Genomic DNA, 124,771 nt, shown 5'->3' with positions numbered 1-124,771 from the left:
ATGCTGTTTCATTTAACACCAGAGAAAATTTGTTTGCTTACGATGAAGCTTTGAGCTTTCGTTACATTAAAAATAGCCTTTTCAAATTACAAATTTGTTCGTAATATGTAGAGATCAGTTAAAATGAGTATACAAAAACAAAATCATGTTCCTGTTCTACTGCTAAAATCAGATAAGTTGGTGTTATAAAAACCGACATTCATCATTTCAACTTCTTTGATAGTCAGCATTTCGTAAATTCTTTTGTCGCTTTAATGACCTTTTGTTAGCTTATATATAATTCTATCTTTGGGTCGTATTTTGGCTGATGTGTTATATTCCAATTCAAAGGGCTTTGTTTTTATACCGTATTTTTACTGCGGAATATTCCGTCCGCCAGGTCAATACACAGCCTGGCTCACTCGGGTATGAACGGTCGTCGATTACTATTGGTCATCGTTACCGTTTACTTTATCCAGACATAAACAACACCTGGAAACCATAGAAAATTATACGCACCGAGGTTTAAATAAATTATCCAATTTGTTTGATTTTATATATACACACTAATATAGCATGAATATATAAAACCAAAGAAAACATGAGGATGATGTATTCTTTCTGCTATTTTGCAAATATTTACCGCCTCATTAACAAACCTAGATTTTTTAAAATGTTGGATTGAAAATCTTGTGAATTCAGTAAATGCGCGCAGTAATGGAGTTGATGTGTGCATCAAATAAATTGCTGGTTTCGTCTTTTGAGCTAATATGCGCATCATAAGAATAATTTGTTTGAATTAATGAGAGAATTTCTATAGATGCGCGCATCAACTGGATTGGTATTTGATGAGTGCGGATTTCCAATACTTGCTTCTTTGAATTAAATTTGGTTGCATATATACATGTGTTGAGCTCAACAATTTGGTGCAAATTACTGCTGCCAAATTTCACTTGAGAAAAAAAAGATTCGAGATAGGGATATATTATTTCTTTTTTTAACTCACACTTGAAAAAAAAAGGGGGGGGGGGTCTGAAAATAAACTATTTTCTTGATTTGTGCCATATAAAAATAACCATCATATTTTAGATGATTTTTTTTAAAGTAAAGTTGGAAGTGTGTGTGTATTCGTTCTTTGTAGCTGGTTATGATTGGACGATAACTTTATGAGAACATGACAACAAGGGAAATTTAGACTGTGTTCTTGTGGTCTATTAGTTACCCTGTCGACAACCTTTACGTTGTTTGTTTGTTTTTTATTACTTCCTGTATTAGTGTTATCCTTTAACCCACAGCAACATGTAGTTCATCACATAACTCTATATTAATTTGCCGTGTTCGCTTGTCGCTTTGCGCCATTATGAGCTATAAGGAAGAAATAAAAGTGATATTTCATGAGCTTGCATTATTATTAAATACAAAATCATTCATATCTTAAATAATGCAAGTACCATCTGCATCAAAAAGCGACAGGGGAAAATTAAGTAATTTTACCATTTCGAAATAACCTTTGTCCCATCCTGTTTTTTTTTTTTTAAATCCGTATAGAATTTGAATACTGCAATTATTTTACCTTTTTTTAGATTCCGTAATGCAGTTTTACCTCTTCAGAAGTTAGTTATAAATGTCACCATTAACGTCATATATCTTCTTATTTATGTTTATTAATAAACTTACTTATATTGTCAAAAACGTCTTCGGTTTTGTTTAAGGTACCGAGTCAAAGCCGTTGTTTTCTGATTTGAGGCTTGGGATTCAGATGTAAGTGTGAATTTGAATTGAACAAAAAGTAAAAGGGTTTAAAAAAAAGTTTTATAGTTCAACATGTACCAATGCTTGTTATATTACTGTATGAAATAAATTCACAATTTAATACAACAGGAAATTAAATATAAAAAACTTTATTCTTTATTGGGTGTTCAGTATTCTTGCTTTTATCGTTAATCTACGATATGTGTGCGTAAGGGGGGAAGAGGGAGTGTGTGTTTTTAATTCAACATATAAACTAAGACTTTATCAGAATTTAAAAAAAGAAAAAAATATATATTATATATATATTTTAAATCACAGGGGCGAGAATAGTTATAAGAAGAAGAATAAAATGTTTCAATAATTTATGTAGGAAAATAGAATATTACCCATACAACTGTATTTGATATGAAATTCTGTAACAAAGTAAAAGTCCATGACTTTAAGATGAAAAAAAAATGAAGCGAATTAGGAAAATTTATCATTTGAATGATTCAGCTGTATGTTGACGTCATCATCGATGCATATGTGAGCAGGCAAGATTTCGAAATAACCTGATCAAAATCTAAAAGTTAATGAATGTGATCTGATTATAACTAACACATATATTCAATCTGATCTCCTAAATTTATGTAAAATCTGAGTCATATGATTTAGAAGCGACTATAGGCATTTACATTTCTGACCTAAATTAGAGACTTCGGTGCCCCAAATATATTTAAAATGTTTGCTTGCCCTCTTTTGATTCATGATAAATACATCATCTCAAGCCACGGTCCCGAGTCCGCATATAGCTCTCTCCTACCCGTTGCCAGAAAGGTAGCTGCAATCTATAGCGTTATGGTTCTTTTTATATTTTACTCTTTGACCATACTAATATATAAAACCATAACGCTACGGATCTGCAGCCACCAGAAAGGGGGAGTATCGTACATTTTCGCCGTGGTTTGCGACGATGGATAAAAAGATGGCAAGAGCCAAATGCAAAATGAGAAAAAAGCGAGGTCAAGGTCAATGGGATTGATTTTTCATAACTCGAAGACAGATCTGTAGCTTGCTGGCCTGAAAAAGAAAAATCGGGGTAGATGGTTTCAGAATTGTCAATTCAGATCTAAATTTATGCTTGATATTAACCTTCGAAATTGTTTTCAAGTAATACATGTGTAGTAAAAGATTAATATCTATATAATATAATAAGTGTAAATTGGATGAAAATCCAAAACCAATTTAATGGAATTTTTCAGAAAATTTACATTAAAAAAATTGTCCAGAATAAAGCTTGCAATGGACATAAGAGCCCGACGTCAATAAATTCTTCGGACGATCAGCTGCAAAATTTGGACAATGGAATAGTTCCTAAACGTTTCAAAAATTCGTTCACTTAATTAAATAAATCTGCAATCGTACTGAGCATTTACTACGCAGCAATTAAATCCATCATATATGGGCACATGGACAATTCAAATAAGCCCCCCAAAAATAAAATTATTTTAAGATATGCAAGTTAGTGTCGTAAAAGAAATTAAATTATAATTAAATTGACAGTTCTCAACATTAATTACTTCATGCCAATAAAATTTTCTATGCAGTATTCACGTGCGTATTATAAGTTATTGAAAAGAAAATTGTCCAAAAGAATGGATTTGAAAACCATTTTTTTTTTTCAAAATCTCTTAGTTACCTTTTTTTTTCCAGTTCAAAAGTACTCATTATAAAATTTGTCCCAATCGGAAACACCCTTCACAAAGGAAGATTTAACCTCCCCCCTTTCTTTTTAACAGAATATGATACTCGAAACTGCAAAAAAGGTGATGATAATGTCTCTCGCATGTCAAGATGCACCCGCAACAGTTTCAGGTACCTGTTATAGTTTGTGGTTCAAAACGCCAACAAACAAAGACATTTGTGGACAGTTTAAGTCAATGCCTCAAAGGGAAAAAAAGGCCCCTTTTCTAGGGACATTAGGTGAAAAGTCAAGGATACGTGTCAAACTTTTTTTTTATTATTATCGAAAGGCGATGCTCGGTTTTGTGCATAATTGTAGCTTTTACTAGTATTTCTTTAATTATTCTTACATATTTGTATAATCTATACATTTTTTTAATCCCAAAAAATTATACATTTTCATAAAAATCGTAAATTTTTGGTATATAATTCTCAAACATTACTTAGAATCAATTTAGCCTAATTAATATATTTCAATAATTGTTATATATATGCATGTACTTCATAGTTGATGACAACTCATTAAATATTTTAGACAACTTTGAATTTAAAATAAAGTTTGTCATGTGGGTAAATGTTAACAACTTTCGTCGCTCAATTGATCGTACTTTATTTCAATAAAAGAAATTTTCCGACGAATGTATAAATTGTATTAAAAATATATAAGTTGTTATTAAAAAAAAAGAGAAAAGAAACACATGCATCATCTTCCTCTCATGTTCAATATATTTCTTCTTCCGCAGCCCTTACCTGATGGTGACGTTATAACAAACAGAAGTCAAAGGAAATGTGTGTGAAATAAATTTCAGTTTCAAAGAGCCCAGCTTGCGGGAAGTTTACATCGGAGACATTCGTGTATGGTACAGAAAATCGCTTGCTCCTCCTACGTTTTACATTGATGTGCATGTCTGTCTGTTATTTAGAAGTTAATGATGTCGGTCTTCATTCATGAAAAATTACGTCTTACATATATACATGAAGCATTTCATATATTGAACAAGAACCGTTAAGAATCACTTTCCTACGAACTAATGTTTCTTAATTATTTTGAAATATATGTATACATGCATAATATATAAAGCTATAACCTGTCTTTTATACAAAAATAAAACAAGATGTGAGTTAGAAACACCAGTAACCCCGAATGGCTAGTTATAGCGATGGTTAAAGTTTCGCAAATGCAAGTCAAACTTCAAAGGTCAAGTTCAAAATTGTAAGAAGGTCTTGTCACTAGGAATATACCTGTAAAATACGCAAGCCCTAGTACTAACCCTTCAAATATTTGACAGTTTTTAAGTAAGTTGTCAGCTTCTTAAATTTAATAAGTAAAGGTTTTCGAGTATGAACTGATTGATGAACTTGCATGTTCATAAATCCAAGGGCCAAACAGGTCCTTGGCGTGTCTAGTTCTTTATGTCTCACTGTTAAAACTATTTCATACAGTATAATTAAAAAATGATAAAAAGAGAGAATAATTATGCCTAGATCTTCTGACCTGATAATTTACAGTGTACTTATAGATCTAACAACATATAATTTAATTCAAATATAATTAAATATAATTTAATTCATAAGTACAATTTATTAAAATGGTTTATTCCCTGAACGTCTACTCATTATAAAATTATTCAATTATCACACTCAATTAAGAGGTCCTCTAAGGGGTCCAGGTAGAGTTAACCTGTGTTACCTTGATGTGATTAAATACTTTAATATTTATCTTCATATACAATAAATATTTTTTATTTAAAAAAAACTTTTAAAATTAGAAAAAGAAAAAGTACTAAACAAGACATGTAAAGATAATTTTTGACAACTTATCTTCAAAAATAATTTCAAAAATCCAATTTAATTGGGGGTGAGGTCACTGAGGTGAGGAATTTCAGAGGCCTTATCTTTTAAGCTTGCCGTTAATAAAGGTACAGTATTAATATCTAATAAAACTGGTCACAAATAGCAAGATAAGCGGTGTTTTTAATTGTTGCTAAAAATTATTTATGAAAAATATACATCAATTGATATGGATAAAATCTTCAAAAATTAATAATAAAATTTTGGTGTAGAATCTCTCCTTTAATAAATACAGGTGTAGATAATTCAGGTAAACTCTACCTGTACCCCTTAGAGGGCCCCTTAATTGAGTGTGATAATTACATAATTTTATAATTAGTAGACGTTCAGGGAACACACCATTAAAATCTTTGTTGGAGACAAATGTTATTTCTTAAACAATTAAACATAAATAGGGTGATTGATAGACATGTTATTAGAATTCTTTGTCAGCTCTTCGATTGAATTTAAATCGTGTGTATCGTTTATTCATGTCCGAATTTTCCGAAATGAAATTGATCTTAACTTTTGACATTGATCAGCGACACCCTGCAATTATGTGTTTAAAAATAAAACTAAATCCAAAAAACGATGTCAACCCCGTCCAAAAGTCGCAAAATATAATCATATAAACATCGAAAAAAGATGATCAATATCAAGTACTGATTATTTATTTTTGTATAAAATCAAAATCACCACATATAATTATCCGTGTACATGCAATAGAAATAAAATCTATTGTGTATAATTTAATGTAAAAAGTGTCTCAATTGGCTGGGTGCAGTTTAGTTGAATATGTAGTATAATAAACAGTTCCCGCTCAATTCGAGAATTATATAACTCCAAAATAATTCGTTGCAGAAACAACAATTTCCGTTCATCAATACTTTGTTGTCTTTGAACAATTTTTTCGGGACAAGATGGTCATCTTTATAAAATATAATTTTATTAAAGTCCAAATTAAAAACAGTATTCATTAGTTGTATATATAGTTAAATCCTTAATAGTAATCCGTGGAAAGCTGAAATATCAAAACCCTCTTTAAATTTAAAAACTGAAAACTTTAAAATTAGAGCTGTCGACCTTTGTAAACTTTATAAATCCCGAGGTACGGATATTTTATTTTCTATTATACAGCCAGGTCTTCAGTCAGCGAGCAATAATGTTGACTGGAATGCGGGGAGGTGGTTTGTTCAGTAAATCAGTCAAACCGTAAATATGTTGTGGTAAACCTACTTTAAAGGAGTAATTTTCAATTATTGAAAAATTTGGTTAAAGGTAATTAACTTTACTTAAAAGATACACAATGGCATATACATGAACATACATAAAAGCACGAACATGCATTTTATAAAGAGACTTTTAAAACCAGAACATACATGTATATTTCATTTTTTTTTAATAAAAAAAAATTGAGATCAAAATTTTGATCAGTTGGGTATTTTCACAGGTTTATTTATTGTGTCATGACCTTTCCTTGGGCACCAAAAGTTTTAACTTTTTGTCCTTGACCTTGGCATTAACCTATGTAATATCTTTTGAATGATTGATGTTAGGGTTCCATGTATATTTCACATCTCTATTCTGTCTGACAAAATCTTCCCTAGGGCACCATATATTTTTTTCTTTTGACCTTGAAATCTTACCTACTTTTGAATTTTTTTTTAACATTGGCCATGACTTTGAAACCTGATGCTAGGCCTTTTATATTTAACAGGTGTATTCCAAGTATTAGGAACTTTCTTGAGGTGCCAATATTTTTTTTTTTATCTCTTGCCCTTAGAGGTTTACTTGCATTTGAGAAACTAATCCTGGTCATTAGGTCTCTTAAAAGGACTCGGTGTTTCACAACACATCTTCCTCTTTTTCCAATGAACAGCCAAAAATACATTTCAAAGCAAAGCAATATGACAAACAAGTATTGGAAGTTTTTAATATTAATGCACAAGCTTCCCAAGAAAATCACAATTCATCACAACCAAAGTCACCATGCAAATGGCAGGAAAAAAACTAAAAATTATGCAAAATGTACATTTTTTCTGGAAAAGTAACAAGTAAATCAATATTTCAAAACAAAATAATTCATCTTGAGATTCCTGTTAATATATTCTAAAAGTTTTGAAACATGTACAGTACAATATTTAATGCTACAAGAGATCAGGTCCCTTAATATCGAGATACCTCTTTAGTTTTAATTGGACAATGAAACATTATAAAGCCACAACTCAAAAGTTTTTTGGCATACCCTTTTCAACATATTAAATTTACCAAGTGTACAAAAACTCACTATTTTCAAACAATCTTTTTTTTCCATTTGGCATTCAACAGTATTTTTTTTTTACATTAATTAAATGTAAAATAAAATTTGGCATAATTAACCTAATCAATATAATTTTAGTGGAGAAAACTACTGCAGCACCAAGCTATATATATTCATATTCTGAATAAATTTGAAAAAAAAATATTTTGACAAAAAATCAGTATTGAGGTATGCAGAATAAAACCATTGTTATACAAGTTCATTTTTTTAAAAATAAAATCTTTAAAAAAACAACCCTTTCTGGTTTCTGCAAAACATAATAGGCAAAATAAAACAAATGTCAAATCAAGAATAAATGCAAACTACTATAGAGCAACAAACCTGAATCATTATGACTAACAGAGCTGAACTTGACTATATAAATATACATGTTAAGTAAACAATACTGCACATGCAGGACATAAAGGCAATCTGAAAAGAGACAAAAAAATGATATGTATGTTCTAGTATATTATAGAAGTGAATACAATTCTTATGTCCACATTATAAAATTGCAAGATTACATGCAAACATTTTGCAAAGATCTTTATTTGTTTGTTGTACACGCATATACCTCTGGGTCCGAAAAGTGTCCTTCCGTAAACTGAGGCAAGGGAGTCTACTCCATACATTAATCATCACAAATACTTTTTTTCCCCCCAAACAAGATTTTGAACAAAAAGCACATTCAGTTGAACTTCAGTATCTCAACCACTGATATCTCCAATACCATGGGTATTTCAGAGTGAATCGGAGGTCCCAACCACTTAGCCTTTAAGTTTAAATTAATCCTTGATATTTCAAATACATTTACTCATGCTAATTTCAAAGTTGTTTTCTTTTGTCAAATCAAGTTTCAGATCAGGAGGTTTGACTGCATGTGCATGTATAGAAGATGTCCATATTTATGCAAAATGTAGTAGTATTTGAAAATAATTTTAAAAAAGGGGGAGGGGGGAAACAGACCTACAAATCTTTGTAAATAGAACAACGAAAAATTAGCTTCAGTCTAACAATAGTTGGAATGAAATAATATCATTGAAAAAAAAATCTCCCAAGATTTTGGTATAAATACATATACATGAATAATGATATGAATTCTTTGAATATCTACACTGTACAATAATAAGAGACTTAAAACCCAGTTAAACCATTATAGCAATAGATTTGTATGCAATAAGCAATTAAGATTATAGAAAACAGATGAAAGAGAAATTGGACCAGATCATCCCTGGAGAGCTTCAAATACATTTCTTTCAAATGACGTATAAATTGATGTATTAATTAATCCCTGAAAAAACTAAGTGCATGCTATTATGTAAATCATTTGAGGATTATTTAAGTATTTTGTTCATAGAAAGGATCAAACTAACAAGCAATCTATAAATGCATTATTTCTCTAGTAAATGCCCCTTAAAATACTGATAAATAAAAATATACCCCTTTTCCCTTCCCAACACACATATACAAACACACATGTCACATACAAAAATGGAAGAAAGCTAGCAGGAAAAAAATAATGGAAGAATCAAAATGAAGCAAAACAATGTGTATATAAACATGTAAAGATTAAAAAAAGGTTATATAAGAAAAGAAACACTGGTAAAATAATGGCTAATGATGGAAGAGTTGGATTTTTTGAGACAGTGAAAAAATTTACAATGATGTAATTTTCTCTTGGTGATAAATACTGACAATGTTAAGTTTGGACATGGAAAAAATACTGTAAATATACAGCAGCTCAGCTGAGTGAAATTCACAAATAGCAAAAAATGTTACAGATATATTTCATATGGACATAATCTGTTTTTAAAACAGACAACTTATATCACTGATAAAATTATTTTCAACTGGTATATTTTCAATTACATGAACTTCAAGGCTATTCATTCAAATTAATATCATATCAGTGTACCATTTCATACCTTGAATATCAGAACCATTCAAAATACACTGCTGTTGGAATTTATTTCAAATGTTCATTTCATCAGAAATGCTCTTTTTATGCAAAAAGTGAATATGATTCTGAAACTTGAAACCTTTACTTCAAATCCTTCTTGAAATAGCTTTTTTTTTTCAAAATATTGAAATATACTCATTTAAGCTGCCCCAATTACTATACAGCTACATACAGACATACAGAAATGAAAATCTACCAGTTGAAAATTCATAACTCTTCCCCTCCTTGGCAGTATATAATTTTCGTTCAGCAGTTTTGAGCAGTTCATGGAACAAAAAAATTCTTATAAACACAGAATGGACAAACATGCTAAATGGAATGCTATGATAGACTGTTGATGACTGTTGATATAGACTGCAGGTTATAACTGGCTTGTCTGATGGCTACTGCTAGCAGAGACACTTGGGTCCGCATTCTTGACCAATCACCGGAGCTTTGTCCCCTGTCAAACCCCCAAATAACCCCCGGGAATATCTGAGTCTTGTACAGATTTTCGGGATGTGGTGCCACAAGCACATTTCTGAAAATAAGAAAAATTAGATAGCATATGTAAAATGGTTTCAAAACTGCAAAAAATTCTGTCATATTATGCAGTCTGTGGTTTTATTTTAGGACTGGTAACTAAATCATGTCTGTTTGCATAATTGCCATTTTTTTTAATCTTTGCAGATGACAGTGATAAAATACTCATAAAATTGACTTTTATGATAATGACAAAACTTCTTAAATTCATTTTATGTATCACTCTTATTTTATTTAACATTCAAAGCAGAAAATACACATCCAGACTAAATAAGTGAGATATAAATATTAATTAATACTTCAATTACTTCTAAGGATTTCTCTATAACAACTGTCACACTGTTTAAGTGCAAGCAGTACAGGTGTTTTCACTTGGGATGTTTTCAAATATTCACCTATTTTACAATGTACAGCAAGAGGATGCAATATGTCATTTTTATGCAATGTCATATTTTCTGGTAATTCCTTTTTCTAAGAAAAATATGTATCATATTTAAAAAAAACCTGTTTAATGTTTTATAATTTTGGTAATATGACAGAGTATCTTCTGAACAAACTCTGTACTGAGTCCAAGAATATGGTAGTGACAATATGAGCTCAAAAAGTTTTTTTTTTTCTGACCAATATCTTGTGTGTGACTTTGAAAGAGACAAAGCAATAGAAATAGAGAGTGAGAGAGAGAGAGAGAAGAGGGGGAACAGAAACTAAAAAAAAAATCTTAGACTGTACATGTATGACAACTCACCTATATTGAGGAAATTCTGGAAGACCACTGCTAACAATAAATATTCTTGGTAGTTGAATAAGATTGTCATTTATATCATAGAGAACTTCTTCACTGGAAACAGAGAAAAAGAAATAAAATTGGGGTTTAGCATAATTAGTAAAAGTTGTTGCTAAAAAAAAGGGAAAAATTTCACTAGAATGCTAAATTAAATTATGCACCTGCAAAAAATACTCACTTTAATTTTGATTTATCCAAATGTGTTAAGTTTGTTTGTAATAATCTGGCTCTGTTTGAAAACTTGTCAATTTCTGAGAAGAGAAAACCTGTGAAGAAAATTAAATTTAATTATTTTTCTTCTTCAGCAAGATTTGATGCTCTTCCTCATTATATCCATTTTGTGTTCCAAGTTTCTGAGGTTTTTTTAATTGCACATATATTTTAATCAATCTTTATTCCCTAATGAGAAGTTAAACTTGAGAAAAATTCTTTTCTCTGACAAGTTTTGTGTCTCAATCCTTTTATTTTAATTTAGAAATTTCATTATAGAAATGAAATGAACATATATGCATAAAAACAATAGTTTGTTCTAGTAAAAAAAACAAAACAAATTAAGTGTATACGAGGGCCTTTCAAAAATTAAGCGGACTTGTTGCACAGAAAAAATATTTGACGACATAATCGGGCAAAATGTCACACATTAGATAAAAGAATCTTTACTTATAAGGTCTTCAAAATTTCATATCAATATGTTGTAAATTGGTATCAATTTTGAGTGATTTTTCAGGATATATCATTAAGTCACGGAGCAGCAAAATCTTCGACGTGACAGGCATTATAAAAAAAATTTCTCAAGATTTTCCCAAGCGTACCTGTACAGTTTGAGTTACCTTATCTATTCAACATCCAGACACCATTTCTTGTCAAGCTTAAAATCTATTAAACAAGTAAAGAATATTGTTTTTTTTTTGTTTTAAAACCAAAAACTGCAGGTATTTAAGAGATATAGTGTGGTATTGGTGACTCTCAATCACGTTCTTTACAGTCCGGATCAAGTTTTTGTCGAAAATCTTCTTCCCGTTCTCCCGTATAGCCTTTTTACAGAGGTCTAACGGTCTAAAATTTCAATTTCCTATTTGTGGACGAATGTCACGAATACCCTAGTTAACAACATGTTTTATTATGCATATTTTTAATCTATGTGGGCGATATCTCGAGCATTACACATAATTTAACAAAAATGTGGTGCGCCATCAATTCAGGAGACACCATTTTCACAGTCGTTTTCACGGGAATCGCATCAGAGAAAAAACACTATATTTCTGTTAGTACTTCAAATATCACGTCAGAAATCTAAATACATAATAATAGAACAATTTCAAGATAATTTGAGAAAATTGTCGAAAAATATCGCGAATTATAGGAAATAAATGAGTTAAATTTTGGATTCTGCATGCTTTTGCTTCAAATGTTTTGTCGTGCTCCGTACCTCTCCATCAGCGATATCAACATACCAATAATTTTAGTAGAATTTTTTTAAAATACAGAAATTTTGCCCAAAATTTAGATACATATTTCTGTGAAATTTCATAACTATATGACGTCTGTAAGAGTAAATAATAGCACAGTCCGCGTAATTTTTGAACAGCCCTCGTAAAATTTGCAGAAAAAGATTCCATGCTTATTAATTACTGATTTTTCTCCAACTCTGTTCCTTAATTTTATTTATTGGATAATTTAGACACTCAGAAAGTCTTGTGTTAGAGAAAACCCAAAAACTAGTTTGCCCATGTTCTGGAAACTATTTGCCTCACCTAAATTTACATATGTTGAATTCATCTCCATACTCTTTAATTTATTTTTCCCTCTAACAAGTAAATCTGCAATATATTGAACATTAAATGGAATCAATGCTGAATCACTGAGGCGTAGAATGACGTCTGCTACAATCTGTGTGACTTTGACATGGAGAGTGTAGTTATTCCTGTCTGTGAAATTTGTGAGATAGTCTTTTGTGTCCTCCAATGTATTGAAAGCTGGATAACTTGGAAGGTTTGGATATTTCTGAAAGTGAGAATAGAAGATTTCGTTACATTCAAGCTCATCATATAGGCCAAAGTGCCAAACCAATTCCCAAATCTTCATTAAAACTCAACAAAAATTTTTTTAACTTATCCAATCTCCTGCAGTCAGAACAATTAATAAACATCCTAACATTTTGACCCTGAACTCTGACTGAATGAAACAGAAATCTATAGAACATAAATCTAAGAAATGAAAATTTTATACGGCACCAGCTTTCAAGAGTTATTTCATTTAGCTTGGAGTTAAGTCCTCAACCTTTCAAAATTTTTAGTGATAAAAAAATTGAAACAGTACAAATTGGGAACGTGGAACTCTTGAATATTAGAGGTGGGATCAGGTGCCATTGAGGAGTAAGTATTCCCTGATAGGCAACTACTTCTTGTCATGAACAGGCTAACAGAAAATTCAATAAACAATTCATCTAGCTGTCTTATCAACGTCAAGTCCAAAAATTTGACTGTGCCTTTAGTTTTGGTCAACTTAGAATCTTTATGCCATGAAAACTTTGGGCCATCTTTCAGTGCAGATCACAGAGTAATTGAACCCAGTTCTCCTTCAAAATCTTGATTGATATAAAGGATATTCAACAAGCAACCAACCTTTGGGTTATAGGTGTACGCTGGGGAGAGGGAGGGCACCCCGAGGTAATAGTAGAACGGGGAGTGATCACTGTCCCCCTGTAGACCCTCAATCCTGAAAAAAAAGAACAGATGCATTTATAAAATGTGCAAAGCTTTGTTCCTTGTAAGGTCTGACATTGTTAAGAAATGAAGGATCAACCATTAAATACATGCAATGGCAGAATCTCATTATAAACAAGCATATATAGTTGAACTTCTGTATCTGGAAAAATGATATCTTGAAAACTATAGATATACATGTACTTAAAAGAAGTTGAAAGTCCCAACCATCTTTTTCTGTATGTATATCAACCTCAGTGTCTTTATAAGTCCAAGCTTGAACATTTCCTTATTGTGCACATTAGTTTTTACGATTATATCATATAAATAAATCTTTGTCACAGGCCCTTTAATAAACTTGTACCTTCATAACAATTTTAATGCAATAGCGGGTTCAACTGGACTCATTATTCAGTAAAATACTTTTCAGTGACATTTCTTTTCTTTATCTGCATCTTTCAATTTCAAAGTTGGGCTTACTTTCCATAATCAAATGAATTACAGCACGTAACGTCTCACAACAAACTTTGTTTTCTTCAGATATAATTAGTTCAACATCAAATCTAATTAACTTCAGAAAGTACATTTTTAATGAAGACATTGATGGTTTAAATGCTTCCTGAACGTAAATGCTTTCACAATAAATATCCCACACGTGGGATTTTTCACATATTTTTCAATTTCATCTTCCTTATTCTGTGGCCTTAAAAACTGACCAAACACCTTGACAGGTTAATAGCTAACAAAGATGAAGCATCATGGCGAGCCCAAGCTGGTACCAAAGCTATTTGTCTTCATGGCATTAACATGACTGGCTTCCTCATCTACACTATGTAGATTTACTGATTTATTTATATCAATTATGTGTAGTATGAATTTTTTTTTGCTTTAACTTATTAAGATGCAAAATTCTTTTTACGTATAAATATATTATCATCATCGAATTCCTTATACTTATTCATATAATTGATATAATATATCTTATTTCATTGCAGTTATATCTTATTTCATTGCAGTTTTGATTCCTTCAATTAGTACACAACTGAACGATTCTTTATTAAAGGTAATCTCTTCACAGAAACTGCAAACTTGAATATCATGGCTTTTCCAGTGATTTTCATTTTCGTTATTGAAAAATTATTGTTGTATATTTCCTTATATCTATAATTGTCTTCAATGTTTTGCAAAGTATTTTTTATTTATCTCCTAAGATCAAAGAAACACGAAAAGTCTATACATTCATAAATTTTAGCGATTTAATTTTTTGGGGGTCTTTCTTCTATTTTAAAACACCTTTAAATAAAAGCATGTTTTACACTGCGACTAATTAGTTACCACAAAGTCCTTATGAACCTGCCACTATCAATTGTCTTAGCGAACAGCTTTAGGAAATGATCTCTTTGTAGAAACTTTAAGCCAATTAATTAGGTAATTAAAATTACTGTTCAAAAGAGGAAGCATTTTAGTGGCCTTCATAAATTGTCTATTTCATACAGCAATAACAAATGAGCTGTCTGAAACCATTACTAATGTTAATGTGACCCATGCTTATATGTTTTTATTATACATGTACCTTTGTGACTTTTTTCCTCATAAACATATGATGAATACACCAGCTTATTTTATGTCCCTTTATAGAAAATATAGGGAATTTTAATTTTTACCCTGTCTGTCCATCTGTCTGTCTGTTTGTCCAAAAAACTTTAATCTTTCTATATACAGCTTTGATCTGTTGTACCTATGGCTTTAATATTTTACAAGCTAGTGTATATATTCCTTGAGACAAGCCTTTTCTTTGGGTCTTGACCCTGACCTTGAAGTTTGACCCATTTCTGATTTTTATAAAAAGATATAACTTTGGCTATATAGGATTTGTACACTTGGTGCTTTCAAACTTCATATATGTGTCCATGCATTGCCAAAAGATCTTTCCTTAGGTATAAGGTATAAATATAGGTGTAAATATTTAGTGTAGCAAGAACCCAATCTATAACCATATTATATAAAAAAAAGAATTTAAATTAAATGCATTCCATTAAAAATGAATGAAGCAGATCAAAATGTAAACGTCTTGATCTGTAACTCATCAAGATACACTCACATATCAAACATCTGCTCGATATCTGCAAAAAAATAAAAGTGCGGAAAACCAAGTGGGACAGACTGACAGACGGACGGACAGAATCAGTTCCCTCCAGTTTTACAAGTAGGAGACTAATAAGAAACTGTTTCTTTACTTACATGTACATTACCCTGATATTAAAATAATGTTCTACAACCTAGATTTGTTTTAAGTGTGTTTAAGATTTGTCTAAATTTATAAGAGTTCAAGGTCATGAATCAGAAACTTTTAAAGTTGCTTCCAAATCTTTACTTCTGTTATACAAATCAACTAAGATATCAAATTAAATGTATTTATCTTGTTTAAAAATAACTTAAGAGGGTCAACTTGTTTATATAAATATAAACAAGACTGTCAGATTAGGCTAAAATAGCCAGTACAAGACAGATCTGCTGTTGTTGCCAAAAGCAAGCAATTGCAAAATGAATGAATGCTGTACGTGTAACATTTTAACTTGACAACAATGACTTGTCAAATGAAGAGAAAATTACAAATTACTTTTCCTGACTAATTAGGCCATATTTTATCTGGTGTTGTTTATTTTTCATTCCTTTTAATAGGACTAAGTTGCTATTAATATCAAGACAGAAAGAAAAAGTCATTCTACACTGAAAACCATGGAAAAACCATGAGTCATAGCTGATGACTGTTTACATTTTACAATGCTACAAAAGTAAAAAGAGCAAGAGCCATCTTATGCATAAAATGGCCCTGTACTTATATCAATTAATTAACTATCACCCTCTTTCCATTTTCATATATCACAATAAAGTAGACACTTGGTGCTTTCATGTTCTATAATGAAATTTCGTTTTGAGAATCCAAATATTTGAAAACAGGCTTTGAGAAATTGCAATGTTCTTGAAATTTGCAGAAAATATGCGTTTCTTTAGCAAAGAATTAAAATATCAGCACAGCCCAAAATCCAAAAAATAAAACAAGTTTTTTGATCTTCAGAAACATGGCTTTCATTAAGTATTTGCATATTTTGGATCAGAGGTTGTGCTCTATATGAAATATTGAAAAAACGCTTCAACTTTAGGTCATTTTCAAAGGAATTTACAGGATATGAGGAAAATGACGCATTTTATGTCGTCATAATGCATTGACTAGATGTGAAATTACGTCACAATAAATAGATACGTGGTCACCAACAGTCCAAGTGATAAATACTGCATTTGCAACCTAAACTGAGCGGTTTTGAATTTTCAGAAATTCTCAGGGCCAAATAAGGCCCAAAGTGGCTCTACCTCTTTACTTGACCGGAGCTACATATGTATGTAATTATGTCTTTTTATGATGCTTTTTTAAACTAAGTATATTTACCATATATACCGAAGTAAAAGAACATGATAAAGAAAATGGCGGCAAATAACAGATTGTCAAAGTTTCTATTAAAAACGTGTGCTCATTTCTTTGACTATATGATGGAAAAGGAAGGAATAGCATCATGAAAATATCTTTTCAAGATAAGTAATCAATAAATTATGTGTATATAGCATTTTAATTCCGAATTAGAGCATAAAAAGGAGGTGAAAGGAGAAAAATACACCCCCTAACACAATAACACGTTTTCAAAACAATGTTTTACTGGATTTTATTGGGAACTTTTATTACATTGCTCTCGGTATTACGATATTTTACTGTGACAAAATGAACATCTTAATAACGAGATTCTACTGTACCTTTCTAATTGCCAAATCATCATCCCATTCATCAAATATCTAACTAACTAAAAAATACATGTATATAGAATTGAGTGTTATTTTAATGACATTGGCTACTTATTTTCACTGTGATGGGTTATTCTGGGTCAAACTTGATATTTACTCTGACCATGATTAATTCTGGGTCACACTTGTTACCTACTTTATTTTTGTTGAATTAAACAGGTCACACTTTGTAATTTCTTTGGCTGTTTGAATAATTGGGCCATACTTTGTACTTTAATTTGGTTGTTGGATTATTTGGATCACACTTTGAACTTACTTTGGCTGTTGGCTGTGTTGGATTATTTGGGTCACACTTTGAACTCACTTTGGCTGTTGGCTGTGTTGGATTATTTGGGTCACACTCTGTACTTTGGCTGTGTTGGATTATTTGGGTCATACTTTCTACTTGCTTACTTAGGCTGTGTTGGATTATTTGGATCATACTTTGTACTTTGGCTGTGTTGGATTATTTGGGTCACATTTTGTGCTTACTTTAGCTGTTGGATTACTATATACAGGGAAATTTTTGCTCCCATTTTATTTTTGCCCAGGTGAATTAAAAGAATACAGTATAAGGTCTTAAACAAAACTGTGTGTTGGACTCACAGTATGTACTTACTTTGGCTGAGTTGGATTATCTGGTAACCTACTATGGTTGCATTAGATTATACAGGTCACAGTATGTACTAACTTAGGCTGTGTTGGATTATCTGGTAACCTACTATGGTTGCATTAGATTAAAAATAACCATGTATACACTGTTGGGTCATACTTTGTACCGGTAATTACCTTGGCTGTGTTGGATTTAGGTCACACTTTGTAATTACTTTGCCTGTGTTGGATTTAGGTCAAACTTTGTAATTAGTTTAGCTGTGTTGGATTTAGGTCACACTTTGTAATTACTTTGCCTGTGTTGGATTTAGGTCACACTTTGTAATTACTTTGCCTGTGTTGGATTTAGGTTACACTTTGTAATTACTTTGGTTGTGTTGGGTTATTTGGGTCACACTTTGTATTTACTTGGTTGTATTGGATTATCTGGTTGATACTGGTTACTTACTATGGATTGCATTAGATTATACAGGTCACAGTATGTACTAACTTAGGCTGTGTTGGATTATACAGGTCACAGTATGTACTTACTTTGGCTGTGTTGGATTATCTGGTAACCTACTATGGTTGCATTAGATTATACAGGTCACAGTATGTACTTACTTTGGCTGTGTTGGATTATCCAGATCACGATATGTTTTGGTCCACCTCTCCAGTACTGACTTGTCCTGGTAATCCGGATCAGAACATTTTACTGTGTCAGCCGCCTGTCTTATCACATCATACAACAGAGGGCTGCTCTCAGCAAAGAAGGTATAGTTTCCTACAGGAAAAAAAGACAAATTTTGTCAAAATCTAGCTCAAAGTGAGCCATACATGGTTAAATACATGAAGTATTCTTACTATTTCTTTTTCAATTAAAAACATTTAAGTTTATATCATTCCTCATAGATCATTTGCTACTTCAAGACAAATAATACCAGTTTTTTTGCTATCAAATTCACTTTTCATACATTTTCTACATGTTTATCTGTAAGGTAATTTAATGTTTTCATTTGATTGCATTAAACACAGTTGTGTATCAATAATATTCCTATATCAAGTCACATAGTTGTGGGGCCACTTTTGCAGCTTTGGGCATATAAATATAAAGAAAGATAACTCCAAAGTCTGAAGTGGTCTAAGAATAATTTGAGTTGCGTCCTAGTTGAGTATTTAACTCTTTATCTGTACAAGCATGGGAATTTTCACCCCTTTCATCCTTGTTGTAGGGAGACAAATTTAAAATGGGACATATCAGAGAAAGACAGCATTATCTCATAAACACAACTATGTGTTGATGAATTTAAACCAGAATACTGTTTGCAAATGTAGAAGGAAAAAAATGGGGCAAAGACAGGTAACATACATCTCCAAAATATTATAGAGCTATACAATTTTTCTGAGCAAAAATAAAGATGCAATTTATATATACATTTATTATAATTCTGACCTCTAACTACTGTGTCCAGATTGATGTAAGCAATGGCTCCTAACCCAATCTCCTTTTCCATTTCCTGTTTGAGCAAAGAAGATACTTTCATTACTACACCAACATTGATTATACAGTCAAACCTTTCATAATGACCACCTGTTTTTAGTGACTTCCTGTAATATGCTACTGTTTAATTCTCCCCAAGAATTTTTCACTGCATTTTTTTTATTATCCATCTAAAGTATAAAACCTTAAATATCTGATTTAAGCAATTTGGAATCCATTTCCTATCTTCACTAAGTAGGTCTTTTAAAACAGGATTATTATATAATATATATTTAAAATATTCTATGGCATTGTATTTGAAAAAAAAAACAACATTATTTATATGTATCCTCAATGTTCTCCAATATTACACATATAGTTACATTTCCACTACAATACAGATAAATGAAGAAAACAATCTTATTAATTTCCAGATTCTAGCTGTACAATTGTTTAGAAATTGATAGATTCTTGGCAGACTACAAACCTGCACCCATTCGAATGATCCAACGTGTCCATATTTAGAAGCATCCCATAATGCAAACTTCAGAGTTCTTCTTGGTCTGTAACCTGAATAAAATATAGTTTTCTTTCAATTTTAGAAAATACTGTTATGGAAAAAAATCATCAAATTGTTTATTAGAGTTTGTTTCAAAACTACTGCTACTTGTGTAGTTAAAATAATTAAGTTCCCAGGGTAACTCAAAATGATCCGAATAAGAAATAATGATGTTATGGCAAATTAGGATAACCCGTAAAATGCTCATGAAATCCTGTTTTATTAAGTTAAGTGATGATTTACCTTTATTTGAATGGAAGCTGAAGGTGCGTAAGAGTTCCCACAATACAGCATATCCACTGGCCGAGTCTACCCCTCCTCTGTTCCACGAGTCAATATGTGCTCCAATAATAATAAACCTGTCTACAAAAATTCACCATACTTAACATTCTAAATGAAAAACACCTGAAATCCATTAGAAATAAACTAAATTACCATGCTTGAATGATAAAACTCTGTTGATTTGAAAATCTTGGTTGATTAATGCAGGTATTTAATGATAGAATCACAAACTAACCTTTTTCATATTGTCCCTTGATTTCTGCCACTAAATTTGAAATTTTTCTTGGTACCAGGTCTCTTATTACTGTTAAATTCACCAACCTAAAATGGAAGTTTTGGCAAAGTTAGTGTTTTCAGAATTCCTATTTATCTTACCATTTTGTAAACTCAAAACAAATACATTTATTTTGGAATACATAAGATCTGGAATAGACAAGTTTTGCTGTAGGCAATTTCTACTGTGAAAGTTATAATTAATGAACATCATATTAAAGTTGCAGTTACAGCATATCTAGTAAATGTGCATTAATGAATTATTTTCTTACATTTAAGCTTTTATGTATCATCAAACTGTTGATATTTTTTTACATTACAAAACCTTAGCATATTAAATTGATATCTTTGAGATAGTAAGGTTTGACTGTATTTTCTAACTGACCTGTCATCAGTGTGACCAGGCCCTGTTTTGTATGGTACACCCAGACCCCCAATCCAGTCATCTGGTACTGCACTGCCATTCATAGATCTACAGAAATAAACCTAGGTCATATTAAAATGTTTCAAATCAGAAAATCTCAAAATCCCCTCAAAAACCCACAGATATAAGACAAACAAACCTGAGGAGAGATCTGGCGTCGTTGTATGATATGGACTGCACTGGAACTCGGGGACATCCCAGACAGTTATCCTTAGGATTGGGTTGTTGATAAACACCATCTACAAATCACATAACTGCACACATTATCAATGATCTACAATGTTCATTTCAATTACTGAACACAATTCACATAATCCCTTCTTAAAATGTTGCATATATACAATATGTTGGATATATCAAATTCCAATCAAAAATTTACAGTCAAACTCGTGTAATTCAGATATTGTATATTCCGAAATCTTGCTTAATTTGATGTCAGTATGAAGTCATTTCAGTAAATTTAGTTGTTTTAAATGTTGTCTAATCCAGAAAATTGTCTAAATCCAGACAGTTTCTCTGGAACCAGTGGTCACCAGATTAGACTAGTTGTACTGTACAGTAAAACTCGGTTATAACGAAGTCACTGGGTTCTGTGAAATTACTACCCGATATCTAAATTCGTTATATCCATATGAGAAATGCGTAATTTTTTCAGTTGGGGATCAATGAAAGCTTCACTTTATCTGTGAATTCGCAATATCTGTGTTCATATTACACGAGTTTTACTGTATTTATAGTTGCAGTTTACTGTGTAGGTCTTGCTCTCACCTAGTGATGGGTAGCCTGGACTTTGTGGGTCACCCATCAGTGTGTACCTGACGTGGTGGGAGTGGACGGCCCACCCTGGGAGCCACCAGGTGCTGGGGTACACCGCCTCTGTGTTGTTGTTGGCAAAGTCCAGGGGGTCAGGATAAAGTATCACCCCCGCAGCTCCATAATCTTCTGCATGCTTGACCTACAATGATTACTGACTATGAATGTGAAAATCACAACTGAGTATGATAAGTTATGGACAAAGCATCTTCGCTAGCCAAAGGTTTCTGATATGCTACTCTCCTCATGAACCCTTGGCATACGGTGAAGTCAAAAGACGGGATTGTTTTCGTCACGTGGCCTCAAATCAATCAGGTACGCACAGATTGCGACATCGACAGAAATACAGACTCGTGTTTAAAAAAATTAAATCAAAGTTTTTTTTCAAGAATATTTAAGAAGCAATAACTGAGTTATGTTTATTTATTATTTACAGTACAAATCAGAAGCTTCAATATAGATTCTTATTGACACCATATCTATTCATAGAATCGCATGTTATCTTATGGATAGTTGTTTACTTGCATTTTTCATTTCCGAATGAGTGAAAAACGCAAATATCTTTATTTACAAAAACAATTGCTGATTGGTTGACCAATTGAGAAAAAAAAAAACCAACTTCCAAGAACACCGTATTCAAGGGTTCATGAGGAGAGTAGTGTATCAGAAACCCTTGGCTAGCGAATATGTGGACAGAGGGACAAACTAAATAATGTTATTATTACTGGCCTCCCACATTTCTGATGTCTATGATTATTACGGGGGTCCCACATTGCATGCAGGAGTCTAATGATATTGAAATTTTTATTACCACATCCACATAACAATGATTTTTTGTTCACAATTTTACAAGCCATTGAGAGTTTATTTAGATACAGGTTTACATTTTTTAGCAAAATCAGGTTGATGTTGGCCAATTAATGGATTGATGCTAAAAATAATACTGCACTTAATCAGACACTTCTGGTTGTAACACAAAATAAATTGCCCTGTGAAACACTCGCCTCCTTGCTGCAGTATTGATTTACCTTATTCGCGGGGTGGATCTTGCCATATTTGATCAGTACTATGCTGTTGTTGATGGAAACCCCAAGACTGTCTAGAGTATGGAAATCTGTCTTCCTTCCAAAATTAGCAAATACCAATTTCCCCTGCAGCAAAAACATCCATTAAATATTTATCAATCATTAAAGGAAACAAGAAATTAAAGTGTAATGAATTACTGATGTTAGTGCTAAAAATGGTGAACCCAGCGACAGTGTACTCTAAGATTGATTGTTCTGTTCATTGTAAAGAATGCATACATATAGTAAATTAGATTTAGCACTTTTTCTTTCATCATTCAAAATTTATATTGGTGAAGTAACTGAATGATTATACTCTGTAACAGAAATGGGAGAGAGAGAGAGAGAGAAATTAATGGTTTTTATTAAAATTTTATTTTATTTTCAGTCCAATTTTTCATTTTATAATAATATGCAGCAATTACATATAAACGAAATTAGGTACTTTTTCCCACTTTCAATCCAGCCATATACAGCTTCCAAGGAAAAAGACAGAAAGTTGTATACACTTTATACACATGTACAATCTGATTTTGAAAAATTTTTTTCTTTCCTTCTGTACATGTACCAGCAGTCTCATCAATCAAGTATATTTTTTAAACTAAACTAATTACCATGTAAAAGATAAATCATGTAGTTTTTTTTGGAAGGGGTGGGGTGGGGAAGGGGGTACATGTATTCATTTTCTTTCCCATTGATTTTATAAAGAAGCAACAGGAAAGGATAGAACATCTGCTCCAGACTTCAGAAAAAAATGCTAGTCAGATAGGTACTTTTCTTTAGAAATGTTCCCATTCCTTATACACAAAGGATCTCTGTAATTTAATAATTCATTTCTATGTCAGTATCAGTGTACTTAATGGAAATCCCCGAGAAATCGGCTTACGGGATCAACTTTCAGAATTATTGCTGGTGACTCTAATTACCAGAAGGATGGGCCGATATTACCTACAATAAGAAGTCACTGAGGAATATAGTAAGTTTCCTGTGTTGACATAGATATTTTTTTTCAAGAAATATCAAAATAAGGACATACTAAAGTCTCATCAGAGACATCTTTGAAATATTTGCCCGAAGAAAATACTGTCATAAACAAACTGATTTAACTTTTATATATAGATATTTATTTTCCTCATTCAGTGTATAGGAGAACCATAAGCCACATTGCTCACCTGAGTCACCTTGGGCCTGCTTTTCTTTGAAAGAAAATTTTTAAAAGACCCTTCCCCCTTTATTTTGATCATAATCTATTGACAACATGTCAAAGGGATTTGACACAAGTTCCCAAAACTTAGATAGTCCTCTCCCATTATTTCTACAGAACATGGAGTCCTCCCCAAAGGATATAATAATTTAACTGAATTTGAATCCAGATGGATCTAATACAGATTGGTTTGACAATTAGGTAGGTGCATCTAAGGGGGTAATATAAATGGGTGTGACCTGTGGGTAGATGTACCTAAAAAGTAATATACATGTATGTGACAATAATCACCTTCACAGATGCCTCCGGTGAGTACGCATTAAATGGCATCTGCTCCGGATGTTCGGAGGAGAGGTTGAAGCTGGCGTTCCATACAGTGCTGCCGTCTGGCTGTTCCAGGGTTATACTGGTTCTGTTTGGACTCTGCCTGTTAAAGGGAATATATTATTTACTACTATTAACAAAAGCTGTCAAATTGTGATAAAGTGCACTGAAAATAGACCTGTAGTATCTTTATGTCCTAGGTGGCTGAATATGACACATTCTGAATGGGATACGGAGCTAGTGTTAAATTGCAGCACCATGGGAAATGTTATTTGTCATGTTAATAAAGCTGACAATAGCATTTATTCCTGATCAATTAATTTTCCTCTCGTGCCTGACAGTTGATAATTTGACAGAATACATTCCTGGAATACTCAAGCCAGGAATAGAAAGTCAATGTATGAATCTATATATTTTTTAAGGGTCACACTTATGAAAAAAAATTCAGTTTCTATATGTAATGCTTTCTGAGGCGCACACCACAGCCAGTATCTCAACCTTACCTTTTGGTCTCTGGGGTACAAATGCATGTAAAGAGAGTAGGTCCAACTCCATGCACTTAAGTTCTCCCAATTCATATATATCTTAAAAGTTCTCACGATTCATATATATCTTAAAGGTACTTGGACACATATTTGGAGTTAATATTTTCTCATTTTTTCTGTATAATATCACGAATTATATATTTTAATAGCATTTCACACAAAAATTATTTAAAAATCTTATTTCATTTAAAAGTTATTAAAACTTTAAATTTTTTGGCGGGTTTGATTAACACATCCTTGCACTTTCAAAAATCTTAATCCTTAGGAAAAGTGGCAATTTTGATGTGTTTTAATGAGAAATATTAAAACTTTTATCAAGAAAAATAATTTTAAAAAAATGTTAGAAAGCAAAACACCTTCACAAGTATCGTCATTCAACTAAGAGATGACAGGGCTCAGTTCTGTTATTGTTTATATTTAGAATTCACCGGGTGCGTCAAACACATAGGCAGCTTACCACAACTGCACGGATGACAATATATTGTGTGTTTGTTTTGCTTTCGACACAGAGACAGAATTTTCTGGATTATAGTATTAATATTTTTCATTTATACAAAACGAGATTGCCACTTTTCCTAAGGATTAAGAATAAAATTAAACTTGTGAGAGTGCAAGGATATGTACGATATGTCAATCAAACCCGCCGAAAAATTAGAAATTTCAATATCTTTTAAACGAAAAAAAAAATTAATTTTTTTGTAAAATGCTATTAATATATATATATATTATAGAGAAAATAATAACTTCAAATCTGTGTCCAAGTACCTTTATGAATATAAGGTTGGATATAAATGATATTGGAAATAATTTATACATGTTGTAGACAGACAAATTAACACTGAACAAAATACAGTTGAACCTATTTACCTCAAACACCATTACCTCAAATACAAGAGAAAGGTCAAACTGTGTTGGAGTCCTTTACATTTTGACCCTTGTTATCTAGAATTCTGAGATATACTTTATAATATCAAAGTTTGATCTGTCAAGTTTGAGATAACAAGGTTTGCCTGTATATGTAGAGCCACTGTTGAGACACTTACAGAAATGGATATGACAGTAACACTGTGTAGTTTGTCCAGGACAGACCGTCCAGAGGGAAATACTGCCACATGTCGTGTGTACCCATCACCACTTTTAGAGTCGATCCCACGGCAGCAAGTCCAATAGCTGATGTCCATATCCTGTAATAATTAATTTATACATCATGTTATGACAGGGGTTGTCCTTTTGACTTGAGGGTCAAGGAATTTCCCCACCTATAACATTGTATTTTTCCAGTTAAACAAGTACTGATATTTCCTCTGTAAGAGAAGGAACCAGAAGCCCCATTTTACTTTTTAGTGTCCCCTGCTATTTCAGTTCTATGGGAAATAACCATTATGATATACAGGTATATCTAATGACAAACTGCATATCTAGATTTTTTGATCTTGCACATTTTCTAATCTATCCATTTCTTTGTTTTTATTTATATACAATTGGATTCAATTAGCATTGTTTACATCTACAAAACATCGACGTGGGACATGTAAATCCATCCGCAGCATAATCGATCACAACACTATAATAATCCAAGCAAGAATTCAATCATTGTTAATTACAACTGATAGATGATAGCTTGATTGTCTATATGCACAATTATGTCTACATGTAATTGATTATTAGCTATACAAATGCACTATTATAAAGTCATTGTAAAACAGGGACATATAACTATTATGCTAGGATATAGAAAATTCTTCAAGCTTGAAATTTTTGCAATTTTTTAAGGGCCCCCACTCATGGACACGGAAAGACAAAACAACACAAATTGTTTCAATTGAGATATTATCCATTACATTCTGCTTCTTCAAAACTACAGTGCAGACCAAAGGCAAATAACACTAAAAGACCATCTTAAAAAGCGATACTTTTGGTTTTTTAATTAACTGAAGATCTTATAACTTAAGGACCCCCACCCCACTCCAGCAAGTATGATGTAATTACTGGTGTATGTAAATTCAAATTATCTATGAAGAAAAGGAAAGATTTTTGCCTACATCTGTCTCTTGGTAGAATAGTCGAATCATAAACAAAAATTCTGTCTCTTTAAGAAAATATTGAATTCCTACACCAGTATGCCATGAACTACATTTGAATCCTGCTCCTACTCACTTGATGTGATCTTCAATATTGACAATGTCCTGTAGGTCATCTTGTAGACTCTGTCTAATGGAGGGATCATAATCCTGAAAAATAAGTCATATTTATACATTTACAACATCAAAATATGACAAAGATTGTATTAGGAACTAAAATCTACATCTTTTATATTTCTAATGAAAAACATCAAGGTAAAAATTCTCAAAATATGTCGTAAAAAGTACCCTCCTACAACCAGCGAGGAATCTAAATTGGCATTATGAATGAGCATTTGTGTTCCATAGTGATTGAACTTTAAGGTTAATTTTGTTTCAGTGTAAATTTTTGTTACAGGAAAAACAAAACAATCACAACTTCTTTAACTTTTAAATTTATGTAATGGAATGGAATGGAACTGGAAAAGCTGTTTATGAGGAGGGTGTCATTTACCAAGAGGATGCTTCTCAGCCAAAATTTTAAAAGTACAGTCATGAAGAAAAAATGAATGATGAACATAAACCCATAATTTAGTGCAGTTCTTTCTAAAACTAAAACAAAAATATTGCACCTGCCTCTCAAGTGCTTTGCTGTCATGACATTAGAATACAATGGGTTCAATTCATTATCTCTTGTTTGCACAGCAGATTGGTTTGATGATTTTTTTCATTCATCATTGCTAAGTAAATCTCATTTGAAATATGGGCCTAAAAATGGCAACAGTTACATTAAGAGTGCATAATAAAATACTAATTTTGATCTGAAATAGTCCCAAATGTGGTATCAAAAAGAGGTTGTTTTCGTACATCTACATTTCTAACAATAATGTTGGACAGAGATGAAGTCAACACCCCCTTAATCTTACTTAAATGTCTGAGGTTACATAGTACATGTATATTTCATGTTGACATGACTGATCAAATATGGCGTTATTTCATTCTTCACAGAACGTAGTGTTGCTGAGCTTTTGCCCTTTATCTTGTACATTTGTAGTTCTCATATTCACTATAGCACTCCCATAGGACATTGCCACCTCCAAGTATACTGCTATATAGATACGTGTAAATGTCAGCCGCATGGAATTTTTTACTGCAGATTTCATACATATTTAACTAAGAATCAGATAAAATTCCAGACTCTGTAGAAGCATTGGGACATCAATAAGGATCTAGGAATCTAACCACAGCTTTAAAAATTAAGTACAATGTAATACTGTACAGGTGAACTTTGGTATCTTGAACTCGAATATCTTGAACACCATGTATTTGTTGAAGTGATTTGATAGTCCCAACCACTTATTATGCCCCTCTTCAAAGAAGGGAGGGCATATTACTTTGCTGCTGTCTGTTGGTTGGTTTGTCCGTCGGTTGTCGGTAGGTCTGTCTGTTGGTCCACCAAGTTTCCGTTCATTTCTTTGCAGTGGTTGCACATATTGAAATGAAATTTTGTATACAGATTTATCATGAGAATATCTAGGTCAAGTTTGGTTTTGGGTACGATCAAGTCATTTTTTACAGAGTTATGTCCCTTGAACTTAGAAAAAATCCAATTATTTGCAGTTTCTGTTCATTTTCTTCACAGAGGTTGCACATACTGAAATGAAATGTGGTATATATACAGATTTATCAGATGAATATCTGGGTCAAGTTCGGTTTTGGGTACAGTAGCACTATTTTTGATGGTGTTATTCCCTTTTGGACTTAGAAAAATTCCAATTTGGGGGAGGGGGGCATTAGTGTTTTACAAACATCTCTTGTTCTTTAAGTATTTTACCATCGATATCTTGACCTTGGTCCCATAGAGTTTGAGAAAATGAGATTTGACTGTACTTCAAGTTTTTCTTTCATTTGCATCTCAAAAATGTTCACTCACTTGCTCCACTCAAGATGAAACATAAGGGTGTTCATGAAATAATGAAATAAGATAACTATCTTTTGGTCCTAAAGAAAGACAGCTCCTCACTTGGATCAAATAAACGGAAAAATAATAGCAGAAATTAATCTGTGAACATTACGAAAAGTAGAAACATTGTGTAATCTCACTTAATATCTGAATGTTTTTGTTGCTTTCAGAGTGCAACTCCATTAGTATTTGAGCCTTCTCCCTCCCTATGGAGATTTCATCATTTCATATGATATAATCTAGCCTTTAATGCAACACATCATTTCAACCTTCAGCAAAACCTTCAGCAAAATATCCCCACAGCACAATGCCCCTAACAATCCCTCAGTATTGACAAAACAAAAGCAAAGTGACAGGACAGAAAAATGATGGAATTCAAAAATCAAATTTAGAGGCCAAGAACAAGTGATCTCTTCCACCCTTGAGATGTTGTGTGCCATAAAATGAATTCCAAACTCAATTATCAGGAAGGTCAGAGGCATTGTTTGAAAGACAGGGCTATTGATCGTGGAAAACCCTCAAAATCTGGTCTCCCTTTCACAGCTCCCATGCGAGTAGTATATACTTATAAATCATATGCAGCAAGCCTTCGGGCCATTCAGAATTAGGTCCCAGTCCAATTCCTCATCCTGGGCTATTGTTTTATATTTTTGGAGTGTCTGTACATTATTTTGATTGAGATGTATTACGGCCTGATCAAATTGCTCTCTACATCTCTTTGATTGTTAGCCATGATTCCTAATGCACGTCTCTCATAAAGCTGAATTACTGGTCGCTTAAACTGAGAAAAGCGAAGCGATAGAAAACAAGATCTGATACTTCTAAAAACCTTGTTTTCGGGGCAAAAAAGACACTGGCAAGTAAGACATATGTACCAGAAATCTTATTTACTGAATCCCCATTGTCTATAGAAAAACCAGCACACAGTGTATCATAAGGAAGGGCCCAACTTTTCATTGATTCATAAAAACTTCCAATGGCTGCCATAGCCATATATAATGAAACAAGACTTGGAGCAATTTATGGCATGCGTAACTAATATTTTAGATTAGTCGGACATCTTCTGCGCCAATTCTCCTCACAGCTATGCTTAAATTGCAAAAGGGTTACTCACAGGAACTTGAATTTTGAGACAGAGGCACCTCTGTTTTTCCCAGCATGGTTCCAGAGTCTTCTGGCAGCCTCTGTAAGTTACTTGAAGTAGATTAATTTCCATAGCATTACCTCAGGTAATGACATAGGCCTACATGTGAACACTCCAGTTTTATGTAAAAGCTTTTGTGTATGCTGTGCTATAACAAGCTCTGTCACACTGTTTCTTTCATTTAGAACTTAGCAAATATTCTCTCATTTATGGCTCTCATTCCACAATCTTGCAAAATTTTCATGATTTTTCCTTAACATTCATCCTACTAAATAATCAATATGCAAAAATTCTATCAACCTGATTGAAAAAGTAGAGCCATGTTTGGAGTCTTTGGTACCTGACTGAATACACTACATAAATATAAAGTTTGGATAAAGGGCAAAGGAAAATATGCTTCACACAGAAATCTGGTATGTCCTTGACTTTTGACCTACAAACTTGCATTGTTCAAGGTCATGGCACAGCCTTCACATAATTCTATTTTTACACATGCAGTGCTGATTTTTTTTTACCTTGACCTTTGATCTTGAAATTGGTACAAGATCAATGCAAACCCTACATGCGTAGGCATCTTTGGGAAAAGTTTTGTGCACAATTTGGAAAAGGGGAGGTAAAAATATATTCTGGGCAAGTGCTGTAAGACAAAATAGACAAAAGGAAAGATGATTGGACTGATAATTAATTACTGTAAATGACTAAATGCCATATTTTGTTGAAGTATAAGGAAGAAGTGTTTTCCATACTACTTGCATTAAAGTTGGTTTAGACCTTGACCTTTGACACTAGGATGAGGAAATTAAAAGAATGAACCTCTGCTATTGGTTAACTATTGTTGTCTTTGAATTTCTGGTATGATGCAATATTTTGAACTGTGGAAATTTTTACTTGATTTTATTTGGAAATGCTTTTGTTTTGTGAACTCTTCATACAACAAATTGGTTTAGGTTTTATTGCATTTAAAATACATGTTACTACTCAATGTGACCATAATGTCTTCACAAGTGACTTCTTATTAGAGGTATTCAACAAATCAGATGCAAGGGGAAAAGATGGACCATGAGACCAAAATCCTAAAACAGGGACCAGGTTCAGCTACTGGTATATTTGTCTTCTGTCAATTTTCTTTCAAGTAATATTTCTCCATGTCTCTTATCCTTGAGAAAATAGGCTTCTTTACAAAACTAAGAAATCTCAAGGTTAATGCAAAGACAGCTGAGACATGACATACAAAGTAAAAGTAATAAATTCTCTGTAGTTTCATAGAATGAAGAAAATTGTGCAGCAGATGCAATTTGATCTACAGTTTACAGTGATGCATTGTGTACATCATGCTGTATTGATTTTATTTTAGAGTTTTTTAATCCCATAGGTACAAGAACTCCAATCTTGAGCTCATTATTGCTTTAGGCAGACTTTTAAACAATAGTTCATAATTTCAATGTTAGTTATACCCCCCGCTTGAAAAGCGGGAGGGTATATAGTAATCGTTAATTCCGTCCGTCCGTCTGTACGTCCGTCCGTCTGTCCGTCCGTCCGTCTGTTACGCTTTGGGGTACCCATCTCTTATCCGCAACTCCTCTCATACCACTGAATGAAATTTGATGAAACTTTCACAGAATCTTTATTACATATTGCCATTGTGCACCTCCTATTTTACTTTTTGATCCGACACATATTTTGGGTTTCCCGGCCACAGGAAAACATGGACTTTTTCACCAGTTATAACCATATGGGAAGCGGGGGGTATCATTTAGTGAGCTCATCGCTCACAGTACCTCTAGTTTTTGTTATTCTTTTTTTGAAAATTGATAAAGAAAAGGAAATGATCTAAGGTTATTTGATGATGTGAAAGAAAGTTGGAGCATACTAGGAGGCATTTCAAATTTGTTTTTCAAATGTCAGATCAGGAAAAAAGTAAAGATACAAAGCTTTGGACTTAAAAAAAATATAATCATCATTTTATTAAATGCTTGTGGACTGTATATCTTTGTATGAAGCTTTATAAGGTTAATGAATCTCTCAATTTCTCCACAAACTGAAAACCTGAAAATGAAAACATTTCAGAACTTTTTGCTCACCTGGTAAATTCTTGGAATGGGCATGGGTGTAGGTGTGTTTAAGGGAGCAATGTATTTTTCATGTATATTTCTTCTTATGACGTAACCGATGATAAGACCGACAAAGAAGCAGACAACAAGAAGCAGGACTTTGAGGACGTTTCCTTTCCTGCCAGAGAAGAACTCCACAAGTCCGGGAGACGCTGGGTTGTCGAAGTGACGGTATTGAATGTCTACGTTGTCAGATTCCGCATCCCACCGTGACACCTGTCTGCCCGCCACATACTTCCCCTTTATTGGCATCCTGAAATGTAACAATTTACAGTGTCACTCAAATGTTTGATATTATTTCTGGCGGCTTAAATAAAGAACTTGGGTATCTTGAACACTGCTAATTTGAAGATGGTTATTAGTTCACACAATAAAGTACCTGTCAAAAGACACACACCTACTGTGTGAAATTTACACTCAATTGGTGAAATTGGGACTGTGTTTAAATGTCACAATATTAGTCTCAATATTGATATCAGAAATCTTGGACATTTTAGAGGTTTTTCGTCTGTTCCATTAAGCATGCACTAATAAGGTTTGACTGTATTATATATACCGGTACATATATATACCATGAATAATACAACACCATTATCTTTCATGAATTCATTCCAAAAACTTAAGAAAAAATATAATAGTAAATCATGGTTACAGTGAACATGCTTATAATGAATTCACAATTGCAACAAAGTTATTTTTTTTAATCCCTGTGCTTTTAAAAGTTTTGTAACCTTAATAGTTTCAAATGCACTTGTTTCCATATTTTACCCTATCTGACAAGTAATACAGAAAGGAAAAACAGTGAAATCTGCCGGAGCATTCCAAACAGATAAAAAATTGTTAACTTTACAAGAGAAACCTGTAAACTCAACCACATTGCAACTCACCTGTCAGAAAACACTGACACCAATTCAGTCGTCATAATGATTCATCCGAGAGGAACAAAGTTAATTATCTCCCCTTATTAGATCACGACCTCATATATATCACCCAGGGTTCAATTGATTGAGCCAGACAGCCCTGCTCTCTTTCATACATCTTTCTGGTTGCAACAAAAGTCAGACATTGCAGGGGAAGGATGAGCCTAGCTACCTTAAAGCTCTGCCTCTTGCAAGATTTCCCAATAATCTATGATTCTTGTTCAACAACGATACGAGCATAGTGACATGTTATGCCAACAAATACAATGCACTGCAATCATTTTCTTTTTTTGATGTGAATATTCATGAACTTTAATAGGATATTTCCAGAAATGGGATTTAACTCTCGTGGGGGAATTTATTGGCACTGTCTATCATATCAGCACACACCATAATAAGAGAAAACAAAGCCTATAGGCTTTATTCGGTAGTCTGGAAGCTCCGACAATATTTGACCAGAGAATACGTTAAAACCAATTTAGTGGGGGGAAAAAACTAGAGGCAATTTTAGATTGCTAATTTCAATTAAAAATACTTCAGGCTGAAAATCAATTCTGTTCAAATTAAGGCAGAGACAACATCATTACCTTAATTTACTTCCTGACAATACAGACAATTTTATTACAATTTGTTTTACAACAACTTTAGATGTTCAACACTTTTTAACTTGTTCATTTTACTCATTTTTCAAAGCAATTAATCATTGTTTAAGAATGCCTCCCTTAAAGTACCAAAAATTCATTCAATTCATACACTTAGAAAAATGAACAGAAAACAAAAAAAAATATTCTCTTAATTTACTTAACAAATAGAAAGCTTGCAATTAATTGAAGAAAGGATGCTTACACCTATCCAACATAGTTATCCACACACAATAAATTCAGAAAGAAAAAAAGGAATATACCGGTATCAAGAAGCAAATATTTTGAAAAATAGCAAATTGTTTTGGGGCGTCTAAGCGAGGGGACATCAAAGATGAATGGGTGGGTGTTGTGGGGGTAATGGCAAATCAAAATACAGAATCTTATATCCTTGGTAGGGGGAGTGAGCCCAGACATTGATTAAAATGAGAACCCATTTCATTGAAAAGTGGCCTGGGCTTTTAAAAACTGATCATGACACCTCTAAATCATCCTACCTAGTGGCATTACTAATACTGTATGACATCATTAGGTTAGTGACATTACTAGGATGGTATGACATCATAAGCTGCTAGTTACACTTCCACGTTAAAAACAATACTGGTGCATGTCTTGTACGCCAGTAAGAGGGAAATGAAAATCAGTGACAAGTGACATTAAGTTTACTATCATCCCATTAGTTGTGTTGGTCAATCTGTCAGCAGAATTATTAAGTGGACCATGGTTTACTTGCATTTAAAAGCCATAAGAAATCTCTGCAATCCCAAGTTTCTAATTTCCTGTTGCCATTACTCTATCATTGGAGGTTTGATCTAGCCATAAAATGTGCTGTTTTTGGATGAAGAATGGTCTTAATTCATTGAATCTCCTTCAGTGTGAATAATGCATGTTGCATTATTATGTAAATTGGTCATACAAACATCATTAATTCCACTGGGATAATGCACAATCAATAAACTCATAGTAATATAAAGTGGCATTGCAAAACCTTCAAAGACGTGTGAAAAGCTCAATTGCTTATGAAATAAGACATTTAGTTGGAGAGCAAATAAATCACTCTTTTTATGGCTTACCTCTTTGGCTCAGCAACACCTCTATAACATCAATTTCTGTAGAGCAATCAGGGATTGTACTTTGCTGGTTAAATTCATAGTTGCATGTTTACCAGTGAATCCACCTTCTACAGAAAATAGCCTTTTCCTTCAGATATGCTTAATTAACAGTTCGGATTGGCACTTTAAAGTGTTTGCTCAAGAAGAATTATTGGACACTTAGATAATGAACATATGGTTAAGACAATGATATTCACAGTAGCTAAGCCTGACTTTCTGTTACTCTAATACTGGTATAATAGTTTTACCATACAAAAGCACCATGCAAAGGGTATATACATGTACATCAGTAAAGCAGAACTCTACTGAACCTGAATTGCACTTATTAAGTAAAACATTATTATAGTAAATCTCAAAGATCACTTAATAGAACAGCCAAAATCACTTTGCAATATCTGTCATTTGTTATATAAAATTGATTTTTCATTATTTTTTTGCATTTCTTGGTGCCAAAATATGAGGCTTCATTAGGTAAGATTTCATGTAAAGACAAATTGCATTAAGCACCTCTTATGCAGAGCATTGCAAAATTGAACCAAAGTCTCTGCTAAGTCTGTACCTCTACTGGGTTTTTTCTTTTCACTAAGAAGGGAGACAAATATTACTGTAAATCTACAGCAGTTCAAATAAAGAAAATATTGACCTTTGGATTACCAGAAGACTCTGTGTGTCAAGTTTTATTAAAACTGGACAAAAATCAGTATCGAGGAACACTGCCTTTTTTAACATTTGTCAAACAAATATACAAAAGTATATACATTGTATACCTTAATGTAAGTCCATTTGTATACCATTTAAAAAAAATTCCATATGTATTCTTTATAAATCTATTATTGCCCACTGTAGCTCCATCCTATCCCCAGTGATGAAGATTTGAACAGACTTCAACATTCACAACATGGAGATACTTCCATATAAAAGAGATTTTTCAGTATTTTTGAATGTTTTTCAATGTCTCCACATCAATATCAAGAGGTCCTGCTTTGAGTTATCTAGAATACACTACCTATGTTGTTCCTTAGAAGATGATTTTTTACAGATTTTTATTAAATATATACCAATGGAAAAGTTTGATTGATCGAAGTGGTCCCACCCTATCCACATAGGGCATGATTTGAACAAACCTGAATCCACACCATATCAAGAAGCTTTTTATACAAGTTTCATCTTTCCTGTCTCAGTGGAGAAGAAGATTTTTGAATGAACCTACCCAATTTTTACCTTTTCTTAATAACCCCCTTTGGAAGATACATGTATGTGGTCCTTCATTTGAAAAAATGAATCTTTTTTATCTTAGAACATTCTGTGACAACTTTGGTGGAAGAACCTGGCCCAATGGTTCTGGAGAAGATGACCCATGAAAGAGAAGACATATATGAAAATGTAGGTCAGCTCCAGTCTCCATAGCAAGTCAAGTATAGTGTCCATCTCTATAGGTAATAATTCATGCTACTTAGAAACAGGTATGGCTTCCTAAGGAATGGACTTGCTCAAACATTTTAAATCCGAGAACTCATTTGGAAAGTAGAGGTCAATTCCAACCAGTAGGATCCTAGTTGCATCATCCATGATGCAAGTTGGTCCAAAGGGGGCTTATTTCCTTGAGCATGCACTTCTTCCATCTTCCATACTTTTCCCCCTATAATTACTCATCTTGAAGACAACTGGTCAGAGACAGTATCTAAAGCAAATTTGGTGGTGTTCATCCAATGATGCATCATTCTAATAGGCTTGGTGCAGTCAGAGCACATAGTTATTAGTAATTGAGAAGGAACTTGCTCCTAGAACTTTTCCTGACCTCCTGTCTTGAAAACGTAGGTCAAATCTAGCATCTGAAGTCTGTTAGTGCCCATCCCTAGATGGTGATAGTTATTTGGGAATGAGTTTGCTTCCATAATTGGGATGCCAATATTAAAGCCAATGTGGCAGACATAGCATAAGCTCATCTTTGTAGAGGTAGGATAAAGTGTGTAAAATTAAATTTGGTCCATAACTTTGCATCAAAATTGTTTTAACTCTTGATAAGTAAGCACCTCTAACAATGAGCTATCCTAAGACAAATCTTACCAAACTATACCAATGCATGTTAACAACAGTAAATTGAATTAAAGTATTAAAAATCCAATTTTCTAAAAATTTATTAATGAATGTATACTGAGAGAGCATCAAATATAACTATCTAAAGAGCATCAATTCATTGATACATGTACCTGTTTGACCGAATTCTGTTAAAGTAAAGTAATGAAATTCTAATTAATGCTTATGCTTAAAAAGCTAAACATAGAACAATATTAAGTGGGAATCTCTGAACCCATCAAGGAAAAATGGAAATTTAACATTTCTTCAGCAATCAAAAGGCCATCACATCGGAATGGTGTTCAAATGGGCAAGTAAACAGGGGAAAGACAATAGCTACAATGGGACTAAGGCATCGAACTGCTGAAATATTCATCAACTATTGTACACACCATTAATTATCTGCGAAATGAATCCCCAATTAAAATCAATGCACAGGTAATGAAAGATGAATCATTTGGGAGAAAATGAGAATTGAATGGTGCCTTGGATATGGAGAATGATCCGAGAAAGGCTTTCTCGTTGGATATTGTTTCCATGTTATCACTTCTGAAGTTGGAGCCATCAAATTTCGAACAGCAATAAAAATTAATGACAATGATGTTTGTGATTAATGTTTGTGATACCCAACAAACACTTTCTTTAATCATATCAAGTGCAAAAACGGGTTTTTAATGTACGCGTTCCTTAACTAAACAGACTCCATCATTGTTGCAAAATATGCAATATAAATGTGCATTTTACATGAAAATCCATTTATGTGTACTGACTGTCTAGCAATTTTCTTTGCCATGACTAGGACAACTAAAATTGCTTAAATTTACAAATTACTTCAAAAGTGCAAAAATTTATGAACGGCGCTTTTGAAGAATTTAAATTGCACAAACTTCTAGCAGTAGAAATTATCCTTTTCTATATGGATCACAAGAGAGATGATTATAGTGACTTTTGAAATTTACAAAATTATTCTAAAGAAGAATTAAAGAACAATTAAAGAATGGATTTCATTTTTTGTTAAACTTAAGTTATCAAAATTTAAAATAAGAAAAAACAAGATGTGTTTGTGAAACACGAAGCACCCAGCGGCAACAAAATTCGAAAAAGCTATTTTTTGCATACAGGTCACATTCAAGGTCTCAAGGTAATTGACCTTGGTGTCATTTGGAAGAGGTGAATTAGTGGAGTATGCATACCAAATATGAAATCTCTATCTTCCATGGTTAAAAGTTGTGGCGTTAGTTCAAAAAAGCTTTTTTTCAACATATAGTTCACAAGAAAGGGCACAAGGTCATTGACCTTTGTGTCATTTGGAAGAACTGAATTAGTGGAGTAAACATACCAAATATGAAGTTCTATCTCCTATGGTTTAAAAGTTATGGCAAAAGTTCGAAAAACTATTTTTACCATATAGGTCACTGTCAACGTCACAAGGTCATTGACCTTGGTGTCATTTTAAAGAGCTTAATTAATGGAGTATACATACCAAATATTAAGTCACTATCTCTAACGGTTCAAAAATTATTGCGAAGGTTAAAGTTGACAACAGACAGAACGACAAACAGGCAAACAAATAAACAGACAGTACAAAAACAATATATGCCCCGATCTATTAATAAGGGTGCATAAAAATCATATAATGCAAGCCTATTGAAACTATAAAACACACTTTGCTTATATTTTTTCTGCCTCAGAATTATCATATCGAATCTTTAGAATTATTTTACAAGAGAAACCAATTTTTTTTTATCTTGACTTAAGGGCAGCTAGATAGAAAAATTGTTTTCTTTCAAAATGAAAATATTAACATCCACATACATGCTATACCTGTAAATAATTTAATTTCACTTGTATCAAGCAATTTCATTGGCTGAATCATTCAGAGTAACATATAACATTTTGTATAACATAACTTGCCTACGTCACAATGATTTACGTCAAAAACGTATTACTCCGCTTGACGTTACTTTTAAAATAATGCTCATTTTGAAGCCCTTTTCCGGGGGAAATAATTGTCTCATTATCTATATAGAAATTAAATTATAAGGAATGAAGCTAATTTCAACTTATGTTATCCGATATAACAAAACTTGGGGCAGTTTACGCTTTCTTATAAACCGCTTCGCGGTTTATGAAGTGGTTTATAAAGCGTAAACTGCCCCAAGTTATGTTATATCGGATAACATAAGTTGAAATCAGCTTCATTCCTTAAGTAAAATGAATATACGTTTAGCAGCAAAAGTCTCAGTTTTTCACCTAAGTTTTTCAAAGTTCTATACAATGACAAAAAAAATTTGTATAGGTTAAAATGATGATGGCAATTAAATACCTGGTAGGAAAAAATTCTAAACATCATAAAAAGTTTTTTTAAAAATATATTTCAAGCTTTGATCATTAATGAATTTCAACTATAAAAATAAAAATTCCAAAAAACTATGCTGGTCAATCTATGCATACAATTTTTTGTTTACATCGATAAAAATTTATCAGTATATACCTGTAACTGTCTGGCCTGTTGTTGGAGTAACTGATTCCAAACACCCGACTCCCTCCCCTCAGAATAAGCACAGAACTCATGTTATCTCACATCTCAACTGAGAGCCCAGGTCCTTGTCACCACTCACTAAACTATCTCCAATCTTTATATCCCCCACCAAATAATAAATCACTGAGCCCTTAATTTGGTCACATTTAAAAAGAGGTTCTGATAGATGATCAATATAATATTCCTGAGTCCTTCTTAACAGAAACTGATAATTCATAAAAACTACCAAGTCTACATTTCATGTTTATCTGGAACATGCAGCAAATAAAGATAGTCTGTTTCTTTTTTTTATTATTATATAGGAAGGGAATACAAGATATATGCTTTTGTCTTGCATCCAAACATCAACTGAAGATGTTCTAGTGGAAGAAATATTCCCCTCTGGGGCACACTCCAAATATGGTTTATTTCAAAATTGCTGCATTAGACATATGCTGCATGTATATATATACAAAATATAGTGCTATGTACATTACTTCTATGCAATTCACTGGACAGGAGCTAAATCCCATTTCCTTTCAATTTTAGTCACTGCATCTTGCAATGTAGCTCTCTATCAAATGAGGCGATTTACAGACTTATGCTTTCAATGCATAAAACTTGCACAGATGTACCACATGAACAGGTCTGGTTTATATAGCTATTGTAATAACTTAAAGATAGAAATAAGCCTCGACACTTGTAAAATTTTTCTTTCTTTTTTTTCTTTTTGCAAGACTTGTAACTGTTTTGTCAAATACTTTTTTTTTAGGTTCATCACCCAGCTACAGGTCAAGGTCAAATTTATCCATATTTCTACCACTGTATGTCTGAAAGTACTAAACAAATAGAATAATTAAAGTGGGATGGGGCATGGAAATTAAGTATATCCTAAAAAGACCTCTTTTCTCATCCTTTTTTAATCAAGTACCCGTAAATTATTACTAATGTTGTTTTTTTTTCATAGACACCTCCACACACATTCATTAAACAGGGGCCAACTTTACAATATTTATATAATAGTGTTGCATTATGCATTTACTTATATGCCTAAATAGTAGGCAGGGTTTGACACATGGTGCACGAGCCGGAAAATATCGGTGCTTACACAGCGCACTCGTAAGAACTCATTCAAAATCTTCATGCTAAAATTGTTTGCATGCTTAGTTATTTTAGTTACTAGTATTTTCTCTAAATAAGTCGGGATTTTCTGTCCCAAAGCAACTCATCTTTATTTTCTGTTTTGTTAGTAAGCCTTATTTGTTTGCAGATGTCGATTCTCATTGATAATTTTCTTTTACAATTCCTTCAATCAAGCGTCATATGACCCTATGAAATCAGTTCATCTAACGATCTGTATGTAATTAGTTTGAAAGTTTGTTGTACACATTAATCTAAAGTTCCTTAGAATAATATAACTGTTTTCAAATAATATTTGTCTATTTTCTCCTTCTTGTGTCAATTGTATAAATTAAGTTTATATATTTAACAAAATTCTACCAATCAGTGATCGTCTCTGTGGCGTAATCGATAAGGCATCCGACTGGCAATCTCATGGTCCTGAGTTCGATCCCCAGCATGTGCTTTGAAGAATTTTATTCAGTAAATAAAGCCGTGCACTATTTCGGCATAGTATGTTAAGGAGGCTGGAGGGTCAACAATTTAACCACAAAGTAACCACCAGATTTCACTTATTTTTTTAGATATGGTATCTTAAGCTGTCAACTTTCATTTGACAAAGAAAAAAATCATAAATTTTAGTTTTAAATTTTGATCATTTTCTTTATCTTTATATGGAGCTCTCCTTTTAAAGGAGATAGAAATAGTCTGAAAATGGCTGCCACCCCCCAGCCTCGTTAACGCTATATAAATCCTTAGACCACTATGCGAGAATAGTAGGAATTATGGGTTATATAGAGACAAACTGACAGGAAGCATAATAATGCATGATATGCTTCATTCCCTCTTTTCTTTGAATGACCTCATTCTTGCAATTAATCTAATGATTTGTACATAAATTATCTTTCCCCCATTTATTTCATTACCAACAAACATTTAACTGTTAACTGTTCTCTGTAATTTGATTGTATCAAAATAACACTGTGGAAATGACCTTTTAAGGGTGCGGAAGGACTATTTGAAGAACCAAACAACATAATCCTGAACATAGAATTGCACAAACATCAAGCCTCATGTGGACTTTCAGACAATTACTTGTAAATTTCTGGCTTTTTCGAGTCAATTACAGATTGGAAATGACAACAGTTTTTAGTCAAAAGCCATTATGTTTCCTAATGACTCCCATATTGCGTAACTGTCCATTTTTTACAGCTTTGATTAAAATTAAAGTACATTTTATATGAATTTAATCCAACTTAAATGGAAAAGTTTTTCCTAACAACAAAGCAATAATGATGTAGGGTCTGCCTTAATTGATTTAACACTAACACTATTTTATTATTACTAATCTTGAATCCATAAGTTTCAAATAATCAATGATTCATAATTGCCTAAGTTTTCCTTGATTCTAACTGTACTTTTGAGCAAGGACATCTAGGCAAAAAAAATGAAATTAATTTCCAAACAAAAAAGCAAAACCAAAACTACAACAACAAAAAAACATCAGTAGAAAATGCAATAGTATGTTAAAAAAATTCTGGTATACAACATGTACAATTCTACCAAATTTAGCATTTCCAACAATCTTTTGAATTTCCCATGGGTACCAATTGTGCCCCATTATTAGCAAACCTATTATTGTATTCATATGAAGCAGAATTTTTCCAAAATCTTATATGTGGAAAAAAAAACCTTACTGTGGCCTTCAACTCGAATTTAAATATATCAACGACATATTTTCAATTAACAATGGTTATTCATATCCTGGTGAGCTTGAGATAAAAGATACCACAGAACCTAACACATCTTCATATTTGGATATTTTACTTGAAAAAGACATTCATGTTAATCTAACAACCAAGCTTTATGATAAACATGATGATTTTAACTTTTCAACTTCCCTTACTTATGCAGCAATTTACCATCATTACAAGGAGCACACGGCTGGTGTGACTGGTCGACAGGGGATGCTCACACCTCCATGGCACTTGATACCAACTCTGATGTTTTAGAGGTGCATGTTTGCTCCGCCCTATATAATTTTGTATTGTTTTATGGACATTTGAGCTTGAATACTTAGATCGCTATCTCCATATATTTCGTTCAAGCATCATCCAAAAAATTTTAGGATGTGATGGTTGGTAGCAGAAAGTTATTGCATAATCATGTCATGGTTCATAAAGCATTCAATTGAACACTGCTTTGATTTTGATGCTTGAGTAAGCAGACCATGTAAAAAACAAAGACATGATATGCTGAAAATTTTACCATTTACAGGTACCAGGTACTCGTATAACAAGGACTGACCGACACACAGCAAACAAACCCCACTTGAACTTCAGTTTGTTCAGGTATGCTAAAAAGGTTTCAAGTATTGACAGTTCTGCCAAATATTTGAACATTGCATACAGAACAAGATCAAAATAAAAGCATATTGTAATGGAGTTGGTGAACACTTTTCAGCCCGCAGTAGCTGTCTGAAGCAGGCCAGCACCAGAAATATCTATTCATCACTTAATCAAATTTGTGATTCAATTAGGACCTATCAAAAACTGCCAGTCAAAGCCATACAGCACAATCCAGTTAGATTCATGTCTTACTAAATGGAGAAGGCCTTGTCTGAGCTACTTATTATGCAGGCAGAAAATGTTGAACTTGGAAAAAAAATCTTTGGCTGAATAATGAATCACTGGATTTACAGAAAAATCACTGACGTCTCTTCGCCAATTTGAGGATTTATGTCAAAAAGCTTCCATACCAGAGGGCTGGTGTCAAACCTTTTAATACCTTAAAAAATTAGTTTTGGATCCATTTTGAGCAATTCTTTTTCTCTGTATAGCATGTGCAGTAAAATAAAATCAATTCCTGTATTTTTTAAACGTTTCTGAACAACACAAATTTAGTGTTTTTCGTTTCACACATTATTAGTTTAATGTACTAATCATACAGTGGACCCCGCTTTTAATGATCCAATAGTCAACTTGTAAGTCTAATTCTAACCAATTTGTTATAACCAAATTGTAGAATTGCTGATGGCCCCATACCAAGTCCAACCATGCTTGTGCAGAGCTATGCATATAGACTCTTTGTTATACAGTGCATACAAAGAAAGCATTATCTTGGACAGTTGTAATGTAAATAGTTAGTTTTCAAATGTAACATATTTCTGTAACAGAATGGGCATAGATTTGTCAAGATGTAAATCAATGAAACTAATAACTTTAAAGAAACATCTGAAAAAAATTATTAGAGAAGATTTCCTTCAATATTGGTTTAAACAAAGAGATGATGGTTGTCTATCGGGTAAACTTACAACATATTTCTATATAAAAAGAAGTTTTGAAATTGAAAAGTATTTATTATCAAAAAATTTTGAACAAAGAAAAATTATATGCAAATTTAGAGTGAGTTCACATAACCTCAGAATAGAAAGTGGAAGGTACGAAAAAAAACTAAACTCTGCTGGAGAGCAAACCACCCTTGCAAGAAATGAAAGAATTTGTAGAATGTGCGACATGAACTGTGTGGAAGATGAGATACACTCACTGATTGAATGTCCATTATATAAGCATGATAGAGATGACTTTTTTAATATTATTGCTAAAAGTAATAAAAATTTCTATACTTTAACAAATAAAGAAAAATTTTTATGGATTATGTCTAATGAAGATGACATGTTGCTTATCAAGCTGGGTAATTTTTTAATCAATATCTTTAAAATAAGAAATAGCAAATTATGCAATGTTAAACAAAGAAACAAATAAATACAAAAGAGTAATATATAGAAATACTTTAAACAAACTTTTATTTACAGTATATTGATTATGTATGTTGTAATCCCCAACTGCTGTAACATCATTTATCTTTTGTTAGTTACTGCTATCAATTTTGAATTTCTGCTTGTATGTTTTTTTTTCCTTATTACTTGTATGCCCTGATGGGCCCCAAATTGGTATTAATAAATCTTATCTTATCTTATCTTATAGATAAATATTACAGGTACATGTATTAATACATTTCAATTCAATCTTGACAACTTTCTGTGGACAGTCACTCACTCAGTATAACAAAAAACCAGAAGTCTCTGTCGAGACTGAAGCTCTACTGGTTTGTACTTATAGCAAAGGAAGAGAAAAGTACTTAATAGTTGGAAATTGAAACTTTTCAACAGCAATAAATAGAATAATGATCCTTGATTAAGTCTCTTTATGTTCTTAGTGCAGTCTACTTGCATGCCACATTCATATTATAATCAGACTAAAATTGTATTTGGAGTAGCATTTTGAAAGAATTTCACAGAAATTTCTATTTTTAGTAACCACGGCAACACCGTTCATCGAAATCAAAAACTGATAAACAGAATTGTGTATCTTAGTGTTGTCTACTTGTGTGCCAAGTTATACTGAAATCAGACTAAAACTGTAGGAGGAGTAGCATTTTGAAAGAATTTCACAGAAATTTCTATTTTTAGTAACCACGGCAACACCGTTCATCGAAATCAAAAACTGATAAACAGAATTATGTATCATATTGTAGTCTACTTGTGTGCCAAGTTATATTGAAATCAGACTAAAACTGCATGTAGAAGGAGTAGCATTTTGAAAGAAGTTCACAGAAATTTCTATTTTTAGTAAACACGGCAACAAAGTTCATCGAAATCGAAAACCGATACACAGAATTATGTATCTTAGTGTAGTCTACTTGTGTGCCAAGTTATATTGAAATCTGACTAAAACTGTAGAAGGAGTAGCATTTTGAAAGAATTTCACAGAAATTTCTATTTTTAGTAACCACGGCAACACCGTTCATCAAAATCAAAAACCGATACACAGAATTGTGTATCTTAGTGTAGTCTACTTGTGTGCCAAGCTATATTGAAATCAGACTAAAACTGTAGGAGGAGTAGCATTTTGAAAGAATTTCACAGAAATTTCTATTTTTAGTAACCACGGAACACCGTTCATCGAAATCAAAAACTGATACACAGAATTATGTATCATATTGTAGTCTACTTGTGTGCCAAGTTATATTGAAATCAGACATAAACTGTAGAAGGAGTAGCATTTTGAAAGAATTTCACAGAAATTTCTATTTTTAGTAACCACGGCAACAAAGTTCATCGAAATCGAAAACCAATAAACAGAATTATGTATCTTAGTGTAGTCTACTTGTGTGCCAAGTTATATTGAAATCTGACTAAAACTGTAGAAGGAGTAGCATTTTGAAAGAATTTCACAGAAATTTCTATTTTTAGTAACCACGGCAACAACGTTCATCGAAATCAAAAACTGATACACAGAATTATGTATCATATTGTAGTCTACTTGTGTGCCAAGTTATATTGAAATCAGACGAAAACTGTAGAAGGAGTAGCATTTTGAAAGAATTTCACAGGAATTTCTATTTTTAGTAACCACGGCAACACCGTTCATCGAAATCAAAAACCGATACACAGAATTGTGTATCTTAGTGTAGTCTACTTGTGTGCCAAGTTATATTGAAATCAGACTAAAACTGTAGGAGGAGTAGCATTTTGAAAGAATTTCACAGAAATTTCTATTTTTAGTAACCACGGCAACACCGTTCATCGAAATCAAAAACCGATACACAGAATTATGTATCTTAGTGTAGTCTACTTGTGTGCCAAGTTATATTGAAATCAGACCAAAACTGTAGGAGGAGTAGCATTTTGAAAAATTGTTTACAGACAGACAGACGGACAGACAGACAGACAGACGGACGGACGACGGACGCATTACTATCGCATAAGCTCTTCTGGTCTCTGACCAGTAGAGCTAACTATAATCCAAATTGCTAAGGCACAGTTACAGTGACTATAAACCTCATGATTGAAGTATTAATGACGGGTTGGGGGGGGGGGGGGGTGTTGTTACTTTTACTTAAGGAATGAATTTAATAGCTACCCATTTTATATGGTATAAACTGGGTTGGGGCAGTTTACGCTTTATAAACCGCGAAGCGGTTTATAAAAAAGCATAAACTGTTCCAACCCAGTTTATACTGTATAAAATGGGTACCTATTAAATTCATTCCTTATAATTTTATTTTCATTCATTTGATTTAAGAAAAAAAGATGATTGTTCTAACAAAATGACTTCAATTTGGGCAAAATTTGAATTTAACGTCAGGCGGATTGATACGTTTTTGACGCAAGTCATTGTGACGTAGGCAACCCATTTTATACGATATAAAGTAAATTTTTTATCCAATCAAACACAGCGTTACAACCAGAATTAAATTATAAAAAAATATATTTAATTCTTTCAAACAACAGATTAAGCCCAGCATACAACTTTAAAAAAAAAAAAAAAATATGTATGACGTATCCTTTAAATTTCCACTTGCCACATAATTTCCTAGAAATCCTTACCTTTTTCTTTACTGAAAACGTGTCTTTGGAAGAATTTGGAATTTTTAATACTGCTTAGAATATCTTGCATAGTGTGTATTGCATAGCAGATGGAAGATCGCACGTCTTGCTGAAGTCAAATGAATCTCTCACATCATTTCCCTGCAAAATATCAAAGCACCATTCTTATTACAAGAAAAAGATCTTAATTTTTTGCAAAGTTCCTGTTGTAAATCATTAAAAGCATTTATTTTAATACAAGTGCTATCAGACTGAAATTGCATGAATTTTCTTAATAAGAGCACATCAATCTTATAGCTAGACCAAGAATTTATCATTAAAATCTAAGAAATATTGAGTCTGTTTTTCTTTCTTTCTTTTTTTTAAAGACATTTTTTTAAGCCAATAATTTATAATTATATTCAAGTTCATTACCATGTTTGCACTTGTAATTTTTTTTTATTACTATTCAGTGACACATTTGTAAAAGCAAATTAAGTGCTTTTTTACAAAATATCACTGTATTGATAAGAAAAAATGGCTGTACATCTAAAAATTCACAAGATATTTACTGCCTTAGAGTTTGTTACATCAAGTCTTACATAATTCTAGAAGCTTAAACAACCAATATACAAAATGGAGAAAAATCAACACAAAATCTGTTTTATTTGAACAACATGGATTGCTTTGTAAATGTCTATAACTCGTAGATATCTCTGGCAATTTTACAAATGTAGAAAAATAAATTTCATAATAAAATCAAATCAATATCACTGATTCCTTAGTTATAATTTTCTTAAGGAAGATCTATCAAAAATAACAAGTTCCTTGAAAAAAAAAAAAATCTAATCTCTCTTCCGGGGAAACACCAATTAATTTTACTTCCTTTATACATAAAGAAACAGTGTGTCAAGAGAGTGCCCAAATCTGGTATTGTCAGATGGAATTCAAAAGATGCCTGGCGAGGAACAAAGCATAATTATGACCCTAAACCCATTAAAGTTTGGGTTTTTAGCTTCAGAAAATACATGCGTGCTGATGATGTTGGGTAAGAAGACTGCAATTAACTCTCACTTCAATTTAGGAGAGACTAGGAGATCTTCATTTGGAGATAATTGATGGTAGCTTTCCTTCTCTTAAGACTACAGTCACAAGAAAAAACCAGAAGTCTCGGTCGAGACAGCAGCTCTACTGGTTTGTACTTATATAACAAAGGAATTAAGAGAGAAATAGTCCTTGATTGATTTTCTTTTTGTGGCAAAATTGCAATAAGACTACAACTGTAGGAGTAACTTTAAATAAAATTTTATAGAATTTACAATTTTTGTTTCCATGGCAACATCATTCATCAAATCAAAGAAACAAAAAAAGACACTTAGGTATCTCACTGTAGTCTTCTTGTAATGCATTATATTATTGCCACATCATATTATTGTCAGACTATAACTTTACTTGGAGTAGCATTTTTTAAGTATTTCACAGAAATAAGACTTACAACTGTAGGAGTAGCTTTAAATAAAATTTTACAGAATTTACAATTTTAGTCACCATGGCAACATCATTCATCAATCAAAGAAACAAAAAAGACACTTATGTATCTCATTGTAGTCTACTTGTATACCACATTATATTAATTGTCAGACTAAACCTTTACTTGAATACCACATTATATTAATTGTCAGACTAAACCTTTACTTGAAGTACATGTACATTATGTAACATTTTAAAAGTTTTTCACAAAAATTTCCATTTTTTGTAATCACTGCAATAATGTTCACTGAAATCAAAAACAGACATATATAGAATTATGTATCCAAATGTAGTCTACTTGTGTGCAAAGTTATATTGAAAATAGACCAAAACTGTAGGAGGAGTAGCATTTTGAAAGTATTTCACAGAAATTTCTATTTTTAGTAACAATGGCAACACTGTTCATCAAAATCAAAATCTGATAAATAGAATTATGCATCTCCGTGTAGTCTACCTATGTCCCAAGTTATATTGAAATCAGACTAAAACTGTAGGAGGAGTAGCATTTTGAAAAATTGTTTACAGACAGCCAGACAGACTGACGGACAGACAGACAGACAGACGCCCAATGCATTACTATCGCATAAGCTGTTCTGGTCTCTGACCAGTAGAGCTAAAAATCAAGTAAACAAATTTGTTTCCTTACTAATATTGGATACCTTCAGAGAAAGTTGCCTCATCCAGAGAACTTTCAATATCTCAAATTTCGTTTGCAAGTTCAGCAGAAAATTATAACGATAGGCCTATAGGCCACACTGCTCACCTATAGGGAAAACAGAAATCAGTTAATTTTTGAAAAGTTTAGATATAAAAGGCATCTTCTTTTGTTTCTTTGGCCTATTGGGCTAGAAAAAACAAGAAGTGTTTGAGCATATGGTCACTAGTAATACCTGCACTCTGATGTGAATATACATGCATGTACACTATGATCATGTTAATATACACAAGTTCAGTTAAGGGCAGATGCAGGGATAAAAAGGAAGTTGACATCAGATTCACATAAAATAAATCCAACCATATGGCATGACTCAACAAAGTATGCAGATTTTTTTTATCTAGGCTTTCTGTGACAAAAAATTGTTGTGTATGAAACAGACAGACGCATGGATAAACTGGAAGTTGACATTGCATTTGAACAAAAATCTATGCAACCATGCCTCAGAAAAGATGGTATTAAAATTTCAAGCATATGTGATGAGTATAAGTTGCTGAGAAAACTGCGACCAAAAATTTGTTACGGACAGACACACAGCAAGACGGACGGACACACAAAAGTAAAACAGTATACCCTCCACTCTGAAGTAGCTGGGGTATAATGAATTAATCTGAAAGCTTTCTGACATAATTTAGATTTAATTTTGTTCAAATCATGTCCCCAGGGTAATGGTGTAGTGTCAAAGTTTTACATAGAAATATATAAATCTTTAAAAATCTTCTTTTCAAGAACAGTTTAGCCAAGATTAGTGAAATTTATATGGAATCATCCTTAGGAAGCAGAGATTCAAATTTGTTCAAATCCTGAATGGGGTTTCTTCAGATCCTTGTGTAGTGATCTATGTGGGCAGATAAAGGATCTGATTTTAATCAGGTTGTTTCAATACATAATTGATTTCTTTTTTTTCTAGCCAATCTGCTTAGGTGAGCAATGTGGCCCATCATGAGCCTCTTGTTGTGTATATTCACACATAAAAATGTACACCATAAAACTCACACTAAAGTGATGTCACAATGAGGCTATAGAGATTAATATGATATAGGGCAGCAAGAAATTCAAATATTGAGTATATCATTGGTGCCTTTAAACTTTTAAATGTTAATAAACTTCTGTTGTTCATATTTGCGATGGAAGAACTATTTATAAGCTTTGATGAATCAAAATTACATTATTGTTGTCCTATACTATAATGATTTCTTATATAAAACTCTATATTGGATTGTATATAAAAGTCTTTCTTCTGCTTTATTTTAGTGTGATTGATCAAGAAGATTTAAGTTGCATACAATTTTATCAAAATAACACATTTTAACAGCAAAATAAAATTTTCAAAAATGCAGCTCATATTGCTTTAAAATACACACTTTATGAAATATGCCTACATGAAAAGTCAATAAGCCATTCCAAGTTTTTTCTCTGTTTAGCGTCCACCCATCTTTCAAAAACCTAGCTACCTATTCGCATAAAAACACACAAGTCAAAAAAAATTGAAACACATACCCCGGTAATTCAAAAGATATGATTTCATTTATCTATTTTTCTGAAAGAAAGTTATTTTCTTCAGCAAAATCAAAATATTTAAATACTGAAACTATTCCAATAATGAAATATACAAATATTTAGAGATATTGCAAAGAACTTTATTCGATAATAACCAATATTTGCCCCCCAAATCAAACTTTGATGGAGATATATTTAATTAAGTTCTTAAACAGGGGAGTATATATGCTGACTTCAAAGCACTGAATATTTTCATAAGTAATGACGCCATATGTACGTAATGACGTCACAAACATGACGTAAATTTCAGTTTTTTATGAATTTTACAGAAAAATGTACATATTTTGTAGATATTTTGAGTAAAAGTCACCGAGCGCATGTGTGTTCAGGATCAATATTTTGATATAATGTGTAGAATGATAACATCAATGAAATATGTCAATATTGTTCCTGAACAAACTTGCGCTCTATAAATTTTAAAGCTAAAATTGTTGAAATTTTGTCCATTTTGTCCTCTTTTTGAAAAAGGATAGTTTGTGACGTCATAAAAACAAAAATTGTGAATTCACTGCTTTGACACTATAATATTTTCTGTTAATTAATATTTCTCATACAATTTATTGAATTCAGCACATTTCAGGAAGTTTTCAAAATTTGTCTTTTGTGGGGGCAAATATATGCAATATACCGCATATAGTCTTTTGACCTGAATAATTAATTTTTGGACTCCTGATTCTGTTTGTTTTTAGCTCACCTGAGCCGAAGGCTCAAGTGAGCTTTTCTGATCACATTTTGTCCGGCGTCCGTCTGTCTGTCCGTCTGTCTGTAAACTTTTCACATTTTCGACTTCTTCTCAAGAACCGCTGGGCCAATTTCAACCAAACTTGCTACAAAGCATCCTTGGGTGAAGGGGATTCAAGTTTGTTTAAATGAAGGGCCACGCCCTCATTCAAGGGGAGATAATTGGCAATTAATGAAAATTTGGTGGCATGTTTTAAAAATCTTCTTCTCAAGAACCACTGTGCCAGGAAAGATGAAACTTATGGGGAATCATCCTCAGGTAGTGTAGATTCAAGTTTGTTCAAATCATGACCCCTGGGGGTAGGGCGGGGCCAAAATGGCCGACCAAAGTTTTACATAGAAATATATAGGAAAATTCTTTAAAAATCTTCTTCTCAAGAATGACCAAGCCATAATTCATCATATCTATTTGGAAGCATCCTCAGGTAGTGTAGTTTCAAGTTTGTTCAAATCATGACCCCCGGGGGTAGGGCGGGGCCAAAATGGCTGACCTAAGTTTTACATAGAAATATATTGGAAAATTCTTTAAAAATCTTCTTCTTAAGAATGACCAAGCCATAATTCATTATATTTATATGGAAGCATCCTCAGGTAGTGTAGATTCAAGTTTGTTCAAATCACGACCCCCGGGGGTAGGGCGGGGCCAAAATGGACGACCAAAGTTTTACATAGAAATATATAGGAAAATTCTTTAAAAGTCTTCTTCTCAAGAATGACCAAGCCATAATTCATCATATTTATATGGAAGCATCCTCAGGTAGTGTAGATTCAAGTTTGTTCAAACCATGACCCCCAGGGGTAGGGCGGGGCCAAAATGGCCGACCAAAGTTTTACATAGAAATATATAGGAAAATTCTTTAAAAATCTTCTTCTCTAAGATAGAAATCCATGATTGTTCATGGGACTACTTTTGGATTTTACCTTTTCAATAATAAACCAATTTATACTTTGCCTAGCCACAGTGCTCAGGTGAGCGATGTGGCCCATGGGCCTCTTGTTTCTGACATGGGACGTCAAAAACCAAGGCGCACGCGGAAGCTAAACATAGAAAAAACTTGGAATGGCCTAACACACAAAGCTTAAGAATATCTCAGTCAAAAAGACTTCCATTGCATCATACAGTAGGACAACGACCAGTGCAATCAGTAAACTTCCCTTTTGAGAATTAAAGTATACCAGCTAAGAAGTCAACAATAGTTGGAAACTTGGGATAATTTGCATAACGGGCAAAGCCTTTTATGCATAAATTATCCCAGGCACTTTTCCAACTAGTGTTGATTCCCTGGCATACTCTACTAACCTTTGGTCACTTACATGGATTTTTTCTTAGAAATCTAATTTAATGAATATCAAAATGCACATAATTTTTTTGACATTTAAACTTGGCAATTTCTAGAGGAATTAAAAGACAGTAATTTATCCTTGTTGGAGTTATTTCTCTTATCAGATGGTCAATAAACCTTAAATTAATTAATCACAGTCACAAATAAGCACTCTTCTTAATTTGTCAACAGCATAGAAAATTAGATCGATAAATGATATTGTACAGAAATACCATTTTCACTAAGGAGAATAAAACATAGGTAGGTAATACAGGTCATGTTCAGCAATTTTATCTTGGCTGGTAGGACTTCGACCAGTGCAGTCTAGCTTTAGTCAGGTAAAAATCAATTTTTTTTAATGTAAAAAAATTTATATTTCTAATTTCGTAAAGTTTTAATCTAGAATTTTAATCTTCAATCAGAAATATGTACACATATTCTTGAAAAATTTTGGTTTATGTACCAAGCCCTGAATGATTTCATATTTTATCTAAAAGACAAACTTCAAATAATAGTCTGTTCAGAAAACACAACTAAAAAATTCTGTTTCAAAATGTCTGATACCATCAAAAAAACTTCTAGGCAACATCTTCTGAATCAAAACTAACTTCATTCTTGCCTTGTTCATGAATGTAAACTCTTACCTCTAATATTACTGGACTTATTAAAACCAGAAGTCTCTGTCGAGACTGAAGCTCTACTGGTTTGTACTTATAGCAAAAGAAGAGAAAAGTACTTAGGCAGTTGGGAATTGAAACTTTTCAACAGCAATTAATAGAAAATGATCCTTGATTAAGTCTCTTTATGTTTTAGTGTAGTCTACTTGCATGCCACATTACATTATAATCAGACTAAAACTGTATTTGGAGTAGCATTTTGAGAGTATTAAACAGAAATTTCTATTTTTAGTAACCGTGGCAATACTGTTCATTGAAGTGAAAAACTATACATAGAATTATGTACCTTAGTGTAGTCTACTTGTGTGCCAAGTTATATTGAAATCAGACCAAAACTGTAGGAGGTGTAGCATTTTGAAATAATTTCACAGAAATTTCTATTTTTAGTAAACACAGCAACACCGTTCATTGAAATAAAAAACCGATATACAAAATTATGTATCTTAGTGTAGTCTACTTGTGTGCCAAGTTACATTGAAATCAGACCAAAACTGTAGGAGGAGTAGCATTTTGAAAGAATTTCACAGAAATTTCTATTTTTAGAACCACGTCAACACAGTTCATCGAAATCAAAAACTGATAAATAGATTTATGTACCTTAGTGTGTTCTACTTGTGTGTCAAGTTATATTGAAATCAGACCAAAACTGTAGGAGGAGTAGCATTTTGAAAGAATTTCACAGAAATTTCTATTTTTAGTAACCACGGCAACACTGTTCATCGAAATGAAAAACCGATATACAGAATTATGTATCTTAGTGTAGTCTACTTGTGTGCCAAGTTACATTGAAATCAGACCAAAACTGTAGGAGGAGTAGCATTTTGAAAGAATTTCACAGAAATTTTTATTTTTAGTAACCACGACAACACCGTTCATCGAAATCAAAAACCGATACATAGAATTATGTACCTTAGTGTAGTCTACTTGTGTGCCAAGTTATATTGAAATCAGACCAAAACTGTAGGAGGTGTAGCATTTTGAAATAATTTCACAGAAATTTCTATTTTTAGTAAACACAGCAACACCGTTCATCGAAATCAAAAACCGATATACAGAATTATGTATCTTAGCGTAGTCTACTTGTGTGCCAAGTTACATTGAAATCAGACCAAAACTGTAGGAGGTGTAGCATTTTGAAAGAATTTCACAGAAATTTCTATTTTTAGTAACCACGGCAACACTGTTCATCGAAATGAAAAACCGATACACTATTCTATGTACCTTAGTGTAGTCTACTTGTGTGCCAAGTTATATTGAAATCAGACCAAAACTGTAGGAGGTGTAGCATTTTGAAATAATTTCACAGAAATTTCTATTTTTAGTAAACACAGCAACACCGTTCATCGAAATCAAAAACCGATATACAGAATTATGTATCTTAGCGTAGTCTACTTGTGTGCCAAGTTACATTGAAATCAGACCAAAACTGTAGGAGGAGTAGCATTTTGAAAGAATTTCACAGAAATTTCTATTTTTAGAACCACGTCAACACAGTTCATCGAAATCAAAAACTGATAAATAGATTTATGTACCTTAGTGTGTTCTACTTGTGTGTCAAGTTATATTGAAATCAGACCAAAACTGTAGGAGGAGTAGCATTTTGAAAGAATTTCACAGAAATTTCTATTTTTAGTAACCACGGCAACACTGTTCATCGAAATGAAAAACCGATACACAGAATTATGTATCTTAGTGTAGTCTACTTGTGTGCCAAGTTACATTGAAATCAGACCAAAACTGTAGGAGGAGTAGCATTTTGAAAGAATTTCACAGAAATTTCTATTTATAGTAACCACAACAACACCGTTCATCGAAATCAAAAACCGATACACAGAATTATGTATCTTAGTGTAGTCTACTTGTGTGCCAAGTTAAATTGAAATCAGACCAAAACTGTAGGAGGAGTAGCATTTTGAAAGAATTTCACAGAAATTTCTATTTTTAGTAACCACGGCAACACCGTTCATCGAAATCAAAAACCGATATACAGAATTATGTATCTTAGTGTAGTCTACTTGTGTGCCAAGTTATATTGAAATCAGACCAAAACTGTAGGAGGAGTAGCATTTTGAAAGAATTTCACAGAAATTTCTATTTTTAGTAACCACGGCAACACCGTTCATCGAAATCAAAAACCGATACAAAGAATTATGTATCTTAGTGTAGTCTACTTGTGTGCCAAGTTATATTGAAATCAGACCAAAACTGTAGGAGGAGTAGCATTTTGAAAAATTGTTTACAGACGGACAGACAGACAGACGGACGGACGACGGACGCATTACTATCGCATAAGCTCTTCTGGTCTCTGACCAGTAGAGCTAAAAAAACCAGTGTATATAATTTTTTTTTTTTGGTAACTCTTTAATGATAAACAAATTGCTGAATTTTGTCTCTATATTTCAGAGGTCCCTATTCCAGTCAAGGAACCATATACTCAAGCTCAGAAGTTGAAACTATGTGACTTTTGTAAGAATGAAACGGTACAGGTTTGCTGTGATACATGTCATGTCAAAATGTGCAATGCCTGTATTGGTGAACACATGGCATCTGAAGAATCAAAGAAAAAACACGAGATTGTAAAATTTACATCTCGAAAATTAATTCCACGATACCCTCAATGTAGATCTCATGAAAAAGAGCAATGTGAAATGTACTGTAAACAATGTGGTATGCCTGTATGCAACAATTGCATTACATCTGATCGACATTCAGGTCATCATTTTTTAAAAATTTTGGAATTTCTGGATAAAAAGAAGGAAGACATCCTCAAAAAGAAAAATGAATTAATTAATGACTTATATCCAAAATACCAAGAAATTGCATCTGATGTTGAAAACATGATAGAGCAGTTAGAAAGTGGATATGGAGATCTCTCATAGGCCATTACAAATCATGGAGAAGATTGGCACAGAAAAATTGACAAACTTGTCATAAAACTTAAAGCTGAAGTTGATGCAATTAAAAACAATCATTTAAAAACTCTTAGGAGACAGCTGGATGAAATTAATGAGAAAATTTCTGAAATAAGGGATCAAATTAAGAAAATGAATCTTGTGAATATACACTCTCAGGACCTTTCAGAACTGTTAGGCATTAAATTTAATGTAGTTAAATACAGAAAACTTCCACAGAACCTTGCACTGTCATTTCCTACATTCACGCCAGGGACAATCCAAGGAGAACTTAGAAGCCTATTTGGGAATATATCACCAGGGGAACTAACATCAGAAAGCCAAGGTTACAGCTGTCCTCCAGTCAAACAACTGCTTGATAAACCAAAGATCATCAATACCATACACACTTGGTATAAAATAAGCCTATACAGTTTAGTCCATCAGAGTGATGAAAAGCTCTGGACAAGAGGAGATTCCAGCACAATGAAACTCTACAGAGTCAGTAAGGGATCTCTACTCAACTCAATCACAACAAAATCAAGGAGCATCCCCACTGATGTAGCAGTAACAAAAAAAGGCCATCTTGTTTTTATTGATCCTTCTGATAATACTATATACATTGTGAATAATGAAAAGATGGAGATTTTGATCAAATTTAAGAAAGGGAAACCCCGCAATATCTGTGGTACCTCTTCTGGTGACCTTCTTGTTGTCATCAGCAGTTATGAAAACAAAGGAGGGTCAAAACTTGTTCGTTACTTTGGCTCCAAAGAGAAACAAACCATTCAGTTTGATGGTAAGGGTCATCCTCTCTATTCATCCTATTCATCTGACACAACTACAAAATATGTCACTGAGAACAGGAATCAGGATATCTGTGTGGCTGATGAAGGAGCTAAAGCAGTAGTGGTGGTCAATCTGGCTGGGAAACTGAGATTTAGATACATTGGACATACACTTTCTTCAAACAGCCGATCATATATACCAAGAGGAATTACCACAGACAGTCAGAGTCACATACTGGTAGCTGATTATCACAATCACTGTGTCCACATCCTACACCAGGATGGACAGTTCCTTTGTTACCTAGACTGTGGACTGAAATATCCCTATGGATTGTGTGTAGATACAAATGACAATCTATTTGTTGCTCAGGAGAGAAATAAACAAGTAAAGAAAATCAAGTATATGCAGGAAATTTGAACCAATCATTTGTTCAATAGGTCTAAACAAAGCTTTTAATCTCTTCTTGAAAAGATTTTTTCTCTCTATTTTCTTATGTTATAATTTGATCTCTCATAAAAATATTTTTAAAGATTCTTTCTGTATATTTCTATGTAAAACTTTGATTGCTCCTATGGCCCTATCCTGCCCCTGGGGTCATGATTTGAACAAACTTGAATTTACAATACCTAAGGATAATTCATATTATTATCACCAATCACAGCATTGCTGTTCTTGAGAAGAAGATTTTTAAAGATATTTCCTATATTTTTCTATGTAAAACTTTGATTTCCCATTGTGGCCCCACCCTACCCTTTTGATTTGAACAAACTTGAATCTATATTATGTCAAGAAACTGGTTCTTGTGAAGAAGAATTTTAAATACACCCACCAAATTTTCACAATTTCTTTGTTATCTCCCATCGGAAGAGGGCAATGGCCCTCAAGTTGAACAAACTTGAATCCCCTCTATATATACATAAGGATACTTTGAGCCAAGTTTTGTTGAAATTGGCCTAGTATTTCTGTAGAAGATGAGAAAAGGCACTATTATAATGATAACAACAAATAACAATAGGACACATTTTGATCAAAAAAGCTAACTTGAGCCTTTGGCTCAGGTGAGCTAATAAATTTCATACAAGTAACATGTCTTTAAACCATGTAACAAAAGGAAAGAGCAAGAGCCACTTTGGGCCTTATTTGGCCCTGAGAATTTCTGAAAAATCGAAACCGCTCAGTTTAGGTTGCAAATGCAGTAATTTTCACTTAGAGTGTTGGTGACCACGTATCTATTAATCGTGACGTAATTTCCCTTCTAGTCAATGCATTATGACGTCATAAATTGCGTCATTTTCCTCCTATCTTGTAAATTTCTTTAAAAATGACCTAAATTTGAAGCATTTTTTCAATTTTTCATATAGAGCACAACCTGTGATCCAAAATAATCAAATACATAATGAAAGATCTGTTTCTGAAGATCAAAAGACATGTTTTATTTTTTGGATCTTGGGCTGTGCTCATATTTTAATTCTTTGCTGAAGGAAGTCAAATATGTTTTCTGCAAATTTTAAGAACATTGCAATTTCTCAAACCTGTTTTCCAATATCTGGATTCTCAAAACGAAAGTTTATTATAGAAAATTAAAGCACCAAGTGTCTACTTTATTTTGATATATGAAATGGGAAAGAGAGTGATAGTTAATTAATTTATATAAATACAGGGCCATTTTATGCATAAGATGGCTCTTGCTCTTTTTCATTTTGAAAATATAAAACTTTTTATTTGCTCTCACAGGCCTTTAAATTGTCTAAAGATGTTTAAAGATGTCTATATATACAAATTACATTTAACTATTATCATTGCATGTAATAAATACATGTACAATAACCAGGGTTTTAACACTGCATAAACATTGATCCATCTGTTATGCACATAATGCAAACAGGTCAACTGTATAGCTTTTAATGTACTTGATTACAGAATACATCCAATGCACATACAATATGTTACGAAATACCCACATGGACCAGGAAGAGTGAAAGAAAACACGTAGAAGGGTCATGTGACCAAAAGCACACACTAACATTTTCCATACAGCTGCCATTTGCAATTTCAAGCTATACTCAGGTAATTATCAATATCTTTTAATTTTTTTTAAAATTATTTCTTAACTGATTTTGTTCTATTCTAGATTTTCAGAAAGTATTTTTCTCACAATGTAAATTTTACATAACAAACATGCAGTCAAGTGGAACTATATCTCGATCTGTGTTGCACTTTACAATGAGCTGCAACAGATTTCTTTTGTACATACTTCACAATCTAAATATTTAAGTGTATTTGCTTTTATTACATTTACTGAGCTACTGATTCTTGTCTTGGTTATTGAGCTGGAATTTATATACAGATTTTTTAAAAATATTTTCCTGACCATTGATTTCAGCTACAGTGAAAAACGAAAGTTTTATCAAAATTTTCAAGTTGTTTCTCTTTGTTTTCCCAAATAAGTAATGTTTTATGAAAATCCATATCATTTATATCTATAAAAAATATTAAAAATTCATCGAATATGTTAACTTAAAAATTGACTTGGAGGTACATGTAGGCGGGAGAACAATACTATCATTTGCACTTCTTAGACCATGTATAAAACTGTGGGAGAAGCATTTTGAAAATATTTCACATCTTAATTTTTTTTAGTAATCATGGCAACACCAGCCATTCTATGAAATCAAAAACAAATACTGTAAATGTATTATAATTGGCATTTATGATATTTGGCGAAAATTAAGTTTTCAGCAAGTTATCTTATATTGTTATTTGATTTACCGCTATATCTTTTGCTAGATGTAAACATATGATACACTAGACATTTAGCAATGCACTTGATTTATCAGATTCTGCTTTACACAAAAATCATTAATAAATAGTTACATCACCAAATACTTTTACAGTACATGTATATAAAACTACTTGTCAGTTGTGTGCCATGTTTTTAAGAAATCAAATGATTACTGTATGAGGTCAGGAATAGCATTTTTAAACTAAAATGTTTACAGAGAGATATATAAGCTAGACAATGGGAAACATAAGAAAGTCTGATTTATTAATTCCTTACATTTTTATGATTCTAAAAATTCACAAGCTTGATCTAGAACCCCCCCCCACACACACACACACTGCCACCTAATTTAAAATATCTTAACCATCCAAAGGAGTGCCTATTGATGAAAGAAAAGTTTTATAGAGAAATCAAACTTATTTTATTTTTGGTTGCTTAATCCTGGACAAAGAAATTTGAACCTGTAAATAGAACTGAAACTGCTTAATCTTTATTTCTATTTTCAGATCCTCAAAATCCCGTCATGGAACCATTATATACTCGGGCCCAGAAATTGAAAGTTTGCAATGTTTGCAAAACTGAAATGGCACAGGTTTACTGTAATACATGTCATGTCAAACTGTGTTATGGCTGTTTTGGTAAACACATGGATTCTGATGAATTAAAAAAAAAACATGAAATTGAAAGAATTGATCGAAAATCAAAACCCTTTTACACGTATCCTAGCTGTACCTCTCATAACAAAGAACGATGTGAAATATACTGTCAAGAATGTGACAAGCCCATCTGCATAACTTGCATTACATCAAATCAACATTCAGGTCATGAATTTATGAAAATTTTGAAAGTTCTTAATGAAAAAAAAGAAAAGATAATCAAAGAACTAAATGAACTGAAGGATCCAATACTTCCAAAATACCAAAACATTGCATCTGATTTAGAAGACATGATAAAGGAATTAGAAAAGGGATATTATGAAGATCTCTCAGATTCCATAACAAAACATGGAGAAGAATGGTGCAATGAAATTAAAAAAGTTGTCACAAAACTTAAAGCTGAAGTGGATGAAATGAAAAACAAACATTTTGAAATTCTTAAGAGTCAGCTGAATGAAATTAATGAGAAAATTTCTGAAATAAGAGAAAGAATTAACACAATTAATCCTGTAAATATAAACTCCCAGGACATTTTAGAACTGTTTGGCATTCCATTTAATATGGATAAATGCAGACAACCTCCACAAAACCTTGCACTGTCATTTCCTACATTCATTCCAATGACAATCCAAGGGGAAAAACTTAGTAGCCTGTTTGGAACCATATCACCAAGTAAACTAACTTCAGAAAGATATAGTTACAGTTCTCATTCAGTTAAACAACTGCTAGATGAACCTGAAATCACAGCTACTATATACACCAATTATCAACTCAGTCTGTATAATGTGGCCTGTCTGAGTGATGATAAAATCTGGACAAGTGGAAAGGAGAACACCATGAGACTCTATAGTGTCATTTTGGAAACATGTTTAAGTACCATCCCAACCAAGTCAGGAAACATCCCCACTGATATAGCAGTAACAGAACAAGGCAATCTTGTTTATACTGATCCTAGAGACAGAACTGTGAACATTGTGAAGAATGAAGAAATTGAGACTTTGATCATATTAAAGGAATGGGAACCCCATTATATCTGCTATACCTCTTCAGGTGACCTCTTGGTTGTCATGGTCAATGATGATTCCAAAGAGTCAAGGGTTGTCCGTTACTCTGGCTCCACAGAGAGACAAATCATTCATTTTGATGATAAAGGTTGTTCTCTCTATTCATCCTATTCATCTGGAACAACTACTAAATATATCACTGATAACAGGAATCAGGATATCTGTGTGGCCGATGAAGGAGCTAAAGCAGTAGTGGTGGTCAATCAGGCTGGGAAACTGAGATTCAGGTACACTGGACATTTTGCTGCCCAAATGAACAATCACTTGCAGCCAAAAGGGATCACCACAGACATTCAGGGTCACATCCTTACCGCAGATAAGTGCAATCACTGTGTTCACATCCTAGACCAGGATGGACAGTTCCTCCGTCACATAAACTGTGGACTGAGTTATCCCTGGGGATTGTGTGTAGACACAAGCGATGATTTGTTCGTTATTGAAAGTGATTTTAAACTACTAGTAAAAAAAGTCGAGTATATGCGGTAAAGTTGATTACATGCAGAGCTTCATTGGAGGACTGAATTTTATATTTCAAGTATAAAAGAATGAACTGATGGGAATTTGCTACTAGGTTATGGACTTGATACATTGATATTCATATGTTCATCCTATGAAATACAATTTTGAAACTACCTTTGGCAAATTTTTGCCAAAAAATAAACCATTCTTGCAAAGATTGTGTTGAATTTCTTCCTGTATATTATTAGTACATACTTCTCCTCATTTTACAGTCAGTGGATTAGTAGAACAGATCTTAAAGGAACTTTTAAGTGTCTTAATTGGCCCTGCATGTCCTTAAGCCAAGTTGTTGAGTTTAAAATTTCACAAATATGCGGAATGGCAAATAAATGTTTTCTTACTAAATACCAACAAAGATATATAGAGTAATAATTTAATTTCACTTGTATCAAGCAATTTCATTGGCTGAATCATTCAGAGGAACATATAATATTTTGGATGACATAACTTGCCTACGTCACAATGAGTTATGTCAAAAACGTATTACTCCGCTTGACGTTACTTTTAAAATATGCTGTTTTTTTGAAGCCTTTTTCCTAAGGAAAAATTGTCTTAATGTCTACATTGAAATTAAATTATAAGGAATGAAGCTTATTTCAACTTATGTTATACGATATAACATAACTTGGGGCAGTTTACGCTTTTTTATAAACCGCTTCACGGTTTATAAAGCGTAAACTGCCCCAAGTTATGTTATATCGTATAACATAAGTTGAAATAAGCTTCATTCCTTAATTATAGTATTATAATTTTCATTATATGACCTAATTAGCCCACCCTGTGTCGAGAAGCATGAATCCACTGGAACCACTGACATAAATTTACCAGTATGTAGCCATTTCAGGCAGATGACAAAATATCTATTATCTATAATACATGTACCGGTAATGCCAAAGAGTTTGTCTGCTACATGATCATGATTAAAAGTAATAAAATACATTTAAAACACATGTAATACATGGAAAACTTAGTACCACCCTTGAGTCTGAATTCTCAAGGGGGATCGAGGACAAAATTTCATTTGAGATGCTCATAAAATCATGTAAACTTTATTCCTGGTGATTTTGGTAGTTTCAGTATATACATGTATTTGAACAACTTTATGAGCCCCATTCTAAGGCCTAAATCCTGGATTCAAAGTTCTACTTAATGTCTGAAAATGCAGAGATTTTCAAAATTCAGGGGCCCGTTTTACAAAAGGACTTACGACTTAAGACCAAGTTTAATCATTCATATAACTTTTTAATTAACATTATATCGAAAATTATTTTAAACTCTATAAAAGGAAAATGGTAAGAAATTTTGACACAACCAATTTCAAAAAGAATTATTAATTTTGCAAAATGTTACAATAATCTGAAGTTTTTGGTCTTAGTCGTAAGTTCTTTTGTAAAATGGGCCCCAGGTGTACAAAAACCCACAGGTTTTCTCTCCATTACACTGCATTTAACGGCAGTGTAAACTTCTGATGATGGTATAATAATATGACAAAACTTATCCCATCTTGGTGCCCTATTTGAACCACTAGAATTTACAATTTGAAGAATTTACAATTTGTAGAATGTTCAAAAGTAAAGATGCAGTGTGTTTTTTCTATTTTATGATCATCAAAGTCCATCTCTGGGAGCTTGAACCTGGAACCTTAATTGGGGTTATGTTTTTACTGTGAGAAAATTGAGAAAAGAAGAATAAAATTATTTGAATGTATTATGTGAGAACAACTTAGGTCTATCTCAGAGGCAAAAATTTTGTGATTTTGATGTTTAAATCTAAACAAACAAAGATTGCATTAAAACCAAAAAAAAAAACATTCCTTAGACCATGTTTTTTAGTAAAATGTAAAACTCCTATCCACATTTCACTTGGAACACATTTATCGATAAAGTTAGAAAAGTCACTCTTTCAAGATTCAATCAAACAAACCCAAGTGAACAAATCAACTTGTAATATTCATACTTTTTTCCCAGACAGGCAACTTGCCTGGGCATTAAAATATCTAGATCTAATCACATGTAATTATACAGTAGAAATATTCTATTGTGTTTCTATTTTGGTTTACATCAGTCAATACACAACCTCATGGATTCTTCAAGCTTGAGAGAACAAAATACCAATCAAAATATATAATTATGTGTATATAAGTATATCTACTAAATATCTATTGATCTTCTGGAAAAAACAAATTATTCCTACCCAAAACAAACACATCAGGCTCCTAATACAAAAATATATAAATCTCTTATGATGCGAAAAAGCTCCCAATACTAGAAAGTATATGTCTAATGGATTTCTATAAATCCCTGTATATTGGCAGATCCTGGTCATTGAGACTGGAAGATGTACACAGAATCAGTGGCTCTTTTACATGAAATCCCACAAAGGTCGCCAAAAGTCGCAGACGATTCTGGCTACATTCTTTGTTGGCCATGGCAATCAAAGAAGCAAATTAAGTAAGAAATACCTAATTTACGTGCCATAACTCTGTTTCTTCAATTCGCATTGGAGGGGAAATATGAATCAGCTGTTTCCCCCCTGGCTATTTTTTTTTCAGGAGATGGATTACAAAGAGAGATGTTTTCCACTGTAGAAGATTATCAATGTGTGATCACCATTACTAACTGCAGTCACTGAGCTTGTAGTGGAGTAAACTGCAGAGGACATTGTCCCTGACAAGAAATATATATTCATGGTGTATATATGTATGGTGTGCCACGATTTAATCATTATTAATACCTGTCTTTACATCATAGGTTTAATGTCAATTATACCATAAAACACCTGCACAAGTTTCAAACGGTAATGGAAATGAAATAGGTAAAAAATAATACATTTTGTCTTATTTCCTGTTTCATTTCTCATATGAAAGAGATCGACCTTCCAAGGATAAGTCTGAGTTGGTGAGGTTTCTTTGGAGGAAGAGGGGGGGGTCGATTACTTTCAAAAGTAATTGATTAAATTACAATTACTTTAGATTTTAAAAGTAATCGATTACAAACTGATTACAGACATTTGTTTAAGTAATCAATTACATCTGATTACTTTTCCTTCATGTAATCATGATTACTTATGATTACTTTAGATTACATTAAGTTTTTTTAATGTTCTTTGTTTAATGTTCAAAGGCAACAGCATGTTTTTATCATTTTTCTAATATTTAAAGGTCAAGTATCATGAAAATAAAAACGCTCTAAAGGTTGATATATTGTCAATGCCATATATTAAATGAAGATTTTAAAGTTTCCAATTTTTTAATGACACCTACATGCTTGATTTACCTGTTTGAAAACTGACAATTTCTATTATCCCCGACGATGTTACCTCCCCTGTTCATGACGTCATTCGAGACATCAATATCAAAACAAAGATCGACTCACCATATATCATAACGCTCCGATTACGACATGGCTCGTTTTATGGAAGATAATGACAGTGACGGTGAAACACCCGAAGTTGATTTGACACTGCATATACAGCCATACATGTTTGAACCTTTGGGTAAAGATCGTTCTACTAATACATGTAATAGTTTGTCAGAAAGTGATCATCATGAATCGCACTCGGAATCGGGAAGGGAATCGCCGACAAGCTCTGAAGACGTCACTAGGGAACCTGTCGAGAGTTGGTATGTAGGTTAGGCCTAATTAATTTATTGTGTTTTTACATGTATATTACGTTTAGCCACAAAAATAAAATGACATGCATCAGGCTCCCGGGCGTACATATTAGGAAACATCTTAAGGTAAAACTGATATCAGTGGTGGCGTCTCCTTATGACTTATGAGTGAAAATTTTAGAGAGGGGTGTTAAATAACATAAAATCAATCAATCAATACAGGAATTTTAAAGTTATGTCTCCTTATTTATTTATTTATTTGCTTGTCAGATTTGTTTGCCTGAACGTTCTATGATACAGTGTTTAACAATTTTTTAACCAGAACCCAAATGCGAGATTTATTATGCCCTCACTTCAGGTGTAATTGTGGAAACTGTGTGGAAATGCCTACTAGCAGGGAAAACAAATGCTGCCGAAACACCAACATAGTAAATGGAAAGGTCGATGAGAAATCTCTCCAATGTATTACTGAGCATGAAGGTTTCATCGTAAATTGTTTAAATCATTATGTGTTGGAGACTTCTTACTATGAATACATACAGGATAATGGCAGACAAAATGAAAGAGAACCCATCCATGAGTAAGTTTCATAGACAGGTCAAGGGAGGGAGGTGTTCCTTCCAAAGGGAATTTCAGCATTGTTGATTACAGGGTTTCCCTAAGACCCAGGGGCCGGAGAATTTTCCTGCATATAATGATGTAATCCTCAGTTACTCTATAATCCAGTTAAGCCCCTAGCTGTAAGCGGAAGAACCTACACCTTCTATTAAATTATTTTTAGGATGATTTTCCCCTTAGTTTGGACTTTCAGTAGGGCGTGGCATTCCCGGCGCTACGTAATAGCGAATACTAGTAGATTCTCATCGGTAAAGAAATTAATAACATCAGGAACTTAAAATTGTTGTTGACAACGATGAGACGACTTATACCCCACCTCTGTGCCATTAGAGAACTTTTAATTGGCTATTTACTACACCAGTTGACATTCGGCCGCATTTCTATCATATGTACATTTCAACAGTGAAGGAAGCTGTGTAAATTTCAGAAGTTAATTAGGTAACGTCGAGAATGCCAGGCTTACTGAAAGTCGAAACTAAGCGTGTAATTGTCCTAAATGTTCCCTGCTAGGTATTTCAATAAATAGGGACAAACCTGTTGAAATATCAAAACAAGGATTTAATTTTACTTTACAATTCACAAAATAATGACAATTAAAAAAAAAGATCAACTCAGTCTCATGGAAAGTCCACTTTTCCTCACAATTTTGTCTTTCCTGTTCAGGTATCATTTTCCTTTTCTTCCGAGTGATATGGCCACCTCTCCCCCTTTTTACTGTCAAAACTTTCAGTCCAAAGTACATGTAATAAATGATTAGTCGAATATTTAAAAAAAAATGTTTGTTTGCCCTTTACCAACCCAGATTTTTTTAACAATGGGCAGGTAGGTAGGAGAAATATTTAATTTTCTCTTCTTAAAATTATAACAAGAAGCATGAGGGTCACAATGCTCGACTGCGTCATTTTCCTCTTGCTGCTCTTCAAAAGGTTGTTTTGAAAAAAATTCCATCTAAATTCCTTTGAAAGAACGTGGGTCCAAACGTCATGTAAAATTTAATCCCCAGTTTTAACCCCAACCTAACACCAGTGTCCCTCTTTGAACAAAATTGAATCCTCAGAATGTGTCGATTTCACATCCTATATTCTCACCAATATCTAAGGAGGTAAGGGCTGCAAGCACTGAATAAACAAAAAAGGTAGTCCATTATATTTATAAGTAAAACTAGTCACTACTAAATTAAGCATCTAAATGACCTCAAAGAACATTTTTAAACTGGGTTGAAATGATTCAACTACCACGGTAAAAAAAAATTGTAAATGAAAAAAGCAATAAAATATTTTGAGTCGGGTTAATTTCGATAGTTCGGTCAGCTAAGGGCAAACAAACATTTTAATTTAGGCCTAAATAAGTGCACATATAGGATTATGTTGAGCATATCCTCTGCAATATTTCAGACTTTACAGACATTTTGCCTACAGAAGATTTGTTCGGTGGGTTTATCATATTCTTGGGAAGAAGAATAGACGTATTCTACCATCTTGTGTTGTCAGCAAAATCAGACAGACTTTTCCTTCCCAAACCTATTGTGGTTTTAAATATCCAGAATAATGATAGAATTTGGAAATATTATATTTATTCAATAAAATCTGGATCTATGAGTAGCCACAATGTCTTCTTTTCTAGCCCTTCCTTCCATCTGAGCAATTGGTCTCGGTCTTTCTTTCTCATTTATTGCTTTGGCTGCTCTCGCCTCTCCATAAGAATTGTGGACTTCTCTCCTGAAGATGAGGTCTTCAAACAGTTCATTCACATAATCTGTCAATTGAAACAAGCAAGCAACTGGACATTATGCAGGATTTATTATTTCTACAAGACCAGATATAAAAAAGGAATCCTATTTTTCCATGTGAAAAATTAAATCTTATCTCCATCGAGAAACCCTATTATACCCTGTACAGGTATTTGATACTCCTTGCAAACCAAGGAGTTTTAGTAATTAATATTAAAACTGCATTACCTATTCCGTACATTCCGATGCACTCAAAAATGATTTATTATTGATAGTTTACTGAAGCTTAAAATTTTGGCAATCACCTTCCTTTCAAATACCTCTAGTATCAGTCTATATTAAAAACTTATTTGTAGAAGGCCAACATACAATACTGGTATCTTACAAGGATAACACTTTTTGGCTTGAGAATTTAAATGAAGAGGTATATAACTATATTCATGCACTTACTAAAAGTTTGTTGAATTTTTACTTCTTTGGCAACTCCTTCACCCTTCCTTCCCTTTGGGTATGAAACACTGTATATCATATCACCATCTTGATTTTTTGCCTGCTCCCTGGTTGAATTTTCATTAAAATGCAATGTGGCTAAATATAACCTATAAAAAGTTATAAAAAGTGATTCTGAAAATAATTTTATGAAACTTTTCATATAGAAAAAGAGGCCCATGGGCCACATCACTCACTTGAGCACATTTGCTCTGAAAAGCACAAATCAGTTTAGTATTGAAAAAATACATGTTCAATGGGGGAGGGGGGACTTAAATTTTAGACTTCCTAAAGATGCTTCCACATTAATATAACAAATGGCTTTGATGTTCTTGAATATAAGATTTTTAAACATGTTTTCCTATATATTCCTTTGTAAAAATTTGATCCTCCATTGTGGCCCCTCATTGTGGGGGTTTTGATTTGAACAAATTTGAATCTAGCTGCAGAACTGAGGAGTAAGAATTTTTTTGAAATCTAGCTTTTTTGCAATTGAGGTAAGAATTTGAAAGAATTAATACAGAACTGTGCACACTTTTTTGTGCACTTTTAATACACATTTTTTCAATTGGTGGCACTGTAGCTATTCAGTCTGTCAATATATTCTTAATCTTCACTACCTGAGGATGATTCCATATCAACATTACCAATCATAGTTTTGCTGTTCTTGAGAAGATTTTTAAAGATTTATTCCTATACATTAGTGATTACCAGTACTATGTAAAACTTACCCCTAGAGTTCATCATTTTAACAAACTTAGTCTACACAACGTAAGGAAAGTTTCACATACATGTATATGTTTCAACTCTTGGTTCAGTGGTTCTTGAAAAAGAGAATTTTGAAACATGCCACCAAATTTTCACTTTTTCTTAATTATCTCCCCTTGAAAAGGGGTGTGGCCTTTCATTTGAGCAAACTTGATTCCCCTTTGTGGCAAGTTTGGTCGAAAAATTGTTCTGGAGAAGTCAAAAATGTGAAAAGTTTACAGACGGATGGACAGCTGGACAGACGGGCTATAGACAAAATGTGATCAGAAAAGGTCACTTGAATTTCAGCTCAGGTGAGCTAAAAAACCTTAGTGTAAATTAAAGGCTTAAGTAATTCATGCAATACACCTCAAAATAAAGCTTTCAATTTTCAAAGTTCCTTAGAGTTAATTACGTACCGTGCTTCCATTTGTGCATGGAAGAAGTGCACAAACTTAGGGGCAAAATGACAGAGCACCTTGTGGAAAGCCTCAAGCCCAGAAGTCTGTTCTGCAGGAGACATTTTTCTGATATCTGTCAAAAGAAGCCGGCCTTTGACAACCTTTTCCAACTCATCGTAAGCTTTGGAACCTAAAAACATTGATATCTTGTCATAAAGGATGTATTTTTGGAGTTCTAATGCTGGAAATATTAAAATAAGGGTGGGGGGCAACAGTCTTTTACAGGAAAAGCTAGTATTTAATTAAGCAGTAAACCACACATATAACAAACTTGTTTATAATGAATTGACACTTACTGCGAAGTGATTTTCATCATATTCATTCCCCTTGACTTTAAAATGTATTAAAAACTTAAACGGATACAAGGAATTACTATATATATATTTAGATATTAAAATATATATAATAACTTATAATAACTCTCTCTCTCTCTCTCGCTCTCTCTCTCTCTCTCTCTATATATATATATATGTATAGATTTATATGTGTGTGTACCTCTACGAATCCAAAGACGGTCTTCAAGATCTCCATGTTCACACCTGGGAAACTCTGCACCATGCCCCTCATGAACATTACACACGTGATTCAAAATAGAACACCACTTCTGGTACACCAACTCACCATCTCCGCCACTACTCATTGCACACCAATAAGTGTGATTGCTGATGGACCTTGCCCAATCTCCAACAATTTCACAGTTTTTCTTCTTGCTCACAGCTTCTAACTTCTTGTAAATTCCTGAGACAAGAATTAATTGATTTTTTCACTAATTTCAATACATAAATATACTATTTTATCATATTTTGAATATTTTCAATGAAATATAATTCATTATTATTCATGACATTGAACACAGATTATTTAACAAGTTTTTATACACTATCAAAATCAGACAGTTTTGTCATTATATGTACACTTTATATCTTGAGGCAGGGCCCAAGTTAGCTTACAAATGAATTTTTACTTTATACATGTTTATATCAAGGTACATGTTTATGTATGTTTTAAAACTCAAAGATACTTGTAAAATAATTTTTTAACATATGATCAGATGTATAGAGTATACATAATTATAAAGGAAAGTTACCTTTAGCAATGTGCCAGCAATCAAACCAATGTATTATTTCTGGATGGGTTTCACGCATGTACTTTTTTATCTGAGAATGGCGGTCAGTAACCAAATGTGAAATCTGTAGATCCTCATCTGCAATTCTGGCAAGCCCTCTTTGTAAACCCTCCAGCTCCATGGCATACGAGTTTCTAACTTCATTTTTCTATGATTAAAAATAAGCATGGTTCATTAAAAGCAACAACAAAAAAAATTAAATTCTGTCTCATAGTTCAATTTTACTTCAAGAAAATTAAGAAATATCTATTTAAAACATAATGTCAAAATAATAATTTCAAATTAAGCATTTTTTCATTGTTTTGATAGTTTGTAATTACCTGCACAAGCTGTGTATCCAGGATTTTGTTTGTCTTCAGATCCATCAAAGTGTATGAAAGATATTTGGCTGTGTGGCCAGGTGAGCAACACCGTCCATCTCCACCCAGCCTCAAAGGTTCTCCAGACTCCTGTGCTGCTGTAAAGAGATGTAACTGCTCTCTTTGCCAAACATCTTCTATAGTTGGGACTAAATACAATGACTGAATTTTCATGTATGTTCCAATGCTGAACATCTGAACTGAAGCATGTCTACACAATGTTAAGAATTTGTGAGCACTGCCCCCAGAAAATAACACAGCTCCTGCAATGATTAAATTACCAAGGGGCATAGCACTAGATGTAGGCTGACTTTCCCATTTTTTCTGAGCACTGCAGTTTTCACATAAACTCTTAATGCTAATGTATGAGCCTATGATAGTCTTTCTTAATGTACATTGGCATCCAATTGTAGCAAGATGTAAATAATTGATCTAAGCAGGATTCAAAAACTATAAACTTTCTTTCCTTAGCAGGGTTAATGTCTTGTTCAGAATCGTGCTCCTCATTCTCACTTTCCGGAACCCAGTCTGAGTCTGTGTCATTGTCATCCCCTTCATCTGTGGATGTCAGGAAGCTGTTGTCAAGATATTCAGATATTCTCTCTTCAGTCTGAGTTCCTGTAGAAACCTTTTCCACATCAGGAGGAGATAAAATGTTTATTTCTGTTTGTAGTTTTACATGGCGTCGCTTCTAAAATAAACCCAAAGAATCAAATTAATGGAATGGGGAAGTGCAACAAACATTTGATCTTGTACAGTATATCAATCATGTCATGTTATTCTCATTAATAGGTTTACTGGTTATATTGATATGAAGATATTGGTATGATTATAATGAAAAATTAAGTAAATGTGGTACATGTATATGTATATAACATGCACATCATAAGAAATATCAAAAACTCAAATCATAATTTTTTACCCCTTTTGAACCAGACCTCCCCTTTTTAAAAGGAGCAGCCATAAACATTTAAGTAAACTTACAACTACATCATATGTTGTCTGGGACATTGTGGAATAGCACTGAACATGTTGAACGTTTGTTTCTTTAAAATTTGCTGGACAGACTGTGTCACCTGATCTTTGATCATCTTGTGGTTGTGGTAATTCATCATTGTCAATATCACTGGCATCTAAAATCTGCAATGCATCAATACTCATCTATATTTAGCGCAAGCAATTAAATAATCCAAAAATATACATTGGTGCATTATACAGTGACCGATCCAGGAATCTTGAAAAAAAGGGGGTACTAGTCTGGGGTTAGGGTAGATAGAATGTTCTATCATTAAAATGATAAATGTCCTAAGGACCCAGATTAACTTGATACTTTAAGGGGCATATTGTCACACCAAAATAAAATTTGATATATTTTGCACATTGGGGGGGGGGGGGGGGGGCTGAACCTCCATTTAAATCTGCCGCCCCTCTAAATGCGCCAGTGCATTATACATGTACATGTTATAACATATGTGTTAAAATACACGTTACCTTGTTTATATACACATAGATATTCGTGATATGATTCGCCACTCTTGTGATAAAAATACATTCGTGATCAAAATAAATGACTAGGAATGCATATGCCTAAACAAAAATAATTATTATTGACCACCGTCCGTTAACATTTTGTTAATCAGTTCCGAATATTAACTTAAACTATTAACATTGTTACCATGTTTACGTTTTGAAGATGTGCATATGTTGGTCGAATTTCCTCTACTTGTTTTATCAATATTTGAACATTGAAGTCACCGGTCACCCTAAATAACCATATTTCTATATTGCAAAATATTAAAATGTTTTAAATAGTGGTTTTCAAAATTATTTTCTTACGTTATAGCGCCTTCTTTTGGTGATTTTCGCAAGGGCATCTGACTTGGAACGACCAACCATGCTAACGTCTGGCCTGTGAATGTCATGTTGCTGAGACGTGGGGCTAGCTGATCTTTTAACCGATAGCCTTTTTTCTTTGGGATCCGTGTAATCGAATAGAGATGGCACAGCTCCTGATTTCAAGATCTTGTTTTTTAACTGAAACTTTACGTTGTTTGCAATGTCAGGATTTATCGAGAATTGATCTTTGTCAAAATGTCGTTCACAAAGTTTACTGTATTGAGTAGGATGAAAACCGTCTCTTCTCAATTTGAGAGTCCAAATTTTTCTAAATTTGGGATCTTTCGGAAACAAATACAGGCTAATTCCCTGGCCAGATTTTATTGTGCAGTTAAGTGCGGCACACTGCACCATATTTTCACAAAATTGACAAGAACTTATCTCTCGCTCATTACCCTCTTCAGCGTCCTTTGGGCGAGTGTCTCGAATGACGTCATTTTCTCGAAGGGAGATAACTTGTTTGTAAAGAGATTGGTTACGGTGCAGGTGTATATTTAATACCAGTTTAAATGGTTTATTGCTGTTAATAAAGCAAATTATAATCCAGCATTTTATTTTGGTAATATTTGCGAAGTGTTTAAACCAGAAAAACTTAGATTTTCATATATCTTTCTACTTGACCTTTAAATTTTTAAGGTAGATTTTAGACAAAATTTGGTGGTCCATTTCTTCATATAGATGCATGAGTTTTATATTATATCATTTTATCTCTATCTTCAAATTAATGCAAGTAGATATCTGTGTTATTGTTGAGAGAGAGAGGGGAATTTATAAATCAAATTGAACAGAATTATAGTTAGGGATAAAGATATTCAATAGAGAACTGTTACATAATTAATTGACTTTCTTGATAATTATTAAGTGATAAGTAATGAACTTTTTCAATTTAACTGCCAATTAATAGATGTTTTTACAAGATTTATCACATTAACAGTTGAATGTATAGTTTAATAATTGTTAATACCCAAGCTGACCTAACTTAATACCTTTTTTTAAAACAAATTAATACACATATCTTTTTATGTACACTGTAAATCAAACACATTGGTGATTTCTAGAATACATGGCGCAAAAAAGGAACATTTGATTTTTAAAAAAGTTAAATCAAGGATTTATAGGGAAAAGAAAATGTTACATCAAGTGCATGTTAACTAATTAAAACCAAAAAATCAAACTTTAGAATGATCCTGTTATTGAAAGTAATTTTCTTTCAATAGATATATCTTAGTAAAAATGGCCAAGCTGCTCAAGTATTTTGAAATGACTAGTTGACAACTGATTATACCTAGGAACTGATAGAATTTATATACTCATTGCCTGGACAATGGACCTGATTAAAATCATTTCTGGAAGCATTAGAAGAAGATATAACTAAATATAGTTTCTGATTTTATAATAACTTTTGCTTATAAAGAAATAGGTACACTGAAAATATTCACTGAATATCATTAAAAAACGTGATTTTATGAACTTTGTTTTAGTAATTGTAATCATAAAGTAATCAAAAAGTAATCATGATTACAGGCCTTTTTTCAGAGTAATCGATTAAATTACGATTACTTGTAATCAGAAAAATGTATGATTACTGATTACTCATGATCACTTGACAAACTGTAATCGATTACAGCTGATTACGATTACCCCATCCCTGCTGTTGGTAAAGGACACTTCTAGAGTTCAAAGTTCCAAGTTCAAATCCAGAGACCTGCATGTTCAACTGAGAAAATGTTTCTAAATCATTTCTGATGCTCAAGAACATTTCCGTTGGAGATAAATAAATCTTGGAAAGTTTTGGCCAACATTCATTTTGTTCAACAGGCCACTGGTCTAGTCAGTAACTTTTTCTACTTAATTGTTACAAAAGAAACATAACTCCTGTGTTGGAGAGAGACTACTATAGATTTTGAGATATGTGATTTTTCATTGCAATTTACATAATACATCGATGTATATCCAAAAAATTGAAGTGGGCGACGGTGGCAAGCACTATTTTCTAAAGGAAATTAAGCACAGAAATTTGTCATTCTGAGGTTTTGCATTGAACATAGAAATGTACCAAATTACTGACGTCATATTTCCAGAATGGTGCTGACCTTCGTGCCATAGTCTTTACTGATTTATCGTATTCTTCTACTCAATTATTGTTAAAGCTAATTTCATAACTTTTAAAGAACATTAAATAAAGCCCAAACTGTACCTTCTTCTTTATGATAAACATTATGATTGCATTCAATTTTCTTTAAGTTTTCTATTGTGAAATCCCACCTGATATACTCTTGCCTGTATCAAAGGCACCAAAACTCATTTGAATTTTTGACCCCTAGTATATCATATACTACAGGGTCAAAAATTTGAGCAAGTTTGGTGTTTGTGTACCTGTATGTAGTGTTTCAGAATCTGATGAAAAAAACTATTGACTATCAAATCAGGAACACCATTTCCAACAATTTTCACTACTCCCTGTTTTTAATTGTCTACCAGTTGAAAAAATATGCAAAATCAAGTTCACCTTAAGAATATTTTTTAAAAAAGGAAGACTATTGACAATTACGTTGGTGATACAAGGATATCAACAACTTCTTTTAGAGTCAATCATTTAACATTTTGCAAATTCTGTTATCAAAAACAACAGGCTTGTTTGCAAATGCAATTTTTCGATAAAAAAAAAACTTATTTGCAAAAAAATACACAAGACGTTAAAAACATTCAGGCAAATTTCAAAACTTATAGACTGATAGGTGATTTCAAATATGACAACAGAACATGAGCTTAGATATTAGATGTCAGACCACATCTTCACTGATAGAATAAACTAAGATTGTCTAAGAAAGAAATTTTGTTAATTCCATATATAATACATGATTGCATATTTAACAAAACTGTTGCATCTTGTAATAAAAATCAATGTCATGTTAAAAGAAAGCTGATTATTTACCAAATCTTCTCTGTAAGTCTGTTAGAGGTTTTTCCTTTTGTTGTTGGAACTCTTCTGTAAAGAAGGTAACTATAATATTCAAAATGAATCTTAATCAGTTGAACGTTTATTGTTACATTGATCTTCATAGACAAAGTAGGGTTTAGTGTGACATAGAGCACCTGCTTGGTTTGTATGCATGATTTTTTAAAATTTTGTTTTTGTTAAGCATGGAATTTTATGTTATGTTATATTACTTTAATATAAATAGCAATTCAAACGTTGTTATTCATTCAAACACCATGTTGTTTTTAGCAGACATAAAGAGATTTTATTTCCTTTTCTTACGAGGTCTGGTACAATGACTAGATTTAGCTACGTAACTTTATTTACCTACTTAGCTTTATTTACCTACCTGAGGTAGCTTTATTTAGCTACCAAATCAATTTATTTTTAATATGTTTTACGGTGTGACCGTAAGCGTTGGAGCGCAGTCAGGTCCAGCACAATACCCCGATAAAGGTATATAGCTTGATAAAGCTATATAGCTTCATCAAGGTATTTTAAAATACCTTGATCAAGGTATTTCATGTTCTCTTCTGAGTTTTTGTCAGTGTGTCTACTCGTGCATGAAAACGCTCTGGTATCAAAAAGAAAGCATGAAATAACGTCTCCTCACACGACACGTTTTTCTACTGATTTGTTTGTGTTTGAGTACTTTACATGCATGGGTGAATTTACTGACAACAACTCAGAACTCGACTTTCAGTAATTAATTTTTAAAGATTTTTTTTGAATTTTCATTACATAAAATACCTTGATCAAGGTATTTTAAATACCTTGATAAAGCTATATAGCTTTATCAAGCTATAAACCTTTATCGGGGTATTGTGCTGGACCTGGCAGTTATACCATCAAAAACACTTGAAAAAATTGATCAGCCACGTCAAACATCAAGCCGCGCGAGACATCTCGACTACCTGTGACGTCACAGAGCTCGTCTGAGCTTACGGAGACAGCCGAGCGTCTGTTTGAAACTATAGACCTAGTGCAATTTGGGTTGAAAAAATTGCAGAGTTATTTTTTGTTTCTCTGAAAGATTTCTACATACTGAAAGCCGTTTATGCTGTATGTTAGTATTTATTTATTTGCGCAAAGGACATTGGGTAGTAAAGGGAATGTTTCACAGAAAAAATTGCCTGACGTATGTACAGATTTCATTCCGAATTTTCTCTGTTCTTACACGTTAGTCTATTGAGCTCGCTTTGTGAGCGTCGCTTTGCGACGCTGCGCTCGCTTTAAAAAACATTTTTTTCAGGATGTGCAGAAAATCTTATGTTGATGCATTGATCACAACTTTGAACTCATCTGAAAACAATTCATGAAAAAGTCATTCTTGAAGAAATGTTTTTTTTTTCTGTGCAATTGCAATCAAAGTTCTAAAAGTTGAAAGTAGAAATGGTAAAATGTCAACTGGCTCCGGTCGACAATAGAACTGAATCACTACTTTATATATGTACAAGCTTCCGCATAGGGACTACATACCCTTATATTGAAGTTGACCCAGAAATTGTTTGCCTGGCAGTTAAAACAGTTACTCCTTGAATGAAATGACAAAAAAGTCCAATTTTGATTAACCTGATGATAGGTCGGAAATACTACATATTATTAATTTCAGTTAAGTGTGAAGTTTTGTGTTACGTCACAATCTTCTCGTCAGATGTCTGCTTTGGATTGTTTTTTTTCATGTATAGTCATTGACAGGTAATATTGTTGCAAACAATGGATTGTTTTTTTAGAACCTCCCTGTATAGTCATTTACTTGCAATTTTTTGTCTCTTTTAATGAAAGGTAAAAAATTGAAAAGTTGCATTAAAATAGGTAAAGATACCCGCGGTAAGTAAAATATGATACAAAGGTAATTCTACCTACGTAGCTAAGTCTAGTGATTGTACTGGACCTGCTTACACCTTAGCTTCAGAATAAGTGTGTAAAGCAAAACATTGTGTATGAAATTTTTACGTTTTTCCTCAATCACTTGTTTGTAAATGAGTTATGCAAGTCTATGAATGCTACTACATAATCTTTATTAATTATAGCTGCAGAACTGTGGCTCTCAGTCTCTGAAAAATACATATTGACAGACCAGTCTGTCAATAAATTTTTTCGGAGAGCTAGAGTTTTGCAGCTATGTTATTTACACATATATTTTTGTTTCCTCTGCATAACACATACTTCACTCAACCTGATTGAATATATGTAAGGTAATGAAGAGAAAACCTTTGGGTTCAGACAATGTAGCATACCATTTATGTATTTTATTGTATATATTTCAGGACATTATTAAATGGCTGAGTTTGGACCAGATTCTGGAGGCAGAATAAAGGTACAGCAGGATAATAACTCTTGTCAGAATAACAATTTAAATATTATTTTATTCACAAAAGTAAATGGAATGGAGCAGCAGGATCAACCTGTTTTAGCTCTCAGCTTTTATCAGAGTTGATCTGTATCATATGTACCTACATTGCAAAGAGGATCAGCTCTAAATGGTGCTTGAAATTTAATGAAAAAGGAGGTGGCATTTTTATTAGAACATATTACCGGTAAATTTATAATAAGAGAAAAGTGTGTGTAAACTTTCTAAATACTTTTAAATATATGTACGGAGTGGATTTTCTCAGTATTTTGTTCCTTAGTATTTTTATTAAGTGTTGTGTTAACATTTGGAAATCAACAAAGTCCTCTGCATATCTTACTTAGGGCCTGACAATTGTAAAGCCAATCATTTATGGAAACATATCTCGCTATTTTGGAAAGAAGAGGGATGAGGATGGTCACACACATCAATGGACGGTTTACGTCAAACCTTACAAAAATGAGGTACAATCTGCAGTGTGTATAATATGAAGTGTATCCTTTAAAGCTATAAAGGTGATTTTAAAAGGTATATGTAGAAAACAATGTTTATTTTTTTATACTCTGAAATTATAAATGTGTAGCGTATTGCTTTAAAGTTTTACTTACCTGACTCTTCAGGATCTGTCAACATATGTGAAGAAAATTAACTTCAAACTACATGAGAGCTACCCTAACCCAAACAGAGGTACAGAGACAGTTTGAAAAGCTTATTTCAGATTGAATCAAAGTATTGATTGTTTAACATGTTCAACTGTTACAGATAATGCAAGTTTTACTTGTAATGTTTTATGTAGTTTTCTTGATATCGTGGTAGATCTACTTAAAAATTCATTTCTATTCTTTGTTGTCTTTATGGGCATCAAGCTGAGTTTATACAAAGTTCAGTAATGAACTGGTGTATTCATTAAATTATTTTATTTTATTGTTTGAATATTAAAATATACTTAAATATAATAAGATCAATCACAAAACTTAATACACAAAAGAATTACTTTAATTATCTGGTTTCAAGTTAGAACAAAGTTTCTGCAGTATAGTAATGTTTTCATTTTTCAGTGGTAACTAAACCTCCATATGAAGTCACAGAAACGGGGTGGGGAGAATTTGAAGTGGTTATAAAGATTTACTTCAATGATCCAAATGAAAGACCAGTAAGTTTTATTCATCATTATATAAATATAGTCCTTTGATGAGGTCCATCCATAGATATATTGACTTCACAGAAAAGCATATCGACCGAGCACGAAGTGCGAGGTCGATATGATTTTCTGTGAAGTCGATATATCTATGGATTGACCGAATTAAAGGGCTACATTTGTTATATTATTTTTTACATAGATTGACAAAACAAAATTTGAAAATAATGGGAACAAGGCACAAGCCTTCTCTCTTTAACGCTTAGAGACTAGAGATCAAAATAAATTAAGCTATTTAATGTTCATGTGTTTCCTTCATATTGACGGAGTAATTCAGAGGATTTACTTATTCAAAATACTTAATTTATTTGATTACGTTTTGTATAAATTTTTGACAAAGTTATACAATATGTTTTAATATAAAGTAGATCTTAATTCAAGGCATCAAGGCATTGATACGTCTCATCAATTAAGGAACATGAAAAAATAATAATAGAAGTTGTAGTAAATATTTTTTTTCAGATACATCAAGTCATACTTGATGAGTTGATCTGTACTATTTTTTTGTTTTACCAAAAAAAAGTATCTCCATTTTAAGAAACATCAAGTCTATATGCATTTCAGATTTTAAAAATAGTAACTCAAGTCTTTATGCTGTTATATACTAAATCATGTGATCAAATTTGAGCCAGTCAGAGAGCTTGGAATAAATGATAAAAATAATATTCAGTTTTATCACACCAGAGAATACTAGTATGCATATACTATTGCTATAATATTGTCATATTCATTAAAAAAAATGTCCTGTATAATATGGAAACTTGCTACATTTAGATACTTTAATTCTGCCAAGAGCGTCAAAGTATGCATATTTCATGTAGCATAGAACATGAATAAATTCTCATAACACAGTTACTTCTTCATACATCTGACATGAATGCATTACGTTTCTGTTTTTGTTCTTCCTAGGTCACTATTTATCATTTACTGAAGCTGTTTCAAAGTGAGACTGACATCATGCTTGGAAAAAAGTCCCTTGTTGCTGAATACTATGATGAAATGGTATGATACAAAAAACAAAAGCCAACAGGAAAGAGAATTTCACTTAACTGATTTAGCTCTAAATTAGGATTCAGAAAAAAAGATCCAAATCTGTACAGTGTACATGTATGTAATTAAAAAGCCTAAAATATAAGATATTTTTTAAACTCAATATATTTAATGTATGGGCCACTAGTTCTTGCATCAAAATTTTTCTAAACGTGTGCATTGTTAAGTTATTATGCCCCCTTCCAGAAAGGGAGGGCATATTGCTTTGCTTCTGTCTATCTGTTCGTCGGTCTGTCTTTCGGCCCACCAACAGTTTCTATTAATTTTCTTTGCAGAAGCTGTACATACTGAAATGAAATTTGGTATACAGATTTATCATAAGAATGTCAATGTGAAGTTCTGTTTTGTGCAAGATTGAGCAATTTTTAACAGTTATGCCCCCTGGACTAAAACAATTCTCTAGTTATTTGCAGATTTCATTCAATTTCTTTGCAAGTATGTCCAAGGGGAGGCATAAGTATTTCATGAACATATCTTTTTGTTTTTAAAATTTATTTTTTTAAGTTATTTTGATAAAGAAGTGTTTTATTTTCAGATCTTTCAAGACCCAACAGCAATGATGCAGCAACTGTTGAACAGCACAAGGCCTGTGGCTATAGGAGCATACAAACATGAAACTGATTGTAAGTAGTGGTTTTATAAAACTGAATATGAATACCATGAACAGTCAATGGCTATGAATTCCTCGCAAGCTAAGTAAACCATCTCAACCTTTCTAAAATAGAAGAGTTACAAAATCCTATTTGTTGTATTCTTGTCATAAAATTCCTTTTGGTTTTAGAATAAAGAAATTAATGAATAAAAAATTCAAACTCTATCTTTTGTGGAGATATATGAATCAAAACTATCCAAAACAAAATCTTTCTGTCAGGTGAGGAATTGGTAGCAATGCCTATCTTCTGGTTTCTAAAAAATTTTCAATAAGTTTTTCTATCAAATATGTAATAGGTATCATATACAGTACCACCAATGTTTAATTTTTTGCAGTTGAAGAGAAGAAAGAGAAAACTGCAGAGAAAATTTTAGCAGCTAAAACAAAAATAAGATATGAGATCCAAGAATTAAATGAAAGATTAAAGAAGAAAAAAGAAAGTATCCAAATCTTAAAAGACGTTACTGAAAAACTAGAGGACCCTGATGTTACGGATGTGGAGAATGTCACATGACCTAGTCAGCAGTGTTTGGAAATTGTCACATGACCAAATCAGCAACATCTACATCTTACTTGTTTATTGACTGAAAAATCAAACAGATTAAGTACAGAAAAACAAATGTTGAAAAAAAATCCACAATGTGTTCATTGCTTCGAATATTTTTTTTTCAATTGTATACATGATTTTTTTAAAGAAATAAATTAGAACAACATCTTGTTTTTTTTTCTGTGCAGAAAAATATATCACTTGAGTAACTCAGGCCATCTTTAAAATATTTAATGTTTCCATGTCCTCTTGACTCTGTATAAAAAGATTACTCTGTACTTTTTTTGGCAATTTTTTCCTCCGAAAAATTTCAAAATACATGTTGATGGGATGAGAAAATCAGGAATTAGAAGAGGGCAAACAACCAATTTTTTGCACCTCAGTTTAGGATTCGATTTTCTTGTCCTAAATCCAGTCACAAACATCTTCAAAGAGCTCAGTTCACTTTATGCATAAAATGGCCCTGTAGATATACCAATTGATTGATTAACACTTGATGTTCTATTTGAAGCATTAAAATAAAATAGAGACTTAGTGCTTTCATTCCCTATTAAAAATTATCTTCTCTAAGTCCAGGTCTTGGAGAACTGGCTTTATGAATTGCAATATTCTTGAATTTAACAGGTATATTTCAGTACTTTCAATGAAGAAAAATAATATAAGTGCACTCTGGTCTACAAAATAAAACATGTCTTTCAATCTTCAGAAACAGTTTTATCATTTACTAGTTGCATATTTTAGATCAGAGGTTGCACTCTATATTAAATATCTAAAAATAGCTATTAGAATTGGCAGTTTCTGTAGACTTTTTCAGAAAATGAGGAAACATGCATTTTGTAATGTCATAATGCATTGACTAGCTAAAAAATTATGACATTTTTGATAGATATGCAATCACCAAAGATCTAAGTGACATTCAATGCATTGTGAACTAAAACTAAGCAGTTTCCGGTTTTTCAGAAATTCACAGGGCCAAATAAGGCAAAAGTGAACCTTGTTCTTTACATTCTTTTCTCATTCCCCTCTGAAATATATAAGCCATATATAATTTTGGTATATATTTATTTAATATACTCTGGTTACATAAAACAAAGGTCAGGATTGTCTTAATCAATTGGAATATAATTATACCACTGTATTAATCAAAAATGTCAATATATTATTGCACTGATTTAATAACAATGTATACAGTTTTATAGTAAATCTAAATGTACAAGATCAACTTTACTTAAAGCAGTTTAACTAGAATACATAAGGTACATTCATTTTAGCACACACAGCTGAGTTTTATCATAGATTGGGCAATTCATCCTAGATTGAACTTTTTTATCCTATATACATGTACTTTTCTTTGATTTTTTTTTATAGAAATGTAATGGTGAAAAAAAAAAATAATCAATTTATTAAAAAAAAAAAAATCAATCCACTGATTTACATTAAATCTAGTAATGCTGGTAAATACCCCAGTAAGAATCAATTAAATTGAACTCAGGTAAAAACAACACATACATGTATTGAGGTAGTCAATTTTTAAAATTCACCTAACTTTCACTTTGTTACAAATAACAGCATAATTCAATAACTTCTCTGGATATATACTTTTCTCATTTCCTCTGATGAGTAGCTATTATCCATATGAAATAAATTCTAAAATAAATGAAATGTTTAATCCCCCAAAATACACAGAAAAGGCCTTTTAAATTGCAGGTAGTTCATCCCCTTCCTTGAATAATCCATAAAGTTACATGGTTTTGAAATTGGTACAATATTCATTTCCTTGATTATCTAATCTAAAATATACACTCTACTTTTCCAGACTTTTATAACCTCAATTAACACTGTCAAAAATCAATCAAATATATCTATACATGTACCAGTATTCCCATAAAGTTTTAACTTTTTCAACATACCTTTATTATAGAAATATGTGATTTGTTAGGCTTCTAAGTCAATTACAAATCAAATCTTTTATACAAACAGTTGGTTCTGTTCAATGTAAAATTAGAGGATGCATAGGATTTTTATGAGGTAAGAAGTTTTTATGATTCAATACACATTACACATAAAACTAGTCAACAACATCAATTCCCAACATCCTTTCTGATAGTTACAAATATAAATATTACAAAAAATCAAAGGAAAAACATATTCAACACCAAGTAAATTTGTAATTACATCAAATACTGTAGATTTGCAAATAATCACGATGGTTTTAATTTCGCTCTGTTCGCGATTTATTAATTTTCCGCGAAATTAAACCCATCGTGAATGTTATTGTTAGTTTTTAATAATGTTAATGTTACGTATAGGAAATTTTGAATTTATTCTTGCAGCGTGAAATTAAAACCATCGCAATTGGTACTTTTTGGGATATCGTGAAATTTTAACACCGTGGAATTAAAACGACTTACAGTACTAAAACAGAAAACAAAAATACATGTAATACGTTTCTTGACACATCACCACCTACCAACACAATGGGGTGTGATCCAACGTGTCTTTAATTAATATTGTTGCCATTTCTGTGTCACCTGAAGGTTAAAGTTAAAATTTAAACAACTAACCTAATGATTTAATGCAGATGTTGATGAACATTTCTACAGCTACCATCAATACACTCTGCATGATGCAATAGAGGCATCCATTCATCTACAACTTTCAAAATCAGATTGACTTAAAAAAGAATACTGTATACGAAGATTATATTATTTTCGACCCTTTACAAATGCAAACAATTTTGCCCCTTTTAATTCACCCAGTCATAGTTTTGTACAGTATGCATTGAATTTGCCCCAGTTTAATTCGGCCAAATGAGGGTAGGGCTGAAGGGGCGAAATTAATACGGGGGCTAAAATTTCCCTTTATACAGTATACCCTACAACAATAACCCTGAAAGACCTAACATAATCTCAGCCAAAATTAGCACATCTTGTGCTTTTTGTTTTGTTTTTTTTTTAATTAAAGACACTGTACAATTAGACACTATGAGTAGACTGGAAGAATACTTTCTTTTTGGATTCATTTTTTTTCCTTAAATTTTGACGAAATTTTCACCCATAAATAACAAAGTACAAAATTTGTAAAATAACTAGATATGAGTAACTGAGAAAGCAGAATCACATTTAACAATGAAAGCAGTCAGGTAATAAACATGGAACACTCTGGAAACGGACAGAATCATTCATTCTTCTTATAATCCGTAACAAATTCAGTCACACAATGATAAAACGTGTAAAATATATCACTAGAATTAATGGCTTTCTATCATTAAGGTACATATATACAATAAACTACTGAATTCAAAATAATTCATATATATCACAAATCAGATATATATAACAATGCATAACAGCATGTCATAATACTTAATAGAGTGGATTACATAACTAAGGCACTCTTACACGTATATTGTGTTGTCAATCTATACATATGGATAAAATAAAACAAAGATTGGATTTATATAACTGGTAAGTATACAAACTTATTTTAAAGTTTTAATTTCTCATTTGAATAAATCACTGGTATATATTTATCACATTCCCAAACACATACTAAAGGATATATATCGCATTCTCCTCTCCAATTTCAATGTGTATAAAAATAAGCAGACGTTTCACAGGAAGTTGATATGGATGATGTAATGGCACGGTTGTCAGGATTTGAGATCAGAGGAGCTGCCCGACTGCTTCTTTTTGTTGACCACGTTTTTTTGGTACGTCCTGGCCTGGGACAAGATTTCTTTGAGCCTTGTGGCTACCTGTAGTATTTTTTGGGGGTTCAGTCATTATAAATTGATTAAGTATATAGACTAAACAAACAAGACAATGCAACATTTAACAAAATTCTGTAAACATTTATAAATGTACTTAGATGTCCTTACTTCAGCAGTAAATTTCTATTGATCAAAAGTATGTATATTATGTATAAACTACATGACATGTATTATTCACTTATCCATATGATTCCCATAGAAAAAAAAAACAACCAAAAAATGCAAACTGCGCAGCATTGTTAAGGCTTGAAAAGGGGGCGGGGCTTAATTTATACGGGAAAAGTTTACTGTGACGTCACACAAAAATATGACTTTTATGCATTTCTCATAATACCTGGAAATGAAATAATTTGCAACTTTTAACTGTATTAGCATAATAAACAAAATATAACTTGTCAATGCATTAAAAAAAGTTGCTAGTTATATCCCCTGGCCATGTAGCTGGTTATAAACAAAGTACTGATCGTGATGAACTTGTAAACATGACGTCATATTGGTAAAAATGACGTATTTCATGTGCTGTGAGAGGCAGATTGAGGAATTTTTTAACAATGAAAAATGCGTTTTATTATTAAACGGAATATTATTTACAGGTTTTAATTAATCGATTACCAGTAATATCAATGTATATCCTTTCTTTAGTGCGAATATTAATTAACTACCAAGAGAATGTATTTTATTAGTTACCGTATGTCGTGTTTTTATGTACAGGTTACGTATATTTTACATCGAGATGACTCATAAAATCGTACTTTCGCAAGGGCATACAATGCATAGATCTGAACCATTTTTTGAATATAGATAAAGGATATTTTCCTTAACTTGAAAAAAGCTGCTGCTTTCTTTAAATTGAGGGCGTGATTTTATAAGTACACAAAATATTTGGTAAAAGTCAAACATATTTCGACATTGGCCTATTTCCTTGAAAATTTAACTATTAAAAGGCAAATTCTATTCAAAGCAGCAGCACTTTTCAGAAACTACAAAGTATGCAGAAACAATTAATAACTTGAATTTTAAATTTCAACTAGGGTACATGTATGCCCTTGCGATATTGAAATTTGTTAATGACCTACATTCAGTACACAAACTATGCATTCATCACGTGACTGTCCACTGATGGGACTAAACTTCATACAGTACAGAGTGGGTTATACTATGCTATTTCCATAAGTATTAAAGTTCTGTGATAATAAAACAGCTTAATTAAAATAAATTCAATTTTTAAAAAATCCCCCTTTTTTGCACGTCTATTTTCTGTTGATTTCTCGTAGTAGGCCTTAACAGTGCTGCGTGGCAATGTTTAATAAATTACGATGTTATGTCCCCTGTAATCTGTTCTATTTTACCTGTGTGAACTTGGGTCGATTGTCAGGATTTGCGTTCCAGCATGTATGCATCAGTACTTTATACTGTGGTAACATCTCTACACTCGTTCCATTGTTCAGGGAGTCTGGCCGTGTCCCTTGTCTCACAATTTCCATCACCTAGGAAACATTTCAGAAAATAAATACATGCAGATAACAAGTGTTTCTGAAACATTATGCCCCATATGGCAGATCATGCAATAAGGTTACCAGTAAATTGTTTTACCAATGTCAAACTCCAAGGTCAAGGTCATGAAGTCAAAAATGTTAGAATTCAAAGAAAGGTTTGTCACAAGGAATACACCAGTGAAATATGAAAGCCATTCCACTAACCATTCAAAAGTAATGGCCATACTTAAATTTTTTTTCATTGGTAAGTTAAAATCTACGGTCATGAAGTCAAAAAATTGGTATCCAAAGAAAGGTCTTATTTGTTACAAGAAGTGACCATGTGAAATATGATATGGTTCCTACTGTTCAGAATGTTATAGCTAAGGTGAAATTTGATTAATGTTTTTCAAAAGTAAATGTGATTATACCCCTGCTTGAAAAGTGGTAAAGTATAAAGAGATTCGGATGTCCATCTGTCTGTACGTCCATATGTCCAACTGTCGGTTTATCTGTCTGTACATCCGTCTGTCAATCTTTTGTCCATCTACTATGCTTTGGGGTACTCATCTCTTATCCACAACTCCTCTAATACCATTGAATAAAATTTTATGAGACTTTCACAGAATCTTAGATGCATAAAGCTACTGTGACATCCTACTTTACTTTTTGATCAGACACATATTTTGAGTTTCCCATAGCAAAACATGGACACTGCCATTTTTTTATAATATTCAAAACTCCTCCTATACCAGTGAATAAAATTTTATGAGACTTTCACTGATTCTTTATAACATAACCATTGTGCATTCCCTATTTCACTTTTTGATTGGACACTTATTTCAGGTCTCCCAGAGCAAAACATTGACTTAACCATTATAATCATATGGGAGGGGTGTGTGTGGGGGGTGGGAGTATCATTTAGTGAGCTCAGTGCTCAACAGTACCTCTTGTTCTGTGATATCTCCAAAAGGATCCTCACAGACCGCCAGCTCCCACATCATCATTCCAAAGGAGTAGACATCCGATTTTGTGGTGAGGGGGGAATCAGGGTCCGTCTCTAGGGCTCTGGGGTTCTGTATGACCTCAGGGGCAGTCCAACGAAGGGAGGAAGGACAGCCGCTGAACTGACCTTGACCTACATAAAATATACAGACCTGAGTGAAACATACAGAAAGGCATCAATTCGACCTACATTAAATATACAGAAAGGCATCAATTTGAACTGTGTTCATGAAAAATACAGTAAAGGCATGCATCAATTCTAACTAAACTAGCAGTTTCAAGACTAGTTAGAAAACATTTTGAATTGTGTAATTTGACCTAGTTTTTTACTTTTTAAGTTTTGATGACCTTAATTTACAGCAAAAAATAAAACTTGTTCATATTTATACCTTTAAAACATCAAATTTAATTCAATTTGGACAGCCACAAAAGTAAGGACTTACAACAACACTGTTCCTGATCACACAGGATCCGGAGAGGTTGTATCAACTTGATAAGACCAAAGTCAGCCACCTGAAAATCAGTTAGAAACTTTTTCGTGGAATTCAAGATTATAGAATTTTTCTTGCTCTGAAATCAAGATATGAACCTATCATTAGTGTAGAGCATTATTTTTTCTGGTATTTGGCTTATTTATAGTACATGTAATATTAATCACTAAAGTGCATTCTTAATATGCCCTTGTATGTTCATGAGTACATAAAGCATACAATATGTAAACTTAATATTTAGGAAGTAAACATGTTTTTCATAATTATTAATTAATTATTGTTGTGAACAACATTTGGTCGGCAAACATATTTCACCATACTGATGTTGTATCTAAGCATTTATCAAAGACTGAGAATGTAGATATTGTAATGTGTATGTGTGAACATAAACAGGCATCATAAATTTATAACAGTCCAAAGAAACGTACATAATTTTTTCTGTGAAGGTTACCTTGACAACATCCCGGTTGCTGATGAAAATGTTGGCACACCTTAGATCTCGATGAAGAATGGGTGGTTTTGATGAATGTAAATAAGCCATACCATCAGCTGCTTGCATACTCTGTCAAATTATTCATTTCATCAGATCAATTCAAACAAAATGTCAGTGTAACTATTGTCGCCTGGTACATGTGAATCTTGTTATCTCAAACATCAAGCAAGAAAAAACTTTAGAACATTTCAGGATTCAAGATATCATGGGTAAATACTTAAAAAATAAGTAGTTGGGATTTACAGAACACTCTGACATATCCATGGTATTCAAAATATTGGTGTTTCAGATATACGAATTTAAACTGTATTTTCAAGTACCAGTACAGTATCTCTGAAACTTACAATTTTGACCCTTTGGGGCCAGGTTAGGGACTCTGCTCTGTTGTCTATGAAATACTTGACACTCTGTCCATCCACAAACTCTGATATGATGTAGGGGAACCTGTTCTCCACACAGATACCCAGCATAGACACAATGTAACGGTGTCTCTGTCGACTGTAAGTAAAAACATTAAACATAAACACAATGTAACGATGTCTCTGTCAACTAAAATACAAGATAAAACATAGACACAATGTAACGATGTCTCTGTCGACTAAAATACAAGATAAAACATAGACACAATGTAACGATGTCGCTGTCGACTAAAATACAAGATAAAACATAGACACAATGTAACGGTGTTTCTGTCGACTAAAATACAAGATAAAACATAGACACAATGTAACGGTGTCTCTGTCGACTAAAATACAAGATAAAACATAGACACAATGTAACGATGTCTCTGTCGACTAAAATACAAGATAAAACATAGACACAATGTAACGATGTCTCTGTCGACTAAAATACAAGATAAAACATAGACACAATGTAACGATGTCTCTGTCGACTGTAAGTAAAAACATTAAACATAAACAAAATGTAACGATGTCTCTGTCAACTAAAATACAAGATTAAAAATAGACACAATGTAACGGTGTCTCTGTCGACTAAAATAAAAGATTAAACATAGACACAATGTAACGATGTCTCTGGCAACTGTAAGTAAAAACATTACACATGGATCATGAAAAATTCTTTTATGAATTTTTATTTTCAAAAAGTTACTTCTAATGAATGAGTGATACATTAAACTTCATATTATAATTTGTAAATTACTGATCAGGAAGTTTCAAAATCATGTGCAATACAATAACTACTGCATACACTGTATTTCTTATATTTTTGTCTCTGACAGAAGAATTTGACAAAAAGATATAAATAAACTGACCTTAACCCCCAGACTTCTTCCTTCATCCAGTTTAAGGTTTCCTGACTAATCTGGTTCTCATGGACATCTAGAGTAATTCTGGTGACAGCCACCTTAAGTCCACAATATTCTCCAACATTGGTGTCACTGTATATTCCTCCTCCTAGTCTGAAAACATACAGTTATACAATTGTATTTCAAATATCAATGCCTCTAGAGTAAAACCTGTCACATCCAGATTATTTGCATAGAACTTTGTTTCTCTAAGCTCTAATAATATTGTAATACCGGTACATGTACTGAAAAAACAATACATGTAGTTGATGTAGTAAACAACATTTAACTACCCGGTATAATGAGAAATAAAACTATAAAGGTGTTCATGCAACAAAGTGTACTGTAGAAGTATTTTCTCCATGTGGCATTAATCTATACTTTAGTAGGTACACTGTTGCAAATTTTCTCATATTTAAGGCATACTGTAAACCAACTTTTATTCTTGTGCGAGAAATTTTCGCGATGTTCGTGAGAGCCTTGTCATCGCGAAAATATCTCACCGCGAACTGGTCCTTAAAGTCTCTGTTTCTATTAACAACAGATCAAAAAAAGGCTTGATTGAGAAATTTTATCGTCGCGAACTACTTAACAACTGGTAACATACTTGCCAACCTCCAGCATGTAAAAATCTGGTCATGACCAGATTTGGAAAGTAAAAAATCTGGTCATAACGCGTAACAACATTCACGACATATTTACCATGATTAAATTTTATACATAATCATATATATACAAAGTATTTGTGTATTGAGAATTCTTTTATTGAAAAAGCTTTAATTTACAATGACAAAAAATTCATACATAATTTGATTAAATTTACATGTTAAAAAAGAGAATTGAAGGTTTCATATTTCAGTATTGACCTGAAGTAAGTGAGCATTTTTTTTAAAAAAGCCTTTTCAGCTTCTGCTAAATTTGAAAGTATACCAATTTTAGTTTTGAAGTTATTTTTCCTCTCTCTTGATTAATTAACTACTGCAGTGCAATATGTATATATTAAATGTGAAGTTAGGCCTACACTGTTTTCGATCACTTTATTTTATCTAGAATGAAAGTTTTTTTTCCCAGATTACTTGATGTGTACATAAATATTGTTTCTCCTTTTCTTGGTTCAATCAGAGACATGTGTTTGGTTCAATTTGTTCCTGCTGGCCCTGATAACGATATAGTTCTATCGAAAGCCATTTTAATTGACTTCAAACATTGATTTGTCAAAACAACACCCAGTTAATTGTTTACACCTGCACTGATAATTAATCCATCGGCATTGTTTACGTAGATCTAAGCTTGGGTTGTAACTGGAAGTTAAAAGTGCAACCTAATTTACGAACCAAATCCGGAAATCGGGAGATTTTCGGGTTGGTCGGCAAAAATCGGGTGAAAAGCATGACCCGCCGGGTCATAAAAAATAATCGGGTTATGGGTTGAAAAATCGGGTGTGACCCGACGAAATCGGGTGAGTTGGCAACTATGACTGGTAAATCGCGAAATAAAGTCGTCGTGAATAAAAGTTGGTTTACAGTATACATGTAGTGTTAATCGAATTGCCATAATTTTCTACCTGCACATTGAACGGAGAAATCGTGTTTTTTGCGGCATAAGGACCCAATGGAAAAATAAGGACAGTATTTGAAATCTTTGTCTAAGAATAGATGACTTCAGATTAAAGAGAATAATATTATGTGCACTCAAGATATTTAGCATAATGCCTTACCTTTGAGACATCTGTAGAGACTCGTTAGAGATGAGACAATTTTCCAGGACTGGGATGTTCATTTTTTTACTCTTAGCTCTGCTGCTGTCTGGTTCATAGTCTCTGTAAGCAGACGGTCGTGGCTCTCCTGACATCACGGCAGACGATGGCGGGCCCCGATTTCCACTCCCAGAATCCTGCAGGAAGTCGTTACTCCCCATCGCGATCACGTGGGTAGGTGTAGAGGAACCTGCTGTTGCTTGAACTCCTTGTGGTATACAAAACATAACTGTATGAATTTAAGAGGAATATGCACAAAATGTGGCAGTTCAGACCAGGATTCCAGGCAACCTAGGCCCCCTTAACTTAAGAACAGTGTGCATTCAACAAAGCTTTTTGGGTATAGCGGACAGACCTGCCTGATCACAACTAATGTTAAATTAATGCTTATAATTATGTGAAATACATGTACATACCTTTACAATTTTATACATCAACACAAAAAACATGTTTCCTCTTGGAAAATAAGATAGTAACAAAATGACCTTGAATTTTTAGATTAAAGCTGAATATATTCTATCCTTCTGCTACATATGATACATAATTTTCCATACATTTACAAAAAAAATCCCATGAATTTCTAAGTATGGACTTCAATTTTTGGCTTTATTCCTCATTTAAGCTTGTTCTAAACTAAACTCATTGGTATTAGCACATCAAAATGAAGATAGTAGTACATGTAATCATTTTTGAAATTACATCTTGGACAATAATTCAACTTATTTACTCAAACATACCAGGGAGTTTGTAATAAAACTGTAAATGTGATCTTTTCTTGTAACATGTGACTCCCACACATCCCGCTAGCACCAGAATCCCGAGGTTCACTCCCAGGATCAGTAGGATCTTACTACTGCTGCTTTTGTTGTCCTCTGAGTCCGATGTTCCATCACCAAGCTCAACTGAAAAAAAATTTCTAGTGTTATGTAATGACCTTGTTACAATGTAGCAAAGATAACCTTTCAATGGGTTGTTTTTTTGGCTGACTTGTTTCATAACAATTGTTAGACCTTTGTTTTCTACTGAATTTGACAACAAAATGTTCCATTTACTTGACCAATAAATAGGGTTCATGGCAGACAGTTTAACAGGGGATGTTCACTCCTCCTAGGCACCTGATCCCACCTCTGAAACTTCTGGAGGTCTATATTTTATGCCCTCCTCAGAGATTGTTAATAGATTTTCTATGATCACTGTTTGATATATTCACCTTTCTCAAGTACATGTAGTGTTAACTTTTCATGGTTATCTGCTCTCCATCTTAACCTAAATGATGGCAAGCATAACCCATGTGTGCAAAAAGAAATTGGCCTGGGGAGGGCCATATAGTTATTCAATTCATATAAAAATAACTTATTAAAAGTATTATTTATTACAACAAATGACCTTGGACCCCTCCTGTTAGACAAACAGCCCCTATTTTTTTTGTTTTGTTTTGTTTTGTGGGATTCTCTCGACAAAAGCAATTATGACCACTGTGGATGCACCCATGTGCATATAATGCTACAAGAGTATGTAAACCTGCAACTGCCCAAGTCAATCCAGTTATGTAAAGGTGTATTATTAAAATAATAGCATATCAAGTATAATATAATGATTCATAGCTTTTCAACCTTTTGTATGATGAGTGTATGACCCAATAGCCATGACCTTCGCACACTATCAGCTGTGGGGCCTTTTTCACACAGCTGTCCAGATTTTATAAATATTTATTCATTATTTTTTTTTGTTTTTTGTTTTGTGGGATTCTCTCAAACCATTTTTCTTAAAATCAATTATGGATTCCCATTTTTCTATCTGGGTGATTCAATGGACTACATCACATAACTTTCAACCTAAACTAGATGTGACCAGTGTACCTTAATGTTAACTTTATAACTTTATAAAATAAACATAACTGACATGCATATATTCCATGCACCCATGTGCATATAATGCTTTCAAGGCAAGATAATTTTTTTTAATTAAATCTGTAAACCTGCAACTGCCTAGATAAAAGTAGTAATTGGTTTACTATTGAAGAGTTTAAATCCAAAAGTCAATCCAGTTAACAAACTGTAAAGGTGTATTATTAAATATAATAGCATATATTTCATATAAAACTTTGTATAATATAATGATTTAAATCATAGCTTTATAAATATGAGCAACCTTTTGTTTTTATGATATTTCTATATAAAACTTTGTGTTTGTGGCCCCGATAGCCATGACCTTATCACACTATATAAATATGCTGTTTGCTGTTCTTAAGGGATTTTTAAAGAATTTTCTGGCCAGTGATTACTTAAAGTCTTCCATATAAATATGTTATGGCAAGAAGATTTTTATTTTCCTATATATTTCTATGCTGTCCATTGATTATTTACCTTTAATCTACACTACCTGATGCTTATATAAATATGAGCAATTATGGCTCTGCTGTTCTTGGAAGAAGATTTTTAAAGAATTTTCCATTTTTTCTATATAAAACTTTGCAAAATTCCACAAAATTTATCTAATAAGTAGTTTTGTAAATCAAGAACTTTGAAAATACATGTTTGCAACTATTCACATGCCCATTTGACATCTGTAGAGTAAAATGTTTTACAGACAAACAGCTCATGAGGATAAAATCTACACAGGATTTATTAACTAGAACTGTCACCCATTTTTCTATAAATTTACTATTTATGGGTGTTCAATCAATTTGAGTGCTCATTATATATATTTTTTTTATTAATGAAACTGTCAACCAAATAAAACATAGAATTGCAAGTCATGACCAGATTGTTGAAAAAACATTATACAGAATCAAATTAATCTATACAAATTTATATCAAATTCATTTTAAAAATAATAAAGTGCTTTGAACTTATTGTTCATTCAATTATTATAAACAGTTTAACTCATGTCATTTTTTGCATATTTTTCTTCGTTATAGTTCTTGGCTATAACAAATAATCATCAACTGGTTACAATAATTGTATAAACATGTTTGTAGCATGATGATAAATTGCTGATATTTTCATATATATATATACTATATCAATTTAACTAATATGTAAAAACAATTTCAAATTGATTTTAGCTTCAAATTTATTTAAACTGACCAGCAGTTCTTTAATTTTTTTGTTGAATTAAATCTATAGAACATTATTAATCTTTGACTGGATGCATGCCCACTAATTGCTATCAAGGGATGAATAAAAAAACAAAATGCATTGTGATATAGGATTTTGTTAAATTTTTTAAAAGCACTTTGCAAATTTCTAAGTTGAAATTACCAAAATTTATTTTTTTAAAATACTTGATTTATTTGGATTTTATATCATACTAAAAGTTTCAATCTGAAATTAGAGAATGAGCATGCTGAGCTTACCCCACCCCCACATACACACACAATATAATTAGTTTTAATTATATTATACAATATCAATTAAGTTTTTTATACAATTTCAAATTAGTTGATTATACAATATCAAATTTGATTGAAGTTGCTTTTTCTCAAATTCATTATATAAGTTAGGCTAGTCACTAAAACTATTTAAGGCTGATTCCTTAGCCCAGTTCCCAAGAGACAGATAACAAGTTCGATCTTAATCAGAAATGTTCTACAAGTTAGCTCCTTACACTAAACTAATTAATTTCTTTCTAATTTGACATGCAATTTTCTGTTATCAAAATTCTCCTCCAGTGAAAATAGGGAGAGGTAGATTTTCTCTAGTTATGGATTGCTGTAAAGTATATATAAAAAAAAATATTTCAGCATGTTTTAAATAGTGACTAGGAATTGTTTAATTCAATAGTAAAAGACAGTTATTTTTTTAAATTTCACTTTAATTAAAGGTCACAGTGACAAGCACACACCTTATGATGAAATTGATGCTTTAAATAAAAAAGAAAAAATGCCTGTAAAATGCATCACCCAATCATGATGAAAATACCAGGTGCACACCTTCATATGGTAAAATATAATGTGAACTTAACGGATATAAGGATTTACATTAATGATGAAAAAAAAGTCGTCTGTTCATAGCACTTCATTATAAGCATGTTTCAGCCTCCTATATAGGACATAGCTTAATGAATTTATAATCAAATCCAGCAACTTTAACTAAATTGATGCCTAAAGTGAAGTGATTTTCATTCCCCATGGCTTTATAATACAAGAGATGTTTGTAAAACATTTAATTGGAATTTTTCAGCTCAAAATCAATCCTTGTTCAAATTTAATTATATTTATATTAAATTTCATTTCATCAACCATTGTTACTGGAAAATAATTAAAAATGGCTGTTCTTAATATATTTTTCATTTCAATATATGAATATAATGAATTTCTTTTGCCCTTCCTGCATCAAAGGGGGATATAATAATGTGAACTTAAGGGATATAACAAATTACATTTATAATGAAGAAAATTTGTCTGTCCTTGGCACATTATTATAGGTGTGTTTTAGTGTATATATATATATTCTATAAATGTAGATCAAATCCAGACTTTTCTGTTTTCTTTTCCATACATATTTTTAAATATTTTCCTATCCTTGCCTACTGTTTTAACAATATAATTTATATAAAGATACAAATTTAAATACTATTGACCATAACTGTGTTTCACTTAACACATACATATTAAAATGAGAATTGGATTTATAGAAAAATTAGACCTATATGTACTTTCCAAACTCTATTTACCGTTAGATATGTAAGCAATTTTATCCATTAAAGGAGGCAATGAGGTACTTATAAGACAAGCATTTACAAAAGGCATGAACGCTATTTGGAACAAATTTTGTATATGCTCATATTCATATTTACTGTAGTTAAACTTTGTTTCAGGTTACACTCTGAATCAGACATAACTGACAGTAAAACAAACAAATGTGCTTTTATTATAAGGAGACGGGTCTGGGGTAGAATAGGAAATACAAGCATACCACTCCATTTCTGGGGTCGTCTACAATAATGGTGAAGCGCGCATCCTCAGGGTTGTGTAAACTCCAGTTACATTTCAAGTAAATACGACTTCTTTTCAGTGACATTGACCTAGAAAGACCAAGCATTCAAGTACCTGTAAAACTTTATATCAAATTACATTTTAGCATTTGTTGCACTTTTAGTGAAAAAAATTGTTTATCAGAAATTTTTCATTTAATTTTTTTTTTTCGGTTTGCTACACATTGAACAAGAAGTTATTCATTTCTTGCAAAGCAAACATTTTTAAATTGCTGTTGATCGAGGGTGGTAATATTTCAAGGCAATGCAGCTTTTTAACAATCTGAGTATGTTGTAAAATAAGTCTCTTTGACATGCATGTTTGATGTAACTGCATGTTTGAACTTCATATTCAAAGCACTGCAGCTTTAAATCAGAGTATATATACAAGTACCTGTCGTGTAAGAAGGTTTTATAAGCATTTGATAAAGCAAGAAATGGCATTTATTGCACTATCATAAATAGTTTTCCCCACAGAAATTTAGGGAATATTGACTGAGTGACATATTTTAAAAGTATCTTAAAATTTTCTTGGGAACTCCTAGAGCATGGTAAATGTCCTAATCTAAATTTGGATTTCTCACATAATAGAATGAATAGAGTATTTTAAAACTCTTTTTTAAAAATTGTTAATCTACAGGGAAATGGTTGATAAATTCTTCAAGACTAACCTTAAAATATCTAGGGTCACACTTAGTGATGTGGGGTAAAGTCAAGTCATGGGAATGACTTCTTGCAAACATTACAAATAAAAGTTGTCTAGTTCTGTGAATCTGGTATTTCAGAGTCTATAGGACAATTTGAGATGAGAAGATAATTTTTTTAAAGTTATCAATTTTATATTGCTGTAGTTGGCAGTGGAGATACTTGTAGAAAACTCAATCTTGATTTCTGGTTGTTTCCGACCAATGAACTATACTCTTTGAAAGGATGCCATCTCTAAGGTATGGAGATGGAATTTGGCATAGATGTAGCCTCAGCTGTTACATTAACCTTCTAAACTACTGACACTATCGACCAACATACCTAGCTCCTGTGTATGTAACAAGGAGGGAGGGCTCGTTAGTGTTTATGTCTTTTTCACCAGTAAACTTTGGACTCTCTTCATTCTGTACTCCATATGGATAATAAAAGTATCGACTAGATTCATACGTAAACTTGCAAATCTGAAAAATTAAAGATAGTTGTGAATATTATTTCAAGTTTGAATCACTTTGGCCACAATATATTGCATGATCCATTTATTCCATAGTATACTGTAAATAAACTTTTATTCGTGTGCAAAAAATATTTGCGATTTTTGCTACCTACTTGAACTAGCAAATATTAATCACTGCATGCAAAGCATTTATTTTGCTTTGTACTTATAGAGAATGATTTTTTTCAGTCGCGAAAGGTAATTGTCACAGATTGATTTCAAACTGATGAATCGCAAATAAAAGATGACACGAATAATTGTTGGTTTACAGTACATAGTAATTAAGTCAATACTATAAGCAGTTACTGTAACATAAGTGCATCCATCTCCAAATCTTTTGCTGTCATCTTGGTGAGGATTTAGGGGTTCGTTGAATGGTTGGCAGGGGTTGTATGTGTAGTTGTAAGACTCTCCATTGTTTTTGAAGGTGGAGTAAAAACTGAAAGACATAAGCATCCATCACATACATTCTATTTTGCTAATGGTAATGTTAAAATAAAAATAGCTAGAAATCTAAATAAGTCAAAAGACCTGCAATAAAGCAATCAACTATTTTCATCTATATATTTGGTCTTTTAAACTATTGTCTGCACTTGATAAGTTGACCGGTATGACCACGCAGGTGTAGTTTGACTGATAAGGATGCGATCCCAAACTTTGGGGGTGGCAACAAGTGTAAATTAAATAATTCTACTATGATGATGTACATGTAATTTAGAGGTTTGTGGACATACCCTCGACATCTTCCGTATTCTTTATAAAATGCTTCTGCTGATGGTAATCAAAAACTAACAATTTTTTTCTGAAACTTAGTTGCCTCATTAAAGTGAATGGAAATAAATCAGGATTCAAAGTTGCTTTGCCCAGTTTAATTGGCATGTACAGAAATTATGGAAGATTGACCTCAAAATTTATCTTTGTCTTTTACTCTTAATTTAGCCATCCTTCACCTACATAGTGAATATTGATTTACATCATGAGTGTAGAAACTTTCAAACAAGTTTCTACATTTCCTAATGTTATGATGCTAATTTTTTGGTTATAGCTGACTGATGTAATTTTTGTAACTTTATTTGAATTAATTCTCTATTCCCTAAGCTGTCTTTTTCCCTTAATTTTTTAAACTTTCAATGACTATCTAATGAAATCAAAGGAACAACATTTTATTTCAGAAATAAATAAAAATTTATTGAAATTGAGCAAATCTAGCAATGAAATATGGAAATAATGATTTATAACAGTAATGAACATGCAGTTATCAAGTTCGAATCACTAGTTTACTGAATCAATATAAATTATTGATGGGAAATCAGAATATTTTTCAAGATCGATTATTGAAATAATCAGAAGCACTGTAATCATTTAATAATCGATTGATTTCAAGTATTAAATTTCTTCATTTTTGAATAAAAATAGATGAGTAAAAAACTCGGGAATGGTTTCTAAAATGCACTTACGTATTTTGCAACATTTGACTCATGCATTTATTAATACTTAAGATTTAGTAGCTTTCACAGAAGAATGAACTTATACATAGATAAATTGATTATTAAAATTTTAATCGATTATGTATAATGGGGGAGGGGGGGGCATTTCGATTAGATAATTGGTTTAATAGATTAATTGGAACATCACTAATATAAATCAGGAGCAAAGCATACACAGATCTCTAAAAGCATTGAAGGAGCAAGCATCCCCTGTCAACCAATGACACCTTGTATTCCTTCTCATGACCAGGCAAGTGGAAAAATCTCTTGAAAATTTAGTGTGAAACAATTAATTAGTATGAAATATACTAATTAAGTCAGCATTCAACTTAATGATAATGTATATGTTTGATGACATTATAGATCATTGCATTGACCGTAAAACTTACGAGATCATGACATTCAATGTGATAGTTGATATCCTTGTTTTGTCAACTTGTTTGTCAATAGTTTGCCTCATTTCTATTGTTTGTACATAATCATCTCCTTGTTTATCAAATCAACTGAGACATAATTACCTCATAGCCAGGTGACAAGGATATATTGCTTCAGAAGTAACCTGGGAGGTTGATGATAGAAAAAGCTAATATACTTGCAAATTATTGAACATAATTATGCAGTGAATTGAGGCTTACTTCCAAATCTTTGAATTTTCACAGGGGCTAAAAAATCAAGACCAATATACCTGTGTTTAAAATGTCTATAATCAGATAATAGGCTTCTGTATTTAAACACAAGTGACAAGATGAATCATGCATTCAAAAGGTTGACATAATGTTTTAATCAAGAGAAACTGCATAAAATGATAATGAACATTGAACATAAGGATGCATATGGTTTCAGAGGAAAGGATTGCATATCTATTTTTTGTAGGTACATAAGTTTGCATAACATAAACATACTTCATACACCTTCAGTAAAAACCTTTTATTTTTCTCCCTCATTGCAGTTTGCTTACCTGGCGAGTCCATCAGTTCTTTTGAGCGGTTCCAAGTTAATTTCGCCGTACCCATCCACAGTTGCTGAGCAGGGCCCCGTTCTCGCGATAGACAAGTCCCCTTCGTCGTTATGCACCTCGTTCAACAGCGCAGAGTATGCACAAGTTGATGTCAAGAGTAAAACAATGAAAACGAAATTCATTTCTACTTCCAAACACCATCATATTAGGGGCTTACTAAACCGTTTGTAATCGTCAATTTCCCCTCTGAGAGCACTATAGACTTTGACATATTTATAGAAAACTAGGTCACCGAGCAACTTAGGTTTTGATTTACAGCTTTTCGATGAAAAGTCACGAGGAGTTCTGCAAGCATATCAGCTGATTTGTGTACAAATAGTATGCAGCGAAGCGTGAACAGCTGATGAATGGTTAGCATTGGTTAGGCAAGATTTAATATCAATAAATGTAAGAAATAAAAGATAGCATTTTTACGACGATATTGATTAAACATCATGAAAAAGGGAAATAGATAAGTACGACACGAACACTGTATTTAAAAGCGAGTGTAAAAAAGGGAGGGGGGGTACGTATACTTATCTCGTGATTTCAAGCGAGGGGACATCCGTCTGTCCGTCCGTCAGTCTGTCACAAAAACTTTAACCTCGGTCATAACTTTTTCAATGAGAAGAGATCTGACTTTCCTATTTCATATGTGTATTACCTGGAGCCTTTATAAATATACTTTAATTTTTGACCCCCTGACCTTGACCTTGAAGTTTGACCAACTTTAATGGTCATAACTTTTGAATGAGAAGAGATAGGGCTTTCATATTTCACAATATGTGAACAAGGTCTCCCTAAATACACTATAATTTTTGATACTGTGACCTTGAAAGTTTGACCTACTTTATAAAATAATAATTATTATCTTTCCTTAAAACTTCTGAAAGAGAAGAGAAGAGAAAGGGCTTTCATATTTGACACGTACATTGCATGTATCAAGATGTTTGCTATAATTTCACCCTTTGACCTTGACCTTCATGTTTGACCTAATTTTCAATTTTTTAATTTTGGTGATTATTTCTGTAAGACATATGATAGGTGGAACATATTTGACACAATATGCCATAAATAATAGCATCCCATCCACTGACACCACATGTAGGGGACCAACATTCTTTAATTTGCTTGTTTTCCTAAAATTTAACACTTTATCCGCTTTACCATAACGTCTGAACAGTGCTAGGGCTTTCATACTCTGTGTAGTCATAGTAACAAGGCCTTTCAATGGATATAAATATTTTTTACTTTGACCATAGAGTTTGACATATTTTTTAAAAAACTTAAAACCTTTGTATGAGGTGCTGTTTTGGTATTTACTGCCAAAAAGTGATATCACCTATTAGAATAGGTGATATCACCTATTCAGTTGGTGATATCACCTATTCAAATAGGTGATATCACCTATTCAAATAAGTGCTATCACCTATTCAAATAGGTGATATCACCTACTGTAGATCACTTAATTTTGGCGACACCTTATTTTCGTGTATATACATTGACTCTTTATTAGCGATACAAAATTTTCACGAATTGTGGTCATTGCTCTATATAATCTCAAGGAATTTTATTATACGCGAGAATGAAATTTTCGCGAGTATACCGTCTCGCGTAATTATGCTAAAATAAAGTTCTTGCGAATAAAAAGTGATTTACAGTATTTGATTTGAATTAGTGATATCACCTATTCAAAAAGGTGATATCACTAATTCGAATAGGTGATATCACCTATTCCTATTGAATAGGTGATATCACTTATTCAAATAAGTGATATCACCTATTCAAATTAAATAGGCGATATCAATTATTCGAATAGGTGATATCACTAATTCAAATCAAATGGGTGATATCACCTATTTGAATAGGTGATATCACCATATTATTTTGAATAGGTGATATCACTTATTCAAATTATTTTTGAAATAACAACGGCTCCCAAGAGTATAGTTCCCTAAATTTTGTTTATTTTCACTTTCGTTTTATAACTCGATCCTCATTCTAGGACACAATGGATTACAGTTTTGCATTTAATTTTAAGCAACCCCAATAGAACTCGTAGTTTGTTTTACTCACAAATTAATTTATTTCACTTAATATCTCTAATGTATGCTAAAAGAACAAGAGGCCCATGGGCCACATCGCTCACCCGAGCATTGTGGCTAGGAAAAAGTAGTAATTGGTTTACTATTGAAAAGTTTGAATCCAAAGTTTGGCCCCGCCCTACCCCCGGGGTCATGATTTAAACAAACTTGAATCTACACTACCTGAGGATGCATCCATATAAATATGGGCAATTCTGGCTCTGCTATTCTTGAGAAGAAAATTTTTAAAGAGTTTTCCTATATATTTCTATATAAAACTTTGGTCGGCCATTGTGGCCCCGCCCTATCCCCGGGGGTCACGATTTGAACAAACTTGAATCTACACTACTTGGGGATGCTTCCATAAAAATATGAGCAATTATGGCTCTGCTGTTCTTAAGAAGAAGATTTTTAAAGAATTTTCCTATATATTTCTATATAAAACTTTGGTCGGCCATTGTGGCCCCGCCCTATCCCCGGGGGTCATGATTTTAACAAATTTGAATTTACACTACCTGGGGATGCTTCCATATAAATATGAGCAATTATGGCTTTGCTGTTCTTGAGAAGAAGATTTTTAAAGAATTTTCCTATATATTTCTGTGTAAAACTTTGGTTGGCCATTGTGGCCCCGCCCTACCCCCCGGGGTCATGATTTGAACAAACTTGAATCTACACTACCTGGGGATGCTTCCATATAAATATGAGCAATTATGGCTCTGCTGTTCTTGAGAAGAAGATTTTTAAAGAATTTTCCTATACATTTCTATATAAAAATTTGGTCGGCCATTGTGGCCCCACCCTACCCCCGGGGGACATGATTTGAACAAATTTGAATCTACACTACCTGAGGATGTTTCCCCATAAGTTTCAACTTTCCTGGCACAGTGGTTCTTCAGAAGAAGATTTTTAAAACATACCACCAAATTTTCACTAATTCTCAATTATCTCCCCTTGAATAAGGGCATGGCCCTTTATTTGAACAAAGTTGAATCCCCTTCACCCAAGGATGCTTTGTGGCAAGTTTGGTCGAAATTGGCCCAGCGGTTCTTGAGAAGACGTCGAAAATGTGAAAAGTTTACGGACAGACAAACAGACGGACATACAGCTAGACGAACAGACGGCCGGACGCCGGACAAAATGTGATCAGAAAAGCTCACTTGAGCCTTCGGCTCAGATGAGCTAAAAATAGTGAAAACGCACAAAATGTGTGTAGTCTTAATTTTCTTGGTTCCAGTGGTAATCTAAATAGTCTAGGGAGCATTCATTATTGTTGTAAGAAATTCAAATAGGTGATATCACCTATTCGAATTGATGATATCAAATATTGAAAATGAATTGTGATATCATGTATTAGAATAATTTAAGTAATACAGTAAAACTCGGTTAGTACAAACACGGATATTGCGAATTCACGGATATAGCGAAGTCATCTTGGATCCCCAGTTATATGAATTTAACAATTTTTTAATATGGATATAACGAATTACGGATATAGTGAAGTAATTTCATAGGTCCCATTGACTTAGTTATAACCGAGTTTTACTGTATCACTTATTCAAATAGGTGATATCACCTATTCAGCACAAATAGGTGATATCACCTATTCATTTCCAATAGGTTAAATTCCCAATTTGAATAGGTGATATCATCTATTGGAAATTAAAAGATGATATCACCAATTCGAATAGGTGATATCACTTATTTGAGTAAGTGATATCACCTATTCAAATAGGTGATATCATTTTTTGGCAGTAAATCCAAAACGGCACCTCATACCTTTGCCATAACTTTTGAATAGTTAGCAAGCCAAAGTTAAAGTGTCGTAATTCTTTGTAAAAGTGGGTCAAACTCCAAAGTCAAGAAGTCAAATTTGGTGGTACCCAAGAAAGTTTTTGTCACAAGAAACAAGTTTTACTGTACCGGCCGGTATTCATAATGTCGACCAATCATGGATTTCTGTTACTCATGCTGGCTGTATCATTGTATGAAAAATCGGTTTGACTGCAAAGCAACATTATTTTATAACTCCATATTCACAAAAAAAAAAGGTCGTTTATTTCTCAAATGAAGGACGAACACAGACAAATCTAAATCAACTAAGAGACTCTGGTAACCTTGAAAAAAAATTCTTCTTCAAGTGGAATAGAAAATCAAAACATTCATAAAAACACATCAATTAAGGCACATAGAAATAGTTATTACTGTGGTAATATTTTTACAAGATACAAAAACAAATCACTTGAAAAATTATTGGACACACAATTTATATTTATAAGAAGCCCACAAGCCCAAGCTGTTATACCTGAGAGTTGCTGAACAAGAAAAAAGAACAACATTAAAAATCATTGTGAATGTTTAAAATAAATAGTTATTATATAAATAACAAATTATTCATTCCCATTAACCACTGTTAAAAAGAAAGAATTACCTTTAAAAGGATACATGTATATATATTCACAAAGGTCTTTTGATATGCACAAAGGTATTCATAAAACTAGATACCATCTTAAATTTGTCACTTTTTTTGATTTATCTACAGTATTCGAAAGACTTGCAGATCTCAGGGAGATTTAATCAACTACTTGTTTGTGTTTGTTAATTTCAAATATGACTTCATCTAGATATGTAAATAAGAGTTTTTAGTTAAACATTAATTACCAGGGTACATTAAATTATATAAAGAGTTTATTCAATTACAAACCTTGATATCTAAAATGATGGGTGCAAGTATAAAGCATATATTGCAGAAATACATTTTCTTCTATGTGATATTAATTTATGCATGTAAGCTGTCACAAATTTTCTACAGACATTTTTCCCACCATCCCAGTAAATATAAGGGATATAGTGTCAAGCTAAAAATTTCATGTTATATTCTAGCCACAAACTGAACAGAAGTTGCTATTCTGTGGAATATCTATAACTTGGAAAAAAGGCAGGCATATAGTAACAGTATATTGATACAATTTGTACTTCAAAGATGATATAAATTATTCTCTGACAAACTAACAAAATATGCAATAAATAAATATCAAACATCAAAAAAGAACTACAAGTAGACATCTTATGCATAAAATACACTAACCAATGCATTGTTACATGGGCTATATCAACACTGAAATGTGAGTTATGACCAATCACCTGTCATACTGTAAATTTCATGTAAAGGTATTGGGTGTTTGTTCTCCAATTCTGTCTAGCTACCATTTCATTACATAATTACAGACCTGTGCTGTGCAAGATTTATACCCCAAGCATCAAGATGTACAAATCCTATAACACATGAAGTAAAATCAGTCAAAAATACTTTCTAATCTAATAGTCTGGACACATAAATTATTCTACCTTAGGGAAAGACATCCAAAATTTTGCAAACTACTTTAACACTATTCTTCAACTACATACTTCTGTTTTCTGTAGCTATAATGGTTGTTCATACAGAGGAATGGAATAAGACACATGTACAGGTACTACACAAAATCCTCTGTGGTATTAAAAAAAGTAATCAAATCTAAATCTTTCTCAAAAAATCACAAACTGATGTCTGTATAGTGTACAGTTAAAAATGCCTAGTAGCTGCTGTGGAAGTGAAATGGGCTTCAGGTTTGCTCCCCTTTTCTCTTTAACTTGTTTTTCTGAAAAATAAAAAATGAAAATCATCTCAGATATATATATATATATATATATTATATATAATTATGTATACCTTGATCAGAAAAGTTTACTTCAGCCACCATCTTTTTGGGTCTAAAACTTCAGTTAAAGATCGGACTTACTTCACACCTTAACTTCCGCAGTGTACTTACCCGGCTGGTTTTTTGGACGTCAGAATGACTCTTGTTAGGAACATGTAGAGGATAGGGAAACCCAGATAAATCACATGACCAGCATATCCCACCGAGGAGTAAATCTGTAATGCAAGGACTAATACTGTATACAGGGAAATTTTCACTCTCTTCTTTTTTTTTTTGAAACTGTTTCTGAGCAAATTGAAAATGGGGCTAAATTGTTTGCAAATGTGAAAGGGCGAAAATAACATTGGGTGAAAATAACCCTGTAAACAGTAAACAGAACAAAATCTGACAAAGCTAGATATTCAGTTCTTTACTGGGATTCAATATAGCTGGTGATCTACTCTAATCAATACTAGGTGAGCAGATGAGAGGCCCATAGGCCACATTGTTCACCAGCAGAGAATTGATTCATTTCCATTGATTTGATGTGCGATTCTTCAATCAAATTTACAAACAAGGACTTGGGGGATTCTTATAAAACATAAGTATGTGGCATGATCCCTACAAATTTGAATGGAATTCAGTCTGATTCTTGTCCACAAGCTGATGGAATGGATTGATGAGAGGAAATAAAATGCTTTAAGAATGAGCTGGCATGAGTGTATACCCTGGCCAAATTCTATACAGTGGTACACTTACCGGTATAAATTTGTCATAGGTTAACATGCAGAAGCTGACTAAGGCATAACTGACAGAGAAGGACAACAAGATTTTCTTGACCAGCCAAAGGAATGGTTGTAGAGTAGGAGATCTGTTGATCTCGTGTAAAATAGGAATTTTATATTCCAGCACCATAATCTGTAGAAAGGAAAAGAACAAACAAAGAAAACAAATCAATTTTACTGAACAATAAAACACAACTTTGTGATAATAAATTAAAAGGATCTTCCCAAGAAGATTTTAATCAGTTTTACAAAATAATTCTTATTTTAAATTCATTATTAATTCCTGTCTATTTATAGTACCTGATTTTCTGTGTTGACCATGATGAACTCTAAGAAGAAGTTCATGTAGTACCCTGAAGCAAACCCGTGCCACACAGCCAGATATACCAGAGTAACAGCCTGGGATATTAAACGGCTACCTAGAAACTGTAGTCTTTTGTATATGTATCTGAAAAACAATCAATATGTTCTAGAAATCTGGATCTTTAGACTCCAGGACCATGAGGCAATTTAAAACTGAATTCAAAATTTGTACATAACCTTCAATATTTATTTTAAAAAGCAAAGTTTGAAATGCTATTAAAATTATTTCCCTTAATGTAAAACTCGGTTTCCCTATATTGTGGCCCCGTGCTACTCCTGGGGACATGATTTGAACAATTAAACGTCTACGCTACGCCAAGATGCTTCCACATCAGTTTCAGCTTTACAGGGCCAGTGATTTTGAGAAGAAGAATTTTAAAGATTTGTCCTATAGATTTCAATGTAAAACTTGGATTCTCTTTTGTGGCCCCGCTCTACCCTCATGGGTCATGATTTGAATGATTTATGATTTACACTATCCCAGGCATCTTTGCTAGCCAAGGGTTTCTGATATGCTTCTCTCCTCATGAACCCTTGGCTTTCCGTGAAGTCAAAAGACGGGATGGTTTTCGACACGTGAACTCAAATCTATCAGGTCCGCGCAGATTGCGTCATTGACAGAAATAAACACGCATGTTTACCAGAAGTCTCTGTCGAGACTGAAGCTCTACTGGTTTGAACTTATAGCAAAGGAAGAGAAAGTACTTAAGCAGCTGGGATTTGAAACTTTATAAACAGCATTAAATAGAATAATGATCGTTGATAAAGTCTCTTTATGTTCTTAGTGTAGTCTACTTGTGTGCCAAGTTATACTGAAATCAGACCAAAACTGTAGGAGGAGTAGCATTTTGAAACAATTTTACAGACATTTTTATTTTTAGTAACCACGGCAACACCGTTCATCAAAATTAAAATTCGATACATAGAATTATGTATCTTAGTGTAGTCTACTTGTGTGCCAAGTTATATTGAAATCAGACCAAAACTATAGGAGGAGTAGCATTTTGAAACAATTTTACAGATATTTCTATTTTTAGTAACCACGACAACATCATTCATCATATCAAAAACCGATATACAGAATTATGTATCTTGGTGTATTCTACTTGTTTGCCAAGTTATACTGAAATCAGACCAAAACTGTAGGAGGAGTAGCATTTTGAAACAATTTCACAGAAATTTCTATTTTTAGTAACCACTGCAACACCGTTCATCGAAATCAAAAACCGATGCACAAAGTTATGTATCTTAGTGTAGTCTACTTGTGTGCCAAGTTATGCTGAAATCAGACCAAAACTGTAGGAGGAGTAGCATTTTGAAAGAATTTCACAGAAATTTCTATTTTTAGTAACCACGACAACATCATTCATCATATCAAAAACCGATATACAGAATTATGTATCTTGGTGTATTCTACTTGTTTCCCAAGTTATACTGAAATCAGACCAAAACTGTAGGAGGAGTAGCATTTTGAAACAATTTCACAGAAATTTCTATTTTTAGTAACCACAGCAACACCGTTCATCGAAATCAAAAACCGTTACACAGAATTATGTATCTTAGTGTATTCTACTTGTTTGCCAACTTATACTGAAATCAGATCAAAACTGTAGGAGGAGAAGCATTTTGAAAGAATTTCACAGAAATTTCTATTTATAGTAACCTGGGCAACACCGTTCATCGAAATCAAAAACCGATAAACGGAATTATGTATCTTAGTGTAGTCTACTTGTGTGCCAAGTTATACTGAAATCAGACCAAAATTGTAGGAGGAGTAGCATTTTGAAAGAATTTCACAGAAATTTCTATTTTTAGTAACCACGGCAACACCATTCATCGAAATCAAAAACCGATACACAGAATTATGTATCTTAGTGTAGTCTACTTGTGTGCCAAGTTATACTGAAATCAGACCAAAACTGTACGAGGAGTAGCATTTTGAAAGAATTTCACAGAAATTTCTATTTTTAGTAACCACGGCAACACCGTTCATCGAAATCAAAAACCGATGCATAAAGTTATGTATCTTAGTGTAGTCTACTTGTGTGCCAAGTTATACTGAAATCAGACCAAAACTGTAAGAGGAGTAGCATTTTGAAACAATTTTACAGAAATTTTAATTTTTAGTAACCATGGCAACACCATTCATCGAAATCAAAAACCGATACATAGAATTATGTATCTTAGTGTAGTCTACTTGTGTGCCAAGTTATACTGAAATCAGACCAAAACTGTAGGAGGAGTAGCATTTTGAAAGAATTTCACAGAAATTTCTATTTTTAGTAACCACGGCAACACCGTTCATCGAAATCAAAAACCGATACACAGAATTATGTATCTTAGTGTAGTCTACTTGTGTGCCAAGTTATACTGAAATCAGACCAAAACTGTAGGAGGAGTAGCATTTTGAAAGAATTTCACAGAAATTTCTATTTTTAGTAACCACGGCAACACCGTTCATCGAAATCAAAAACCGATGCACAGAATTATGTATCTTAGTGTAGTCTACTTGTGTGCCAAGTTATACTGAAATCAGACCAAAACTGTACGAGGAGTAGCATTTTGAAAGAATTTCACAGAAATTTCTATTTTTAGTAACCACGGCAACACCGTTCATCGAAATCAAAAACCGATACACAGAATTATGTATCTTAGTGTAGTGTACTTGTGTGCCAAGTTATATTGAAATTAGACCAAAACTGTAGGAGGAGTAGCATTTTGAAAAATTGTTTACAGACAGACGGACAGACGGACGGACGCCGGACGCATTACTATCGCATAAGCTCTTCTGGTCTCTGACCAGTAGAGCTAAAAAAAGAATTCAATCAAGGTTTTTTCAAGAATAATCAAGAAGCAATAATTGAGTTATGTTTATTTATTATTTATATTACAAATCGGAAGCTTCAATATAGATTCTTAATCACATATTTAGAGGATGTTGGATGACACCATAGCTATTAATTCATAGAACTGCATGTTATCTTATGGATCGTTGTTTACTTGCATTTTTCATTTCCGAGATTAAAGAGTCAAGAAGTATCCCGAACGCAAATATCGTCATTTACAAAAAACAATTGCTGATTGGTCGACCGGGTTTACCAAATCCCAATTAGAACTTGAAGAAAAAACCCCAACTTCTATCAACACCGTATGCCAAGGGATTATAAGGAGAGTAGCGTATCAGAAACCCTTGGCTAGCGAAGATGTATCCCAGGATGCTTCCACACATGTTTCAATTCTTCTGACCCAGTGGTTCTTGAGAAGAAGATTTTTTAAGATTGTCCCTATATATTTCAATGTAAAACTTTGATTCCCTATTGTGGCCCAGGCCCGCCCTATCCCAAAGGGTCATGATTTGAACAGTTTTTTAATGACCCAACCCTTTTTTTGGTCTTTTCTTGATTATCTCCCATTGGAAGGGGGGTTGGCCATTCATTTTATCAATTAAAACTCCCCTTCCCCAAGGGATGCTTTGTATCAAGTATGGTTAAAATTAGCCCAGTGGTTTTTGAGAAGTTGAAAGTGTGAAAAGTTTACAGATGGACAGATGGATGGACAGACAGCTATACAGACAGACAGATGGATGACTGACATTATTGATCAGAAACGCTCACTTGAGCTTTCAACTCAGGTGAGCTAAAATATGCAAGAATGAATTTTTTGGTAGCAGACTGTGTCATGTACTTGTAGTTAAGCAGAAATTAAGTTCGTGTGAATAAAAAAGTGATTTACAGTACAAAGTACCTAAACATCCAGTTATTGGTGTTGTGGTTGAAGGCTTCGATGGCTGTTTTGAATGTACTGCACGTCTCTAGTTGGTACAGTTTAACATTGGTCATGCCATCCCAGAGTATGTTACCATTCTCATCTTTTCCATTGTATGACAGTCCCATTAAAATACAAATGCCCTCCTATATGACAATATTACAATAAAGGATTTATTCTTCAAGCATTACTGATACATGTTGTACCGTAAATCTGGAAATTTTTACTGTAGATAAATTTTTTAGCAAATTTGCGCGTGCATTGCATTCGCAAAAATATTTTTCTTAGAAATAAAACAACATGTAAAGAATTTTTTTTCTGAAAGCTGGTGTCTTTTTTTAACTCGGTGGATAGGCGTCGGTAAGCACTAGTCATTTTTCAAAAGAAACCTGCTTATACTACTACAACTACAAGTTAATTACTCGTGCGTGTAAATTGCCCTCATTATATGAAATATCATCCGATGGTTTGACAATGTCCCTTTTTAATTATACTGAAAGGAAAAAGAAACGCATATTTTACTTTTAAATTAAATTAAAACTATTATTTCGAAAATGTTTTCCAGTACTGTTATCAAACATTTTAATTCATCTTTAATCTACAAGTTACCAAAATCTTGTGTGACTTTGACTGATAATTCCTGAGTTATTGAAATTGATATGTCGATACCCCCCAAAATTATAATAAAAATTCTCATCATCTTCCTTGCACATTGGTAACAGCCTTGAATTTCCTGTGCATTGAGTACACCAGAGCATTTATCTTTCTCATTTGATTATTATTCAACGCTTCCGACAATAGTCTTAATGGTTGATAGAAGCTGTATTATTCCAAAGCCAACAAATCCCCCCGCCAAATGAGTGCCACGAATTTTCAATTTACAGAATCCAGCTGGTTTAGTAACGTGAATGTTTGTGAAAGGTCTCGACAAACACTGGCTAAATTTTCCCAGTGTGAACATGCTAAAAACATTACGCACACGACGCGTATGTGAGCGCGTGAGAGTAAAATCGACGTAAAAGTTGCCATGCTTGCGGACCAAATTAGAGCAGAGAATTTCTGTCAATTTTAGGTGTGGTATGATAGTTTGCTGTATAAATATCGGTTTCAGTGATAACGCCTTGACAACAACCGAGGTGACATGATGAAAAGCCCTGTCTTGATGGGACGTTGTTTCGCGTCAACGTCACCGCCATCGTTGGTTGGAAACCTTTTAATTTACTCTCTGAAAACTGAAAAATCTTTTTTTGTTGAAAAGTTTCAAACAAACTGCACAGCAACATCTTGTTGCCTTTTTATTCACTTACGCAATTCAATTACTGGAACCAGTGTAACTTACGTCAGCCATACCATGATTGCACGGAATTTATACTGATTTCAAATGCGGAAAACGATGTCTATAACTCCAATGCATCGATTAGCACCACAAAATGTGATCATAAAATTGTCATCATCAACATGCACGTGTTTTTGGCTTTTTATCATTTCCCCTACGTGACGCCATACATTTCATGGTTGAGTAATTTTGAAGCAATTTTAGTGCACAGTAATCAAAATACACATTTGACAAATTTTCATAATTTTCGGCCATATAGTTAAATATATTTCGATATTATGCTATTAAGTATATTTTGCCTTAATTTATCTAACCATGTATTTTCGAACTACAAATTCCAAATGTAATCACGGTGTGTAAATTTTAGGTGAGAAAAAAACCAAACGTTGAGAAAATTATTTATATTTTTGTCTTTATTTGGATTATATTTTAGGTTAAGAGACATAAACAACCTCTAAATGTTTGTTATAATTAATTTAGAAATTATTTTCGGTGCAAATCCTTTTGTATTTTTATCAAAATTGTTTTGGAGCGATTCTGCAATTTCTTGCCCCATTGTGAGTATATTGGTGGTATTCTTAGTGTGCATACTAATTTGAAACATAACCTGATATGAAAATCTTCAGTGATTTTTATTTTTAGTGCCAGTGACAATTTGCAAAATTTTGAATCGTAAAAATTAATCAACAGCTTTTTGACCCAAATTCGCAAAAATGAATCAAAGTTAAAATTTCCAGATTTACGGTACATCTTGTAAATAGCTTTTAATGTCAGATATTAGCTTTATGATTAAATGCAGAATAAGGGCTGCAAATTTCTTCTATCTTAATTTCCTTTATACATAATAAAATTCCATAAATTACAAAATCTGAATGAAATTCAGAATTTCACAATTTCATCTCTATTCTATTGCAATTCTTGATAAACTGTACCGCAGTACAACACAAAATTTCTTTCATTAAAATTTTACTAAATCATGGATTTTTTTTAATGTACTTAATTTTTCATAAACCCAGCAACAATTTAACAACTGAAGTTTGGCAATATTTGTACAAGCTGTCCCTATCATACATATGTAATAAAATCAAACTTACACAGATAAGCCAAATCCCCACATACTTCCTGAAATGAAGCTGTCCCCACACCATAATGTAGGCACACTTGGTGAGTAGTCTTAAATCCTGCAACAGGAAGTGGACTTGTTACACATTACTTCATGAAGAACTTTTCAAAAAGTTAAAGTAAGGAATTTGTTAACTATACTAATGCAATTGAAATATCAGAATATCTCAACCTAATACATAATATATATACTACCTCTACACAAAACTTTGATCTAGCTCACAGTTTTCTCATTTTGAAAGAAAAATCATTTAAAAGACTCAAACATGAATATGTTTGTTTGTCTTTTTTTTTTAAACTTTAAATAAAAATATATTTCTTTTCATATATTAATTTCTTGTCCATGTATTTACCACAGGTATCTTTTTTTCTCCGAAATTACACCAGTGATTTAATAAGATATCAGTTCCTGATGATGGATGTTTAATTAAACATTTTTTTTCATGACAAAAAATAATTAAAAATTACATTAATTTCATACTTTTTTCATAAAAAACAAGAGGCCCATGGGCCTTATAGGTCACCTGAGCATTCTGCAACAACTTTTCAGTGATTGAATTTAATTCATGTTTTAAGCCAGATGCTATGACATTCACAATTTTGAAAGAGGCACCATTGATCATTATAACTATACACTTAGCAGTTGCTTAGTTTGGTTACTTAATACCCATAGGCAGGGTAGGGCAACAAAAAATGCATTACAACTAATCAGTAATATGCAGCAATAATCAGTAGTGCCTTTACCACACATGAACCCCTGACCCTTATGCCTAGATCAACAAATTGCATAATTTTTGATAAGGCATCCTTGCTTTTCAAAAATATTTGATTAATACCAAGGAGCAGATTTCAAACAATTCATTTATTTTCAGTATATAAGTACAGCCCCCCCCCCCATGGTACCCCTGACCCTGGGGCCTTGAAATTCAAAATTCTGGAAGATTAGGGCCCTTGCTCATAACTATATAGGTAGTTCATCTGCTTAATACCCAGGAGCAGAGAAGAAGATTTTCAAAGATTTAATGTATTTTCACTATATAATCAATAGAGCCCCGCCCTAACACCAGAACCCCTGACCCTGGGGCCACAAAATTCACAATTTTGGTAGAGGCACTCTTGATCATCATACCTATGCACTTAGTTAGTCTATTTAATATCCAGAAGCAGAGAAGAAGATTTTCAAATATTTTCACTATATAATCAATAGAGCTCCGCCCTAACACCAGAACCCCTGACCCTGGGGCCACAAAATTCACAATTTTGGTAGAGGCACTCTTGCTCATCATAACTATACACTTATTTAGTCTATTTAATACCCAGGAGCAGAGAAGAAGATTTTCAAAGAATTCATGTATTTTCACTATATAATCAATACAGCCCTAAAAATATTGTCCATCAAAATCAATTAGGCACTGCATTTAATATGTTTGTTTGGCTTTAATTAGACTGATATTGGACAAACCTGATATTCTGGTGTGTAGAAGAAGTCGTCGGTAAAGAAAATGTTACCAGCCTGGAAAAGGACAATGTAGAATAGACCTAAACTCAGCCGGGTCAAGGCAGGACCCACACTACAAATAAAAGTCATCAGTAAACAAAAAAACTGACCTTGACCCAATATCATTGGCAAATTCAAGGTCAACAGCAAAAAATACTAACAAACAAACCTAAATCTGAAATTTTTTTTTCTTATTTTTTTTTTTAATGAAAACATTTAATTCGACTCAAAGATCATTTTAGATCTGAAAGTGTGCCATGACCTTAACCACTGGCCTTTTGCACATTTTCAAAGTAATTGGTAAAAAGTTGATAAATATTCAACCTTCTCTCAAAATAACTCAAAAGGAAAAAGGAATGGATTGCTTATGAAGCAAGGCTATGCCTCGATTTTGAACAAAGGTCATTTGGAAAAGGTCATGGTCAATGGCAGAAAAATGGGTCTTTCAAAAGCTTTAACCTGGCACAAATGTTATTTTAAGTTACCCCCGGTACTACAGAGTGTGTTAAATGTGTCTTGCTTTATGACCTGGTTAAAGATGAATTGGGAGGAATGAAGTGGAAGAATAATGTTATACAGTTTTAACCTTGTAGAATCCTAGTGTGTTTATAGTTTGTTTGGATGTGTCTTGCCCCCTCCTTTTTATGACCAAGAGTGGAATTTTTTTTATTTAATCAATTTTTTTGATTATTCATGTATCATATGCACCATACAAAACACCGAAAGATAGTGTCAGATCTATGTAAAATTAGTGGAAGATACTTTATTTAAAAGTCAGAAAATGTATTTACTTTTTACTAAGATTTTTATCAAAAATTTTAAATTTTTCTTGTTTAAAAAAATAAAATAATTTCCCTAGTGTCTGAAACCCTTCAGGCGGCAATTCCAAACAAACAATTTTTTAAGGATGGCCTTTAACAGTCATATAGACAATACAGCTTTCTTGTCCTTAACTACACACATATACATATATGCAATGTATTTACCTGGCAGGAGGATGGTTTTGCATTTCTTTAGAGGCATCTTTAGCCATCAGGGCACTGAATTCTCCTCTTGTGAAGGCCAAATATTTCCTCATCCCAAACTGAAAATGATGGCACATGAATTGGAATAAATAAACACATTTCACAAGGATATTAGCTGTATTTATCTGTAATGTAAAAATTATAAGCCTGATTACCTGCGGCCCCGCTAACATTCCACCGATGAAGAAGGAATGGCCACACATGGCCAGCAGGGAAGGAATGTCTGAGATATAGTTCTCCTTCTGATCCTTGGATAACTTGTCCTATTAAGAATAAAAGAAAGTCTTATTTAAAGCAATAGATGATTGTTAAACTCTTAAGCCCCCCCCCCCTCCCCAAATAATTGAAAATTTTCAAAGCCCAAGGGGCATAACTCTGTCCAAATGGCTCAATCATACCCATACCAGAAACTGATTTAAACATTCTCATAATCTGTATACAAAATTTCATTACATTATGTGCAACCTCTGCAAAGAAAATGAAAGGAAACTGAAAATAATTGGAATTTTTATAAGTCCAAGGGGGCATAACTCTGTCCAAAATGGCTCGATCATACTGAAAACAAACCTTGACATAGACACCGGTATTCTTATGATAAATCTGTATACCAAATTTTATTTCAATATGTGCAACCTCTGTGAAGAAAATGAATGGAAACTGATGGTGGATCGACAGACAGACCAACCAACCAACAGACAGCAGCAAAGCAAATATGCCCTCCCTTCTTCAAAGGGGGGCATAAAAAGGCAAATTTGTTTTAAAACAGTGCTTTGTGCATGTTATTCATCTATACATTAAAAAAATAGATTTCTTTTTATGAGATTTAATTATTATATAATTATTACATTTCCTTTTTATTCCTTATTTTAGCAAGTTTTAAATTTCTTAAAATGTGTAATCTTTTTTTAAATTAAATTATATGTACGTACTAAATATACACTCGCAGTAAAATGCAATGGGAGACAGATTTTGGGTCATTCAATTTAAAATGCACATATCTATAGAAACAACGGCAAGATGGCACTCTGAGGTCTACCCCTTCCTAATCTTACAGAAACCTTCCGGTTGTAATACACTATCAGTTATCCAACTTAGGAAGGAAGTGGTAGGATTTCCATTTCACACCAACTTCCTGGAGTGTAAAGTATACTATTGTGACATATTGTATGGAATAAAGGCAGCAAATGTATGGGATAGAAAAATTCTTAAAATTATTTCCTTACAGTTGACAAGAAGTTTAAATAATTTGCCTTTGTTACACATTTAGAACCTTTAGAGGATCATACCTGTGATTTCTTTCCATCGTAATAGTCCATTACGAGGGCAGTCAGCCTCAGTGTTAAGACACAGTGTGGGGTGCTCCATGTTATTGCGTAGCCCTCCTGGTCTATTTGTAAATATCCATACATAAGATATAGCTAAAAAAAAGAATTAAATTAAAACAAAATCATCACAGGTAATAAACTGCTTCTGATTTGACATAATAGGCATATTTTTGTTTGTTTGTTTGTTTGTTTGTTTCTTTGTAGAGGGTAATTTCCCTTTGAAAATTTTTCACTTATATTGAGAAGCCACCATTTGCTAGTAAAGGGCTGTATTTTAGACCTGTTCTCAACACCTACCGCATTTAATCACCTGGGAACTTTTTTGCAACAGCAACTATGAAAGACCTCGGATGATACAGTCTCCACGTAACATAGTGGGATTCGAACCTGCAAGGATCAACTCCCTACTCCAAGATTCTTAGCAAATGTCTAACCACTGCACCAATGGGAAGCATGTTAAAATTTTTGTATTCTCTTAAATTAGTTTTCTAAATGTTTACATTCAAAAAAAAATGCATGACACATTTGATGATTAAACAAAAGGACATTGAAATGTACATTAGTTACATAATTTTTTCTTCAAACTTCTCTTAAATTAGTTTTTTCCTTTTATGAATGTTTGACTTTCAAACATTTGTTTAAAATTTATGCTAAAAATCAATTTGGCAAAATTTTCATTTGAAAGTTATACCTGGTGGCTTATTTCACAAATGACAGTTACAAATGTACATTTTCCCTGTGTTTTAGATGACATATTTAATATATAATTTAAACATCTTCTTCAAACTTTAAATCCTGAATGCCAATTTCAGACTCAGTGAGACTTTGTCTTCACTTAAATCTTTTATGAAAATGTTATGACCAGATTCTTTCAAACATTCACATGCATTATGACAATTTATAGCTCTTTAAAAATCAATTTTGTTAAAAATTTTCTTTTATCATAATGAAAGTTATACCTGGTGGCTAATTTCACAACAAATAACATTTATATAAAGAGAGGGATTTATATCATTTTCACAATGTTTTTCAACTACCCATCTACATGTACATGCTGATGGTAGCAGTTATCTTAAAATATATACATACATAATAATTCTTATGCAATCAAGCATTTTGTATGCTGCTCAATTACTGAGAAGGAAATATACAGTGACATTTGTAAGCCTATAGCCTTAATCACTAAGACAACAGGATATTTAATGTAATGCAGAATCAACAGTCAGGGCCACATTGCTCACCTGAGCAGCTTTGCCATTCTGTTTTTTACTTTCCCCTTGTAATACATAAGCATCCCCATCCTACCCCACTGATCATAATTTGTTTGAAAGCTTAAACCAGATTCTTCATCAGAATAATGCAGGTCACATGCATTATAACAAATTTTAAACATGACTTGTTGTATTGTACAGTGTAATGTGTCTTTTATCAGACAAATGTTTTGTTACTGACATATACTCCAGAGAACCAACAATTGAAAATGCATATACAACAAATAAAATATTTCTCAAGTCATAAAGAGAGGAATGTTTTTCCTATTTATGCAATTTTCCACAAAGGCATGTTTCAACTTCCCAGCTACATGTACATGCTGATGGTAGACTGTTATCTCTTTATAAGACTACTTATAGACTACATAATAATTCTTATGCAATCAAGCATTTTGTATGCTGCTCAATTACTGAGAAGGAAATATACAGTGACATTTGTAAGCCTGTAGCCTTAATCACTAAGACAACAGGATATTTAATGTAATATCAGTACCAAAAAAAGATTTATAGATTTTCAATTTTTTAAAAATATTTAATGCTTGATGAAGACTTGGCCAAATAATATTAGAATACTTACTGAATTAAAGATAAAAGCAAAGGCCACTGAAATCTTGGATCCACCAGCTACTCTAAGCAGAACATAGATCACAATTATATTGATGAGGGGATGAACAAAATGTAATCCTGAAAGATACAAAAAGAGATCATAACCACAAGCCCATGAAATTATATACCAGCTGCAATCTATTTTTTAAATGCTGCATCCAACATCAAAAAAAAAAGTTATTGACTTAACCATGTTCCGACAGATAAAACATTTTTTTCTATCAGTGACCTTGAACTTGCTCAAATGAATATGAATAAAATCCCATGATTCTAGTTTATAAGGAATCTTTGTGTTAAGAATTAGCTTCCAAAGTATCTCAATTACAAGACATGGCCAGCACACCCCGCTTGAACCTTGGATTTTGTCCTGGGAAGCTCAGTGGGTAGAGCACCTGACTAGTGATGCAGGGATCCTGGGTTCAATTCAAGGTCCAGCCATACATTTACTCCTTTCCTGTTACAAATCCGGTGCCATTGACCACCCTTCGTTTTGTAGGTGAAAGTCCTGCCAGGGGCTAATAAGAACTTGGGTTGTGTCTTTGAGGGCAAGGACAATTTAAGAAGAGAGGAATGTAATGATCTGGGCCATGGGTATTGCTTGGGTATAGCTCAGTAGGTAGAGCATCTGAGTTGTGATACAGGGGTCCAAGTTCAATTCCTGGTACATTTTTTTTCCTTTCCTGTTACATATACCACTATTAAGTATAATAGACTTTTTCTGCCAGTGATATACTCTTATTGAAGTGGCTTTTGTACTTCATGATAAAAGGTATGGAGAGAACTAATATAGGCTGTTGGCCTGCTGTTCAATTCATGTTCATTGTATACTTCTTTGTATATTATGAATAAAATACTTCTTAAACTAAAAGGTTTAGCTACCATGTATCTTTATTTTCTATTGCATCAAGGAAGGAAATCTATTAATTTCAAATTGAAAGAAGTTCACATTTCAACAGAATTCATTTTAAGGAAATTCACTAAAAACCTTTATGACATGTACGCATTGATTTCCAAAGTTATTGTGTGATAAAATCATTTCGTGTGACTTTTGGGTTCTTGATGGTGGTGTGGGTGGTGTGGTGGTGTGTGTATGTGTGTTTGGGAGAGGGTGGGGGTCGGTGGGTTGTTATCATTTTAAATTCAGATGAAAAAAATTTCAGGGTAAAATAAATCTAAGCTTTAAAACTTGATATTTATAGTATCATGTGTCCTATAATCATGCCATTCATGTAAATTGAAAACACTATAATTTACAGGTATAGTGTATCTAATACTGTGAAGTAAATTTCACTTTACTTCAAAAGACTTACCAAAGTTAAAATAATAAACAGCAATTCCTGTTAGAGTGAAGTACAAATGGTGAATATTTTCATGTTTTCCATGAATGAAGGCACGATGGAGGAATCCCAAAGGGTACCCTGAAAGTACAATATTACATTTATAATCATGTGTAAATATCAAACTGACATCTTATTTCAATGGACCAGTATCAATATGGTGCAACTATATACATTTTTTTTTAACTTTCATTGATAACTTTACCACATAAAATGGGGGCCATATGATGTGGAGTCAAAGATGGGAAATAGTTTGTGGCTGTGAATGTTTCCGAAATAAAGTACATAATAGCTAGTGTTTACTTTTTACTGTACATTGTTCTTTCTCATCTTCACACCTTACCACCTCCACTTGTGGCATCACAATTCCTGATGAACTTTTTTCATATTTTCATAACCTTTTTTTTGTTTTGTTTTGCTGACTGGAGTGACATTTTTCAAGGGGATTGCAAATTTTTATTGCTTTTCTTCTTTCTCAACTAACATGACTAATCTCATATAAACATGTTAATTCTTTCGGTGATACGTTTTGAATATATTCGATCAGTGCATACTATTAGTTCAAGATATATTACTGTAGTCAGCAGCGACTCACACATATTGTTCCCACGAAAATAGTTCCATCATTAATAAGTAGATAAAACATAATTGTTCATGATAAGAATAATGTTGTGTATTTCATACGTACAAGAAACCAAAATTAATGTTAATTTTTCCTCCAAAGATCTCTTTCCCCCCTAAATGCAAATAAAAAATGTTAATATTCCTACGCTCGCTCCCTCCTCCCTCCTCAGCTTTTTTTTTAACATGTTTGATAACAGAGAATATCTAGTCATTCTTCGGTTGATATTTTTTTCACCGATGAATTGATTATACTATATCAACAACTGTAGTAAAATCATGTTAACTGTTCGTGAATTATCATATAGTTTCCTCTTAGAGAAAAAAAAATAATCATTCTGTGTGTGTAGTATATTAAATGACGGAATTTTCAATCCCTGAGCAGATTCCTGCACGTGTGTAGACAAACTACACATAGGGAGAATACCAATAAAATTAGTAACAAAACCCGAACTGCATGCATTTTGGCCGGGGATTTCTAAACTGACAATCGTTTAACTTTTATTAATCAGAATTTGTATTCATGTGATCTAATTATGAAAAAAGTTCTGTCTGCCATCGTAACTTCTCTGTTCGCGGGAGTCCGTTTGACAACTCCATCGCACGTGTGTGTAGTTGCGGACATAGGTACCTGGTATGTGTACTGTTTGTTAGCATGGTTAGGAGACTGGGTGACCGTAATGCTACGAACTCACGAAATTTACACAAGTTCTATAACTAGACAGTGCAGTTTTATTTTTATTAACGTCATTAAACACTGTTAAACATATTAAATCTAAAAGTCGAATATCTTTGGATATGGGGTAACCCATATCTATTCTTGTATATATATACACATGAATTTTGAAGTGCCAATTAATTAACTGAACTGTTTAAAATTTCTGTTTACTTTCTATCAGTTGAATAATTTTATATTTTAATACTCCAATTTCTCTCTCGAGCTCCTTTTTAATGTCCGTACACACCACTGCATTTCTATTGAATTTTACCTCATTATGAAAGTAAAAAAAAAAATTAGGCACACTAGGTGTTACCTTAATTTTACTCCAGATCGAGAGCCTTCTTCATTTACAATTATTTCTAAGATTAGTATTCGTAACGAATGAATTGTAAATATGATATATGAATAAAACTGACATGTTACTCATGCCACTAGCTGTCATTTTAAACACACTATGATCAGCTGATGGTTGTGTATCCTGCAAACCCTGGTTGTCCACGTTATGCATGGGGGCACAATGATCAATTACGTTTTTAGTTCTTTCACGTAATATGCAATCGCAACTGGATATACTCTCACTTACCTATAAACAACGACAGTAGAAAACTAATAGCTTGAACACTAGCACCAATTTGGGATGCCAAAGCACTCACGACATTGCTCAACATCTTCTGTTTTGCAACACGTTGTGTTGTGTACAGAAATTTGCGCGAGAGTTTCCGAGTAAGAATGTTTGCTTACCGGGAGTGTGTAAAAGAGGTTACAAACTTACAAGGGGTGCGTTCACAGTTCTGCCGTTGGTAGACAAAAGTTGCCGTTGGTAAAATTAATTACCATTGGCATGCCAGTGGTACCAATGTTTTTTGCCAATGGTAGATTTTTCTGCAGACAATCTAGAGTGTGGTTAGTGTTGGTAAATGACGTCACAGCTAGTTATCGACATGGCAACAAGCTAGAAAGACTTGGATCCCGGATTCACTTAAGAAATAAATAACAAGTTTATAAACTTCAATGGGAATTGAAGTGGGTCGGTCACGTGATCAAATCCTGTGAAGGCCGAAGGCCTTCTCAGAAGATTTGATCACGTATAACCCAATTCAATTCCATTAATTTATAATCTTGTTATTTATTACTTATATATACATTTGAGACAGACAATTAAATATTTTCGAATTTAAATTACTGCACTAACCGTCCGTCGTAGATTTTGAAAAATGACGCAAGGTGTAAATCGGCTTGCTTGGCGGTTACGCTTCGAATTCATCAGGCTAAGGAATCTATTTCGAAGGGAATATTTTGTGAAAGGCTACTTGTGATCAGTAATAGTGAACAGATTGTTGTCTGGGAATATTTTATTCGTGACAAATGATATTCGATCCTGAAAAGACACAAGAAACACGTCTGAAGTTTGATGATAAAAAGTTGGAGGAATTTCGGTCGCTGGAAAGGGATGGATGATTCGATGTATTGAGACACTTGTCCGAGCCAGTTAATTTGCAATTTGATCAAAAACATTCCACGGTTTCAGTAACTAAAGGCATACTTGTCGTAAAACACTAATAAACACGGAGACACTGACGACAGCTTTACATTGAACTACGAAAACGCCGAGGTGTTTGGCAGCTGTTCATGGCATGATTGCAAAGATATTTTCCAACATATTTACACATTTATCGTGAGTAAAATTTAAAGATAAAATAAAAGTTTACCATGAAAATTTAACCAAAGGTCTTTCCAAAAATAAGGATGAACGTTAGAGACTGCATGTGCAGCTGACAAAAGTGAAGAAAAATGTAAACAAACGCTAGGCTCCTAGTTTTCTCTGTGTACACAGGTTGAATCGATAGCCCAAAAACTATATGAAATACTTGTTTACATTTAAAATAAAATAATTATCATTTTACTTGCTTATTTTATTCATTTATATACATGAAAAAGAAAGTAGAGCAGGTTGTTTTATAATTTATGTACCGGTAGATATTATTGCGCCATGTGATTAGGTCACGTATTGACCTCTGACCTCTGACAAACTTCATACAGAATTGAAGATATTTTCTCTCTGTATGTTTATATAATGGAGAGATACCACAAATGTATATATAATGATATAAACGATTTTTTCTCTAACCCTTTTTAACAAATCATGCCAAAATCACATAAAAATCATATCAAACACTTAAATTCATGACTTTGAAGTATGATTTAGACATGATCCATTAAATGTATTATAT

General features: G+C 32.8%; 9 protein-coding genes across 12 annotated transcripts; 4 read left to right on the top strand and 5 right to left on the bottom strand.

Annotated features, from left to right (window-relative positions):
- Window positions 1-7,202: 7,202 nt before the first annotated feature.
- On the bottom strand, window positions 7,203-76,279 carry LOC134252356 (putative N-acetylated-alpha-linked acidic dipeptidase). Of its 2 annotated transcripts, XM_062734822.1 has the most exons (20): window positions 76,203-76,279; window positions 47,005-47,145; window positions 32,195-32,477; window positions 27,104-27,177; window positions 25,990-26,130; window positions 24,369-24,504; window positions 22,838-22,960; window positions 21,765-21,951; window positions 21,136-21,235; window positions 20,958-21,044; window positions 20,535-20,620; window positions 20,261-20,380; window positions 19,946-20,028; window positions 19,432-19,495; window positions 18,603-18,762; window positions 13,473-13,566; window positions 12,603-12,852; window positions 11,027-11,114; window positions 10,810-10,902; window positions 7,203-10,062 (listed from the first exon to the last, which is right to left on the bottom strand). In XM_062734822.1, exons 3-20 carry the CDS (start codon window positions 32,474-32,476, stop codon window positions 9,864-9,866), a joined length of 2,367 nt encoding a protein of 788 aa, XP_062590806.1. In that variant the 5' UTR covers window position 32,477; window positions 47,005-47,145; window positions 76,203-76,279; the 3' UTR covers window positions 7,203-9,863. The 2 variants fall into 2 exon arrangements, with proteins under 2 accessions (XP_062590806.1, XP_062590797.1); XM_062734813.1 differs by lacking the exons at window positions 47,005-47,145; window positions 76,203-76,279 and adding an exon at window positions 33,112-33,338.
- Window positions 56,573-57,625, top strand: LOC134251663 (tripartite motif-containing protein 2-like). The gene has a single exon (XM_062734071.1). It carries the CDS (start codon window positions 56,573-56,575, stop codon window positions 57,623-57,625), a length of 1,053 nt encoding a protein of 350 aa, XP_062590055.1.
- On the top strand, window positions 59,055-62,374 carry LOC134251835 (uncharacterized). The gene is made up of 2 exons (XM_062734259.1): window positions 59,055-59,275; window positions 60,497-62,374. Exon 2 carries the CDS (start codon window positions 60,514-60,516, stop codon window positions 62,194-62,196), a length of 1,683 nt encoding a protein of 560 aa, XP_062590243.1. The 5' UTR covers window positions 59,055-59,275; window positions 60,497-60,513; the 3' UTR covers window positions 62,197-62,374.
- Window positions 65,631-68,008, top strand: LOC134252351 (P2X purinoceptor 7-like). The gene is made up of 3 exons (XM_062734799.1): window positions 65,631-65,851; window positions 66,201-66,422; window positions 67,855-68,008. The coding sequence occupies exons 1-3, from the start codon at window positions 65,631-65,633 to the stop codon at window positions 68,006-68,008; spliced, it is 597 nt and encodes a 198-aa protein (XP_062590783.1).
- LOC134252342 (uncharacterized) lies at window positions 68,017-71,769 on the bottom strand. Its single transcript, XM_062734788.1, has 6 exons — window positions 71,333-71,769; window positions 70,974-71,160; window positions 70,382-70,624; window positions 69,845-70,016; window positions 68,640-68,788; window positions 68,017-68,215 (listed from the first exon to the last, which is right to left on the bottom strand). The coding sequence occupies exons 1-6, from the start codon at window positions 71,660-71,662 to the stop codon at window positions 68,037-68,039; spliced, it is 1,260 nt and encodes a 419-aa protein (XP_062590772.1). The 5' UTR covers window positions 71,663-71,769; the 3' UTR covers window positions 68,017-68,036.
- On the bottom strand, window positions 71,730-73,267 carry LOC134251655 (uncharacterized). The gene is made up of 3 exons (XM_062734060.1): window positions 73,208-73,267; window positions 72,356-72,511; window positions 71,730-72,062 (listed from the first exon to the last, which is right to left on the bottom strand). Exons 1-3 carry the CDS (start codon window positions 73,265-73,267, stop codon window positions 71,730-71,732), a joined length of 549 nt encoding a protein of 182 aa, XP_062590044.1.
- Window positions 76,280-76,350: 71 nt separating the features above from the next.
- On the top strand, window positions 76,351-82,213 carry LOC134252367 (YEATS domain-containing protein 4-like). Of its 3 annotated transcripts, none has more exons than XM_062734841.1 (8): window positions 76,351-76,370; window positions 78,518-78,567; window positions 78,945-79,064; window positions 79,221-79,287; window positions 79,659-79,753; window positions 80,708-80,800; window positions 81,384-81,471; window positions 81,836-82,213. In XM_062734841.1, exons 2-8 carry the CDS (start codon window positions 78,529-78,531, stop codon window positions 82,012-82,014), a joined length of 681 nt encoding a protein of 226 aa, XP_062590825.1. In that variant the 5' UTR covers window positions 76,351-76,370; window positions 78,518-78,528; the 3' UTR covers window positions 82,015-82,213. The 3 variants fall into 3 exon arrangements, with proteins under 3 accessions (XP_062590825.1, XP_062590819.1, XP_062590833.1); XM_062734835.1 differs by having other exon boundaries at window positions 76,356-76,374; XM_062734849.1 differs by lacking the exon at window positions 76,351-76,370 and adding an exon at window positions 77,356-77,385.
- Window positions 82,214-84,381: 2,168 nt separating this feature from the next.
- Window positions 84,382-101,283, bottom strand: LOC134251644 (uncharacterized). Its single transcript, XM_062734048.1, has 14 exons — window positions 100,966-101,283; window positions 98,827-98,959; window positions 98,349-98,488; window positions 97,232-97,373; window positions 94,324-94,333; window positions 93,083-93,247; window positions 92,307-92,553; window positions 90,557-90,703; window positions 89,628-89,781; window positions 89,242-89,352; window positions 88,743-88,812; window positions 88,242-88,432; window positions 87,169-87,306; window positions 84,382-85,804 (listed from the first exon to the last, which is right to left on the bottom strand). Exons 1-14 carry the CDS (start codon window positions 101,145-101,147, stop codon window positions 85,700-85,702), a joined length of 1,935 nt encoding a protein of 644 aa, XP_062590032.1. The 5' UTR covers window positions 101,148-101,283; the 3' UTR covers window positions 84,382-85,699.
- A 3,840-nt stretch (window positions 101,284-105,123) lies between these two features.
- On the bottom strand, window positions 105,124-123,247 carry LOC134252332 (lysophospholipid acyltransferase 5-like). Its single transcript, XM_062734775.1, has 13 exons — window positions 123,124-123,247; window positions 121,172-121,279; window positions 119,833-119,939; window positions 117,946-118,077; window positions 116,815-116,922; window positions 116,621-116,718; window positions 115,599-115,707; window positions 114,109-114,195; window positions 111,658-111,824; window positions 107,851-107,998; window positions 107,525-107,683; window positions 106,898-107,001; window positions 105,124-106,726 (listed from the first exon to the last, which is right to left on the bottom strand). Exons 1-13 carry the CDS (start codon window positions 123,206-123,208, stop codon window positions 106,714-106,716), a joined length of 1,425 nt encoding a protein of 474 aa, XP_062590759.1. The 5' UTR covers window positions 123,209-123,247; the 3' UTR covers window positions 105,124-106,713.
- Window positions 123,248-124,771: the final 1,524 nt, after the last annotated feature.

The sequence above is a fragment of the Saccostrea cucullata genome, unplaced genomic scaffold, assembly GCF_032062105.1.
Source record: "Saccostrea cucullata isolate Sc308-1 unplaced genomic scaffold, CSIRO_AGI_Scuc_v1 ctg1, whole genome shotgun sequence".
In the NCBI taxonomy this organism is placed as follows: domain Eukaryota; kingdom Metazoa; phylum Mollusca; class Bivalvia; order Ostreida; family Ostreidae; genus Saccostrea; species Saccostrea cuccullata.
This window is presented reverse-complemented; position numbering and strand designations above follow the sequence as displayed.

Excerpts from the sequence above, each read along its gene's own strand:
- LOC134252356 (XM_062734813.1), bottom strand. The coding sequence starts at position 33,146 with ATGACGACTGAATTGGTGTCAGTGTTTTCTGACAG. Across the intron at positions 21,045-21,135 it reads GACGCCAGATCTCTCCTCAG|ATCTATGAATGGCAGTGCAG; the intron begins GTTTGTTTGTCT and ends TTATTTCTGTAG. Across the intron at positions 10,063-10,809 it reads CCAGAATTTCCTCAATATAG|AAATGTGCTTGTGGCACCAC; the intron begins GTGAGTTGTCAT and ends TCTTATTTTCAG.
- LOC134251663 (XM_062734071.1), top strand. The coding sequence starts at position 56,573 with ATGAATCTTGTGAATATACACTCTCAGGACCTTTCAGAACTGTTAGGC.
- LOC134251835 (XM_062734259.1), top strand. The coding sequence starts at position 60,514 with ATGGAACCATTATATACTCGGGCCCAGAAATTGAAAGTTTGCAATGTT.
- LOC134252351 (XM_062734799.1), top strand. The coding sequence starts at position 65,631 with ATGGCTCGTTTTATGGAAGATAATGACAGTGACGGTGAAACACCCGAA. Across the intron at positions 65,852-66,200 it reads AGGGAACCTGTCGAGAGTTG|GTGTAATTGTGGAAACTGTG; the intron begins GTATGTAGGTTA and ends CCCTCACTTCAG. Across the intron at positions 66,423-67,854 it reads GAAAGAGAACCCATCCATGA|ACTTTACAGACATTTTGCCT; the intron begins GTAAGTTTCATA and ends GCAATATTTCAG.
- LOC134252342 (XM_062734788.1), bottom strand. The coding sequence starts at position 71,662 with ATGCCCCTTGGTAATTTAATCATTGCAGGAGCTGTGTTATTTTCTGGG. Across the intron at positions 71,161-71,332 it reads TGGATACACAGCTTGTGCAG|AAAAATGAAGTTAGAAACTC; the intron begins GTAATTACAAAC and ends TTTTAATCATAG. Across the intron at positions 70,017-70,381 it reads CCGTCTTTGGATTCGTAGAG|GTTCCAAAGCTTACGATGAG; the intron begins GTACACACACAT and ends CAATGTTTTTAG.
- LOC134251655 (XM_062734060.1), bottom strand. The coding sequence starts at position 73,267 with ATGGTTGGTCGTTCCAAGTCAGATGCCCTTGCGAAAATCACCAAAAGA. Across the intron at positions 72,512-73,207 it reads CCAAAAGAAGGCGCTATAAC|ATTTTAGATGCCAGTGATAT; the intron begins GTAAGAAAATAA and ends GATGCATTGCAG. Across the intron at positions 72,063-72,355 it reads AGACAACATATGATGTAGTT|AAGCGACGCCATGTAAAACT; the intron begins GTAAGTTTACTT and ends GGTTTATTTTAG.
- LOC134252367 (XM_062734841.1), top strand. The coding sequence starts at position 78,529 with ATGGCTGAGTTTGGACCAGATTCTGGAGGCAGAATAAAG. Across the intron at positions 79,065-79,220 it reads TCAAACCTTACAAAAATGAG|GATCTGTCAACATATGTGAA; the intron begins GTACAATCTGCA and ends CTGACTCTTCAG. Across the intron at positions 79,754-80,707 it reads ATGATCCAAATGAAAGACCA|GTCACTATTTATCATTTACT; the intron begins GTAAGTTTTATT and ends TGTTCTTCCTAG.
- LOC134251644 (XM_062734048.1), bottom strand. The coding sequence starts at position 101,147 with ATGAATTTCGTTTTCATTGTTTTACTCTTGACATCAACTTGTGCATAC. Across the intron at positions 98,489-98,826 it reads ATGGATGCACTTATGTTACA|ATTTGCAAGTTTACGTATGA; the intron begins GTAACTGCTTAT and ends TTAATTTTTCAG. Across the intron at positions 85,805-87,168 it reads ATCGACCCAAGTTCACACAG|GTAGCCACAAGGCTCAAAGA; the intron begins GTAAAATAGAAC and ends AAAATACTACAG.
- LOC134252332 (XM_062734775.1), bottom strand. The coding sequence starts at position 123,208 with ATGTTGAGCAATGTCGTGAGTGCTTTGGCATCCCAAATTGGTGCTAGT. Across the intron at positions 116,923-117,945 it reads ACGATGGAAAGAAATCACAG|GACAAGTTATCCAAGGATCA; the intron begins GTATGATCCTCT and ends TATTCTTAATAG. Across the intron at positions 116,719-116,814 it reads GAATGTTAGCGGGGCCGCAG|TTTGGGATGAGGAAATATTT; the intron begins GTAATCAGGCTT and ends CATCATTTTCAG.